This window comes from Hibiscus syriacus, unplaced genomic scaffold, assembly GCF_006381635.1.
Source record: "Hibiscus syriacus cultivar Baekdansim isolate YM2019G1 unplaced genomic scaffold, ASM638163v2 tig00116971_pilon, whole genome shotgun sequence".
NCBI classification, from domain to species: domain Eukaryota; kingdom Viridiplantae; phylum Streptophyta; class Magnoliopsida; order Malvales; family Malvaceae; genus Hibiscus; species Hibiscus syriacus.
The window spans coordinates 3,101,881-3,242,128 of NW_024063495.1; the positions used below are offsets into that span (position 1 = coordinate 3,101,881).

The 140,248-nt window shown below is 34.6% G+C and overlaps 7 protein-coding genes across 10 annotated transcripts; 5 read left to right on the top strand and 2 right to left on the bottom strand.

Annotated features, from left to right (window-relative positions):
• The first annotated feature begins 51,397 nt into the window (after positions 1 to 51,397).
• On the top strand, positions 51,398 to 75,769 carry LOC120192142 (mitochondrial import inner membrane translocase subunit PAM16 like 2-like). Of its 2 annotated transcripts, XR_005522755.1 has the most exons (6): positions 51,398 to 51,520; positions 52,489 to 52,576; positions 53,031 to 53,164; positions 53,255 to 53,440; positions 74,111 to 74,116; positions 75,749 to 75,769. XR_005522755.1 is itself a non-coding variant. In XM_039194976.1 (4 exons), exons 1-4 carry the CDS (start codon positions 51,518 to 51,520, stop codon positions 53,381 to 53,383), a joined length of 354 nt encoding a protein of 117 aa, XP_039050907.1. In that variant the 5' UTR covers positions 51,398 to 51,517; the 3' UTR covers positions 53,384 to 53,443. The 2 variants fall into 2 exon arrangements, 1 of the variants encoding a protein (XP_039050907.1); XM_039194976.1 differs by lacking the exons at positions 74,111 to 74,116; positions 75,749 to 75,769 and having other exon boundaries at positions 53,255 to 53,443.
• LOC120192140 (2,3-dimethylmalate lyase-like) lies at positions 53,876 to 55,656 on the bottom strand. The gene is made up of 3 exons (XM_039194975.1): positions 55,296 to 55,656; positions 54,195 to 54,406; positions 53,876 to 54,004 (listed from the first exon to the last, which is right to left on the bottom strand). The coding sequence occupies exons 1-3, from the start codon at positions 55,639 to 55,641 to the stop codon at positions 53,891 to 53,893; spliced, it is 672 nt and encodes a 223-aa protein (XP_039050906.1). The 5' UTR covers positions 55,642 to 55,656; the 3' UTR covers positions 53,876 to 53,890.
• Positions 57,749 to 61,110, top strand: LOC120192139 (PTI1-like tyrosine-protein kinase 1). Of its 3 annotated transcripts, XM_039194973.1 has the most exons (9): positions 58,022 to 58,181; positions 58,483 to 58,651; positions 58,926 to 59,179; positions 59,299 to 59,425; positions 59,539 to 59,594; positions 59,718 to 59,812; positions 60,128 to 60,260; positions 60,414 to 60,500; positions 60,607 to 61,110. In XM_039194973.1, the coding sequence occupies exons 1-9, from the start codon at positions 58,149 to 58,151 to the stop codon at positions 60,730 to 60,732; spliced, it is 1,080 nt and encodes a 359-aa protein (XP_039050904.1). In that variant the 5' UTR covers positions 58,022 to 58,148; the 3' UTR covers positions 60,733 to 61,110. The 3 variants fall into 3 exon arrangements, with proteins under 3 accessions (XP_039050905.1, XP_039050904.1, XP_039050903.1); XM_039194974.1 differs by lacking the exon at positions 58,022 to 58,181 and adding an exon at positions 57,749 to 57,842 and having other exon boundaries at positions 59,539 to 59,812; XM_039194972.1 differs by having other exon boundaries at positions 59,539 to 59,812.
• On the top strand, positions 69,395 to 77,547 carry LOC120192143 (probable E3 ubiquitin-protein ligase ARI7). The gene is made up of 15 exons (XM_039194977.1): positions 69,395 to 69,710; positions 71,429 to 71,553; positions 71,774 to 71,879; positions 71,991 to 72,081; positions 72,373 to 72,545; positions 72,823 to 72,939; positions 73,010 to 73,098; positions 74,373 to 74,480; positions 75,065 to 75,152; positions 75,252 to 75,338; positions 75,742 to 75,789; positions 76,661 to 76,732; positions 76,836 to 76,935; positions 77,023 to 77,149; positions 77,332 to 77,547. Exons 1-15 carry the CDS (start codon positions 69,525 to 69,527, stop codon positions 77,435 to 77,437), a joined length of 1,623 nt encoding a protein of 540 aa, XP_039050908.1. The 5' UTR covers positions 69,395 to 69,524; the 3' UTR covers positions 77,438 to 77,547.
• Positions 77,548 to 103,869: 26,322 nt separating this feature from the next.
• Positions 103,870 to 108,365, top strand: LOC120192131. The gene is made up of 10 exons (XM_039194966.1): positions 103,870 to 104,027; positions 104,482 to 105,013; positions 105,373 to 105,517; positions 105,815 to 105,925; positions 106,047 to 106,440; positions 106,678 to 106,923; positions 107,222 to 107,291; positions 107,530 to 107,702; positions 107,898 to 107,964; positions 108,200 to 108,365. The coding sequence occupies exons 1-10, from the start codon at positions 103,899 to 103,901 to the stop codon at positions 108,334 to 108,336; spliced, it is 2,004 nt and encodes a 667-aa protein (XP_039050897.1). The 5' UTR covers positions 103,870 to 103,898; the 3' UTR covers positions 108,337 to 108,365.
• A 5,091-nt stretch (positions 108,366 to 113,456) lies between these two features.
• On the top strand, positions 113,457 to 116,849 carry LOC120192176 (eukaryotic translation initiation factor 3 subunit H-like). The gene is made up of 11 exons (XM_039195008.1): positions 113,457 to 113,549; positions 113,634 to 113,750; positions 113,844 to 113,947; positions 114,309 to 114,375; positions 114,553 to 114,686; positions 114,767 to 114,815; positions 115,116 to 115,187; positions 115,262 to 115,363; positions 115,467 to 115,534; positions 115,904 to 116,056; positions 116,714 to 116,849. The coding sequence occupies exons 1-11, from the start codon at positions 113,457 to 113,459 to the stop codon at positions 116,769 to 116,771; spliced, it is 1,017 nt and encodes a 338-aa protein (XP_039050939.1). The 3' UTR covers positions 116,772 to 116,849.
• Positions 116,850 to 118,362: 1,513 nt separating this feature from the next.
• Positions 118,363 to 121,658, bottom strand: LOC120192042 (probably inactive leucine-rich repeat receptor-like protein kinase At3g28040). Its single transcript, XM_039194892.1, has 2 exons — positions 120,007 to 121,658; positions 118,363 to 119,916 (listed from the first exon to the last, which is right to left on the bottom strand). The coding sequence occupies exons 1-2, from the start codon at positions 121,482 to 121,484 to the stop codon at positions 118,452 to 118,454; spliced, it is 2,943 nt and encodes a 980-aa protein (XP_039050823.1). The 5' UTR covers positions 121,485 to 121,658; the 3' UTR covers positions 118,363 to 118,451.
• Between the last annotated feature and the right edge of the window lie 18,590 nt (positions 121,659 to 140,248).

Below are 140,248 nucleotides of genomic sequence, written 5' to 3' on the forward strand. Positions count from 1 at the left end.
CTTTGGCTTTAACCATATAATTATTTCATTTTACATTGTTCAAAGTATCACTTATCACATACAACATATTCACATAGCATATATTCGTGTAGAATCTTTTACATAAAACACATTCACATATCTCATATTCACATACTAATAAAAATCATAACAATGATTCATAAATATATTTTTTTAAAACATTATAAAAAATATTGCATAAAATAAATAAATTGTTTTTGATCTTAAACTTCGAGGTTGGCTTATCGCAAGCCATCGTCATATCTTCTAAAAAATAATAAATTGCACTCATCTTTGCCTCACGTAAGCTCTAAACGAAATATTTTTTTCCTTTTGTTCAATCTCTTACTATGTCGATTTGTTCGATATGCTTTTGATCCAAATCTACACATAGACATGTACAATATCAATACCAAATTTTCGCTAACGGTTAACCAATTATCACTTACATAAATGGAACAAAATCCCCTAATTTAAATTTCAGACTGAATAGTATCGATACCCTTCCTACGGTATAGATACTTCTCTTCTATGGTACTGATACTTACTTCAATATCGATACCATTTTGGCATTCTAGAATTCCTTTTTCAATTATAGTATCGATACCTCCACATCAGTATCTATACTACTTAAATCAGGATCGATACTATTCATCTGATTCATACCATTTCTTTCAATTCAACCTTTTAGTATCGGTATTGTTCTTCCAGTACCGATACCCTGACATATTTCACTTATTTCATTTCAAATTTTTCCCACAATTCACCTATATCTCATACTTTAAGCTCCAATCAAACCCTTAAACTTACTAACATTGATCATCACTAATTTATATCCATTAATTACCTTTTAACAACCAAATTTCTCTATAAAACACTTAAGACTAAGAATCATACTGATCGCTTATAAATGTATATGCTAAGGCAAGTAATTATATGCAAGTATACACAATTGAATCAAGTAATATAGGGTAAGTGAGTTATCGTCTCTTCAGGGATTGGTATAGAAATTTATCTTTACCACAACTAGAACTAGTTGTCACAAACTAATTCCTACTATCTTGTCAAACTAAAAAGCTAATATTAATAAAACAAAAAAATATTATAATGATTGCATAAAAGTTTCGTCGAGGCAAAATAAAAATGCAGACTACTAAAACAAAACAAAGACAATTGTTGATTTAAATATAATTCAAACAACCTCCCATATTCAGACTTATCACAGAGCACTTATGCTAATCTTTTGTATTGACAACAATTACTCTAAGTTTAGAATGAATTATTATGACTTGCTTAAGCTGCCCATCAGGATTACTAAGTATTCGTAGACGGTTGCTATGGCAATACTACTCAGCGTTAACTACAACCCTTGGTTTGTCAGACTGTTGATGTAGCAATACTTCTCAGCGTGAACTATAGGCGTTATTTATCCTACTCTAGAGTCTATCCCTTTTAGTCAATTGAAACCCGCACCTTATCTCTAAGGTAGACAAGTTAAAACATCACCATCCTGGATCCATTCCATTGTTCATGTAGATCTATCTTAATTCTCTCGAATCTAAGAATCACTATCTAGAAAAAAGGCGATCTCTCGATGCTCTTACATTGTCACGACATGTTTTACCAAAACTCCAGGCGATCTCTCGATGCTCTCACAGTGTCAAGGTAAAATATTCAAACAATAAACAAAACAATCATGAGCAAAAACATAATTCATCATTCATAAAGTAGAAAATAATTGTCTAGGCAAAACAAAGATTAACACCAAGTAAGACAATCATGGTGTTATAAAAAAGTCAACCAAGTATCATCGTTTAATACAATCCAAAATATGTAAAGAAATTAAGAACAAAGGAAGAATGACTCCTAAAACCGGGAGCTCTGTCGTGATAATTCTGATCAGCACTGGTGATCAGCCTCTCTCGAGACCTGATCACGCTCTGCTACAGTCTGGCTATAGAGGACACCAAGGAAGGTTGGTTGGTAAACGGTGCGAAAGCATTTCAATTTCTCACTCACGCCTTAAGTAAAGCTCTTCTCTCTTCTTCTTTGCCCCCTCTTTTGGCGGCTATTACTGGTTATTTATAGGGAATAATCTCCTAGGGTTTCGCATGATTGGAGATTCCTTAAATAATCGTTGTTATCTTGTCCAAACTTAAAAAAGGAAATGCGGCTAGCGGCTATCAGAATATTTAAGGCTTGGTTGCACGTGAAGTAGGTCATCCAGATGACGTGTGACATAGGCGATTTCGTCATACCCGCTTCAAACTCTTCAGATAAACCTTGCATCGGTGAGATAAATCTATTCCTTATGTTTTTCTATGTTTCATTGGACCTTACAAATTACATTGTCACGACTGAAATGTTATTCCTTTGTAAGTTTCCTGCACATACACAATCCACACAAACCCTTTCTCCTCAGCAACATCAGTTAAACCAAATAAATCTTATCGAAGCAAAACTTATCCACCACAAGCTAATATAACCTAAATGCAACTAAAATGCTTTATAATTTGTTTAGATGATCAATAACTTAAATGAAAAGACTAGAAATTGAATCTTTTTATGCAGTTATCACACCCCTAAACTTAAGTTATTGCTTGTCCTCAAGCAATGTACAATAGCTAGAAGAAAATTAAAATTGTCATGGCAAAGCAGTGTTAAGAAAATCATATGGTTTTAGATTTCATCCCTCAGTAAAAATAGTTGGCCTCAATATGTTCGATAGTCATATCAGTCAAGTCCCTTTCCTAGTCAGGATTCCTTGCTATTGTGTGTGCGTGATTGTAACCAATCTATGCATAAAGGTAAGTAGAAAAACTTAAAGTAAGCGCTTCTAGTTTGTCAAGGCATCAAATTATTTTCCAGTCTTAGTTTATACTCCTAGTTATTTATCAACTTTTTTTTCAGGGAGTCAGCTCATCACACCTACCGTCCCACACTCTAGGTGAAATGGAGCACACTTTCCACCCCCAAGCTAGTCGAGCAGAGTCATTCTGTGACTAATTTCATTCACTCATATACCTCGGTAACTCTTAATATCTTATGGAGTTTTTCTGTTTATGTCTTTGCATAGAGGTATGTCCCTTTTATTTTTCAAGTTTTAAACACTAGGGAGTTCCACCTTAACCTTACAATATTTTTGAAGTCTCGACAAGCAGAAAGTTCTTTCCTAAAAATTTTACAGATTACCTTAAGCAGGGACAACCTACAATCGTGATTGTAAATTTCAAAGAATCATGCCTAGGGTTGGTTCTCTTCCTTAGACAGTCTTAACAATAATTCTGGCCTAGGCAATCAAATTATGCATTCATCATCGGGCATCCCTAATTCATTCCAAAAAATAATCTTAACATGCTTATGTCATGACAACTAAAATTTTCAACCAATTATCATCAATTGCTTTTTAGCAAAATATGGCACAATACCTCCCCCAAACTTGAGGGATGCATTGTCCTCAATGCATGAAAACTAAAACTACATGATGCTATATGCATATGTGAAAATAAAGAGAAACTAAAATGTAAACTTATTGTGGTGGGGTGGCTTGACTGAACACCCTCGTTCGACGTCGTTTGGGAGGAGATGGACTCTCTGATCCCGAGTCTACTGCTGTTATCGTCGAGAGTAATGGTTGAAGGATACAACATGTCATTTGCTTGATGCACTTCTTGCTGGTCAAGGCTCGTGCTGGAGTTGGTTACTCAAAAATTAGGAGTCGGTTGTGCAGGAACTGGTGCTGGACTTTGAGCTGATCCAGGACTGGTGTTGCTTGACGGAAAGGGGACTGAATGGGACCTCGATAGGGTTGCTTCAGGGCTGGGGTGAAATCTTCATCAGAGAAGAAGTTGGGTGGGGTCTATTGACTACTCTCAGAGATTGAGAAAGATGAGCAGCTGAGGAACTCGTCTGTGTCACCATGGCCTTCCTCTGGTACAGGCGAGATATGGGTTGCCAGTGGTGGCACGTCTGTGGGTACTTCTGGGGGGACCTCTGGGGGGAATTTGATATCGAGACGTAGAATGTGATGTCGCCTATATTGTATTTGAGAATGAAGCTGAGGAAAGGTGACATATTAGATGATCTGATCATGAGTAACTCCTTGAAAAATGCGTTGAGTTACGTGTCCCTTACCTTGACATACTTGAAAAAGATCTCCATGTGATCCTCTAGGTGCCCTATCTTCTCACGCGTCTCTCACATGTACGTAATCACTGCAGCCATTCTGGCCGCGACAATAGATTTTGCTCCCCTCTTCAAACCTTCATACGGGGCATTGTCATCGAAACTCATCAGCTCGGGTACTTTCTTCTTGGGGATATCCTCCTTGGATTTAATAAAATCCTCAAAGGGCTCCTCAGGGACCTTCTTTTTTTCGCACAGAGTGGTAATCAGGTTAGGAAACAATAAATTACCCCGGTTTCTTTTGGTGCACTTGTGGATTTGCTCGAAGATAAGTTCTCCAACATCGATCTTCCTCTCGTATATTATCGAGTGTAAGAGTATCAATGTTTTCATGAACACAATTGTGTTGTGAGAAGTTGGCATAAGTTTAGCCTTGAGAAAATGGTTCCATAACTTAACGGTTGGTTTAAGGGCTCAGGGATCGACCCACTTCCTCGTTGGAGCATTCCCTTCGAACTTGACCCACCCAAAGCATAGATCTTCAAGAAATCTATTGTATGTTTCCTGGTCTGCCTCAACCACAAATTTCTTGTGTTGCTCCTCCATTTTCCCCAACTTGAAATATATGTTGAGTGATGAAGGGGAAAATCGAATGAGCTTCCCTTGGACATACACCGTGTGGTTGGACGGGTCTTAAAGGTGGGCGTAGAAGTCCCTGACCATCGCTGGTGCTATAGCATTGGGGTGGCAACCAAACTTCTCCCAGTTGTGCTTTTTAATCACGTTCATTACCTTCGGTCCAAATGGCTCTTCATCCTCTACTGGAAAGACAAATCCATCTTCCAAATACACTTATCGTTTTTGGAGGATTTTGAAGCGTGCTTTTGCTGTTTGGAAACACTTAAAGCACGGTGTTGGGGCTGGGGTTTTCCTTGATATAGCTATGATACTTGGTTGGTGCACTGAAGTTAGCGGTGGTGATAGGGAAGATTTTATTGAAAGAAAGAAAAATATTTTTTCTTGGTAGAGAGAGAGTGAAGCATGATGAAGATGAAGAAGGAGTTGGACAGTTTTTTTCTGGAAAGTAATGGGTGGTTTCGGGGTAATTTGGTCTTTACATGAGGGGAAAAGATTTGGCATTGAATGTGTGATATTTGATTGGACGTAAAGTTGGGGAAAATATTACTTTCCCTCTTTAATTCTCTCGCCTAAACCTCTTACCCTAGGGTTTCATTTCTTTTCATGCATGCACTATCTCCCCATACAGTCACGTGTACGTTGCATGCCTACAATAAACAAAGAAAATAAAATAAAATAAACAGATAATGAAAGCACAAAATAACTTAATTTATTTATGTACAGGGTTCAAATTTTCGTTGCTTAGGCAATGAATTTTGTTCAAGTAAGTAGGACAAACTCTTGGGCATCATATGCCATTGATGTTGATTTGTCGCGTATGACTATGGCTCATTTGTACTCCTGTAGCCTCTGTCCGTTCACCTTGAAGATGGAACCATCGTCTTGGTTCTGGATTTCTATTGCTCTATTTTTGTGGACTTGATGCACGATGAACGATCCTGACCATCGTGATTTTAGTTTGCCTGGGAATAACTTAAGACATGAATTGTAGAGCATTACTTATTGTCCAGAATCTAGGCAATATTTTTCTGTCATGCCATCATTTTGTTTTCTCTTTGTATAGGCGGGCATTTTCGTATGCGTGTGCTATGAATTCATCCATCTCATTCAGTTCCAAGAGTCTTCTTTTTCCAGCAAGCTGAGCATCCATGTTTAACTTTTTGATGGCCCAGTAGGCTTTATGTTCAAGTTCCATAGGCATATGACATTCTTTTCTATAGACCAATTTAAATGGGGATATTCTCAACGGTGTCTTGAATGATGTGCGATAAGCCCATAGTGCTTCACCTAGCTTCAGCGACCAGTCCTTTCGACTTGGGTTGACCACTTTATCAAGGATATGTTTGATTTCCCAGCTAGACATTTTGGCTTGTCCATTAGTCTGAGGGTGATACGCCATAGCAATCATATGTCGCACTCTATATTATTTTACAGCCTTGGCAATCAATTTGTTGTCAAAATGTGTGCCCTCTTCGCTAATGATGGCTCGTGGTGTTCCAAAACGTGTGAATATATTTTTGTAAAAAAAATTTAACACCATCTTGGAATCATTTTTAGGTATTGCAATGGCTTCCACCCATTTGGATACATAATCCACTACCAAAAGAATGTACAAATCTCCAAAATAATGTGGGAAAGGGTCCCATGAAGTCTATTCCCATACGTCGAAGAGTTCAATCTCAAGAATATTTTTCCATGGCATCTCATGTTGTTTTGATATGTTCCCTGTTCGGTGGTATCTATCACATGACTTATAGAATTCATGTGGATATTTGAACAAGGTTGGCCAATAGAATCCGAACTAAAGTACTTTCGCCGATGTTCTCATTCCACCAAAGTGCCCTCCATACGGTGACGAGTGACATTGGTGTAGAATATATTTCTACTCTTCTTATAGAATGCATCTTTGGATTATTTGGCCTCCACATTGCTTGAATAAAAATGGTTCATCCCAGTAGTAATGTCGCACATCATGTCGAAACTTCTTTCGGCCCTGGCTAGATAAATCAGGAGGAACAATACCTCTAACAAGAAAGTTATTTATGTCAACATACCATGGCGCAACCGTGACAAATAATATTTTCTCATCAGGGAAATCCTCTTGAATTTCTGTTATGTCTTGACAATCAGATTTGTTATCTAGCCTAGACAAATGGTCTGTCACTTGATTTTCTGTACCCTTTCTATCCTTGATCTCTAAATCAAACTCTTGTAGTAATAATACCCATCAAATTAGCCTAGACTTTGCATCTTTTTTATTAATCAAATATTTATTGGCAGAATGATCTGTATGCATAATTACCTTAGTGCCTATTAGATATGGCCTAAACTTATCGAATGCAAATACTATTGCTAAGAGTTCTTTTTCAGTGGTGGTATAGTTTACTTGTGCATCATTAAGAGTACGACTCATATAGTAGATAACATGAAAGATTTTACTTTTTTGTTGCCCTGGCATTGCTTCGACTGCATAGTCACTAGCATCGCACATGAGCTCAAAAGGTTCATTCCAGTTCGGTGGGATAACTATTGGTGTTGCCGAGAGTTTCTTCTTCAAATCTGTAAAGACATTCAATCAATCATTAGTAAATTCAAATGGATGATTTTGTTGAAGTAAAAGACACAAGGGTTTGTTTAGAGATTTGAGAAAAATCTTCTATGAACCGCCTGTAGAAGCCTGCATGTACAAGGAAAGTGCATACACCTCTCACGTTGGTGGGTGGGGGAAGGTTTGCAATTACTTTCACCTTGGCTTCATCGACTTCAATGCCTCATCATGAAATTTCGTGACCTAACACTATTCCCTCGGTTACCATAAAATGGTATTTCTCCCAATTTAGTACTAGGTTGGCTTCTTCACATCATTTAGTACATTGGATTAATTGCCGAGACATCGGTCAAAATCATCACTTGAGACAGAGAAGTTATCCATAAATATTTCCATACATTCTTCTACCATATCTGAAAAGATTGCCATCATGCATCTTTGGAAGGTAGATGGAGCGTTACACAGCCCAAACGACATTCATCTAAATACATAGGTACCATATGGGCATGTGAAAGTAGTTTTCTGTTGATCCTCCGGTGATATGGCTATTTGATTATATCTTGAATATCCATCGAAGAAGAAATAAAATGCTTTTCCTACTAACCTATCAAGTATTTTGTCGATAAAAAAGAGGGGAAAATGGTCTTTCATTGTGTCTTTATTAAGCTTATTGTAATCCATACATATGCGCCAGCCCGTGACTGTTATGGTGGTGAGGAGCTCGTCATGTTCACTTTTAACCATGGTCACACCACCCTTATTTGGCACACACTGCACCGGGCTGACCCATGAACTGTCGGATATAGGATAAATCACTCCTGCATCCAACCATTTTATATTTTTCTTCATGACTACCTTCTTCATGATTGGGTTGAGTCTTCTTTGGGGTTTTACCGAAGTGTTATGGCTATCTTTTAAATTGATCTTGTGCATGCATATGGTAGGACTAATTCCCTTCAAGTCTGCCATTGTCCATCCTAGAGCCTTTTTGTGCTATGACAAAACATTCAACAAACTATTCTTATGTTCGGAGGTTAAAATGATAGAGATTATTACTGGTAAAGTTTCATTAATTCCTAGGTATGCATACTTCAAATGTGATGGAAAAGTTTTAAGCTCCAATTTGGTGCATGCTGTAAAGATGATTCTGGAGAATTAACTTCATCGTAATCTAAGGGTTCGAATTTCATACATGATTTATTATGAAGAAGCCTCAATTGATCCTTTGTCTTTCCATCGCATCCTACATTGGTGTCGTTTTCAGGGCACTCATTGTGTACTTTATTCAGATTTTTGTTGTCAGGGCCATAATTCTCAGAATCGTCTTCTAAAAATAATTCACCTGGGCTAAAGTTTTCTTGTTCATGCATCTCGATTGTAGGGCCATGGTACAAAGCATTGTATTCGTCGAGCCTTAGAGATTCACCGCGTCCAAGGATTTTCTTTTCCTATACTTTTCTAATGCATTGGTATTCCTCTGAGTCATCCACATATTTCATGGAGTTGAATACATTGATGATGGCGCTTTGCTCTCCTACTCGCATTGTGAACTCTCCCTTTTCACAATATATTAGGATTCTTCTAGTGGCTAAAAAGGGTCGTCCCAAAATAATCGGTGCATTTTCATCGGCTTCGCAGTCCAGGATAGGAAATCAACTGGGAATACGAATTTTTCCACATTTACTATAACGTCTTCTATTCTTCCCTCAGGCCGCACATAAGACCGATCAGCCAGCTGTAGGATGACTGTGGTTGGAAAAGTGTGATACCCTTCTAGTTTCATAAATATGAATTTTGGTATCAAGTTTACACTTGATCCCAAATCAACAAGTGCTCATCCCACAAAGTCATTACCAATTGAACATAGTATTATAAAACTGCCACGGTCTTTTTGTTTTGGTGGGATTTTGCTTACTGCAGAACAGATTTCGGTTGCCGTAGCAACATGTTCTACATTTCTTTTCTTCGTAACGATGTCCTTAAGAAACTTGGCATAGGAAGGCATTTTCTTGATGGCTTCAAGTAAGGGGCACATTGATATACAACTGGTCTAGAACATCAACGAATTTCTTAAACTGGATGTCATCATTATGCTTCTTCAATCGTTGAGGGAACGGTGGTAGAGGTCTCACATTATCTGTTGTTAGTATTGAAAAATATTTAGCCTTAGCCATGAATTTCTTATTATCTGAACGATGTTTGTTTTAGCCTTCATTCATTTCCTTCTCTTCAGGCGACTCATCTTATTCCTCATTTTCAGCTCGATCCTCTGGTTGTGTTATGCCATGGAGAGGACTGTTTAGGTGTTCTCCCCCAAACTTGTCATTTTGGTTGACTTGTGTTCCACTTATTAGTGTAAGTACACTACATTGCTCTTTTCCATGATGTTTAGTGATCTTCGTATCACTAGGGAGATTTCCGTGTGGGCGAGAATGTAATGTCGTAGCAATTTTTCCTACTTGATTCTCCAATGCTCTTAGAGATAAACTATGGCTTCGCAAAAATGTTGCTTGGCTTTGTAGCAAATTTCCTTGATTATTAATTGTTACAGAATGCTCATGCATCAAGGTCTTTGTTGAAGTTGTGAAATCTTTTATCGAGACCATAAATTCCTGCAATGATAACTCCAAGGAATTAGTATTGGAATTAGTATTAGAGGAAGAATATATACTTTTATTGTTTTGTCAGGGCTGCTGATGATACTGATTCTGAAAATGATGATAGTCAGAATTATTCTGTTGTGGCCTGTAATTTGCGGTTTGAATGTTACTGTTCCCTTGATTGCTCCATAAAAAATTTAGGTGTTGTCTCTAACCAGTATTATACGTGTGTGAATAGGGGGTTATTATTGCTCCGATTATAATTGCCTACAAAATTGGTTGACTCATGGTTTTTCAAACATTCACTCTCATGATGGTTGCCGTGACAAACTATGCATGCATTATTGGTCACCTTGACTTTTCTTACCTCATTAGGACGTTGCAAATTTTTCAATATATTAGTTATGGCAGAAAGTTGAGCAGCTACCGAATCCTTACCCTATAATTCATATGCTCCATATTTTTTTCTTCTTGTTCCCAATCTTGTATTTGGGAATTGATAATAATTACTTGTTATCCTGTTGAGGATGTCAAAGGCTTCCTTGGGTGATTTGTCCAATAAGGTGCCATTTGCTAAGGCATCTAGCATCATTCGAGTAGGTGCGTTAACTCCATTGTAAAACATTACTACTTGAGTCCAGTCATGAAATCCATGGTTGACATATTTGTAAAGTAGACTTTTGTATCTATCCCAACATTCGTACATTGATTCATCATCTCCTTGGTGAAACTTGCAATATCATTACGAAGTTACGTATTCATATTGGGCATTATATCGAAGTAGGAAACTCTTGCATAAATCTACCCATGACTCCATTGAGCCGGAAGGAACTCCGCTGAGCCAAGCTTTTACTCTATCGCGTAGGGAATAAGGAAGATTTTAGTTTAAGAATGTCTTCATGTACTCCTTGTTGTTGAAACGAGTCACAAACTTCAAGGAAAACACGAATATATTGTCTAGCATCCTCATTGGGTGAACCACCAAATTGGCCAATAGAGTTTAGCATATTAAACATCACCGGTTTAAGTTTAAAAAGAGTTGCTTGTATTTCAGGAGCCACTATTCCTGGGTTGAGGTTATCGAGAATTGGGTTCAAATGATCTTGTATCGCTCTTGGGCTTGCAATTTGAAGATTATTTGCTATATTAGGATCTCCTAGATCTCCCATGTTGTCTTGCATTTGAAGTTGGTTTAAATGTTCTCTGGTTCTTTGGGCACGTAGCCTTTGTCTGAACGATTGTTCAACTTCAGGGTCGAATGATTCCAAAGGTTTACCAGTAGATCTCAGGGTTATGCAATAATAAAAACCTAAAAAAGAAAATAGTAAACTAGGTTAGACTAGATAAATATAAGGTGACAAGAAAAACTTGTTATGGAGAATAAAAATTTTGTCAGTTGTCAATCCTCGGCAACGGCGCCAAAAACTTGATCGCTTGTAAATGTATATTCTAAGGCAAACAATTCTGTGCAAGTATAGACAATCGAATCAAGTAATATAGGGATTGGTCCAGAAATTTATCTTCACCACAACTAGAACTAGTTGTCACAAACTAAATCCTACTATCTTGTCAAACTAAAAAGCTAATATTAATAAAACAAAGAAATATTATAATGATTGCATAAAAGTTTGGTTGAGGAAAAATAAAGATCCAGACTACTAAAACAAAACAAAGACAAGTGTTGATTTAAATATAATTCAAACAACCTCACATATTCAGACTTATCACAGAGAACCTATGCTAATCTTTTGTATTGACAACAATTACTCTAAGTTTAGAATGAATTATTATGACTTGCTTAAGCTACCCTACAGGATTACTAAGTATTCGTAGATGGTTGCTATGGCAATACTACTCAGCATTAACTACAACCCTTGGTTTGTCAAACTATTATTGTAGCAATACCTCTCAGCGTGAACTATAGGCGTTGTATATCTTACTCTAGCGTCTATCCCTTTTAGTCGATTGAAACCTTCTCCTTATCTCTAAGGTAGACAAGTTAGAACTTCACCATCTCGGATCTATTTCATTGTTCACGTAGATCTATCTTAATTCTCTCAAATATAAGAATCACTATCTAAACAAAATGTGATCTCTTGATGCTCTTACATTGCCACGACATGTTTTACCAAAACCCTAGGCGATCTCTCGATGCTCTTACAGTGTCATGGTAAAATATTCAAACAATGAACAAAACATTCATAAGCAAAAACATAATTCATCATTCATAAAGCATAAAATAATTGTCTAGGAAAAACAAAGATTAACACCAAGTACGACAGTCATAGTTCCATCAAAAAGTCAACCAAGTATCATCATTTAAAACAACCAAATATTTAAAGAAATTAAGAACAAAGGAAGAACGACTCCCAAAATCAGGGGCTCTATCGTGATAATTATGATCAGTACCGCGCCTGCCTTGTGATCAGCCTCTCTCGAGACCTGATCACCGCTCTGCTACAGTCTGGCTATGGATGACACCAAAGGTTTGTTGTAAATGGTGGAAAGCACTACAGTGCTCGCTTACTTCTTAAGTAAAGCTTTTCTCTATTCTTCCTGGCCCCTATTTTATAGGCTACGGGTGGTTATTATAGGGAAGAATCTTCTAGGGTTTCCCATGATTAGAGATTCCTTAAATAACTGTTGTTGTCTTGTCCAGACTTAAAAAGGAAAGGCAACTGGCGGCTGTCATAATATTTAAGGCTTGCTTGCATGTGAGTAGGTCATCCGCTGGCGTGTGATAGCAATTTCGTCATACCCACTTCAGACTCTTCAGATAAACCTTGACTCGGCGAGAAAAATGCTCATCACGTTTCTTCTCTGTCCATTGGCCAGTGCAAATTACGTTGTCACGACTGAAATATTCTTCCTCTGTAAGTTTCTGCACATACATAATCCACACAAACCCTTTCTCCTCAGCAGCATCAGTTAAACCAAATAATCTTACCGAAGCAAAACTATCCACCACAAGCTAATATAACCTAAATGCAACTAATGCAACTAAAATATTGTGCATACTTTGTGTAGACGAGAAATAACTTAAGTGAAAAGACTAGAAATTGAATCTTTTTACGGAGCTATCACATACTAAATCTTCAAACATGTTTCAATTATTTCTAAGACTTCAAATGCCTTAATTTGACCTTTGACAAGTCAAATATGCCTTTAGAATCTAATACTAACCAAATTTCATCCATTCACTTAAAAATTCATTTTACTAATTCACAAATCTTTTAGTTTTATTCATCTTTAAGCTTTCCTTAAGCTTCTATATCACTCAAGGCTTCAAACCACCCAAAATAAAGAATTAACCAACTTCAAATTAACTTACCTTAACAATGGAGTCACGGGAAGAGAAGAAGAAGAGCAGAAAACTAAAGCTTTCAAATATTTCTTCCCTTTTCTTATCCTCACATTTTAAATATCCTTTAAAAATGAATTTAAATTCATATCCTACTAAAAGACCATAATACCCTTTCACTCTTCCATCTTTACTAATCCTAGACACAAATTTCCAAAATTAGTCATTGAACTTTCAATTTATTCAAATTAAAACATAAAATTTTAAATCTTTACATTTTAATCACTGACCCAATGTTTGGGGTATTACAATTCTCGTGAGAGGCGGCGCTGATGGGTTATGACACCCTAATGGTCCTTTGATCCGAACCATAAGATGAGAGAAAATCTAACGTCCTCAATTCGTGCGGCACTTGGCTAAGGATGACAAACCCTAGCCGTTTGAGTTCACGCGGGTGGGTTGCATACCACATGGGCCTAATGTTTGGGTTGCTATTGATTACTTTGGTGCATATATATATATATATATATATATATCCGATTATTTAATTGCTTATTATATATGTTTATACGTATATATTTGTATATAATAATGGTTACCTATTCCCATAACAATAATATATACCACACCCATAAATAATTAGTGATAAATAACCCCTACATAATTTTAAACAAACCATATATAATATAATATAAACCCAAACAAAACTCGAATGAAACCCAGACAAAACGGGTGTCTACTGCTGCCCCTCTTTGCCCATGTTTGTGTTAACAAGAATAGGGCAAAGACAAAAGACTACACGTTTTTTGTTCTGTTCCATCTTGATGTGTCTCAATGAGATTGACAGATAACCCGAAGGATTTAATCATCATACCCGAAAGACTTACTGATTTTTGAAATAGTTTACTAGGTAGGAAACTTTGGAAATTGCTTTCTTACTTTTCAAAATTCATTTTTTTAAATACTAAATGATAAACTTTGAAAATCGCTTTCCATTTTTTGAAATCATGTGAAAATATCCTGCCTGAAGGCCTTATGGATGGCCCCAAGGACTTATCATCTTGCTCGAAAGATTGACAGATGACTTAAGAATTTAATCATCATGCTCAAAAGACTTATGATGGCCCAAAGGACTTACCAATTTTGGAAATAGTTTACTAGGTAAGAAACTTTGAAAATTGCTTTCTTACTTTTCAAAATTTCATTTTCTAAAAAAATTAGATGAGAAACTTGCAAAATCGGTTTTCATTTTTTCGAAAATGATGTGAAAACATCCTGCCCGAAGGCCTTATGGACGGCTCGAAGAACGTATCATCTCACTCGAAAGTCTGATAGATGACTCGAAGGATTTAATCATCATGCTCAAAAGACTTACTGATGGACTGAAGGACTTACCAATTTTGGAAATAATTTTCTAGGTTAGAAACTTCGAAAATCGTTTTCTTACTTTTCAAAAATTTCATTTTCTGAAAACATTAATTAAGAAACTTGGAAATCGCTTTCTCATTTTTGAAAATGATGTAAAAAGGACTTACTAAGTAAGAAACTTTGGGAATCATTTTCTTACTTTTCAAAAAAATCACTTTTCAGAAAATATTTAAATGAGAAACTTTGAAAATCGCTTGCTAATTTTTCAACACAACTAAATGGTCGGGTAACATGCCCCAATTCAAAGTAATACTTCTTATGTGGATTGGGTCCCTCTATTCTTCAAGTTCTGCCTCTTTAAATATGATTACATGCATTTGAGGTTTGAATTCTAGCTTTCACTTGTTAGGATTTTGACATCATGAATCTTATCTTTTCAATTGAATGTCTGTAAAAACAATGCGTTTATATGTAAAATGTGAATGCAATTAAATGTATCAATGTAATGCATTTTCTTTTATCCAAATGAAGTTCTCATGAATGCAAAATGTTGATTCAATTTTCCTTTGACTCTAAAGTGGAGAACTCGGTCTTGTTCGCTTGATCACTCTTTTCCTAGTGTTTACTCAGATATTAGTGTAGCGACTTATAATTTCAAGCTTGCATTTTGAAGAGCTATCTGATCATCTTATGTCTTTGTGTCTTCTTTACCTCTCAATTGCTTTAAAGTCTCGAAGAAATGTTTGTTTCTTAGATTCTTACTGCGGTCAGAAATATGACCTTGATGCCCTTTTCTACCCTTGACTTAATTGTGCTATCAGGGTTGTTTTTCCAAGACTCTATAGCTAATTGATGCCCTACTGGTTTTTTATAGGGTAAGTTCTACTCAAATTCATGGTCTGCCCCTGACACTCTAAGTTGTGAGGCTCATTCTAAAAGTCTTTCGATCTGAACCTTGTTATCTCAACATGATTTGGGTCTTTGGTCATACCCTAATATGGGTAATTTCAATGATTCATCCCTATTTGGGTGCCAAAATTTCACCCTTGACGGTCTCACTCTTGCATCATTTATCAAAGATCTCAAGCCCAACTTATTAAGGCGATGTTGCTTCATGATCTATTACTAATGTTGATGATGTCACAACAAAGTATAAGAAGTTTTTTTCTTGAGTCTTTGATCTTTCAAACTTCATTGCTTCGAAATAAAACGAAGAACGTCTTTATTTCTCCTATGTTGTTTATTTTTCTTGCCTTGGCTTATTTTTTCCTCTCACTTCTTCATTTGAGGCAGAACAAGTCTCATCTTCAAGGACCTCCTTCATTCTTCCTCTTTTAAGTTTTCAAAATGTGAAAATGTTTGATGAAGAATTTTGAAAGTTGGTGCCTCGTGCAAAGGCTGGTAATTGAAACAAATTATAAAATATGAGTTCATTGATTATCAAACAAATCAATTACTCTTTTGATTCTTCAAGAATTATAGCCCAAGTGTCAATATTAATGACAAATTTGAGGTATAGGTTGTTCTAGAAAGGTAAGGTCTCAGGTTGGCCTTTTATTATAGCATATCGGGTTCTTTGGTGACCATTGACTTGAGGAAGTGGTTATTATGTCCATCTTATAAAGATACCCACTGTTTCAAACTCTCGGGAGCACATTTGGGACGTTGGGCGCTTCATCAAGAGATTTGTAAACCACCTCTCATATCGTAGTTGCTCATTTAATATTCAAGTCGCTCTTTCAGGTTTTCAACTCGAATCTTCCTTTGGCTTCAAAATGAATTTTAAATTTACGTCATAAACCCCCTTGTTCATTTTTCCACATTTGGGACGTTGGGCGCTTCATCAAGAGATTTGTAAGACCACCTCTCTCATTTAATATTCAAGTCGCTCTTTCAGGTTTTCAACTCGAATCTTCCTTTGGCTTCAAAATGAATTTTAAATTTTACGTCATAAACCCCCTTGTTCATTTTTCCTATCATGCATTAAAGATTTTAGAAAACCTTTTACAAAAACAAATTAATCCTGAGAGGCGGAATTAAATCTAAATATAGTCTCTTGTGCTTAGGACTCCATGTATGATTAGAAGAGACTTTTTAGGCACGTAATGTAAGCTTCAGTTTACGGTTACGAAAGAAAGGGATAATAGGCTCAATCAAGTGTTTAAAGGTAATCGAACCAAGGATCAATCCATTCCGATGCATTCAATCTCGTCTTATCATATTTGAATCTGCTTACCACTTTTCTTTTCTTTTCATTTTTTCTCTAGATCCCTCTGGACTGCCCATTTTTAGGATTTCACCCTAGAGTTCATCTTTATTTTCCTATAACTTTGACATTTATCATTCTTCTTGTTGAATCTGGGTCTTTGAAAATTATAGTTGACCAACCTTGTGGCTTGAGGCTCAATGAGTCACTCATCTTGAAGTACTTGATTTATTCTTTTTCTTCTTTTTCTTTTTCTCTCTTTTTCGAATATGAATTTATTGGATGAGTTTAGGACTTCAATTGCTTTGAGCACCTTCTTGTCCTCTTTATTTGAAGAATTTTACACTTCTACCTTAGCAGAAATTATTTTTTGTATTCGGATATCTTTTGTTGTTCTTAACCTGATTTGATCTTCGCACTCTGCATTTAATATACCTTGTGGTTCCTTGTTATTTCTCACTTGACATAAATTGATGGTCTTCACTCCTGCAGCAGGTTTCCTTCATCTTTTCCCCCAGTATGGAGGGTGATCCTTGGTTAGGGTTGAATCAAAAGAAAAATAATTCAGGCTCAAATGGGGATAACAATGGATATCTTTTCCTCCTTTTGTGAATGGATATTGAAGAGAGTCGTTCATCATTTCATACACAAAAGTCCTTGTAAAAATAAGTAACCCCATAGGGATGAATTCAGGATTAACTTTTATTTACATGAAAACAATATAATTAATACATTATAGAGTTATAAATCATTCCCTTTACTTCTTCCGCTTGCTTCGAGCATGGTATGCTCCAATTATTCGAGGTTGTCTTCATAAAGTTGGTCTATGATGTCCCATCTCGTCTCTTCTTGCAGGAAGATTCATGGACAAATGAAAGTTTTGTACTTAAGGCCTTCAGGTTTTATTGGCATAAAAATGAGGGTTTTGTGTCTGAGAAGACAATGATGTGACTTTATTTCCTCAAAGATAGGTAAAGGTATGATTTTGGGTGCCTCAAAGAGAGGTAATGGTATGACTTTGGTGACTCAGATAGATGTAGTGTCAAAATTTGGTTTTGGTAGTCACTATGAGTTATTTTAAGGTAAAAAATTGAGTAATTGTGCTTTTGGCTTTGGAAGGGATAAGAAAGGTCTAATTTTTCACATGCCAAAGATATATAATTCTTGAAAAATTAAAAGAGTCTTTAATTCATTGATACTAAAAACTAACAGATTAAAATTTTGATTCAGTGCTTATAACCTTAAAAAGTAGAATAACTTCAATCACCATTTTACAAAATATCTAGGTAAATAGAGAAAGAAAGAACAGAAACAAACTCAAACAAGACAATACAAGTGAAATAAAGCTTCGTGATAGATGAAATGATATATTCCTAATTTGGATGCCCCCATATTATTCATCTAATGTAGTGGCACTTAACTCGGTCGTATGCTACATATTGTGCTTTGATGCCCCACTCGAGTTTGTCATCCACTGCTCCACCAATATTTGTGTCAATGTTTCATTTTCAACAAGTATTTGTATCTCTTTTAACAACGACTACAATTCCTCGTAGAATGCCCTGATGCCCCTAAGTGGAAATCACAGACACTATCTTGATCATAATTGTGGGTAGAAGGGTTTGCACTTTCGTTGGCCTCGATGTGAGGTATTGACCTTTAATTAAATGGGGATATAGATCTGAGATAGAAGTTTGGAACACCTTCAAAATTATTCTTGATCGTGAGACTTTTCTTGGTCAGTTTGAATGACTATCTGCTTCTTTTCTTTGCGACTGTAGGGGCTCTGGATGTGACATTCATTCACCTCATTAGCTTTCGCTTCTTGATCAGTTGGACTTTTGGAAGTGATTTTCAAGTTTCCTTTTATGATTGTATTTTCAATTAACTCCCTATCTGTCACAATATCCTCGAAGGCCTTTGTTGAGTTTGCCAACATTAAATTGAAGAAATGAGCTGGAAGAGAATTATGAAACATGTATGATATTTCTTTTTCTAACAAGGGAGGTTGAACTTTTGTTGCACCCCTCTCCATCTTACGGTGTATTCTTTATAGCTTTCAGCAGCTTGCATCCTTATTCTTTGAAGATCTTGACATTTTGGGGCTAAGTCTTTAACATATAGATATTTCCCCATAAAGACATTAGCTAGATTGACCCATGTCTTGATCAGCTCTCTATTTAAATGGTAATATTGTACTACAGCTGGAGAAACAAGACTATCATGGAAGTAATAAATCAGCAGATTATCATCATTTAAATACCCTTTCATCTTTCTACAAAACATTTTTAGATGAATTAGGGGACAACTGATGAAATCATATTTCTCAAAATTGGGCACCCTAACTTCATGTAGGATGAGCAAATCAGGGACCAGTCTGAGTTCTCACTTCTAGTTCTTTATGGGAGGCATTAACACTTTTTATAGCACCAATTGCTTCCTTCAACCGCTTGAATTTATATTCAAATTGCTTTTGATTAATGAGATTTTTCTCTAGGTTTGAGTGGGATGCTCCGGGGTAGGTTGGCATTCTCGACGTATTAGTCTGATAACACTAATATCCTTTAGCAACTATTTCCCCTCTAGCATCAGGTTTGGTTGACATCACTTGGATCATTTGATTCGATTCAACTTATAGAGAACTCGATGTTTGATTCCTCATATCTTGTTGTAACTCAGTCAACTGCTCTTGCAACCAATCTTTTGATTCCTTAAGATTACTCCATTGTTTCCATTTGTTTGTTAATGATGATGAGGAAGTAGTATGAATGAATTATCTTGGTGTTACTGTCACATAACCCTCCATAAATTATTTCCACGTTTTTCATAACTAATGCATAAAATGCTTAAATAAACAAATATTATGTAAATGCATGTATGCAAAAGGTTTCATTCCAGAGTGACTATCTTAAAACAATTTTCATTGAACACAAAGGTTTGTCATGATGTCGTCTTTTTCCTCCAGCTTATGTGTCAATTCTCAGAGTTGTAGACAATATTGTTCATTCTTCCTTGTAAGAAAGTCTTTGTGGTTATAAAGTTCTCATACAAGATCTCCATAATCATCTACAATCTTCATCAATGTCTTGTTCTTTGCCTTAGTTGCTTCTAGCTCAATATCATTCCATATTAACCATGAAAATATTCAACATCTGATTTTTGGCTTGACATCTTCCCAAATTATTAATGGTTGTATTGTGGTTTTTTCTATAATTTTTAAATCATAAGAGAACTTCTTGGCTCGACCTTCATGCACTTTGCAATTCTTTCTCCAATGTTCAACATCTTTTTTAGTTTAGTGACCCTTTTTGACCACTCCTTTAGGGCATTTTCTATACTAGCAATTTTAAAGGCTTGACTGGTCCTTTAAAAACCCTCACACATGGCTTTCATCTATCTATCTAGTTTATCATTTTCAATCCTCAAATAACGCGCTTGAGCCTTGTACTTTAGCATACATTCTTCTTTCTGGATGACCCATTTATACCCTTACATTTGAACACTTTTGGCTCCATCTTAACATGACAATCAGTTACCAAACTAGGTCGACCTTTCATCTCGAACTCTAATATTCCATGATCCAAAAGATTTGGACTTGATGCTTGAAGGTGGTGCAATTCTCAATAAAGTGTCATTGGGCTCTGGCATGATATTAACAATGAACATTGATGTCATACCAACTTGGATATGGAGGTTTCCAAGGTTTCACATAATGTGGGGCCACCTCTGCTTCTAAAAGCTTATTATACAACTCCTTATATGATATAGGGATAGAATCAAAATGAGATCTAACTCCCGGCTTGGATTGAACTAGTGACTTCATGTTTATTTCCCCTAACGTTGGGAGTAGACTCTCAAATACCTATGAGTTTTGGATACATGACTTCTTTTCATCTTTCTAAACTTCTACAGTTTTCACCATTTTTGGTGTCTCCAGACAACTTGTTGATACGAATGGTGATTATAGGTGATTTTTCAGATCGGCTAGAATCGGCTTGTTCTAAAATTATCCCTTGTGTATTTGACATCCGTGATGTTTTCATCGAGCTCTTTTTTTTTTTTTTTGCAAAAGTCTCTTTTCCTTTGGCTAAAGTATATATTCTATCCATCATCTTGGACATTTTCTCTATCATGTCTCTTATCTCTTTTTGTTCGTCGGATATACGATCTTTGGGTGCATAACTCTCCACTATTCTCGGAGCTTCCTTAAGATGTCATTCCCTAGCTGTGTTATAGTCTACTTGATCATGAAACCCTTTGTCCATCATGAAAACCTTTTACTCTTATGACCATTCACAAATTAACACCTTTTGATTATGTCATGATCATGCGATGCAAGCAAAACAACATGAAAACAAGTTAGTACAAATAAGATAACAAAATGAAAAGAATTATTATAAAAGCAATAATAAAAAAATACTAAGCTAATGAAAAACAAGAATGCAAATGCACAAGGTTTTAATTCTAAAAGCGACCACCATAGAACAACCTTCATCAAATCATAAGTTCTTCTTACACTAGAAAGACGAGCTTCATTTTCTTCATTTACTTGATCTAGGCATTTATCATGATTTAATGTTTCTTTATATTTGTTGTTGGGCTTCAAAGTGTTGATCCTCCTATATTCGTTTTAATTCACTATTGTGATTGTTGGATCTCCAGACCTTCATTTTTGTGGGATTCTTTAAGAGAAAAGCGACCTTGATATCTCGTGAAGGATCTTCTCATTCTAGCATCTAACTATTTGGTACCATCTCGATCTTTGTTCATTTAAAAGGAGTCTTCGATCGACTTTGAGCTCTTCTTTCGTCGATCAACTTTGCTTGTAAGTCGTCGCCCTTATGGATTTGACTACCTAGTTATGGAACTCTTATGTCGATATAAAAAATTTCTAATTTAATCAATCACTTGCAAATTAACACATTTTCTGGTTATGATGTGAAAATGCAAATGCAAATGCAAACAAAATATAGAGAAAAATAAGATAAAACAAAAGAAATTGTTAGTATCATTCAACCAAAAAGCAAAAAAAATAGTTATGAAAAGAAAATATCCTATCCAACATGGTATCTAGCCTGACATGCTTTTATAACAGTTCTACCTAGACATGTTTTCCACCCTATGCTTTGTTCAACGTATAAATCCTAACCTCATTTTTCTAGTTCACAAGCTTCGTGCGGAAACAAAAAACCTAACTGCATACTCTTATAGGTCTCATACTTTTTTGCAAAATAAATAAATAATTAACTAAATAAATAAATCTGAGGGAAGGTTAGAGTGAGTTTCCCCTATGTGACTTTTGAAGAACCACAGACAGAATTTCGATACAAAATGGGCAGAGTTTCAATACAACTAAAAGGGTCCTCGAATTGTCCTTTACTGGTGCCCCCTTGGGCATGCCAGACCCTCAATACTCTCCCATTATAGGCTTAACGGATCAAGTTCAATTTGAGAGGATGCATTTCCACATGTCCATGTGAGGAAACTCATATTTTCGCTCATAAAACACAAGGCTATGCACCCCAGAGGTTACTTGCTAAAGCCCACGCGAAGAAAAATAATTTTTTTCACGTAAGTGTAGAGTTCACCCCTACATAACAGGACTGAGCACAGTTAGAAGGCTCTAATTATTCAAATGACTATAGCATGTATGAGGGGAAACTCACAATCCTTTGCCTCGATCCAAAAATCAGAGTAAAAATGTCAAAAATCTAAAACACGTAAATTACACATTAGTACAACTAATAAATAAATAAATATGTATGATGTGATGCGATGCAAACAAAAAAGATCAAAATTTAAATATCATTCATATTTACCATTTTCAACTAAAAAGATGATGTATAATTGATTACGCCTGATTATCTAACGTCCCTAGTGGAGTCAAGCTGGAATGGTTCTAAAGCTTTTGAGGGCTATGGCGGGGAGCGATCCAACTTAATTTTAGAAAATATTGGGTTTTAAAATAAATTCACAAATAAATAAATTTGGATTTGCCATCACCTTTGGATTAGGTAGGTCGATACTTAAAAATGTCTTTTAAAATAATTTTAAGAAAAAATAATCTTAAAAGATAAAAAGTGATATGTGTTTAATGAGAAACTTATTTTAAAAAGGTTCGGGAGTCAATTACGCATGGGGAAGGATTAGCACCCTCACAGTGCCCAAAATTGGTACTAAGTGATCATATGTCATCTGAATATGAAATTTACAAATTTGAATATACATTTAAATTATGATCCTACTAAAAAAAATTCGAAAAGGGTATTATTTCGTATGAACAATCCTCAAACACTCCTTGTTAGTTAAGGCGTGTTTATAAATTTCCCATACAAATATTATTGATTCATTTTTTTGTTTAAAAAAATATTTAATATATAAAACATTCAAATGCAAAAAGGAATATCACTTTGTATGAACAATCCTCAGAAACACGCAACTAGTCAGTTAAGAGGTGTTCGCATAGATTACCTTTACAAAATAATATTTCTTTGGTTATTTAATGAATAATATAAATATATATATAATATTTAATATGAAAAATATTGTAGGATACTAAAATATAGATATGTACACACACACACACATATATATATATAATATATATATATAAATAAGTATGAAACATACCATATATATTACCTACAGATATTACAAAACATGAGGGAAGCAAGCCTGCTATATGTATATATAAAATATATATTATGATACATAGCAAAATATATACATATGTAAACAAAACGCATGACATGAATATTAATATATAAGTAAGGGTACATGGTAGATCCAAATCTAATTACAGAACCTATATGGGCATAAATACAAACATGGTAAAGAAACTAGGATTGAAACATGAATATGCTAAAATGAATCAGGTACCGGGTTTTCGGGTACCCAAAGTGTCGGGAACCTGGGTCTTCGGGTACTTGATTTGTCGTCCCGTATCCCGACTCGGATGTTGCAGGTACCCGAAATTCCCCGTATCCCGACTCGGATGTTGCAGGTACCCGAAATTCGGGTACCGGTACTTAGTTTTTTTTTTCATTTTCAAATTATTAATTTAAAAAATATACACAAATTTAAATGTTCAAAACTTCGAATTACATACTCCAACATCCGAACATAAAATTTAAAAGTTCGAAATACAAAATCTAATCCATAATATAAATAAACATAAATATCATAGCTAACTAGGGTAAATATGAATTATGATACTCATTAACATCCCATTACTAAATTATCAAAAATTAATCCAATATTATATTAAATTATAATCACAACCCATTTATATAATTTAATTACCTAGACTATCAAAACTTAATCCAATTATAACAATTATAATTTAATCTAATTAAATTAATATCATATTGATAGTCATAATCCAATTAATAAACTATCAAAACTTAGTCCAATTATAATAATATCAATATTTATACAAATTATCATGTTAATGGTTTGGTAATTGGATTATATTATATATATATATATATATAATGATAACTTCATAAAAGCTATTTTAAGGCCTTTTTCACTTAAATTATTATTTGTTTAAGGGTCTATATAGGTCATTTTAGATGCACGTAGCTGCATATAGTTGCATTTGTGTGGTGTTATTTTATTTTGTTAAGGTGATGTATGAGGAGGAAGGTGTTGTTTCTAGTGTTGTGCAGGAAATAGCAAGCAAAAGGTTGCACTGGGTAGGAATGTCATGACATCACACGTTACTGAAGCAGATTGAAATGTCTTGGCATTTCTGGCGCAGAAAATGACAAAAAGAATTTTGTAAAAGGACAACTGGCAAGGCAAGTGTCTGATGATTATAACTACCTGTTTGGGACCACTGCCACCTGGGAGGATAAGATTCACGCCCAAGGAGTGATTCTAGGGTATGATGGGTAATTGGAAAGTTAAAGCCCATTATTACCCTTGGATATTATATTTTTATATACATCACATACGAGAGAGAAAAGAGAGAGGAAATCAACCATCTTCAGCTAGATTTTCTCACCTTCTTCTTTGTATCCGTATTTTTATTCTCTAGTGGTGTTCCTTCATTTATGAGCTCCAAGGAGTGTCGACCTAGGCGTTCGAGAGAGTTAGCACGCTAAGGTGAGTCGTGGTGGTTGAGAAGAGCTCCGGCTGTGCACGTCGAAGGCTTCTTCTCCTTTCCCTTTGCTGTTATTTTCCATATAATATTGGGTTGTTAGAACGGATGAATTTCATGTATGATTCGAACCCCACCATGAACTAACCTTATTTGGTGGGGTTAATTTTATGGATGTTTGATATTATTTAATGGTAGATTTATATTTATCTTTTGCATTTACTTGTTTTACTTATGAATGCTTCATCTTCTAAGTTTGTAGAAGGCATGAAAGTGTCCATTACTTAGATGAATGATAGGTTCGAGAGAAACTTAGCTATTAATACTTGTAGTATTCAAGAGAAATGTAAGTAAGATTCGGTAAGCAATGGGGTGTAGTATTTTTTAGCTTAGAATCGATATAATAATTCTATATCCTAATCCTTAGTACTTGAGATAGACTAAGATAGGATTCAATGACTAAGAGGTGTAGTTTTTATCAATAGTGTAGGCCACCATAGTTGAGACTGAGAGGAGATGCCATGACATTATTCTATTAAGTTCCTTTGACTAGAGATAGCGGGAGCATTTTAGTAAACCCTGTCAAGCAAGTGGAGCTTAGATAAATCGAATATACTTGAGAAATAAGTTTTAGCATCCTAAATCATCTATCATTCATTCCCGTGGAAGTTGTTGTGTGAGGATTATCAAAATCATTTATTTACTGTTTTATTGTTTTCATTGTCGTGACATTTCTATCATTTTCAACATTAATATGCTCTTGCCACTATATTTCCATTTGCTACCCCATCAAACTATCAATCTATATCCACCAACATACACTTTTCATTGTCGTGACATTCTCCATTAGTAATATCATCACTAACTATACTTGGATAGAGTAGTGCTTTGCTTTGGTTAAACTTTGTAATTTCCACCAATCCATGTGGAGACGATACTCACTCATTACTTTATTACTTGAGCGATTGTGTATACTTGAACATTATTTATGAATAAATTTATAGTACTCATAACACAACAAGTTTTGGCACCGTTGCCAGGGATTGGCAGTGTGAAGTTAATTATTTTACTAGAGCATTTATTTTGCATCTTATTTTTTTTTTTTTTTTGTAGTTTACTTGATATTTTTGCTTTATTTTTTTTAGGTTTATTTATTGTATGCCTATAAGACATTTTGAATAGCCATTGAAACCGATAGAACCTGAGATTTAAAGACTCTTTAGACAGAGACGTGCTCAACATGCTCAAGAAAATATGTATCAAATTGGAATTCAGGGCATTGGTCAATATGACAGAATTCAGAATGACAGGCATTACAAAATGTTAGACTTGCTGATAGGCCTCGTGTTATTCGTGATCATTTAAATCCGGTACTAGATGATTTGAATCCTGGAATTGTGGTACCCGAAATTCAAGCTGCACATTTTGAGCGTAAACCAGTTATGTTTAATATGCTGAATTCTAGGGCAATTTGGAGGCATGCCAACCGAAGATGCCAGACAGCATATTCTAATTTTTGGAGGTTTATGATTCTTTCCTCCAAGAAGGTGCACAAGGATGTGCTGAAATTAAAGTTGTTTCCATATTTTTGCGTGACCGAGCAAGGGCTTGGTTGAGTGGTGTTCCATCGGGTTCGATGGAATCATGTGCAATCTTTGCAAGAGTTTTTTATTGTGGTATAACCACCGAACATGAACACTCAACTACGGAATGATAGCATCCTTTCTCTTGGGTGACGATGAATCTATGTGTAATACCCAACCCAAAAACGAGTCTGATATGTCACATTACTTTTTAAAACAATTTCCTTACAAAATAACTGAACATTTGGACTTATATTAAGAAAATACGATCATATACGGTGGAATTATGTTTCATTATAACAAATTTTAAAAAATACATTTTCATGAACAGTACTATACGGTATGAATAGTACTATATTGTATGAACAGCACCGTAAACAATAATAAACAGTATCATGAACATGTTACTGTGTACCGATGCACTGCTATAGTGTATCGATGCACTGCTACAGTAACTTGGCAAAACATGTATAAAACTCATAAAAATTTAAGCTTTCGTCAATATAAAATTTCCATTTACATAAACGTTTAAAACATTACAAAACTCAATCATATGATTTTACAAAACGATTAGAATATATCGATTCAAATCTTTATTTACATGCCAACCATAAATCAATATTACAAAATACAAACTATTCATTTATTTCTGATCTGATCTTTGGAAAGAAGGAACTGACCTGTCTTGCATAACTTTTATCAATCTTTCTCTTCTCAAAACCTACGTGTGAAACAATCACAAGCTAAGTCGTTGACGTAGTGAGGCATATAAACATAATCATACGCTAATTGTAACTTCTATAAAGCATGAACATTTGATACTACCTTCCATACCAAAGCATATATTCTTCTCGGTAACAAATACACACAAGTACATATCATGTAACATTACATCATACATATATACATACCTAATCTCATCATTAACATGCTTATCAATTCTCATTTTATCATCATTAATTTCTTTTTACCATATCAACAAATAATGTAAACTCTAAATCACACCAATGCATAAACAATTACCAATCTCATATCATACACAAACACATATTATCTCATATACAAATACACCTATGTAATTATATAATTATAATGAATACATTTCACTTAGGAATACACACAGTATCATATATAAATCTTGTAAATACTTTTGATATCTTTTATAGGCCCATGTACATTTATTCTAGTACATTGAGGTTGTGCACTTATGCTGTCACCACAGCTCATATGGGGTCCCAGTAGGGCATCTGAAATTTTTTCCCAAAGGACTTATGTATTTGTCCCGAATGACCTATGCATTTGTCCCGAAGGACCGCGTAGAACCCTCGACTCTTGGCATGCCAACTATACCACTAGCTCTCATATCATATAACATGGGCATTATCATTTATAACAGTTCATATCATTGCTCTTATGATCACATATTTCTTTTCTTCTATCACATACCACATGTATGTGTAAAATCTATCTCATATCATATAACATTTATTACATATTACATGTAATCACGTAAATCGTTTCATATGGCTTATATCATTTCTCATTTGTTCATGTACGTATGTCATATCTTGTTCACATATGTTCATATAACTTGGATAAAATATACATATAGTCACGTAGATCACTTTTTCATAGCTTATATCTCATTCTTATGTCTTCTCATATACATATATTCGCATATACATGTCATTTCATTATCCTTATTATTATTCTTATCATCACCATTAATCCCTTTTACTTACCATATTCATATCAAATAACACATATATCACTACACCAAGGAACAAACATGTCATCATATAATATTTATAACTTATTTCATATTCTTATATAATATATAGATTTTTTTTGTTTCATATGACTTATCACACTAACATATACTTATAAAAATCATGTAACATACATAATGACCTATTAACACATATACTCATGCACACATATAAATCATAGCAAATACATACTTCTATGAATTCATGCATTTTACTATTGGAAATAGACTTATCGCAAGTCTTATTTTCCATTGAACATAATATACTAAAAAATGCGCACTCACCTTGACAGTTTATATATATCAAAATCTACTTCTATGATTTATCTCTTTGGATTGATCCTAACTTTACAGTTGTTTCAGAACTTGCTTGTGCTCGATATCTACACAATCATACATTTTAATGTAATTATCAGATATCTACACATTATAATTTGATGCTAATAACTTAAACGAATTTAATAGACTCATATTCACTTTTTCCTTTAGGAGTGTACGGATGCTGTAACAACCTAAAAATTTCAAAATAATATTTAATTGGGAATTGAGGTTTTAATTGTGAAAATAGGTAAATTTTTGGGGACTAAATTGAAAGATTTTAAAACTTGTAGCTTGTTTTAGAGTTAAAGAAAATTCAGGGACCAAGCCCTGAATTTACCCAAGAAAAGTAGGTAAGTTTGATGTATATTACGGGAGTTGGTTTCTGGAAATCAGAAACCAATTCCTCCAAATTCCCTCTCTCAACCTCAACTTCCGATGACGATCCCGACGCCGTCCGAATTCTGATCGCCGTTTTGAAAGTACCATCGTGTTCGTTATCGAGTTAGGAACAATCCCCTTAAATTAATTGAAGCGAAATGCTGCCAAACGCCGTGAATTTCAAGTCAAAGCATCGACCTTTTTTTAGCTCAATCGCCTAGAAAATCATAAATTCATCGCCGATCGTTGCTCTGTTTACGACACCTCCCGCACCATCGTATTCCTTGTGCCGTTCCGAGTCCGCCGGTGTCATCCTCTCTCTCCATCGACGGCGGCGCGTGGGGAGGTGAAGCGGTTAAAGTTTCTGATTTGATGAATCGAGCTCTCCACCGTTCAAAAATTTGAACCGATCTTTGTAAGTATCTCGAAATCGCTCAAAATAATTTTTATAAATTTTTCCGTGATTTTTAGAGCCTGGTGATATTCTGAGAATTAATTTAGATTTAGTGTTGTTCAGGAAATTAATTCGAAATAGGTACTATTTTGGTAATTTTTTTCAAAAAAATGTGATATTTTGGGAATTAATTCATGATGCTATTTTGGGAATTAATTCAAAAAGGGTGCTAATTTGGTAATTAATTTGAAAAGTGTGCTATCTTGGTTATTATTTTAAAAAGGGGTGCTATTTATGTAAAATGTTTGACAGCTTGTTGACCTCCTTTGACCAGAACTTTGACTGGCTTTGACCGGCTATTAAACGATCGTTAATCTTTTTTGAAAATACCTATCCTGACAGTTGTCGACATTCCGAATCCGTTTTTGCTGTTTCACCAAATTCGAACCTGAAAGTCTCCTAATCGTCAGTCAAACCCATTGACTTTGAGTTTGACCAAGAATTCAAAATTTCGGAAGGTCATACTTTATGTTTTTCGACGTCCTGAATTTGATTCCGAAGTCCGTTTTGCCAAATTCTGACCCGAAATTCCCAAATCGAGCATGTGAACCCAAAAAGGCTTAGTATCTTAATATTTTGATTATTTTTAAGAGTTTTGGTTAAGGAATTGATTCAATAAAATATTTTATGAAGGTACTCGTGCTTCACCTGAGCAAGGATCAGTTAGGTCTGGTGTTGTTCGTTCGTCAGATCAGTCCGAACCACGTATTACAAGAATTACCCGTAGGTTTCCGTATATTTTTAAATAAAGATTAAGATTATTTATAGTAGAATTCCAATATGGATTTTTCTAATTCGTAGGATCTAGCGCTGCAGCAGAGCGTGATCGACAGACCCAGTAATAGGCTTCCCTATCTGATTTCTCATACTGTTACAGGTGTGTTTCCTGACGGTGTTATTTTACTGTTTTAAACTATCATATAAATAGTTTACCTGATTGTTGACCTGGATTCAAATATGATACTTGACCTGAATTTTTATATGATACTTGACATGGATTCTGATTTGTTACCTGACCTGAATTATGTTTTAATTTTTGAAAATATATATATCTGTTATGAGCGGAACTTGATTTATTTGGGGGGTAATATTGGAGGAAGTATACCTGGAGGCTCCTCTGCTGTGTGCTCAGGACCTTATTTACCGGCTCCTCTACTGTGTGCTCAGGGCCTTACTGGACTTGTTGGCGGATTTATGGTTCTAGGGAACCTACACATTTTGGACTTGTTGGATGGGGGTAGTGTTCATATTTAAAAAAAATATGTTTGATAACTGATTTTTACTAGAATATTTTACTCGTATGTTTTATACACTGTTTGGAGCACACTGAGCTTTTTAGCTCATTCTATAGTTTTTACCCTTTTTCAGATAACAGCAGACCGTGAACTAGCAGATTTGGCATCAGGGGAAATCTACTACTTATTTTGTACGAACATATATTTCTATATGTTTTTCAGTTATGTTTCGTGACATGTATTTGATATCGTTTTGGACATATCTGTATTATTAATATTTTGTTCTGTAATATATTTAATGTTCTATAAGTTATATAAAAAAAACCTCTGAATGGGATATATGACCACTTAGGTTTGAGTCTAACTTACAGACCGGGTCTGGGGGGTTACATTTGGTGGTATTAGAGCTTTCAGTTTTAAACACTCGGACTGTATATGGGTCCTAAACTTTAGATTTAAAAAAACGTGTCACCTTATGTTATGATTTAAAGTTTTCTCGATATCCCTGATGCTAATCTGACATATGTTTCAAATTCTTCCTGTAGAACCTTATAGATCCAACGATGAGTGTTGCTAGAGGTCGTAGGACAGGACGTGGACGTGGACGTGGTCGAGGGCGAGTCAGTCGACTTTCTGTTACGAGTGACGATCTGATGTCTCCACGTGATCCTCCTGTTCCACAAGTAGATCCGACTCTTTCTCATGATGGTCAGTTTACTCCTGTGAGAGACCCTCCTGTCATTGAAGATGAGGATTCTGAGATGAATGAAGACGCCATTAATAGAGCTATCTTCCGCATGTTTCAGAGAGCTGCTAGAGCCCCTAGTAACATGACTGCAATGGAGATTTCAAATTCTTTGGTTGTTGCTGGTGTAATTCCATTCGAGGGAATTACTGGTGGACCTCTGATAGACGCTGAGTATTGGCTGGAGGACATAGAGAGGATTATGGATGAGATGGATCTGAGGCCAGAGCAGAAACTAAAAGGAGCCCTAACTATGCTGAAGAAAGAGAGCTTCAGGTGGTGGCAATCAATTTCTGGTAGTATTTTGAGAAACCAGTTAACATGAGATCTTTTCAAGACACGTTTTCGGAGTCGCTATGTCGGAGAGAGATATCTGTAGGAACGACGCCAGGAGTTTCAGAATCTGGAGCAGGGTAATATAACTGTCATGGACTACGAGGTTGAGTTCATCCGATTGAGTCGCTATGCCCCTAGACTTGTTAACACTGAGGCAGATCGATGCTTGAGGTTCGAGAATGGACTCAGGTATGAGATCAGGAGCCGAGTCGCTACCCATCGGGAGAGGAATTTTGATGCCTTGGTTGAGATAGCCAAGACTGCTGAGGAAATAGAGCGATTGGGTATAGAGCACAAGAGAGATAGTGATCGAGCCCAGAATCGATTCAGGAGGCCTTCTGGTTCTGTTAATTCTTCTGCAGATCCTAACAAGAGAGGCAGGGGTGATTCCTTTCAGAGAGGCGGTGCAAGTGTCATACCTGTTGCTTCTGGTTCTTCAATTGTACATTCTTCTAGACATGGTGGATCTGGGTTGCAAACCTGGGTTGCAACCTTTGAAGATATATGATTACTGTGGAAAACATCATATTGGAGAATGCAGAATGAAATTGGGCACATGTTATAAGTGTGGTTCTGGTGACCATTTTTTGAGGGACTGTCCAGAGCGAGATCGTTCATTTTAGACACCAGCTCGTACTCCCACAAGTTCTCATAGTATAGTTCAGACTCCTAGCACGGGGACGTACTCAGGAGAGAGCACCTGGATCGGCTAGTAGAGGTCGAGCATCTCAGAGTAGTGGTCCAATCAGATCTGAGGCCAGACAACCTACATTGGTTTACACTGCTAGACTTTGACAAGATCGTGATGGGCCTAATGTGACTGCAGGTACTGTTACTATTCATTCAGTTCCATACTTTGCATTGTTTGATAGTGGCTCTACAAATTCCTATGTATCGCATTCCGTTACTGAGGGTCTAAATATTCCTGTTGAGTATACTGAGCATTCAGTGATAGTTCAAAGTCCCTTAGGCAAATCCATCGTGTTGGATCGTATTTTTAGAGAGTGCCCTATAGAGATTAATGGGGAGATTTTTCTGGCTGACCTGATGGAGTTACCCTTTAAAGAGTTCGATTTGATTCTCGGCGTAGATTGGTTGGACAAACATCGAGTAAATATTGATTTTGAGACTAAGAGAGATGTTCTGAAGACCCCAGATAATCGAAAGATTGTAATGATCGGGGAACGACGTGGATTTCTGACGAATGTTGTGTCTGCCTTGGTAGCGAAGAAGATGATCAGGAAGGGTTCTGAGGCGTTTCTTGCTTATATTTTGGACACTAGGAGATCTCAATCAGATATTGAAGGCATCCAAATTGTCAAGGAATTTCCCGATATTTTCCCGAGGAGTTGCCTGGATTACCTCCAGATAGAGAAGTCGAGTTTGAGATTGAAGTCTATTCTGGTTCCACCCCGGTTTCAATGGCTCCTTATCGTATGGCCCCAAAGGAGCTTAAGGAACTAAAAGTTCAACTTCAGGAGTTGTTAGACAGGGGATTTATCCGACCCAGTGTATCACCGTGGGGAGCCCCAGTTCTCTTTGTCAAGAATAAAGATGGGACATTGAGACTCTGTATTGATTATAGGAAACTGATCAAGCTCACGGTTAAAAACAAATATCCTCTGCCCAGAATCGATGATCTATTTGACCAATTTCGAGGGGCTTCTATCTTTTCAAAGATAGACTTGAGATCTGGTTATTATCAACTCAAAGTGAAAGATTCAGATATTCCGAAGACTACTTTCTGTACTCGATATGGGCACTATGAGTTTTTAGTGATGTCATTCGGGTTAACTAATGCCCCTGCTGCTTTTATGGATCTGATGCATAGGGTGTTTCGACCTTATTTGGACCAGTTTGTAGTTGTATTCATTGATGACATATTGGTGTATTCTAGAAGTGAAGCAGAACATGAGGAGCATTTAAGGATTGTTCTACAGACTCTAAGGGAGAATAAGTTATACGTTAAGTTGAGCAAGTATGAGTTCTGGCTCAGCGAAGTGACTTTTCTTGGACATTTAGTCTCTGCTGATGGCATTCAGGTGGATCCGAGCAAAGTGGAGGCTATTCTGAACTGGAAGCAACCTAGGAACATCTCTGAGATCCGCAGTTTCTTGGGATTAGCTGGTTACTACCGTCGTTTCGTTGAGGGGTTCTCCCTTATTGCAACTTCTCTGATAAAACTATTGAGGAAAGATGTTCCATTTGTCTGGTCTGAGGACCAACAAGCTAGCTTTGAGAAAATGAAGATTGTTCTAAATCAAAACCCAGTGTTGATTCAGCCTGAATCTGGGAAGGATTTTTCTGTCTACAGTGATGCTTCTTATTCTGGATTAGGATGTGTTTTGATGCAAGATAGGAAAGTTGTTGCTTATGCGTCACGCCAGTTAAGGCCGCATGAGCGTAACTATCCTACTCACGATCTAGAATTAGCTGTTGTGGTTTTTGCTTTAAAGATATGGAGACACTACCTCTACGGAGAAAAGTGTTATATCTATACTGATCATAAGAGTCTGAAGTATCTGCTTACTCAGAAAGAATTGAATTTGAGACAGCGTCGCTGGTTGGAGCTTTTAAAGGACTACGATTTTGAGATAGAATATCATCCAGGGAAGGCTAATGTAGTGGCAGACGCCTTGAGCCGTAAGGCGATATCAGATCTCAGAGCCTTATTTGCCAACCTGAGCTTATTTGATGATAATAGTTTGTAAGCAGAGTTACAAGTTAAACCTACTTTGGCCGAGGAGATTAAGGCCAAACAGCTCCTTGATAGCTCGTTGCTTCCCATTATTGAATTAGTTAAGCAGGGATCGAGTTCGGAGTATACTGTGGATCAGGATGGTATTTTGTGTTTTTACGGTCGTTACTACGTCCCTAAAGATGATGAGTTGAGACAGATTATTCTTCAGGAGGCTCATAGTAGTCCTTATGCTATGCATCCTGGTGGGGACAAAATGTACAATAATCTCAAAGAGCGCTACTTTTGGACTGGTATGAAGAAGAATATTTCAGATTTTGTGGCGAGGTGTTTGACTTGTCAGCAGGTTAAGGCAGAGCACCAGCATCCGTCTGGATTGTTACAGTCGATTAAGATTCCTGAGTGGAAATGGGAGCGTATTACGATGGACTTCGTTACTGGTCTTCCTCTAACTCCTTCCAAAAAGGATTCTATCTGGGTGATTGTTGATCGACTCACCAAGTCAGCGCACTTTATCCCTATTCAGGTTAATTATTCTCTGGATAAACTGGCTAAGTTGTACATTTCTGAGATCGTTAGACTTCATGGTGTTCCGTTATCTATCATATCTGATCGAGATCCGAGATTCACTTCCAGGTTCTGGAAAGCTTTGCACGAGGCTCTGGGTACTCGTTTGAATTTCAGTACAGCTTTTCATCCTCAAACCGATGGACAGTCTGAGCGAGTGATTCAGGTGTTGGAGGATATGTTACGAGGTTGTGTGATTGATTTTCATGGTAGTTGGGAAGATTTCTTGCCATTAGCTGAGTTTGCTTACAATAATAGTTATCAGGCGAGTATTCACATGGCACCGTATGAGGCTCTATATGACGTAGATGTCGTACTCCTATATGTTGGACAGAGTTACATGATAGAAAAACTTTGGGTCCAGACTTGGTTCGAGAGACTGAAGATATTGTCAGACTGATCTGTGATCGCTTAAGAGAGGCATTTGATAGGCAGAAGTCATACGCAGATAAGCGACGTAGGGATATCGAGTTTGAGGTTGGAGATCAGGTTTTTCTCAAGGTATCTCCATGGAAGAAAGTATTGAGATTTGGACGTAAGGGTAAACTGGGTCCGCGATTTATTAGGACGTATCGTATTCTGAAGAAAGTTGGACCTGTTGCTTATCAGTTTCAGTTGCCTTCCCAGCTCAGTCGTATTCATGATGTTTTTCATGTATCTATGTTGAGGCGATACCGTCCAGATCCAGATTCCTCCCAAATTCCCTCTCTCAACCTCAACTTCCGATGACGATCCCGACGCCGTCCGAATTTCGATCTCCGTTTTGAAAGTATCATCGTGTTCGTTATCGAGTCAGGAACAATCCCTTTAAATTAATTAAAGCGAAACGCTGCCAAACGCCGTGAATTTCAAGTCAAAGCATCGACGTTTTTTTAGCTCAATCGCCTAGAAAATCATAAATTCATCGCCGATCGTTGCTCCGTTTACGACACCTCCCGCACCATCGTGTTCCTTGTGCCGTTCCGAGTCCGCCAATATCATCCTCTATCTCCGTCGACGGCGGCGCATGGGGAGGTGAAGCGGTTAAAGTTTCTGATTTGATAAAATCGAGCTCTACGCTGTTCAAAAATTTGAACCGATCTTTGTAAGTATCTCGAAATCGCTCAAAATAATTTTTAAAAATTTTTCCGTGATTTTTAGAGCCTCGGAGGAGGTCCCACGCACCACACGCGCCGCCGCAGGGCGAGTGCATAACTGGAAAACCGGTTTTGACCGGTTTGACCGATCCGACCCGACCCGACCATTGACTCGACCCGACCCGACCGTTGACCGACTATATTCTGGGAATTAATTCGATTTTGGTGATATTCTGGGAATTAATTCGAAATAAGTGTTATTTTGGTAATTGTTTCGAAAAAAAGGGTGATATTATGGGAATTAATTTGAAATGATGCTATTTTAGGAATTAATTCAAAAAGGGTGGTATTTTGGTAATTAATTTGAAAAGGTGCTATTTTGGTTATTATTTTAAAAAGGGGTGTTATTTATGTAAAATGTTTGACAGCTTGTTGACCTCCTTTGACCAGAACTTTGACCGGCTATTAAACAATCGTTAATCTTTTCTGAAAATACCTATCCTGACAGTTTTCGACGTTTCGAATCCGTTTTTGGGGTTCGTTTCACCAAATTCGAACCCGAAAGTCTCCAAAACGTCAGTCAACCCCGTTGACTTTGAGTTTGACCAAGAATTCAAAATTTCGGAAGGTCATACTTTATGTTTTTCGACGTCCTGAATTTAATTCCGAAGTTTGTTTTGCCAAATTCTGACCCAAAATTCCCAAATCGAGCATGTGAACCCAAAAAGGCATAGTATCTTAATATTTTGATTATTTTTAAGAGTTTTGGTTAAGGAATTGATTCAATAAAATATTTTATGAAGGTACTCGTGTTTCACCTGAGCAAGGATCAGTTAGGTCCAGTGTTGTTCATTCGTCAGATCAGTCCGAACCGCGTATTACAAGAATTACCCGTAGGTTTCCGTATATTTTTAAATAAAGATTAAGATTATTTATAGTAGAATTCCAATATGGATTTTTCTAATTCTCAGGATCTAGCGCTGCAACAGAGCGTGATCGACAGACCCAGTAATAGGCTTCCCTATCTGATTTCTCAGACTGTTACAGGTGTGTTTCCTGACGGTGTTATTTTACTGTTTTAAACTATCATATAAATAGTTTACCTGATTGTTGACCTGGATTCAAATATGATATTTGACCTGGATTTTTATATGATACTTGACATGGATTCTGATTTGTTACTTGACCTGAATTATGTTTTAATTTTTGAAAATATATATATCCGTTATGAGCGGAACATGATTTATTTGGGGGGTAATATTGGAGGAAGTATACCTGGAGGCTCCTCTGCTGTGTGCTCAGGACCTTATTTACCGGCTTCTCTGCTGTGTGCTCAGGGCCTTACTGGACTTGTTGGCGGGTGTATGGTTCTGGGGAACCTACTCATTTTGGACTTGTTGGATGGGGGTAGTGTTCATATTTAAAAAAAAACCTCTGAATGGGATATGTGACCACTTAGGTTTGAGTCTAAATTACAGACCGGGTCTGGGGGGTTACATTTGGTGGTATCAGAGCTTTCGGTTTTAAACACTCGGACTGTATATGGGTCCTAAACTTTATTTTAAAAAAAACGTGTCACCTTATGTTATGATTTAAAGTTTTCTCGAGATCCCTGATGCTAATCTGACATATGTTTCAAATTCTTCCTGTAGAGCCTTATAGATCCAACGATGAGTGCTGCTAGAGGTCGTAGGACAGGACGTGGACGTGGTCGAGGGCGAGTCACTCGACACAATGGGTGCATCGGTACCCAAAATAGCTTCAAAATTTTTATGCATCGATGCCTGCCGGTGTGTATCGATGCACCTTCAAAATTAGTCTTAGTGCATCGGTACCCATTCATAGTGTATCGATGCACCTGTCAATAATAAACTGGTTTCACTTGGAAATCCCACAATATTTTATTAAATTTCATCATAAAATCTCTTGTCATACCACCAAACTCATCTACAACCATCTTAATTAACTTCTATCATTTCAACATCTTGTTATCTCCCATATCTCATCCAAATTCTTAAACCAAAAATCTTACTAAATTTTCCATGTAATCCAAACTTTGATTTAACACTTATAACTTCTTATTCAGACCTATGACAAGTCAATTTTAGTTTCCAATTCCACTTATCAACTCTTTTCCAGAAATTTATTTAGAAACCCATTCCCTTTAATCTCTTATAACTTCTTCATCTTTTGATTATAAGACAACTTAAGCTTTCTTTAAGCTTAAGTATCACCTAAGGATCATAACCCAACCTTTAATTCAACTAATTAAGAAACTCACCTTTGCTTGGGTTACTTCACGTTGAGAATAAGAAAGGAAGAAGAAGATAGAAGTTTGTGGAAACTCATATCTTCAAAGAAATGGATTCCATGTGTGTTTCCCTTATCTTATAAAGGAAATAAAAATCTTTCATGTTAAATGACCATTTTACCCTTTTATTCCTTTAATAATTACTAACAACTTTTAGGAAATATTTCCAAATAACTTCTTGAACTATTCAACTATTTTATTTTAATCACCAAATTCTAAAATTTTACAATTTAGTCACTAACCCGGTATTGAGGATGTTACACTATGTATGAGTATTGGGATCGTTACAAGAGTTTGCTTCGAAAGTGTTTAAATCATGGTTTTCACGATTGGACTAAAGTAGTTATGTTTTATAATGGAGTCGATGCACCCACAAGGATGATGTTAGATGCCTCGACAAATGGGACATTACTGGATAAATCATCTACTGAGGCATTTGCTATTTTGGATAAAATTGCTAATAATGACTATCAATTTCCTTTCTCAAGGATTGGGAGTGGGAGGAAAGCACTTGGAACATTTGAGTTAGAAACCAATGAATCGGTGTCCACTCAACTCTCATCTATCACTAATATGTTGAAAAATTTACAACGTTCCACTGATGTGAAGGAAGTGAAAGTAACTAGCTTGGCATGTCTATTATGCCAAGGCAATCATCACAAGGGTGAATGCCCGACCAACCATGAGTCCATCAACTTTGTCGGTAATTTTAATCGAGGCAATAATAATCCTTATTCTAACACTTATAATGCAGGATGGCGTCAGCAACCTAATTTCTCATGGGGAAATCAAGGAGCCCATAATACTAGTCAATCCGCGCGGCAACAGAATCACAATGAATCTCAAGGCTACCAAAATTATATGCCATGGCATAATACCAACAAATAAGCTTCATCTTCAGCGAGCATTAGTTCATTAGGAGATACAATTCAAGATTTCATATCTACCATGAAGATAATGCTACAAGACAATTCTACTTCAATTAAAAATCAAGGAGCTTTACTTCATAGTCAAGGTGTCTTACTTCAAAGCCATAGCTTATCTTTGAGAGCATTGGAAGGTCAAGTTGGTCAAATTGTTGTGGCATTACAAGAGCGTCAGCAAGGATGTTTGCCAAGTGACACTGAAGTCACTAAAATGCATGGAAAAGAGCATTGTAACATGTTAACTCTTATGAGAACACAAATTAATTAACAAGTTAAGGTTGGGGAGACACAACATGATGATTTTACCCACAATGAAAAGGGTGAAGCTAAATTACATGATGATATCATTTCTGAGAAAGATAAAGAGGAGTGTTCTACTAATGAGCCTTCCAAGGCACAAAATTATGATGCCAAGGTAAAAACAATTCCTACTCCTACAGTTAAGGAAGCTAGACCCCACTACCCTTCCCACAACGATTGAAGAAGAATAATGATGAAGTTCAGTTCAAGAAGTTTGTGGACATTCTTGATCAAATCCATATTAACGTACCTCTCTTGGAAGCTATTGAACAGATGTCAACGTATGCCAAATTTCTTAAGGAAATTTGTACCAAGAAGAGGAAAGTAGAGACATATGAGACAGTTTCCATAACAACAAATTTTGTTCTTCATTGAGTAAGTTGCCACCAAAGCAAAATGATTATGGGTAACTTCATTATTTCCTATTCTATAGGAGCTAATTTCATTGTAAATGAACTATGTGATCTTGGTTCAAGTGTAAACTTAATGCCAAAATCTATATTCTTGAAGCTTGGAATAGGAGATACAAGACCCACATCGATTATTTTAGAACTTGCCGACAGATCCCATATTAAACCTGAAGGGAGAGTCAAGGATGTCACAGTAAGGGTGGATAAATTTTGTTTCCAGCCGACTTCCTAATTCTAGATTACAAAGTTGATGCCAAGTACTCATCATTATGGGAAGACCTTTCTTAGCCACTGGTCGTATTTTGCTAGATTGTGAAAAAGGTGAAATCACAATGAGAGTGGTTGATCAGTGTGTGACTGTCAATGTGTTTCGTACTCTCAAGTATGTTGATAACACTGAATAATGCCAAGGAATTTCTAAATTGAAGGCATTTGAAGAAAAAACTGAACAGCTTTGTCATAACAATTTTACTTAGCTAGCAGACAAGGAATATTGGATGGATGATGAAAGCTTAGAGGAGTATGACAACTTCTCAATTTTGGAGGAGCATTCTAGCTTACTACTAGCTAGATCAGATATGAATTTTGAACCTTTGAATTTTGATGAATTTATTCCTCCTAAGTCATCATTATTGCATGCACCTACTCTAGAGCTTAAACCCTTACCAAGGCATCTTAAATATGTTTACTTGGGTAGTGAAAAAACTTTACCAGTGATTATTTCCTCTAACCTTACTGCTAACTAAGAGCAAAGTTTGTTAAGTGTTTTGATGCACGATAAGAATGCACTTGGTTGGACTATGCCTGACTTGAAAGAAATTAGTCCCACGATTTGAATACATAAGATTCTATTAAAGGAATACCACAGTAACTCGATAGAACCACAAAGAAGACTCAGCCCTATTATGAAGAAAGTGGTGATGAAAGAAATTCTGAAATAGCTTGATGTTGGAGTGATTTACCCTATATCAAATAGCTCATGGGTGAGCCTTGTACAATGTGTACCAAAGAAATGAGGCACGACTGTGGTTACCAATGAGGATAATGAGTTATTACCCACTCACACTGTTACTGGATGGATAATATGTATGGATTACCGTAAGCTCAACAAAGCTACATAGAAAGACCATTTTCCTCTACCTTTCATTGACTAAATGTTGGATCGATTGGCAGGCAAAGCATTCTAATGATTTTTAGATGGGTATTTAGGGTACAATCAAATTTCCATCGCACTAGAGGACCTGGAGAAGACTAAATTTACTTGTCCCTATGACACTTTTACCTTAAGAGAATGCCTTTTGGACTCTGTAATGTCCAGGAAACATTGTATGCAAGCTATATTTTTTGACATGGTTGAGGATTTCCTTGAGATATTCATGGACAACTTTTTCATTTCTGGAGATGATTTTGAGTGATGCCTCGGTAATTTGGAAAATGTTCTCAAAAGATGCGAGGAAGCTGATTTGGTTTTAAATTGGGGAAAATGTCACTTCATTGTGACTGAAGGCATTGTCTTAGGCCACAAAATATCTCACAAGGCCATTGAGGTAGAGAAATAAAAAATTGAAGTAATTGAAAAATTACCACCACCAACTTCGGTCAAGGGTATAAAGAGTTTTCTTGGACATGTTGGATTTTATAGAAGATCTATCAAGGACTTCTCTAAGATTTCTAAGCCCTTGTGCACATTGCTTCAACAAAACCAGCCCTTTGTGTTCGATGAGTTATGCCTCGGCGTATTCACTGAGCTAAAACAATGATTGATCTCAGCACCTATTATCATCCCTCTTGATTGGACACCACCATTTGAGATGATGTGTGATGCAAGCAATTATGTGGTAGGAGATGTTTTGGGGTAACGCCGAGGTAAATTCTTTCATGTTATATATTACTCTAGTCGTACATTGAATGAAGCACAACTGAACTACACCACCACTAAGAAAAAATTACCTATCGTGGTATTTGCTTTTGATAAATTTAGACCATACCTAATAGGCACTAAAGTTATTGTTCACACTGATCACTCGGCTATAAAATACTTAGTGAATAAAAAGGATACAAAGCCTAGACTTATTAGGTAGATCTTACTTTTGCAAGAATTTGACTTAGAGGTTGTAGATAGAAAAGGTATTGAGAACCAAGTTGTTGATCATTTATCTAGGCTAGAGAACAATTATGGATGCCATCACACTGTAGAAATTCAAGAGGAATTACCTAATGAGAAAATTTTATATGCCACGACAATCTCGTGGTACGCTGACCTTGTTAATTTTCTTGTTAGTGGAATATTGCCTTTTTATTTGAACAGCTAGGGTAAAGAGAAATTCAAGCACGATGCAATGTATTATTTTTGGGACGAGCCATATTTGTTTAAGCATTGTGCTGATCAGCTCATTAGACGATGTATACCTGAAGAGGAACAACACGACATTCTATACCATTGTCATTTGGCCCCAAGTGGAGGTTATTTTAGAGAAGCCAAGGATTGTTGTCAAGGTCCTACAATTAGGCTTTTATTAGCCAACTCTGCTCAGAGATGCTCAGGAATTTTACAAATCTTGTGATCGATGCCAACGCACTGGAAATATATCCAGGCGCCACAAAGTGCCACTACAATGTATTTTCAAAATAGAACTGTTGATATTTGGGGCATCGATTTCATGGGACCATTGACATCTTCGGAGGACATCTTCCGGAGGAGATTTATACATCTTGCTTATTGTGGATTAAGTATCCAAGTGCGTAGAAGCAATAGCAACATCAAGGAATGACTCTAAAATCGTACTCAAGTTTTTGCACAAGAATATTTTCACTCAGTTTGGAGTACCTTGAGCTATCATTAGTGATGAAAAACCCCACTTCGATAACAAGTTGATTGCCAATGAACTAAGAAGATATAGAGTTCATCATAAGATTGCCACAGTATATCATCTGTAACTAAATGGTCAAGCTGGGATATCCAATCGTGAGATCAAGCAATTTTAGAAGAAGAAAAAAGTGAATCCAAGGCGGAATGATTGGTCACCAAAATTTGATGAAGCACTCTGGGCATATAGAACAGCGTTCAAAACTCCTCTGGGCATGTCACCTTTCAAGTTGGTGTATGGGAAGGTCTGTCATCTCCCGATCGAACTCGAACATAAAGCATACTGGGCCATTAAGCGATTGAATTTTGATGCTCAGTTAGTTGGGGAGCAGAGATTAATGGAACTTAATGAAATGGAAGAGTTTAGGACACAAGCATATGAAAATGCACGAATATACAAGGAAAAAACAAGAAGTGGCACGACCAAAAATGATGCCACGGTATTTTCATGTTGGCCATCAAGTATTGCTTTACAATTCCAGACTTAAACTTTTTCCTGAAGCTTAAATCTCGATGGTCAGGACCATTTGAGGTGAATTATGTTTATTCCCATGGAGCTGTTGACTTCAAGAACATAGATGATGGGATGATCTTCAAAGTCAATGGCTAGCATCTGAAAGCTTATAATGGAGTTCTACCTCTGCGCGACAAGGCAGTGTTGTACATGTACGATGTTGAAGCGTGCCCAACTGAAAACTAAATTTCAATGTCACGGTATTGAATTCGTTGATTGTGCATAAATAATAAATTTATTCTTTCCTTTATTTTTATTTTGTTTTGTATATAATTCTGGTTTCTTTTGTAGGGGACCCATAGTACTGCATTTGTGCATAGAGCGGTTATCAAGGGAGGAAAGGACAAAGAAATTAAAAGGAGAAAATATTCTTTTTGATTTATTCCTTTCTTTTATTTTATTTCCTTATTTTTACTTTTATCTCTCCATTGTCTTGTTACATCACATTTAATTTTACAGTTTAATTTTTCTTTTTCCCACCTACCCATTTACCCCATCCACTCATTTTTTTCAACCGTTCACTCACTCCATCTTTCTCACTATTTTCTTTAATTCTTACTTGCATCATCTTCCTTCATTATTCTCCATGGCTGAAATTCTTCAAGTTTTTCAAATACAAAAAGCTCACTCCTTTTTCATTTTTTTTCTTCAAAATGCTACAAGAATGGTGCGTACGAGACATACCGAGGTAGAACCTCGTATTACTCAGCAGTTCAAAAATGATGAAGCAAAAGCAAGGTTTCAAAACTTAAAAAATAGGAAGCTCTTTTTTGAGTTAGGGTTTACTTTACAGATGAATAGAATGGTGGATTTGGACCAAACATAATGGATATAACCATTCCACACAAGTGGCACAAGTTTACAAGGCACCCTGGTTCAGAGAATGCATCATTAGTGGAAGAATTTTATGCTAATATTTCCAAACCGAACCAGCATGCTATTTTCATGTGAGGTAAGTATATTCGATTTACACCAACTGTCATTAATTGTTACTTTCATTTGCAGAGTGTGGAAGACTAACATGCAAAGTTTGAGAAAGACGATGATAGTGCAACTTACGACAGAGTTTTGGAGGATTTGTGTTTTTCAAATACCTCTAGGAATGGCCACCAAACAAGATGTTACTCGGTTAACCATGAACACCTTCAACAACGTGCCAAATTGTGGAACCATTTCATGAAGCATAAGTTAATGCCAATACCCCATAATACGACGGTATCTCTACCCCGATTAATGCTCTTAGATTCTATTATGGTAACTCGTTATATTGATTTGGGTAATATTATTGTTCAACAAGTACATGAATCCTTAGGTAAAAAGGCTAGTGCTTTAGTTTTTCCAAATCTGATTACTGCTTTGTGTCGCTAGAAAACGGTATGTGAGAATTCATTTGATGAATTTTATCAGGAGCTTCGAGTATTACTAGGGCACGATTACCATTACTGTTGGGTTTTTAAAACCCAAAATCTAAGGCCCCTATTAATGAAAAGTCTACAGATGATGCACAATCTAATATCGAGGCAAGAATGTTTGCCCTAGAAGAAGCTGTCATGCAAACTCAGACTCAATTACACGCTTTGCACGGTGACATCAAAAATTTCTTTGGTTATGTGAAACACAGAGATGTTGTGGTGGAAACTATGTTTCAGGAAATACTTCCCCATGTGCAATAAAATTTCCCAAGTTTTCCAGATGAAATTATATCGACATTCAATGTCGAGGCATCTCCATAACCAGATGACGTCGATCCTCCTACTAATGAACCGACTCCAAACACTCAACGATCCCTGACCCCAGACTCACCTATTGTTCTAGCTTATAGAACCCCTAGTCTAGTTCTTGTACCTGAACCCTCTCTTGTACGACGCAACAGCTGGTGTACAAAGACATCGGTTGGAAGCATCAACATCTCTCATTATTATTCTATATCTTCAGATCCAGCCCTGCACCACTTTGCAAGCGTACAAGACGAGGAGCTGACAGTACCTCCATGCCAACACCACCACAGAAAACATGAGGTACCTCCATTTACATCCATTTGCATTCATTTTGCATTTCATTGCATGGCATATAGTTTGATTTTTTTAGTTAGTTCTTTTTAAGCATTGAGGACAATGCTTCCTTAAGTTTGAGGGAGGTAGTGTTGTTTGTAGAACATGTGCATGATAGTATTAGTATAACGTTATGCCATGGCATCAGTAATTGATAGGACAATTAGATGAAATGTCTTGATGATACCTGATGATGATGAACTTGTTAGGCTAGAATGACTATTAAGAATGATAGAACTGACTCTAGGGCTTGATGCTTTGTGAATTATTCTTACACGATTTGTATATTCTCTATACTTAGGAAATTTAGAAAAATTTTATTAAGGAACTCTGGTTAGTCTTGGCATTAAAATTTAGTATTGTGCTTAAAGGATAAATCAATGATAACTCCCTTACATCTGAGATTGTGAATAAATACTTAGGCATAGTTGAATAGAGACACTCCTCTTTGTCGTGGCATTGCCTAGAACTCTCTTTAATAAATGGAAGCCACACGCATATGAGTGAATGAAAGTAGTCACGGGATGAATTTACCTAACTAGCTTGGGGGTGAAATGTATGATCCCTTTCACCTAGAGTGTGGGATGGTAGGTGTGATGAGCTGACTCCCTTAGTAGCAGCATATATCTTTAAAAAAATTGCATAGTAAGTGAAAAGAGAGTATAAATCTGCTTAATGAATGAGTAATTGTCGTGGCGAAACTAGGGAACTCAATTTGATACAATCATGCACACAAACAACCATAAAGAATCTCAACCTAAGGAAAAGTACCTGAATTCTTGATATGTCTAGCATGTTGAAGCCAATTTTTCTGAGGGTTGAAATTCAATTTTTGTCTTTCTGTCTTATTGTTGAAAATTGCCATGACAATTTGATTGTGTTAATTGTTATACATTGTTTGAGGACAAGCAATAGCTTAAGTTTGGGGTATGATAACTTCCTAAAAAGGCTACTTTTAAGGCCTTTTTCACTTAAGTTATTATTTGTTTAAGGGTCTATATAGGTCATTTTAGATGCACGTAGATGCATATAGTTGCATTTATGGTGGTTGTGTTATTTTATTTTGTTAAGGTGCTGAATGAAGATGAAGGCATTACTTTTAATGTTGTGTAAGAAATAGCAAGCAAAAGGTTGTACTATGGAGGAATGTCATGACATCAAACATTGCTAAAGCAGATTGAAATCCCTTGGTATTTCTGGCGCAGAAAAGGACAAAAAGATATTTTTGTAAAAGGACAGCTGGCAAGGCACGCGTTTGTTGGTTATAATTGTCTGCTGGGGACCACTGCCACTTGGGAGGATAAGATTCACGCCCAAGGAGTGATTCTAGGGGTATGATGGGTAATAGAAAAGTTAAAGTCCATTATTACCCTTGGATATTATATTTTTATATACACTTCATATGAGAGAGAAAAGAGAGAGGAAATCAACCATCTTCAGCTAGATTTTCTCACCTTCTTCTCTGTATCCTTATGTTCATTCTCTAGTGGTGTTCCTCCATTTATGAGCTCTAAGGAGTGGCGAGCTAGGCGTCCGAGAGGAGCTAACATGCTAAGGCAAGTCGTGGTGGTTAAGGAGAGCTTCGGCTGAGCGCGTTGAAGGCTTCTTCTCCCTTCCCCTTTGTTGTTATTTTCCATTTAATCTTCGGTTATTGGAATGGATGAATTTCATGTTTTGTTTCATGGATGATTCGAACCCCACCATGAACTAACCTTATTTGGTGGAGTTGATTTATGGATGTTTGATATTATTTTAATGGTAGATTTACATTTATCTTTTGCGTTTACTTGTTTTGCTTATGAATACTTTATCGTCTAAGTTTGTAGGAGGTATGAGAGTGTTCATTACTTAGATGAAAGATAAGTGTTCGAGAGAAACTTAGCTATTAATACTTGTAGTATTCGAGAGAAACGCAAGTAAGATTCATAAGCAATGGGGTGTAGTATTTTCTTAAGCTTAGAATCGTCATAGTAATACTATATCCTAATCCCTTAGTACTTGAGAGAGACTAAGATAGGATTTCAACGACTAAGAGGAGTAGTTTTTATCAATAGTGTAGGCTGTCATAGTTGAGACTGAGAGGATATGTCGTGGCATTCTATTCTATTAGGTTCCTTTGACTAGAGATAGCGGGAGCATTTTTAGCAAACCCTGTCGAGCAAATTGAGCTTAGATAAATCGAATCTACTTGAGAAATAAGTTTTAGTATCCTTAAATCAATCTCTACCATTCATTCCCGTGGAAGCTTGTTGTCTGAGGATTATCAAAATATCAATTATTTATTGTTTTTACTGTTTTTCATTGTCGTGACATTTATATCATTTTCAACATTATAATCTGCTCTTGCCACTACATTTCCATTTGATACCCCATCAAACTATCAATCCATATCCACCAACATACACTTTTCATTATCGTGACATTCTCCATTAGTACATATCATCACTAACTATACTTAGATAGAGTAGTGCTTTGCTTTGGTTAAACTTTGTACTTTCCACCAATCTCTATGGAGACGATACTCACTCATCACTTTATTACTTGAGCAATTGTGTATACTTGCACATTATTTGTATATAATTTTATAGTACTCATAACACGCAACATATATATATAACTAACCAGGTACACGCGTAATTGGGTACCCGAAAAAACTCAATTTTGTGACCCAGCCCGACCCGGGAAATGTCGGGTCGGGTACCCGACCCGGGCTGGTATTTTTTTTAGAAAATTACCTGGTTATTTTAGGTTCGGGTTAGCGAGTCGGGTCAAGTGGGTCGGGTATTTTTGTACACTCCTAACTAAAATGATCAATATAAGAATAAGGTTCTAAATTTAAGAGAAACAAAATATTGGTTAACAAACAAGGACTAAAGTGAAAGTATATAAAATAAAGAATCAAATGTAAAAAAGCATAAGTTAATAGGTATAAATGACTAAAATAAAATTGAGGGAAAATTAAAGGGACTAAAATATAAGCTAACAAACCAAACAGCCAAAATTAGAATATTAACATAACTATATTAATAGTATGAAGCAGGGACCGAAATGTAATGAGGGTAAAATAAAGTGCTCGAAATAGAAGAATAACCAACTTTATTTAGTGACTAAAATGAACTATTACAAACTAAGAGTGACTAGGAAAGGAATTAATCTAGGTACTACTCTACAACCCCAAAATGACACCGTATAGAGTTCGCTATGCCAAAATTAGGCCTAAAATGGCCATGTTTTTCATCTTATCCTATTTTCACTATTTTCCCAAAATGGGAAAAGTTTTTCCTCTCTGCCCTCTCTCCTCTCCACTCCTCGTCGGGGGAGGCCGAAAGCCTCCGGCCACTACTCACAGGAGCGCTCACCACCACACACGATGGTTGAAGTCCTAGAAACTCAACCCAACACAATTCTTACTATCCCCTAAACCCAAAAACAAACACCACTCAACCTATAAATACCCCTACCATCCTAGATCTAAAAAACGAAGGGATTACCATCGAAAAACGACGGTCATTTTTGCTCTGGTGATAGAGATCCAACGCTTCGATGTGAGTCTCTCTCTCTTCTCTTTCTGTTTTCTTTTCATTCTTTGAAAAGCCCCTCCCCCCCCCCCCCGTTTTTGGCTCTCTCCTTTCGTTTTTATCTTTACATGTTACAAAGAGAGAAGATTTTCCCTTTTTGATTTTTTTGGCTTTCGATCTGAAAAAGAGTGGCAAACCAGTGGGGACATCGCCTGAGTTCGGCGGCCTTGACGTGCGAAAAGGATAGAGAAACATCTTTTTTACCCTAGGCATCACGGGTTTTCTTTGATGGTCGGCAAAGAATATGGTTGTGGTGACAATAGCAGATACGCTTTTGGGAATCGAAAGCGCGTGACGGTTGTATTCACGGGAGTATATGGACCGTTGGATCACATTAACGGTTGTGACAGTAATGATGATGGATGATATATTAGGGTTTGATAAACCCTAAGTACTACTTTGGTCTGGATCATTGGAAAGGTTCCAGATCTGACGGTAGATCTCGGCGACGACTAAGGTTTGAGGACCCTAAATGTTGTTCTAGATCTAACGTTCTCGTGAGAGGCGGCGCTGAAGGGTTTTAAAACCCTAATTATCCTTTGATTCAGACCATTAGATGGGAGGCAGATCTAACTGTCCTCAATCCACGTGGCACTTGGCCAAGGATGACAAACCCTAGCCGTTTGGGCTTCACGCAAGTGGGTTGCATACCACCTGGGCCTGCTGTTTGGGTTGTTAGTGATTACTTTGGGGTTTGTATCAGAAAAATAAAATGAAATTTAGTGTGTTTTAAATTAATGTATACATATATATATTCGATTATTTAATTACTCATTATATATGTTTATACGTATATATATGTATATAATAATGGTTACCTATTCTCATAACAATAATATATATGACCACACCCATAAGTAATTATTGATAAGTAACCCTACGTAATTTTAAACACACCCATATATATAATATAATATAAATCTAAATAAACTTAAATGAAACCCCGGACAAAACAGGTGTCTACACATTACATATGAGAACTATAGTTTTGGTAAGCCAAGCCATATTGCTCCCGTTTCTTTGGTGGCCACAGTACACATTCTCTTGATTTGTTCAAGTGGATTAAAAAGAAAGCTCGAGTGTGAGTTTCCTAAGTGGCTGTTTTTATTAGTGTTCCGTTTTTTTATTGGTTTTCACTTAATTTATTTGTAGTAAACGTATCTATTTATTGTGGGCATGTGCTTGTGATTTTGTAGGTCCTTCTTTATTATTAACTAATAAAGAATAATATTTATTTCCAATATTGAAGGTAGAATTTTTTTAAAATTTTTAAGATGAATATCATAAGTCTCATTTATTTATCCGAATAATTCAATTTGCAAAAATATTTTTAAAATTTAAACTAGATTCTTTCAAATAGTAAATGACGAGTCGAATATAAATTATTTATAAATAAAAAAAGAAAAATAACAATAAAATATGAAACAAGAGTGAGACGAGAATTGTACATCTTTCGATTTTACTCTTAACGATTGATAGGATAAAATATAAAAAAGTTAAAATAAAATTTTAATATTTATATTTATATTTTTTTTTCCATTAATTTGACCCTTAAAATCTATAAACGTATATGATTGAAAAAAATGCATCATTCAATTAATGATAATTTGTTTCTATTTTTAAAGTCTAAAAATTTAATTATTAAGTAAAAACTATAAAAACATGAGATTAAAAAATTAATTTATCTTTTTTATAACTGTTAAATCAATTGTTAATAATAAAATTAAATAAAAATAAAATATGAACCAAATTTTTTAAATAAAATGATATAAAAAGCTTACAAAAATAAAATATAAAAGTTAAATTTTTAAAATAATATAAAAAATTCAATATAATTAAACTAAAAGAAAATCAAGAAAAATATGTTATTAGGATAAATTCGATAAAATTGTCTAAATATTATGATGGAAAATTCATATATATGATGTGAAGAGAATTATTTTCTGATTTAGGGAGGTTGTTACAGTATTCATCGGAAGACGTCCGGATGATATGACAACTTTTGACAGGATTCGGATAACACAATGTCTTCTCCCTAACTATATGCACACCTGAAAACTTAAAACGTTACAATTTTATCAAAAATGCCTTTTTGTCTGGGCGTCCTCCAATCGGTATTATAACAATTACACTAAATAAAAAATAATTATGAGACCCTGAGTCAAAAATTTATTCCATGTCTAAATAAACAAGTAGCAAAACACTCGCGTTTCATGTTGGGTATATTTGAGGTAATTAATAAAGAAAAAAGAGAGTTAATTTGAAAATGAATAAAAGTTTGAGTGCTAAAATAATAAATAGATAAAGTTAAGGGACAGAAAGGTTGTTATACCTAAAATATACACAGTTTAAAAACTTTTTTTCCTTCGTTTTCTCGAAATTACTTCTCCGTTTTCATTTAGATTCTGTTTCGATCAAAAACGAAATTTTCTTGTTGTTTCTTCTCGGGGTGAAAAGGAAGAACATCTTCTTCATCTATAGCATTGATTAAATCGAACTCTGATCCGCCATGGTACGTCCTTTCTTTACCCTTCTGTAATTTATTTTCCCAATTCAGTTGCATGGATTTTTATTTGTTTCGATGAATTTTTATTAAATTTCAACAAAAGTAATTGTTTCTCAATGCTAATTTGGGTTGTTAGATTGCTTAGTGAATTTTTAGTTAATTCAGGTTTTGGTAGTCGGCAATGATATTTTGTTTAATACTATGTTACAAACCTTTTGGCATGATCTTTCAAATTTTATCTTAACTTGATCTGGGTCAACTTCTTTACTTTCTTTTTAGGGTCAATTTAAATTTGGGTTTGGATTTTTTTTAAAGCGGCTAATGTGTTTTTAAAGGATTTTGTATCCTCGTTCTTTGTGAAATTAAAATCTGAATTGTTTGGTAAAGCTGGTTTAGGCTGCATAATGGGTCAATACCTCTATTTCTTAATCTTTTTATCTCAGGTTTGATGTTAGAGGGATAAAATGTTTCTGTTATTCGCTGCTTTTTTGTTATTGAATCTTGACTTTGTTGACATAGTTTTGGATGTGGTTAGATTGGAGGGAAATGAATCGAAGTTCATATCTTCATCCCTTATGTTTCATATTGATTTTAATGATAAGAATGTAAATTGTATATAAGAATGATTATAACTTCATTGATTTTTGGTTATGATATATTTGAAGGAGATGAATTTAAATTCGAATCACTAACTTTATGTTTCGTATCGGTTTTATGATTCGAGATAACATTCAACTCTTTGCAAGAGTTATGAGGTTTGCAGTAAGCTTTGTTGGAGCTGCCTTAATTTCCCTTTTGTTTTGGTTCCTATATCAAGAAATCTCAGATTTTGAAATATTGTCTTCTTACTGATAAGAACATTGATCAAAGATAGATATGGTAACTATAGATGAATGTACATTGTAATTATGATACTCTTTTGTTTTGATGGTATGATCATTATTTTTCACTTATCCATATTCCCTTTTATGCAGGCTGCCAGGATTCTTGCCAACTTAATTGTAATGGGGTCGGGTATATTGGCTCGAGCTGTTGTTCAGGCATACCGTCAAGCACTTGCAAGTTAGCTCAGTATTACACTACTGTTATTTCGTGTTTCACTTTGCTTTAAAAAGAGGAGCCTGTTTTTATTGATTGTTATTAAGATTTTATCTTAACAATGGTACAATTGTGTGTTATAATCACCGTAACAGACGCAACTTATCGGGAAATTTACATGATGAACTAAACTGATTCCTATTTTCCTTTTTGACATATACTGTGTATGTTTTCTTGAGAAATTTGATTTGGTTCCAAAACCAGCATCCTATTGTAATAAATTAGCAGCAGTGATGTGCTTTTATTCGAAAGATCAGTACACTACAATTTTGTTTAGTTGGTATTTGCAACTCGGTTATTTCCTTTCTATTGTTAAACTCGCTGTGAGCACCGAGGAGGTGATTAGTAATGTTTTTATAGTGACAGCTATTGTGTTTGCTTCATATGTATAATCTTTTGAACAGTAAGGTCATCGCAGATGCTGCGAAATCTGGTGTTACTCATGAAACACTACAAAATGCCGCCCGCCGAGCTGGTAGAGTCATGACGGAGCAAGAAGCTAGGCAGATTCTTGGTGTAAGCGAGGATACCGCCTGGGAGGAGATAATGAAGGCTAGTATTTTAAGCATCTCTTTTCGTTTTCCCTTTCAGTTGTTTTCGTCTCGAATAACCTTTAAAGCTTCTTCCATTACTTTATTGCAGAAGTATGACCATTTATTTGAGAAGAATGCCAAGGTCGGGAGCTTCTACCTTCAGTCAAAGGTTCATCGGGCTAAGGAGTGCTTAGAAGCCGCCTATCGAGCCAAAGGAGAGGGCAGTCCTCCTAGTTGAGAATCCATCCAGGTTTACTCGTTTCACATACAGATGTCCATTTGTAATCTAATACCTACTCGAATATTATAATTTTGTGTCCACACTGTTATATAGTTGATTGGTTGCATATAATGATTAAGTTTTTGTTCCGGCAATATGTCATTGACGACTAACTTGTTGCAGCTGTAACAGTTACATAGTAGTTTAGTTGAAACTTGAAGCACTGAAAAAGTATGTAAGAAACTGTATGTAAAGAACAATACCGAGCGCTTGAATTTTATCAGTTTGCATTTGTTCCAGTATGTAAGAAACTGTGGTTTTATCAGTTTGTATTTGTTCCAGCATGTTCTTCAAAACTTAAGAATTCTAAGGAAGCTTGAAACTAAGGTATGAATCTCCCGGCGTTCCACTTGCCACCTGTGCAATCGCATCCACAATTTTTCGATATAACCAAAAATTACCTGTGAAAGAAGTCGAAATATTAATTTCAAATTTGTCGACATTAGAACTCGAGTTTCAAATCGGTTACAAGTCGACATTAGAACTGCGAGCGTCAACTGCTGCTTTAATTCTCATAATGGCTTCCTCTCTGGACACCACCTTCCTGCCTTGTTTGTGACCACAAGCTTTCGGAGACACCTAACGGTGAAATTTTATAAAACCTGAGCCTCAAATATGAACAAAACCAAATAAGCAATTCAAAGATTATTTAGAAAACTGCTTAGAGGACCATAAACATTGTTTACGGAACTGCAGTGTTCGTATAATGTCAATACAGCAACAAAAATATTTGAAAAGATTATTTTATTTTTTTGCTCAGAACATGTACCTGATCTTCGAGAATGATCCCGGCAAAGCCGGCTCTTATATATCCTTTAACAGTTCTCTTCACATTCATCGCATTTCCATATCCATTATCACCATCTCCAATAACAGGAATCGACACGGCCTGGGTGATTTGTTGGCCCTGATCAACCATTTCACCATAGGAAATAAATCCTGTGTCCGGTAAGCCCAGGCGAGCAGCAGAAATGGAAAATCCTAACGATGGCAACAAAGGATGTTAATGCACAAAGCATCTCGAGACAGTCGAGCAACAAGATAGTGAAAATCGTTTAAACAAATACATTTGTGAAATAATACACATTTCAGATTTTGATTCTGGAAAATGGAAATGCATCAAGCTTAAAGGGATAAATTCCAAGAAACAAAAATAATAGTGTTCTACAATGAAACCAACATGTGGTAAGAACAAAAGGACCAAGATTGCAGTATTTACCAAGTTTTTACTATAAAACCCCACTGAATTCATATATGGTCCTCAAATTAAGTCCAAAAGAACTAGCTTTAATGAAATGATCAGTTAGTACTTTGAAGTTAAGAAAATGTAATTTCTCAATCAGAAATTTGTAATTAATGGAACTGCAAGAACATTTTTCTTAAAAAAATCCAATTTTAAAGAGAAACATTAACCATAGAATCTCAAGTAGTTATCAATCATAGAAGCTCAAGTAGTTATCAATCCATAAGCAAATAACAAGTCTTGGGATAATAAATAGGGGTGAAAATGAACAGATTTTGAACCGATCATGAACAGCTTCAAAAATAAATCGAACATTAACAATTTAAAAAATAAATAAACAAGCATGTTATTAAAATTTGAATGGAACACAACAAACCATGAATACCTTCAAAAATAAACAAACAAATTCATTCGGGCTCGGTTCATTTACAACCCTACTTATAAACTCAAAGGCAAAACTGCATAAACCATCAAAGAAACCCAAATCACAAACACCAGCTGTTTACCGATCAATAAACAGAAAAGATTGAAGTTTTTAGATCCAACAACTCCAGCTAAAGAAAACCCACATCTTGGAATTCATAAATCAATGAAAAGAAACTAAAGGAAAAGGAAGAGAAAAGGTACCACTGGTGAAACAATACCGAAAGCCAGCTCTTTCAACAAGCTTAGCACTAAGACCATCAAAACAAGCAGGGCCTTGATGAACCCCAGGCGATTCCAGAATCTGTCTAAGTGTCCTTGCAGGCGAACTCCTCTCACCTAAGCAACCAGTGATGACTTGGAGTCGTTTAGGAGCGGTGAACGAAGTGTGAGACTTTGGCTTTCTTGTGTGGGTATTGATGGTGGGAGATACAAAGGAACCATTTTTTAAATTTGGAAGAGGGGAAGAGTGAGATTGTGGGAAAGGGTGATTGAAAACAGAGAGAGCTTGATCTCTGCTAATCACTGATGATGATGATGATGGGTTCATGGTTGAATATTGAAAAACTGAAAAGTTCACTCAACTCTCAGTGTCACAATGTCTTTGCTTTCGTTCTGGTGACAAAATTGAAAAGGCAGTTTATAGTCACGGAATTTTCTTCGGGCAAAAATAAATAAATAAATACAATAAATTTGTCAATGGCGATTTGATGAGTAAAACATCGTATAGAATTCACATTTAAATATTATTTTTAATACATTTAATTATGTATTTAATAATAAATAATTTTTTTAAAAGTCAATAAACAATCGTGTTAAAAAATATTATGTTAAATATTAAAAAGGATATGATATTGATATAATCTGATATATTAATAGTTTTAATATTTAAATTATATACTATAATTTATCAATTTAGCTATATTTTAAGATTAAAAAATAATTTTTTATATTTAAAAAAACTCTAATTTTAATCTTTGTTCATTTTTTAAATTATTTCTTTTTGCACGAAAAAAAATTCATTGGTTGAAGTGATGATTTTTATTCTTAGAGTTAAAGGTCTCGAGTTCGAGCATGACACTTGTAGGGATGTTTGAGAATTTATTATTAAAATGATTAAGAGTTTTTCGAACATATACTATTTTATAATTATCTTTTGAATAATCAAAAAAAATATTTCTACCTCTTCTCCTATGAATATTATATCTTTTTTATTAATATTATTTATTAACAAAATATAATTGTTCAAAATTAATTTTAATTTGACGAGTTTGTTTGATTTAAGAGTATTTTAAAAGACTGAATTTAAAAAAATTAAATACAAAGAGATAAATTTATTAAATTATTTTAAATTAAGATCAAATTTATAAAATATATGTTTTAAGATTAAAAATAGAGGTGTAATTAAATAGAGCGTTCAGTAAACTGTTCGTGAACTATTCGTATAATATTCTTTTATGTTCGGTTATTAAACTAAATAAACGAATATGAACAAAAATTTTGTGTTCATTTAGTAAACGAACAAACACGAGTAGAGGTGTGCTCCATTTGTTTATGTTCACAAACATGGTTGTTTATGAGCTCGTTTATCAACTTGTTCGTTTATGTTCATTACAAACTTGTTTTTTTTTATATTTTAAATATTGGTGAATGTAGGAACTAGATTGAGCATATGATGAAATTTGGAGTTTAAACTATGAAGTTTAAGGAGTTTAAGCATTAGTGACATAATTTTCTATTTTTAGCTTGCAAACCAACATGTTCCCGAACGTTAAATAAACATATTCGTGAACATATAAATGAATATATAAATGAACGTTAAATAAACATGTTCATTAATGTTAAACGAACATATTCGCAAACATTAAACGAACGAACACAAATACCTTAAAAAAATAAATGAACATGAACACGATATTAAAAATTTAAACGAACATAAACTGAACATGAACACCTTTTAAAAAGAATAAACAAACAAACGCAAACACAATCTTATTCGTTCAAACTCGATTCATTTACACACAATTAATTAAAAGTTTTATTATATCACTTCAACATCTAAATTAATTGGATAACGTGAGAGAAAAAAGTTTTTCATCTACGGTGTCAATGGAATTATTTTTCTGATATAGGTTGCTATAATACACACCGGAGTCATCCGACAACACGTCGTCTTTGAGACGCGTCCGGACTACAGGTAATATTTAACCCAGATGCAATATTATAAACTTTTGTACATAAATTAAGTTACAAAAAAAAATATCATGTAATCCGAATACTTTTTCTGAAAATGGCATGTCGTTTGAACGACCTTTGACATACACTATAGCAATCATACTTTTTGACAAAACAAATTTACCTACATCCTAGATGTTTTTTTTTTGTTCATCTCAATATCTAAGCAAGTGATATATTTACAATAACACTTTAATTAAATAATTTGTTTAAAACAAAAACAAAAACAATCTATTTATTATCAAACATATAATTAAATGACTTGGAATATATTTTACCTTATATTTAAAGAGGCTGATATTTCGATTTTCCTTTTTTGTTTTTATTATTTTATCATGTTGTCCGCTCGTTGCCTCTTTGGCAAATTTATTCTTTTTCCTTTAAAATTCGAAAGGAAAAACCCTTCAAAAATCATGAAATTCTTCCAATTTCCGTAAAGAACAAACAAACAAACAAATTCTAGGAGAGAAACAGAGCAGATTTTCCAACAATAAAGAAAGAAAGAGAAGGAGCCAGGTATTATCATTAATATAATTGGATTTTTTTTTTCAAATTTTATATATTTTAATCCTTTTTGTTTCGGTTTCGAATCTGTAAAGCTGTGTTGTTTACGTGTGCCTGTCTGTATCCATTGTTTTCTTCAACTATTATTATTACCCCCTTGCTTTCCTCATTCTTTTTTTTTCAAATTTAAAGTTGAAGGATTTCGTTTATCTTTTGAGTTTTTTATTTGTTTTGTGAATTCTCATCGACCCTTTTAGACATCGGCCTTAATTTTTCTGGGTTTCCGTTTAATTTTTGCTTCTATCTTTAATTTCTCTGATGGAAGATGGTTATCGGCGACAAGGCTTGGTGGTAAGGCTTAAAAGGTCTATTAATCTCCTTCAGTTTTTCTTATGAATTCGAATGTTGAAAATGTTAACTTCTTCGAAAATCCTTCTCATAACATTTGATTAATCAGTTATAATTAATTCAATTGTCCTTTTTAGCTTTTACTTTCGCGGTAAATTGTATCTTCATTGCCTTTTTGATCAGTTACATGGAATTATTGATTTTAAGCTTGTTCTTCATATGTGTTTGTTTCTATTATCATAGTTTAATTTGATTTTACTCTATGTTCATTTGATTATTGATGTGTTCATAAAACTTTATGCAGGCACAGACACCTCCTCCTGGCTACTTTGTTCGACTAGAAAATTCTGACGATTTGTATTTGAGGAGAAGATCGAGGATGCGTCGATGGCTTTGCTGTTCGTGTCTGGTCGAAGAGAGTTACCAGCCGCATGAAAATGAGCACTTGAAGAGCATCGATGATGATACTGATGGTATGCTTTGATGCTAACTTGATTTGGTAGTTCTGACTTGCAGTTATGAATCTTTTCGCTGTGGGAAATGTGGTTATTTTTGTGCGATTGTATGCGTCATTGAATTCTACTTTGTTGAACACCTTATACGAAATTACCTAAAACCACTGAATAGAAATGTGACTTGGGCTAGGCATGAGAGCTAAATAACAACTTCCGAGATATTTCGTTTATTATTCAAGTTTAACTTGTGTCCTTTCCATGATTTGTCGTTGCTGATGTTATGTGCTTTCAGGGAATCAAAAGAACTCAAAGGCGGCAGCTCCTGCCAAGCACGAAGTGCAAAAATCAGTATCACCTATTGAAGTGCCTACATTATCACTGGAAGAATTGAAAGAAAAGACTGAGAATTTCGGATCAAAGGCTTTGATTGGAGAGGGTTCATATGGAAGAGTTTATTATGCAAACTTGGACAATGGAAAAGCTGTGGCTGTGAAAAAGCTTGATGTTTACTCCGAGACTCACTCAGATGTTGAGTTTCTGACCCAGGTTTGTAGGCAATTAGAACGAATGGTCTTTTCTGATTGATAATGCAATTTTATGTTGTTCAAGTATCTTGTGTTTCCCCTTTTTCTTAGCACTTCAACTTTACGAACTTTCTTTGTTAGGTTTCAAGGGTTTCAAAATTGAAGCATGACAATTTTGTTGAGTTGCAAGGTTATTGTGTTGAAGGAAACCACCGTGTGCTTGCATATGAGTTCGCGACAATGGGATCACTACAGGACGTATTGCATGGTTTGTGAAGTCATTGTTTTATGCATTAGTTCCTGATAGAGATTTATCGGACAAGATCTTGTTACACAAAATAGACACTATTAGTTTGACTTCTTTCTTTCTGGTGGTTCTAGGAAGGAAGGGGGTTCAAGGGGCACAACAAGGTCCTGTGCTTGATTGGATGCATCGGGTAAGAATTGCAGTTGATGCAGCCACGGGCTTGGAATACTTGCATGAGAAGGTTCAGCCCTCTATTATACACAGAGATATCAGATCTAGCAATATCCTTATGTTTGATGATTTCCAAGCAAAGATTGCAGATTTTAACCTCTCAAACCAGTCTCCCGACATGGCTGCTCGTCTACATTCCACTCGAGTTTTGGGGACCTTTGGCTATCATGCTCCAGAGTATTCTTTCTAAGCTCATTTTATGTTATGTTTAATTTCTTCTCGTATAACATCTAGAAAATTATGCATAATTACTTATTGACATAACCTTTTCCCCCTAATGAGGCTGCTATTTAGACTCCCTATATTCGTTTCTGCTTCTTTTACGATAGATAGAAAATGCATCTAAGGTCCAACAGGCTACATTGCTGAGTCCATTATCTGTGTTGCTAGAACTACAGGGCATGAATTTATGTAGTTTTTTTTATGAATGCAACACTATCCCGGACGTGCTACGGATATAATCTATGATATTATTGCTCCAATTTGTTCCAGGTATGCAATGACTGGACAGTTAACGCAGAAGAGTGATGTGTATAGTTTCGGGGTTGTCCTTCTAGAGCTTTTAACCGGAAGGAAACCTGTCGACCACAAAATGCCGCGTGGACAGCAAAGCCTCGTTACCTGGGTGAGTTAATGTTTTCTCTTCTTTCTATCAATCTTTTCCCTTTTCTTTATCTAGTGTGATGGTGCATTTTTTGTTTCGTTTATATAGTGCTCGATCTTTCGTATTCACTTTTAATGTGACTAACTCTGCAAAGTTTCTTTTTCCTCGAATTAGGCTACTCCAAGACTGAGTGAAGATAAAGTTAAACAATGTGTAGATCCAAAACTGAAGGGAGAGTATCCTCCTAAAGGAATTGCTAAGGTACTTCTGTCGTCCCGTGTCTTCTTAACTTGTTCGAACACCGAAGACATGTAACAGCGACACTAAACTAGCAGTTAACGGTTTTCATTACGTTTTGTTGATGCAGTTAGCAGCTGTGGCAGCATTGTGCGTGCAATACGAAGCTGAGTTCCGTCCAAACATGAGCATTGTCGTCAAGGCTCTCCAACCACTGTTGAAGGCCCCCACTCCAGCTCCAGAGCCCGAGTCTTAAAATCAGATGAGCCTCGCTCCCTCATCTTTCATCGAAATTTTCCTAGCCCAGGCACAGTTTGGCTTCATCAATCGGAAGCTTTCATTGGATCACTAAAATAGTAATTGTATTTCTTTCTTTCCATACTTTTCAAATATAACATGAACGTGTAGGATGAGTTCAACCGTTTACCATCGCCAACATGATCTGCCCGTCACCAGATTTCAGACCTCGAGTGCCGAACTTTTCCGAACTTTTATCGAGTTTTAATCATCGAAAGAATTGACCAATGGATTTGGGTTTGTGTAGTGAATATAAATGTTAAATGAGTTATATGTTTGCTTGGGATTTTTTTCTTATATTTTGTGCTAAAATGATGGGTTTCTTATTTCTCTAAGGTATGCTTTGATTTGTTATGTTTAAAGTTATATACTTTTATATGTAAAAAGAAAAAAAATGGTTTTGTGAATTCCAATAATTATACAACTTTATGTAAAGGGTATATATATATATTTTTAAGGGGTGTTCTAATTAATCCATTACCGTTAATCATAACAATTAATCGATGTACCGTTAATCATAACAATTAATCGATGTAATTGCTACATTTTATAGGTTAATTAACTGAATCGTTAAGGTTTAACTCTTTCGGTTAATTGAATCACTAAAAGTATTGGTTAACAGTTACGATTACGATTACATAGGAATTTCGATAAATGGTTAACCATCAGTTAATCGTTAATAAGTTATAGTAAATTAATTATATTTTTAGAGAATAAATTTAGAAATAAAATCAAAATTATTCCTCCTATTTTTTAGTTATCATATTTATATTATATAGGAACACATTAAAGTAAACATATTTTGAAGAAATATATATTTTAAATATATATATATATATTTCTATAAAATAAAATACATTTATAAATAAATAAGTTTTTTACAAATATATATATATATGTTTATTGTCGTAAATTTATGAAAATTTAAAAATTTTAAGTGTTTGTTATGTTTGAAAAATATTGTAATAGGTTAACTATAGGTTAACCTTATAACCGAACCGTTAATAAAAGTTAACGTTAGTGGTTAACAATTTCTTAATGGTTAAGTTATGATTAACAAAATTTAATAAATATTATAACGGTTAGTTGACCATTTATGTAACACCCCAATTTAGGGGGCATTAAAAGACCTTTAACTTTGACCGAGTATACCTATCCTGACGTTTTCCAACGTTCCAAATCCGATTCTACAATCCGTTTTTCGAAATTCAGACCCGAAGGCCTGGAAATTTCCAGTCAAACCCGTTGACTTTGATTTTGACCGAGAATTCAAGATTTTCGAAAAGTCATATTTTATGTTTTCGACGTCCTGAATCTTAATCCGAAGTCAGTTTCGCCAAATTCGAACCCGGTAAGCTGTTTTCACTGATTTATCATCCCGGTCCGATCCGTTTTTCAGAATTAAGCTCCGTTTTTATATAATTTATGTTGATATGGATCCGAGGAAATATTGGAAGATGATTTCAAGATCGAGGGCGTTTGAATGGAATTTAATGGTCGATCAGTATTGCATGAAAATCGAGGTAATACTTTACTACCTCTTTATGCTTTATGGAACATGTTGATATTGGTAAATGCATGAATAAGATAATGTTGATCACTTTTGTGAAGTTGAATAATTTATACACTCGATATGAATGTGGTAGAAATTCTGTAATTGAATACGGATCGAATGACTAATATAAGAGATTTAAGAATTGTTAGAATTAAATTACAAGTTTGTGATTAGTGATAAAGAAATCAGCCATGAATTTGTAACTTATATTTTATATCATCAAAGGTTAAGTGTTAAAGGTATTTGGATGGGAAATTATGAGAATATTCCGGTAGGGTAAAATTACAAAAATACCCTTATATTGTAGGATGACAAGAATTGTCCCTGGAAGTTGGTTAATAACTCTGAAAAGACATATTGATCCGATATAAATATTGATGTGCATAAGAAATGTTAGTTTTACTTGGAAATTATGGATAACCGGTTTTTAATCGTATGAGTGTTTGTGAATGATACTATAAGTCTGTTAAGAGAATTATTTCAAGATCAGAGAATGTTCAAGAAAACAATTAATCATAAGATCTCTAAATTATATTATTTTCGTTAAGAGTTAATATCGAAATTATCTGGTTAAGAAATTACGGAAATGCCCTTAAGATGTAAAATAGTTCGAGTTGACCCTGAATTGGAAATTACTTTGAAGATTTGTACTTAACTTGATTAAGTACGAAATTGTTTGTTAAGATTTGTACTTAGTGCAAAAAAATTCATGATATTCCGTTTGTAAAATCTGAGAAGGCACTTAACCCGAAAATATTCAAGTAATGAGTAAATACCTGAAGAATAATTTATCGGGGGTATTCTACTGTCAGAATTGTTCGAAAGAATTGAAATAAATTATAAGATTGAATTTAATAGTAAGATCAGACGGGAGAAAATGATTAGAATACACTGAATCTGTAGAATGACCAAAATACCCCTGTAATGGAAATGACCTAAGAATATCACTAGGAATGATTGGTTATCCTCGAGCTTTGAAATGAATGGAATAAAACTGAACACCAAAATTACCAAAATAACCTTATGGCCTAAACTACGTAAATGTCTTGGATTAATTAAGGAATCCAAATAAGCATAGGTCTTGGACTACCTTTAAAAGCAATGTAACACAATTTAAGTGAGTAGATCAACCTTAAAGCTATGTCAATACCTGGATGGCATAGATATTACTTGAATGTGTGTTTGTCTCCTCAAGTTTGGCTCGATGATAAATTTTGGAAGTATTCAGCTCAGCTCAACTCTAGATCGCATTAAGTACTAAGAATTGGACGTTTGTTCAACAAATCAACCACGAATACCAAATTGAATGGAATGAAAGTACAATATGTATCTAAAATTCAGGAACGTTTGAATTACTCTGGAAAATCCCAAAGTAACTGGAATGGACATGATTGCTAAATGAACTAGGTAACCTCAATGACTGAGGATTTAGTAAGTGATTTGGATAAGTTTGGAAACACTGATGAGTTTACATAGTGTACAATTACAATGGGTTATGAACAAAATAATCAAATACGTCAGCATTACATGATATTGTGGAAGCGTGGAAATGAAATAAAGACATTGGAAGATCTATTCAGCGATGATTTCAAAAAAAATGATTTATGGACAAGAATTTGTGGTATTAAAGAGTAAATATCCTGGAAGAACAATGAATTGACCAATCGATAAGCATTAGTTCTAGGAACTATTCATCTAAGAGTTGTTCGATAATAAGATCAAACGACATATTTTGTATAAAGATTCCTGAACACTTTCCTGATGCACATGAATCATATCGGAATTCTAAAGTATTAACCTTAAATGTCGGATTAGATTGGTTAGCAATCGATTCCCTTCAATAAGACCTCATTTTTAGAATATGATCAAATTACATCAGTTTCATGTTATTCATTCTGATAACTACTAAGTGTCTCTGAGAAATACTTGGATATCCTAGTGTGTTTCACATGTACCACATGACGATTTTATATGTTTTTAAATGAGTTTCACCGAAACTATTGATTTATTGGTTTATGAACCATGACAACATGTTATATGTTTTTTGATTATGGGTTTTACCGAAAAATATGAATTATTCCTGATTTATGACATCATGGAATCTACTGGTTTTATAAAACTATGTTTACTTGAAATATGTTATCGGGTTTCCTATTTTCATTGGAAAATATGATCTTGATAAATCACATATTGAATATTTTTATGAGACAATTCCCGATGTTCTGAATACAGTTTATTTTGATATCTGATTTACCACATATTTTGATATGGTTTCTGGTTACGGTATTTTTGTACATGATTTCTAAATATGGATTAATTACCGTTACAGTTCCCCCAGGTCCCTTTGCTGTGTGCAAGGGTAAGCCTTACAGTTCCCCCAAGTCCCTTTGTTGTGTGCAAGGGTAAGCCTTACAGTTTCCCTAGGCTCTTTTGCTATGTGCAAGTATAAGACCTTATCGTTTTTGCATGCTCCTCTGCTTTGTGCACAGGGTAAATATGTTTTAAACTGCCACTGTTTTAAAAGATATGTATCTTTTCACTGGTTTTAAGGGAACACACTAGATAACCTATTCTGATCTCCTGAACCTAAACATACGAAATATATTTCTCTGAACTAAACGCTTATTATCTGTTACTACCTGAAATATCCGTAAGATCTCTGCTCAGTATAAAGATCTGTAGATGTCTGAACTAATAAGGAAATATATGTTTATCGGTATCTGCACGTTCTTCAGCATCATCTGGTAGTTATGTATTACTGAGCTTTTCGAAGCTCACTCTATTTCTCACCATTGCAGGTTAGAAGAATTAAACTAGTGCATCTATCGACTTCAGTAAAGGAGTTTTTCCGACGTTGTTGCAGAGTATGGTACATGTGATTAGGGAGCATGTAATTGTATTTTATTTTAAATACGAGACAGTTACATGTTTTAATAAAAGTTTTAAATTTTCCGCTATTTTTATAATGGGTCGCTCCGGTGGCCCTAATGTGACACTCCAGATCGGATCGGGTTACCCGCATCGATCTGAGGGGGTTACAGTTTAAATTTAACGGCACGATTAACCGTTCATAAAAAATATTTCTCTTATTTGTCTGTGTTTTATTCAAGTAAAATAAATTTTAGTCGATGTAAAATCAATATTAAGTTAATAAAAAATGTTAATATCGTAAAATGACTTATCGTATTTTTTAAGGGAAAATGACAAACTAACATTAATAATAATAAAAAACATTGATGTAAATAAATTAATAATATTTTTTTCACAGTTTGATACGTCAAAGTTTGAGAGAAAAATAATTAACTTATATCGATATAGATAACTTAATAATTTTTATCATAAATAATACTAATTGAATTATTATAATATTTTAAAAATAAAAATACTAATTATTTATAATGAATAACAACTAAGTACACTTGTTCATTAATCAGAAACGTGTTGGCCTATACATTTTTCTTAAGACAAATTTTCAATCATTTGACACTCGAGATATTTAATCGTCTGCCCCTCAAAATAAAACCACTAGATGATCATCTACAGTAATGTATCATCCCTTGTTTTTGTCTATAATAAGAAAATTAGATAAAGGAAAACAAAATAATTTGAAAGTTATTTAAAGTTCTTGAATTCTAAGATATTTTTAATCAAGAATGTTAGCTCTCTATCTATAGGGGTTAGCTCTCTATCTATAGGGATTCTCAAAAATGATTTACTTATTCAAATTTAAATATATAATAATATCTTTTAATTTTAGATATTCAAAATATATATATACATTTTAATATTCAAAGTAAAAAATAAATAATATCTTTTAATTTAAAATATTTAAAATAATATAATCTTTTAATAGTCAAAGTTAAATAGATAATAAATATCTTTTTAATTTTAATTATTTAAAATAATAATTGTCCTATTAATATTCAAATTAAAAACATAAAAAGATAAATATATTTCACACAACTATCTTTCTAACACGAGTTTTAGTTTTCATAAGTATGTTTATTGAACGTGGTCTGACTCTGCAAAAGTTTGAAAGTTTCCTTCAAGCATATATACTTTATTCTCACGTGACTTATGTTGTTCGTTTCGGCAATAGAGAGACTAGGCCACAACATTAATACGGTCGTGGAAAACGGCTCTTGGAAACCATTCAGATTAGCTCACCAAGGCATACCCCTATCCTACACGGATGACCTAATCCTCTATGCCGAAGCGAGAAACAAGAAAGCAAGTATCGTGACTCAATTCTAACAGAATTTGGAATCTACTCTGGGCACAAAGTAAGCAAGCGTAAATCATAACTATATTCTCGCCTAGCACCACTACAGCTATGAAAACAACAATCTACGCCACCATTGGCTTCCAAAAGGTAGAATCCCTAGGAATACCAGTCCCACACAAACGAGCTAGCTATCACGACATCACCTTTATACTAGACATAATGCAAAAGAAGCTAAACGACTGCAAAAGACTCTCTCCATGGCCGGGCGAATCGCCCTAGCAAAGTCGGTATTGACAACTATCCCCCCATTTTTCATGCAGACATAAACTCATAAGGCAATTCATACGGGGATCGACTCCTTCGGGGAAAAAATTCTATCTCGTAGACTCGCCATCCGTTAACCAAACAATTGAACGAGGGGACCTTGGCATCCCCCGCTTGCATGAGCGTAATATGACCTTTATGATGAAAATCGGATATGCCCTAGTCATTCGAATGGATGCGCTGTGGATTCGACTACTACGATAAAAATATAAAATCTCAAAATATGCCTTCGATCAATCTCACGACCAAGCTTCTCCTCCCTGTGGCGTGGCCTCTCAAAGGTATGGAAATCACTCCATGCATGTCTGGACTGGTCGATTGGAAATGACCTACACGTTAGCTTCTGGGACGACACTTAAATACAAATAATCCTTAGGACCCATCCAGAAAGTTGCATTAAATCTTGACTCAATCAATTGTGACTTCAAACCCTTCCATCTTCTCAACCTTGATGGCTCTTGGGATGTTGAATGCCTCTCAAACCTAATAGAGAGAAATGCCATAACAAACCTCATGAGCATCGCCCCTCCCAATGATTAGGATGCACCAGATATTTGGATGTGAAGATGGGAACCGACACACAACTTCGTCATTGAAACAGCCTATAAACAGTTAACTGAACACAGCATGGAACAGTGCCAACCCAATGTGGAAGCTAGTATGGCACCTCCACATCCCCCAATGCCTCCGTCTATTCCTATGGCTAGCTTTCAAAGGAAAAATTATGACAAATCATGAAAGACATCGTCGTTCGCTATCAAAAGATCCTTCTTGCCAATGTTGTGGATGCTCGCAATAAATAATCACCCACGCCTTACGCAATTGCCCTATAGCTAGACGTCTTTGGCTACAAGTTCTCCCCTCGACCTCGAGACCGAATGTCTTCTCCTTGGACCTAAAGGATTGGCTGCTCAAGAACCTATCTTCACAGACGACAATCGATAGGCTTCATTGGTCATCTTTCTTTGCCTCAATAACATGGCAACTATGGAAGAACCAAAATGATATTGTCTTTAACGATACCTCCCATGCAGACGACATATTGCTACACCATAGCACTGCTTGGGCTATATATTTTGAAAGCTGGCCAACGATCACCCCCAGCAACCCTACACCACTCGCCACAAACGAAGCAAGCAGCTGGCACCCCCCAACGAGATTGGTACTGCCTTAACTCGAATAGTAGCACTAATCCTCAAACTAAAGCTAGCATCATTGGTGGAGTAATTCACGATTCAATAGGGAAATGGATGCATGGCTTCCATCGGGGCACTGGCATATCATCTGTCCTCAACGCTGAACTACATAGGGCATATTTGAAGGCTTGAAACTCGCTTAGTCCCTTAGGATTGAACCAATTCAAATGCAAACCGACAGTGCACAGGCGGTGAAACTCCTGGACGACCATGGTGCAGAAAATAATAGACTCTCACTCATTCGATTAATCACCAAGCTGAGGAACCGAGCTTGGACAACAGAAATTAGATGGGTTCCTCGTAAGGGAAACATTGCTCCTGACCACATAGCCAAGCTAGCTCAACCACAACACTTCCAGCTGAACACTCTGGCATCCCCCCAGCTACCATGAAAGACATCCTTGCTCATGAATCAGAGGCTACTGCGCAGCACCCTAGCCAACCCGTTTAGCCTATCGTGTTTGGCGTTTACAACTAAAAAAACGATACTGGAAAATAATTTTTAGAAATAATTTTTATAAAATATAATTCATTTTATAGAAATTATTTTTTAAAATTTGTTTTTAATAAAATAAACGATTTCTTCATTAAATCTGTTCAAGAGTTATATTAAAAAAATTATCTGATATTCAAAGAATATAATCACAAATACCATGCTCAATAAAAAAAATTTGAGCATAAAATTAGATCTTATCCATAAATTGATTTTTTTTTAACTATACATAAAGTAATTTGATCCATAAATTAAATCCAATTATTTTTGAACCCATAAATGTCCTTAGTGATTAAAGGTAGTGTTATTCTCCATTGAGGTCCTTAGTGGTTAACTATTCATATATTCTAAATTTATCCATTTATGTTAAAAATTTGATGGCCTTTTGAGTTGGAAATTAATATGTTGATTGAGAAATGATAAAATATGATCCCAAAACTATTTAAGTTGTATTTTATGGATCGAGTATTCGTTTACGTCGAGCCAGGACTTGAAACATAATGTCGTCGAACCAGTGTTTGAAACAACAGTGGTGCCTATAGATATCATTAAAATATTATTTTATCATATTCCAGCTAGTAAGTTAACATTCAACTTAGACGCTCGTCAATTTTTCAACAAAAAAGAACGAGTTTGAAACATATTAATATTTAAGTGATCATTTTGTAAATTTTAATAATAAAGAGATTCAACAAAATAATACCTTATAATCGGATACCATTTATATACTTTGCCCTTTAATTAAATTAAATGTATTTATTGATTCGGACGATCGGGAGAGAAAGCGAGAGCCGCATGCTTCGGATTTTCGCACCGCAAAAACCATGCCTCTCCACTCTCTCTCAATTCATTTCTTACCCGAAAATCTTTTATTTTCTTTGTTTTTCTTTTGTTTCTCTTTCGTTTCATTTTCCTCTCCCACCATCCATACAAGGCCTTTCCGTCTTGGGTTTTCGGAATGGTGTCGGAGGATAACTTGAACTCGGTTTCCATGGAAGACGATTTTGACGGCGGTGATTACAGCGATGGTTACGAAGACGACTACGATGATTACGGTGTCTATGGCGATGACGATGAGGGTCAAGGTTTGCTTGAAGATGACGACGCTGATGATACAGGCGTAGTTGCTTCTCGGCGTCCCAAGGTAATCTCTGTCTTTCAGTTCCGCGATAGAAGAAAATGCTTTCATTTTGATAATTATCCTAGGAAATAAATTGAATATTTTTAGGCCTGTTTTAGTGTTTGTCATTGAATTTTAAAGCATGAAGCTAAGGATTGCTTAATTTTGAATCAATCTAAGGACGTTTTAGACAGACACAAAAATTGAAGAAGAAAAACAGAAATTTTAATGAATTTAGTTTGGAAAGAGTAAAGATAAATCATGATCCAAGAAAATGTTTGGAAATTTATATAATTTTCTGTCAGAACAGTGGTGAAATGATAAAAATAGATTTTATGTTGCTGATTAGAGGTGTAATGAGCAGAGCTGAGTCCGAATAGTGACCAACTTGAGCTTGACTCAATATTCGAAGCTTAATACTCTGCTCGCACAACCAAACATCAAATTCTAAGTTTGAGCTCAGCTCGAACTCAAACTCAATTATTCGAGCTCAATTAAGCCTGTTCATATTTTAACTCAAGTTCGAGCTAAAATTAAATATCTTTTGCATATAAAACTACCAATGAATTTAGAAGAAATCAAATCAACGTTTGAGACACTTAAATATTATATATTTCTACAAAAATGATGTTATGAAACCTGCAGCATCTTTATAGATAGCTAGTCTTTAAAAAAAACAATGATTGGATAATATTTAAATATATTAAGCTTCTTTTTAGCATGCAACTCAATCATTACATTGAACATGGGCAACGTCATCTTCAAGAAAACCATGATCGTCATCGCCATCGTAATCAAAATAGAAAACTCAAAGAGATAAAGATGCATCATTGCTTGAAATATAAGACTCAAAAGAAATTGGTCACCTAAATGGAATTGTCAAAGTTCTTGTGATTGGAGCTTCGTGAGTGGTGGGTTTTGGGAAGCAATCGAAGTATAGGGAAAAAATCGGTTTCCTGAATGAATGCTTATGTTGGTTGGAGTGGTGAGCTGTGGGGAATAAAGGTGAGCAGATGGGGAAAGAGGGTTTGAAATTAGGTCAGGGTAAATAATATATGGTTAGGGTAATTGTGTTCTCTAAAAATAGAAAAATACTTAAAATATATATTAACTAGAAAGCTCGATTAGGCTCGTGAGGTGCTCGAGCTAGTATTAGGATGTTTGGACTCAGCTTGATCAATAGCTCAAGCTGCTCAATCTCGACTTGATAATTATCGAATAGAATCGATTTTTTTTCAAGTTGAACTCAAATAGCTTGTGAATACTAGTGTCTCATTTACACCCTATAGCTGATCATCAACTATTTTTCAGGCTCAAGGATTTTTGAATGATTTGGTTGTTAAAGAGGGAATGATTTTCTTAAGGGGTTACCACCTGCCATTGCTGATGTTCTTGATTTTTATTTAATTTAATTTGAATTTAAGTAGTTTATTAAGTCAGTTGTTTTTTTTTACATTTTGATTTCGTCACGATGAAAATTGAAGAAATAGGTTCCAAGAAACAATTGGATGAAACTGTTACTCCATGTCATAGGCTCGAGGTCTAAAACTTTTGGGTTATGGTGTTAATGATGAATAGATCTGGAAAGCGGGCTTTCGTTTCTTGCTCTCCATATTCTTGTGGTAATAATGGAATTGCTGGCTTCAAATATTTGAAGCTTGGAAGATCAAAAACATTAAGCATTGAATTTTGTACAAGTATTTCCTGCATTATTACCGTTATGCTTTTGTTTCCTATTTCAGCAAGGTTACACTGTTTTGAAAGAAGCAGATATAAAACATCGACAAGAGGATGATATTTCTAAAGTTTCAACAGTTCTTTCAATACCGAAAGTTGAGGCAACCATTTTGCTCCGTCGCTATAATTGGTAATATTAAGGTTTCAATATCAAGTTTGTCCATTTCTTCGTTTTATGTCTTAGTTTACATACACCATTTCAAGGCATCCTTTATGGTATTTAACATAGCAAGTAAGCTATTCGGCTTTGGTGGAAAGGTAGATGTGTGGCTGCTTTACCGTGTTCCAATTTTCGAAGGCTGTTCATAGAGTTTTAGTAATTTGTTTCTAAAATACGGTTGGTTATATAGGAATGTTAATCAAGTGCACGAAGAATGGTTTGCTGATGAAGATAGAGTACGAAAATCTGTTGGATTGTTGGAGAGACCAGTTGTAGAAGTATCAGATGCTAGCAAAGTAAGTTCTATAGATTTGCGAGTTTGCCTATGCTTTAGGAAACATGTTCTTTCTTTTTGTTCATCCTTGCAAATTATGTACCTCTGACACATACTATTGCTTCCCAACCAGTTTACTTGTGGGATTTGTTTTGAATCGCTTCCGTGTGACAATTTTGCTTCAGCTTCTTGTGGTCATCCTTTTTGCCGGGATTGCTGGAAAGGTATCTCTTAAATGCTTTGTTTGATAGGCTAATTATATATCTAATCTAAGTGTGGTTGTATGCAAGTGCTTTCCTTTTCTTTAAATTGAAATTTCCAATGAATATTGCCTTAACAACATACTACCATTTGCATTTGGTTATGAAGGTTTCGATTTTCTTACATTAGGTTGCTAATATATACTAAATTCAGTGTTCTTTGTTGTTGTAAGTACTCCACCCTTGTCAGCTCTAACGCTTCTGACGCAAAACCTTTGCTTATACTTTTTATGCTATATTTCGTTAATATGGCAGGTTACCTTTGCACAAGAATTAATGATGGTCCTGGATGTTTATTGCTGAGATGTCCCGAGCCATCTTGTAAAGCTGCTTTGGGCACAGATATGATTGATAAATTGGCAACTTGCGAAGAAAAGGAAAAGTATTCTCAGTTTCTACTCAGATCCTATATTGAAGATAACAGGGAGGTATGTCTTGTATTAGAATCTTGAGATATACCAATAGGTTACAAAGGATTATTAATCATCAAATAATTTGAACTTTTTTGCTTGTTGATGACCGGACTTTTGAAAGTCGGTTAGACTCTTTGCAGTGCATGTTTACTTACTTGTGTCCCCTTTTGTGTAGCACTTGTGCAGCTGTGCATGCAATGCATTAGTGAGCATGAGTTGCCGGCTATCTTAGTTTAATGGGTTCTCTCTTTTTGCTGAAAGTTCTTATATCTATCGACCTTGTCACTGCCAGACCAAGTGGTGCCCTGCTCCAGGGTGTGAAAATGCTGTGTATTTTGCTGTTGGCTGTGGTGATTTTGACATCACATGTTTGTGCTCAATAGTTTTGTTCTCTTCTCTAGCGTTTTTTGTTTTTTATTAGATTATATTTCATGGGCATCACTCACTAACGGATGTCTTCAAGCAAATCTTGATTGCAGTGTACTGTAGAAGCTCATCGTCCTGTTGATTGTGATACTGTGACAAAATGGATGTTGAAGAATAGTGTGGATGGGGAAAACATGAATTGGTACGATACATTGCACTTTCTTGAAGAAACATGCTAATTATGATTCCTGTATTTTTTTACTATATAATTTAAATTTAGGAAGAAATGCTAGATCTGTTTTTCTCCAAAGCTGGATATGCTAAACTAACTAAGAAATGAAAAGGTCTCGTTTGCGAATGGAGCAAACTGGAATGAGAGGGTCGCCTGCGCCTCTGTAGTACCCGATCTGGATTAGTTAGTTAATAGATCGGATATCAGTGATTAATTAAAAAAAATGAAAAGGTCTATTATGAAACCTCTTTTCAGTTTTTTGCACTTTGTATTCTTTTTGCTTCAGCTCTTCATTTTCTTAAAGTACCCATGTCAGATACATTTTAAGATATCCTTAGGATATCCGTCTAGATAGATCTTCCTGGAACCCATCAATATATAAAAACACTTGGAAAAGAAATTGAGCATGCATGTGTCAACCACTAGTGGTGTGCATTCGGTCAATTCGGTTTTTATTTATCAATAACCAAATAAACCGACTTAATCATAAAAAGTAAAAATCTGATAAACCAAACCAACTTTAAACCCAAAATCGACATAACCAAATTTTACTTCTTCTTTTTTGCTCCTTTATATTTTTTATATATAAAATAAAAATAATCATTGTTAAGTTAAACATATTTGTAATTAATTAAATAATTAGATTGATTTTTCATATTTGAGTATTTTATTTCATATTAAGATTAAATTAGTTAAATATATACATGCAATTAATCGGTTTATTCGGTTTGGATAGAACTGATAACCAAACCTAATTAACAGCCAAAACTGAATAAACCAGAAAAATTTTGTTATGTCGGTTCGGTTAATTTGGTTTAATCGACTACGATCTCAACCCCCTCCAACAGTCACATTCGAGTCCCAGTAACATAGCTATGCATAATTCCGCCTTGTTGGCAATTTAACATGATTAATCTTGTTTGCAAGGGCAAGCAGAGGAGGTATTTGAACTAGGTGATGAATGAAATGGTTTCTAAAGTGAGACTAAGTTCACTTTTACTTTGTTGTTAACAAGGACTACTTATACATTATTAACTCTATAACTGAGTGCTAACTAAACTGAATTCATATGTGTGTGTGTGAATATATATATATATATATATATATATTTATATACTTCGAAACCTGTGCTACTTTTTTTTATTCTGTTCCACATTTTATAAGCTTCACTCATTTACATAGTCTGATAAAATATGGACAATCTTGCTATCATGTTTACCACTGTTGTTGTATGCTATGTTCAGGATACTAAATAATTCCAAGATTTGTCCCAAGTGTAAGCGGCCAATTGAAAAGAACCTAGGGTGTATGCATATGACATGCACACTGCCTTGTGGTTATGAGTTCTGCTGGTAAGCTTCAATTTTTTTGTTTGTCCTGATAAAAGACACTACTTGAACTGAGACCGCATAATGGTAAGTCTGTCTACTGTGAGTTTATAGTGAGATTGAGGAGAAAGATTGCTGGAAATTCTAGGTAGTGTGGTGTGAATGAATGTTAAAGCAAGAATATTGCAACTATAAAGGAAAAGTAAGAAGTGGGAAAGAGAGAGAAGAATACAAAAGTATTTTAGGACATACTTGTCTCGGATATATACTTGTATCCGACACTCGCATCAAAGTTCGAGTATCTTGGTCTAAATTTTTTAGGAAGACTATGATTGTAATAGGAAACTAACTAGTTAACAAAGTAACCGGACAAACTCTAAGAGAAAATGAGACAGAACTCCTCTAAGTAACATAATCCAATCAACCATCATCTTCCTAGGATGCATTATTTGCTGAAATTTGAAAAATAATCACAATTCATGATAGATGATCTGAGATTCCTAAATGCAAGTTACATAAAAATTGAGATAAAATTGAAGTCTTCAGCTTCTCTTTATATAACAGTTGTAACCTTTATGTGATGTTAATCATATGTTATGTAAATGTAGGTTATGTCTTGGTCCATGGGCACAACATGGTTCGAGCACTGGTGGTTTCAATTCTTGTAACGGATATGAAGCTGCTAAGAAGCAGGGAGTATGGATACTAATAATGCCTTTTTCAGTCATTGTCTCTTTAACATCTGCTTTCATAGTGGTTGAACTTGCGACTCATGATTCATATTCTTGCTGGCAGTCTGTGGATACAATTAGGCGAGATATGGCAAAGAACTCCTTGGATAGATACACTCATTATTACGAACGCTGGGCAAGCAATCAATCAGTATGCAGATTTCCCTGATTTATCATGGCATGAGTCATTAATAGAATTTTCTTAAATTGACTTCTATGTACTGGCTTTTATGTGCTTCATAATTAGTGCTTTCGACTCAAAATTTTGCCTTTTCCTCTCATACATGAACCTTCCCATGCCCGAGTTTGTGTTCCATAGCTTGAGACCTTTATTCGTTGATATGCCACCAACTGCTTAATCTTTCTGAGGATAAAGTTATAGTAGAATACAGTGAGTTGGAATTGTTTCATGAATGTTATTTCGGATGTTTTATGTTTCCATGATTGGTTCTGTCTTAGCTATTGTCTTTTGTTTCCTTTAATGGATTACATTGGTAAAATGTTGCCTTCTTTCAATAAAAAATTGGATAACCTGGAAGTTCCTATTTTTGCAGTCAAGAGAAAAGGCTCTTGAAGATTTAAACAGGATGGAAAGTGAGCTCGTAAGTTCTTACCTCTTTTTTAAATTTAAAAAACAAACTTTAAAAAGAACAAGAAATCGAACATACTTGTACATATAGGTAGCGGTGAGAGTTCGATCGAGTCGAGTTAAAAAAATTAAAGTTATTCGAGTTGACGAGTTATATTTTATAACTCAAACTTTATTTGAAAATTTTTTGAGTCGAATTGTTTGAGTTTATGTTTAATTTCAATTGTAAATATTTATAATATTATGTTACTATTTGATTTCAATTTAAACGGTTTCTATAACAATATACAATACATATATATTTAATATTTCTTCATAATTTTTCATATGTGATATACATATATCATACATAGTTGAGTCACTCGACTTAAATTTAAAAATCAATCAACTAATTACTAAAGTTTTTGAGCTGTTCGAATTATATTTATAACTCGACTCGAATTTGAAATTTTTTCGAGTTGAATATTCAAATCGAGTTTTGCTTACCCCTATATATAGGTATTGTTTATTTGCTTGTATTTGCATCTTTATATATTCTTTAGATACTTGCGGGGTTTTTGTTTTTTGCTTCTTTAAAATGATTTCATGGAGTTTTGAGTGTAGAATGTAGTGATTTTATTGCCTTTTTCTTTGGTTTAGCTTTTATTTAAAAGTTATCATTCACCTGATAGATATTTGAAGCTGCTTTCCAGCATGGTCGTTTGACCTCGGAATTTCTGCAGTGGATTTGATTAGAAAGCAGCTTTACCATATTTCATGGTTTCATTCGAATAGTTAGTAATCTCATAGCTACATTAGGTCTATATCGGATGTATACCTTGCTTTCTTCTTCAATCTCTTACTTTTTAAAATTTCTGAGAAAAGTTCTAATCTTTTTTTTCCAGATGGAGAAGCTTTGTGTTGTGCAATGCACAACTAAATCTCAGCTTAAGTTTATAACAGAAGCATGGCTTCAGGTAAATCATAATCATACGACTGTCATCTGTTCATCGTTTTCTTTTTGGAACAAAAGGAGTTGATTCATTTGTTTTCCTTTTGCCGATCCGTAAAATATTGAAGATAGTTGAATGTAGGCGAGTTCTCAAATGGACTTACGCATACGGGTATTATCTTCCCCAGCATGAGCAAACCAAGATTCAGTTTTTCGAGTACTTGCAAGGTAATACACATATTTTCCATAAAAATACTAGAATTTATTTTTCTAAAGGGATCGTTCATGGCATGACCGACTCTCTGTTTTGTTCAGGGGAGGCCGAGGCCGGTTTAGAAAGGCTTCATCGGAGTGCTGAGATAGAATTAAAGAAATTTGTTAAAGCTGATGGCCCATCAAGCGACTTCGATGACTTCCGTACTAAGTTAACCGAACTAACTAGGTTTGTTTTATCCACTTTTAAATGGAACGTATGGTTAAACAGTACCTGGGACTGGCAATGATGTTGTAATATGTTACTTCTTGTTCTTCCAATAATATTTAGCCGGAATTTCGCGAAAGTGGCCGGATCTTTGATGTTTAGGGTTTACTGATTTTAGTTTTCGGTACATTTCTATATTATAGTGTGACAAAAAAGTACTTTGAGAATTTGGTTAGAGCACTAGAGAATGGTCTGGAGGATGTGAACTCCCAGGACACAATCGGTAGCGGCAAGTCCGGGAACCCGTGAGCAGTAAGGGGAGAGGTGCCGGGGAGCCCTAGAGCCGGTGGTTCCGACAAGAATGTAGATGATACAAGTAGTCCTTGTAACTCTGCTGTGCCTTCTTGTTTCTGGGTTCATAAAAATAAAAGTTTTTAACTTTTTTGCCGGGGACGTACCTTATTCCGGTACGGCATCCGCTCAATCTATAGTTACATTGATATGTATATGGTTTATGTGTACAAGTTGCATTCTTACAAATCATGTAGGCTTTGAATGCAAATATGCAGAATATGATTAAATGAATCGATATGCATGAGATGTGTGTGAATAGAAACATGAAATATTGTAAGCATATTGTTAAAATAGAATTTAATGAAATATTTGTAATTTATCTATAACTTTATATTTGGAAATAATTACAAGATAATATATGTTTATAATTTTTTAATCATTGATAACACTCTACGGATGCAGTTATTTGAATCTAAGACCTCAAGAAATAATAACATTTAATGGATTTTATATACATGAGTTAGTTGTGAAATAAAATATGAAATATGAGTTATGTGTAACAAATACAGTTAAATATGAGTTATGTGTAACAAATACAGTTTTGGACATTTTTATGGTAACTTTTTGTATAATTGATTTTAGTAATTTAATTATTGAATTTAATAATATTATTGTAATTGTAATTGGTGTACGTAACATTTACAATAATTTTGGTACTTTTATCGTATCGATCAATAATATTATTTTTGTTCTTGTAATATCTACTTTACTTACTTTTATCATCATTTAATTTGATATATTATAATCTTATAAATTTACAAAATTTAAACACCATTTATATTTTTGACTTATAAGATAATATTTAAAGATGTAAAAATTAAAATACTCTGTTTGTACAAATAATTACTTTATGTTTAATTCTTTTATAAAATATTTTATTCTTAAACGTTTTATTTTTATCAAAAAAGATCGTGTTAGATAAAAATCGTTAATCAATTAATGATTAATCTATATTCTTGATATAATATTTTTTATGTGTGATTAATTGCTGATATGATGAACCCATCAAATTTCTAAACAATGATGATTTAGAGAATTAGTTTAACACAATTTGGGTTATCATCAAATTTATAGCTAAATTAAGGGATTTAATTGATGAAACTCAAATACATCATTCACCATATTAATCATTAATATCAACAGAAATTGTAATCAAAATTAAACAAAATTCACGTTGAAACCCTAAATCAAAACTTTGGTTAAACCTACAAATTCAACCCCAAAAAAGAAAACATATACTCAAAACAATTATTCTTAAAGTTGCGAGGAAATTGCTAGGGAAAACAGGCTCCATTTTCCATTAGATTTGACAACTTCGAATCACTTACAACAACGAAATCACCCATCTTGTTCGACATCGGGAAACAGCAATCTTGATGAAGCAACGAAGAATAATGAGCTCCGTTGTTGCTCCATTGAGACTCCAAGATGAGCAGGAAGATGTAGACCGGAGCAATACACGAGATCGCCAACGACAGAAACATCCCTTGTGTGAGAAAACAAGATGAAATCGTTGATGAAACATTCATTCTTTCTTCTTCTTTTTCTATCTTTTCTGGTGGGTTTTGGTTGAGATTTCAGAGAGAATTTTATGATGAATGATGATCGAAGAGGAGAAGATAAAAGAAAGAAAGAAAGAAGGTTTTTCAAAGGATTTATATGAAGAAAAAAAAATTGAATATCGAATTCAATGAATGATTGATTAGTTGATTTAGCGTCTAGGGAGAACTTGAGAGAATAATGAATTATAATTAATAAATTTATAAATAAAATGAATAGATATTTTAATTTTTTTTAACCATTTGATACAATGTATATACTTAAAGATGAGCATGAAACCTCTATCTAACAGTTCTGATCCAACTTGATTTTATATAATCATTTTTTTTTAAAAGAGAACTTGCGATTAAATTGAGTCAATTTGATTTTACTTTTGAAATATAATATCGAATCAGATTTATATTTAAGATGACAAATTTTCGGTCCAAGAAAATAATATAATTATTCCTTATAAATTTAGAAATAATTATAATAATATATTACTCTGTATTTTTTTTTTCAATTACTCTTTTATTGTCCTCAATAAAAATATAACTTTGTAGATATATATTTTTATCCAGTCGAATTAAGTATGTGCATGGATAGAATGTTTGGATTGAATATGAGTCGATCAATAACCCGACTCGACTTGATCATACCTATACTTGCATATATTATTTGAATCTCTCCTCATTTATAAATTGAAAGATATTGAATATCTAAATATATTTGATTTTATATCCTTTTATATATCATATATTAACGATATCATCTATTGAATTAAATTCAATCAACGAGGTTGTAATTTTCTTAATTCCACGTGTGAAAATGAAAAATCAATGTATAATTTTTTTCATTTGATTTTTTAATATTAATTAAAGATACATAAAATAAAACTTCATAGTTAATGTATAGAATAATTTATCTTTAAATTTAAATTAAATATATATTTATTTAATTGCTATTTTAGTAGTATAATAATTTGGGGGTACAATGCATGTGTTTGTGCATTGAATCTGTTAAATAAACATCCATGTTGGGTCCCTATCACATGTGGATGTTGCCTTTCTTCTTTTACTAATTATACAAACAAATTGGGGGCCATCTCAGTATATATTCTATGAATCTATTAAATTTTTTAAATAATTTTTTATTTTCATTTTTTACCATGAGTCTTATGTTTTAGGAATCGAAAATGACAACTTCAACCCCACACAAAATAAATAAATATTTTTTTATTGACTTAAAACAATAACAACAACAAAACCCTATTCTCATATGCAATGGGATAAGGGGAGGTAGGGTAGTAGGTTGCCCCCAATGCTTGGTTGAGAGCAGCTTCCGTAGAAGACCTCCGGCAGTCAAAAAATTAAAAATAAATATAAAACACAATGCATGTATAAATAAATAAATAAATAAATAAATACATGGTTGAACAGTCTTTTTATGCAGTCTTCAGATGCACGTCTGTAATGGGAAGTAATCCCTGCAAATAAATCCATGCGTAAAAATATCTACATATAGATAGAAATGTAAGACCTGGATAAATTTAAAAAGAGGAAACATGAAGAGAATGATACACAAAAGTCAGCGATAGCAAGCTACGAGAAGGAATAAAGTCAAATGGGTTAAAACCTAAACTAAGGTAACACTACTCCGCTACCCTAGTTCTAAGACTTCATAAATTCCAATGTCAGAAACGTATAAAAAGTAGAAGTCATGGAAATTACTACAAAGGCATTAAAAAGAAGACAGAGATGCTACACCCTATGGTTGTGACCCACACTACTCGGCTACCCTGGTCTTAAGTCTCCATACTTTCCTATCAGAGGTCATGTCCTCGGTAATGGCTAAATCCTTCAAATTAGATCTCAAGCATTCTACCCACTTCCTCCTTGGTCGTCCTCTCCTTCTAGCATCGTCGACTGTAATCGACTCTATCCTTCTGACCGCATTCGACGGTTGTCGCCTAAGGACATGCCCAAACCACCGTAGTCTTTTCCCTCCCTCAATTTTTCGAATACAGACACTACCCCCAAGGAAATCCTAATTGCAGAGTTTGGTGTCATATCCCACAGAGTCCTACCACATGCCCATCGAAGCATTCTCATTTCTGCGGCCTCCATCCTCCTTACGTGATCCTTTTTGATTGCCCAACATTCTGATCCATACAACAACGCTGGTCTTATTGCCATTCTATAAAATTTTCCCTTAAGTTTTAGAGGCACCTTCTTGTCACACAAAACTCCAGTAGCATCCCTCCACTTTAGTCATCCCACCTTTATACGGTGTGTAACGTCATCATCTATACCCCATCTTTATGTATCATAGACCCTATGTACTTGAAACAATCATTTGAGGGGAGAACGTGTCCTTCTATGCATACTTCTACATCTTCATCATTTTGGCTCCCACTGAAGTTTGAATATAAATACTCTGTCTTTTCAATATTGATCCTTAGACCTTTTTCTTCCAAAGAAGTCTTCCAGGTAGCCACTCTACTATTCAGCATAGTTTTTGATTCAGCAACTAGGAAAATGTCATCAGCGAAAAACATACACCATGGAACACCGTCTGGTGTCGCACAATAGATGTTGTCCATAATCAAGGCGAAGATGTAAGGGCTAAGAGATGACCCCTGGTGGAGTCCGATTTCCACCGGGAATGCCTCGGTATCGACAACTGTAGTCTTGACGTATGTAGTAGATCTACAGTACATATCACGAATCGCTTGGATATAAGCAGTTAGGATCCGTCTCGTTTCCAAGGTCTTCCAGATCGTATCGCGGGGAACGCTATCATATGCCTTCTCAAAGTCAATGAACGCCAAGTGAAGATCTCTATTTTTTTCCCTATATTTCTCCATAAGCCGTCGAAGTAGATGAATCACCTCCGTAGTAGACCTGCCTGGCATAAAGCCAAATTGGTTTTCCAAAACCCTAGTAACCTGTCTCAACCTAGCCTCTATCACCCTTTACCATAGCTTCATGGTATGACTGAGTAGTTTAATACCTCTGTAGTTACCACAACGTTGGGGATCTCCTTTATTCTTATAGATTCGTATCACCGTAGACTCTCTTCACTCCTCTGGCATCTTGGCAATCTCTAAAATAATATTAAAGATATTGGTCAACCACTTAACTCCCTCTTCTCCTAGGGCCAACCACACAGTGATAGGAATTTGATCTGTACCGACAACTTTGTCCCTCCCCATCTTTCTAAGAGCCATTTTGACTTCCTCAATTCCAATCCTACTTGTAGGGCAGTCATTGGTCGTAGTATGATGGTCGGTTGACCCATCAACATTACTATCTCTACAGGGATAGGCACCATCATTGACTTAAAAGATGTGTGAAATGTGTTTTTAATTTATTTTATTTAGAAATAAAATACTAGATTACAAAGATTGGTAGTTTTTTCTGTTTATTTTTTGTTTTCATATCATAAAGTAATAGATGAGATTTATATATTAGTTTTTAGGGTAAAGTTCACAAATGATCCTCCAATTATAGGATATTACTTTTGTAATACCCTCAGACCGATACGGGTGACCCGATCCGAAGTGTTACATTAGGGCAACCGGAGTGACCCATAGTAAAAATCCAAGAAAAAAATAAAATTTTTGTTAAAACGTGTAAAATCATAAAATAATTTATAATTAAATACAATTTCAGAAAAACCATTCATATATTAAAAAAAGAATTAAAATCATACAAATTCCAGACTCAGTATAAAAAATCAAATGTGACCTACATGCCCCCTAATTACAAATTGTATCGTACTCTGTAATAAAAGCCGAAGGAACTCCCAATATTGAAGTTGATAACTACATTAGATCTATTTTTTTAACCTGAAATGGTGAGTAAAGAGTGAGCTTTGGGAAGTTCGGTAATACAGAACTACCATATGAATGCAATAGGTCATCGGGTATAAGGTAAAGCATAAATTCCTTAGTGGGACAATCATCATCAGATTCTAGCAGTGAATTCAAATTCCATTAGCTAAGTCTTCAGTTACAAACATGCATTTATGGTCTGAATGAATTATTCAGAGAGAGACATATTCAGAAGATTGAATTAGGGAGTCTTGTGTGTTCCAACAAAATAGAGAAATGTGTATAGATCCTTTAAAAACATTATTAGTTTAAAACATATTTTAAAACCACAGTAATACCCTTCAACCGAACACTGATATGCAGTTCCCCAAAACTACATCCATAAGGACTTACCCTAGGCTCATTGGGCGTAGAAGCCAACCTAATGGAATATTTTAGGGCCTGAGAGCCTACCTAAAATAGTATCTTAGGGCCTAAGAGCATACCCAAGAAAGTACCTTGGGGCCTTAGAGCCTACCCAAGGAAATGTCTTGGGGCCTTAGAGTTACCCAAGGACACCTTAGGCCCGTAAATAATTACCAGCTTGATCAGAGTTGAACCTTCATACTTCAAAAATCCTACCCAGACAATATCCTAATAATCGATTCATATAGTAAACTGTATATTCCATGATCCATAAATCAGTAACGTTTATATTTTCCAATGAAAACATGTAATCAGAAAGAATATATCATGTAGCCATAGTTCATAAACAATAAATCAATACATCAATAAATTATAATATCGAACAATTAAAAAATTCAATAAATCAATAACTTCAGTAAATCACATTTCAGGACAAATAAAATAATCCATATAGCACATAAGGAACACATTAGAGAATCTAATTATTTTCCGAAGGTACTTAGTATTTATCAGGTAGGGAGCTATGTAATTTCTGTAAACTGATTGAATTTCAGAACGAGGTCCCTATAAGAAGAGAGTTTGATAACTAACAGATTCATCAGTCATTTGGGAAGTGATTTATCAAGATTATAATATTCAGATATATCAACAAGGTATTCAAGAATTATTGCATCATAATTATTTATGATTTAGACATTCATAAAGTGGTTCCAACAATCAAGCTTATAAGGGTATATTAGTCATTTACTTCTTGAAAATTTTGATAAATCAATTTAATAAGGGTATGTAGTGATTTATATAATTCTAGATTCCAAGTGTCTTGACAGGTTTTCAATTTCGATTGACTATACAATTCCCAGCAAAGGCGACACTTATCAATTATCACGAATATTCATTTCTTCAAACTGGTTGCATTGCAAAATCGAACTGATCACCTTCAGAACCATCTTTGGGTGGATCATGAGGAGACAAACAAGTATTTATGTAGTATTTATTTACTTTTCATATTGTAATAGTATTAGAGATGATCGACCTACTAAGGTAGTACTCTAAAAACCTTACGGGCATTAGAACATGTAAAACTTCACTAGTATCTTTAGAATTTATCCAAAGGCATTTTACTTAGTCCAAGTCATGCCTGGTATTTGAGGTAGATTTATTCATTCCAGAGCTTGGGGGTATTTAGGTCATTTCTCACTTCAGGGGAATTTTGGTCATTTTACAGTTCAAGGGTATTTCAATAATTTATTTCCTTACAGTCTTTCCATTTAATTCAAACTTGTTATTTATTTCAGTCATTTCAAACAATTCTGATAGTAAGAGTACTTTCGATAAGTTAATCTTCAGGTGAATGATCAAAAATAAGAAATTTTGGGTCTAGTTCATTTTAAGAGCTTACGAACTGTTTATCAGAAATCTTCCGAATAAAATAGGAACATAATAGTTAAATCAATAATTTTTCGGATTAGATACGAAATCTTAGGGTACTTTCTCAATCAAAATTAATCTGAGCTATTTTTACCTCTCAAGGGTAATTCCGTAATTTCTCTTCTATATATTTTCGGTGTTTCAATTTTTAATAAGAGCACTCAAATTTTAAAGGTTATAAGGTTAAACGCTTAACTGATTAATCACAAAACTTAGAATTGTTCCTTATAAATCTTCTAATTTCTTATACGAGCAATCAGAGTTTTATTCAGTTACTTACTTTTTATCGTACTCGAATCAAGTTTAGAAATAATTAACTATATAGATGAGATGAAACATATTCATCTATACACTTAGTAATACCAACATGTATCATAAAGCATGCATAGAGTAGTAAAGTCTTACCTCAATTCTTGAGCTACATCGGTCAAACATTTAAACTCTATTCGATCACTCTCAAACTTGAATCTAACGTCTAATAATCTAATCTTATATATATATATATATATATATATATATATATATATATATATATATATATATATATATATATATATATATATATAAATAAATTACATTAGAAACGAAGCTTAATTGCGAAAAATGGATTGAATCGGGAGGTTAATCAGTGAAAAACAACTTATCGGGTTCGAATTTGGCAAAATGGACTTCGGATTCAGACTCAAGACGTCGAAAAACATAAAATATGACTTTTCGAAAATTTTTACCTTTTTGGTCAGTCAACGGGTAGGTCAACAGTCAATGGGCATGTCAACGGTCATATCAAAGTCAATGGGCATGTCAGCGGTCATGTCAAAGTCAATGGTTCGGGTCAATGTCAATGGGTTAGATCGATTCAAGTTAATTCATAGCGATTTAGGTTGACTTAGTTCAGTCTGAGTTGACTCAGACCGATTCTAGAAAGCTCACTAAACCACGAACAAGCCCCATACACATTGCCAGTATGTGGCAGCCTGTGACGACAACGACAAGTCAGTTTCGGACAACCAATTACTCTGGAAGCATCACCAAATTCAAACATATGCAAAACAACTTAATTTAACCACCACAACATGGTGAAACAACTGAATAAAGGAGACGAGAAGCTTACCCATACGATAGACGACAAGACGGATTCAGATGACGAACCCGATCGAGTTTTGGTCGAAATCTCCTGAGAGTTCAATGGTAGCAGCGGTGAGGCAATGGGATGTTCGTGGTGGCCAGAAAATGCGTTTAATCGAGGCGATGGGTTTCGATGAGTTTTTCCTACTTTGTCACAGACGGAGGTCGATCCGGGTAAACAGGGGTTGAGTTGGATCACGGGTTGCTGCCAAGTTCGCTGGACGCTGTGGTGCACTTCACCATCGACCAGAGAAAGCTAAGCGAAGATGCGACGATGGGGTTGTTTAATTGGGGAAAATAGGTTTTGGGTTTGGGATCACATGAGCACCAGGGGTTTTCAAAAAATGGGTTAACACCTAGTTATTAAAAACTAAAATAAAATTTTTATTATTTCAAATCACCAATAATAGCCTAACTGGATTGGTAGGGACATGACCGGCCATGTAAGAAGTCAGGGGATTCAATACCCCCATCCACACAATTTCCCATTTTTTTATAATTTTTCAACTGACCAAAAAAATGAGAAAATTTAAGGTTAAATGAACTTCCCACAACTTTTAAACTAGGCTGCAAGTTTTAAAAACTTGTAATTTAATCACCAAATTAGGCAATAAATTTATAATTAATTTTATTTTTATTTTTAAAAAATAGGGTTGTGATAACTTTGTTGAGTCATCTAATTATTAAAAGTTATAAAATGGTTATTTGGTTATATGGTATTGCTTTGTTGAGTCCTTCGACTATTTAAAGTTACAAAATGATCACTTGACTATTCATATGTTCCAATCTCGTCTTTTTTTGTTAAAAAATTGACAGTCATCTGAGTTGGACGCTAACACGTTGATTGGATATCATAGTCGGTTGAGATTTTGAGATCATATTTTATCATATCCAACTAACAGATTAACGCGTTTAACTCATCTTATGTATTTTTTAACGAAAAAGGATAAGTCTTGAACATATGAATAGTCGAGTGACCAATTCGTAGCTTTTAATAGTCGGGGGACTAAAAAAAGTAACGTCCAATAGTCAAATGACCATTTTGTAACTTTTAATAGTCGGTAGACTTAATAAAACATTACCTTATAGTCAGGGACCATTTATGTATTTTATCCTAATCTTTATTAGTGATAGTTATGTATAGGGTTGAGTTAAGTTTTTTTATTCATTCAAATTTGATTTAAAAATTAAATCTTTTTATTTGTACTTAATTTGACTCAAATTTTAAAAAAATATTATTTAACTCAAAATCCAACTCAATTTTTTAGATCAATACTTATATCCAAACATGGTTCATCCCAGCCCAATTAAACTAAGTTCTGAAGTCCAAGTTCTCATCTGGAAAGCAACAACCTATGGATCACTTCTCTTTCAGGGCCTGTTACAGTATTGAAAGATATATGATGTATTATTTTTAATATTAAGATGTATTTGTAACGACCCAATTTCTCGAGTCAATGTTCGAGCATTGACTTTGGTTAATAATAAATAAATTAATTTAGGCTCTAGTTTTGTTGCGCTTAAATTAGAAAAGTTTTGGACCTTTTTGTAAGTAATTAAAGATGTTGAGAAGCTTGTGTGAAGTGGTAGGAAGTTGGATGCCCATAAGAGTGATTTATCCATTTTAAAAAAATAACTCTCACGTTGATAGAAGAAGATTTGGCTAGCTGCTAGGGGTATGGGCAAAGTGATTTGCCTGTACTTATTTTCTCTATTTTTAAATAATAACCCTTATTATTTCATAATATTTTTTTCATCATTCCATTAAAATTTACTTCATTCATCTTTCTCTAAAAATCACAAAAACAAAGTGAGTTAAAAGTAAAGTTTGTTTACCCCCTTCTCCTACAAAGCTTCAAGAAGGTAAATTATTAGCATTTACACAAGGGTTTGATGGAGAGGTGATGAAGAGTTCAGGGTTGATGAATTTGGCCATGAATGGAAAACTTTTATAAGATTTTAGAGACATTTTGTATATCTTTAAGTTCCTCCACATGCTTATTTTGAATTGTCATCAAATAGTAATTCATGTATGCATGTTGTGTAGTAAAGGAAGGTGGTAAAGCAGTGGCAAAACTTGGTGATAGAATGTGGGGGGCTAACTTAAAACTTTAAAAAAATTAGGGGTTTAAATTAACATTTTTCAAAATTTTTGAAGGGTATAACTAAAATTTTTAAAAATTTGAGAGGTTTAATGAGAATTTTTAAAAATTATGTAAGGGTTTACTTAAGAATATTCAAAAAAATTAAAGCTTAATATGAATTTCTAAAAATTTTATGGGGACTAAAATTAAAATTTTAAAATATTTTAAGGGACTAAACTATATGTTCTCAATTTTTGGGGAGTCATGGCCCCACATGCTCCTCTTATGTTCTGCCCTTATAGTGAAGCTTCAAAGGTCATAGGAAAAGAGAAGGTGGTAGAGAGCTAGATTGTCACACCCCGAATTTAAAATTAGAAAATAAATAATTTGTTTAATTTAATCAAATGACCAAAATGGAAATTTCTGGGTTAATTTTTGAATATATAGAAAGTTTAGGGACTAGCCCTATAATTTACCTATAACCCATCTGATAACAAAAATAAAAAAAGGGGATAAGGGGCTAGCCAGGCTTGAACCTGTGACCTAGAGTATGGCCAGTCATGCCCCTACCGATCGATCTAGGTCACTATTTGGGTTTAAAATAATAAATTTTATTTTTTTTTGTTTTATTTCGGGTTTTAAAACCCAGAACCAGAATCCCATTTTCACCGTGATTCAACCCCAAAAATCCCTAATTTCCCAAACCTAATCGTCGCACCCCTCCACGATTTGCCCTGTTCCAACCGTCGTTGATGTGTCTCGTTGCTATCATTAGAACCAGAATCCTCCGGTGACTCAACCCCAACCTTCTCATGACCCGAATCGGCCACCGTTTAGCTTGAATCGAGAGTAAACTGCCAGTGGCCCCTCCATTCTTATTCGTCGATTCAAATTGTCGTGTTCGTAGGCTCGCCTCATCGCCACTTAAGTCGGACTCCTCATCTCCATGCACTCAAAACCCGACTGAGCCGCTGCCTAGCTTTTTCGAACATTTTCCAGTTAATTTTTACCGTGGTTTTGGCTGGATTTGATGTTGAATTTGAGTGTTTGGATACGTTGGAGTAATCGACTGCCACCCCCAAACCTGTCACGAGTCGCCGCGTGCACGTGGGCTTCTTCCTGGCTTGGAATCTCCTAGAACCGGTTCGAGTCAACTTTGACCGAACTGAGTCAACCTGAACAGAATTGAGTTAACCCGAACCGGTTTGACACATTGACTTTGACCTGACCCATTGAATTGACCCGACGTGTTGACTTTGACCTGACTCATTGACTTTGACCAGAGTTAACCGTTGACTTTGACCCAAAAAGTTAAATTTTCTAAAAAGACATATTTTATGTTTTTCGACATCCTGAGTCTGAATCCAAAGTCCGTTTTGCCAAATTCGAACCTAAAAGCCTCCAAATTGGCAATCAAACCGGAATATGCATATGTAAATTAAGTATTTATTTTAGTGCATCAAATTTTACTGAAGGATCAAGGACTTATTAATGTTATCGAATATTTAAGGTACTCATGAATCTCATAACTATTTTCCTGCTCGACCCAATTTCTCCCGATCCGCTCATCTGTGAGAGCTCATGAATTCTCGTATAGTTCTGTAACCCTGTTAAATATTGAGTTTAGTATATCTACTCTGATTATAACATGTTCTGTAATAACCTAGGTTCTCGTTCAACAGAAGAGCGTAACGAAGCCTGTGCTCGTTAGATCTACCAGACTGTTTCATTTTGCGAGGTGTGTTCCTTATGTGTCATATACTAGTTTTAAATATTTGTTTGAAAAAAATCATGTGCACATGACAATTTTATCTTCTTTGCAATGTGACTTTCTGTTTGAATTGATTTCGTATGATTTATCTGATTTAAAGTCTGATTTCTAATTTACTAAAGTTTAAGCATGATTGTCCTATTTATGTTCTCTGGTTACTATTTTTGTTGATAAATAAATATGTTTGAACTCTGATTTCTTGCTACCGCTAATTATTGTCTGAAAACTATTTTTCTCCAGGGCACTCCGAGATCTGGTATGAAGTCTTTGTCGGTTCAGCTCGGTCAAATTGGTAATTCCTTATATAGGTTCAGACCGATCGAGCTGGTAATTCCTTATGGACCTAAGACGACTCTTGGGTGGGCTCTTAGGCCTAATGGGCCTAGTGGTAAGACCTTATGGACCCTAATGTACTCCCTTAGGGTGGCTCATATGGCACTCCCCTCAGGTGGGCACCTACAGTTCGGCTAGGGTAAGACCTTATGGACCCAAGGTGCTCCCTTTGGTTCGCACCTACACCCTTCGGGCCTAGGGTAAGTCCTTATGGATGCAACTTTGGGGAACTGCGTATGGTGTTCGGTTGGAGGGCGATTCTGAATTTTTAAACTAAAAACACTACTGATATTTTCACAATTTGGTAATTAACTGATTTTGAAACCTTTACCGACTTTTTATGAATTTACTGATGAATTGTTTTTGAAATCTAAATTATATGTTTATTTTTGTACTGTTGGAACACACTAAGCTCCCTAGCTCACTCCCCTAAATTTCTCTCTTTCAGTTACTTTTTGGATAGGCGACCCGTGTAACATCCTCCATACCGGGTTAGTGATTAAATTGTGAGATTTAAAAATTCAGTGACCAAATTGTATAAATTGAAAAGTTCAAAGAATTGATTGAAATGTTTGGTGTAGGATCAATTAGCAAAGAAGGAGGAACTAAAGGGGTAAATAAGTCTTTTAACAAGGAAAACAATTAAATATTAGTTGACGATATTTTATACCTACGTGGAAGTTAGTGGGGAAGACCAGAGTTTCCAGATTTCTCTTCTTCTCCATTCTTCTTCTCCACCGTGAAGCCAAGCTAAAGGTGAGTTTTCTTGTTGATCAAATTCTGGATGAATTTAAGGTTGCTTATTGATCATTAGATGATAACTAAGCTTAAGGAAAGCTTAGGTTATCTTAAAACCATAAGATGAGGAGTACATGAAGAATTAAAGAAAGAAAGTAAAAAAGTGAAATCTTAGATTAGAGTTCATAATTAGAATTAGAAGTCGAATTTGACTTGTCATCAAGCTAATTAAGGAATAGGAAGTGTTAGAATAGGGATTAGAACATGTTGGAATTTGAGTGAGATTCTTAAATTCTATAGGGAAGACTGGATTTTATGTTTTAGAGGTATTAAATAGATAATAATTAATTTAATTAAGTGTATGCAAATTAGGGATATGAAATGATGTGAATTATGTAGTGTTGAGGGGATTATGAAGGGATTTCGTGCTAAAAATAACATTTATGGGCTATGTGCATCGATGCACATTCAATGTGTACCGATGCATCAAGGGTAAAATCCCAGAAATTGTTCAAGGTGTATCGATGCACATGAAGTGTATCGATGCACTCCTTTAAAATAAAAACATCGAATGCCATCAGTGTACCGATGCAAAAGTAGTGCATCGATACACCCCCTTAAAATACAAACATCGAATGGGATTTATGCATCGCTGCATAGATAGTGCATCAATGCATACCTTTATTAAAAGATGAAAATAACTTTTCTTTTAGCCTAAGAAATGATAGTTTATAATATATTAATTAGTATACTGATAAGTATCAATGAATTACTATGTAGATACATAGCCTAAACAAGTTCCAGAACAATTGCAGTAAGATTGATCGAGGGAAAGGCAAAGAAATATAGGTGAGTGCATATGCATAACATGATTTTCGTTGTGTATCCAGTTCTAGACTTGTGATAAGTCTAGATTCAATACATTGATGCATGATTCATTTCATATCATAAAATGTAATAGAAATTCATACTATGTGTATTGTGTAATATGTTTTAAATGAATATATATGCAAAGTTATATGAACTATGTGCTAAAGGTAAGGAAAAGGATATGTCTATGTGATATACTATGTAGATTGAGAAAAACCCATGTTATGTAGATGAGAACTATAGGTATAATTGGCATGCCAAGAGTAGAGGGTCTACGCTGTCCTTGGGGACATATATGTATTCCTTGGAACATGTGTGATGTCTTTTGAGACACGTATTTGATCTTTGGCATATGTATATGATTCTTAAGGAATTTTCTACGTGGTCCTTAGGGACATCTTATATAGAACTACGATGCAATTCTACGCGACACTTCGGTGCAATTCTACGCGACACTTCGGTGCAATTCTACGTGGCACTTCGGTGCATTTATATGAGTTGTGGTGACACCATAGTGCACAACCTCACAGTACTCACATACTTTAGGTTCTCAGTATGGTATCATGGGCGAATAAACTTATTAATACGAATTCATGAATGTTAAGGTAATATGCTTATAGATAAGGAACATGATGATATAACTGCATTGATTAAATATATGACTTCATTTCATTTCATCTCATTATGGTATTTTCATTACAATTCCTTGTTATTATTATTATTATTATTATTATTTTGCCTCACTAAGTCGATGACTTAGCGTGTGAGTATTTCACACGTAGGATCCCAAAAAGTAGACAAGACAGGTTAAGCAGCTGGACAACATTACTCCTGCAACTATCAGATCAGAGGCAACTTAATCAGTAGGTCATTTTATTATGTAAATGAATGTTGGCATGTAATCAAAGGGTGTATGCTCTGAGTATTTTGATAAACTTGTATTAACATATGTATATTATTGTATTTTAATAATATAAGTTCAAATGTTTTATCGTTTTTTTAGAATATTGTTTTTTATAGTCAATGTGACATCTTGGACTCGTATCCAGGTCGGGTATGGGTTGAGGGTATTATATTTAATGGTATTAGAGCTATGGTTTAGTCGATTCTAGGCATAAACCAGAGTCTTTAAATTAAATACATGCCAACATATAGTGAGAACTTCTGATCTGGTATAGTATGAGTATGTTGTTTTGCTAATAGAACAATGTGTTTATTTTATTAGATGTCCGGACATAATAGCTCCCGAAGTGAAGCGGGAGAAGATAGGCCTGCTAAAAGCAGTAATTCACCTGCCCTGGCCAGGCAAGGTGAAGGACAGACATCTCAGGGAGTGCCTGTACAAGACTAAGACACTTTCTTCAGGACGTTGGACGCTATTCTGACGCGTCTTCAACCTCCTGCCCCACCAACTCAAAGAATGAATGTAGAAAAAGAGTTGAAAAGTTTGGGAGCTCCCGAATTTAAGGGAGAAGCCGAGGAAGGTCTGGTTGCGACAGATCTCTGGTTAAATGATTTGAAAATCATGTTGGATGGTCTCCACTTCTCTGAAGTGGAGAAGTTAGATAGAGCTATCTCTTTACTGAGGGGTCAGAATATGGTGGACGAACGTCACCATGAGGATGTCAAGTGACCAGTTGACTTCGTCTTTGTTCTTAGAAGAATTTAAAAACAAGTATATTGGAGATCTGTTTATTCAAAAAATGAAGCAGAAGTTTATGAACTTGAAACATATGAACCGCTCTGTATATGAGTGTGAATGTGAGTTCAACAAGCTGAGTCAGTTTGCATCTGAGCTTGTGCCTACTGAAAAAGATGCTTGTGAATGGTTTGTGGAGGGCTTACACCCTAGATTGAAAGAGATATTGATAGTATTAAACTTTTCCTCATTTCAAGAGGTGATCAATCGTGCAAAGGATCTTGAAAGGGCTCAGAATGAGAGATTCGGGTACTCAAGGGTTCAGACATCAAAGAGGACAGGTGCTTCTTCCAGCTCAGCACCACCAAAAAGAGGAAGAGACCCGGGATTTTGATCACAAGTTAGATCAGAATCAGTTGCATCATTTGCAATGGGAGCAAGTCAGGCAAGGCCTAGACAAACACAGTCAGTGGGATCTAGTGCTGGGAGATCCAATCAGGGTCAAGCAAGACAATGTCAGCATTGTGGGAAGAACCATTTTGGGACATGTCGGATGGTTTCTGGAGCTTGTTTTTGATGCGGAGATGTCAGATATTTTATCTGGGATTGTCCGTTAATGGTTAGAGAGTCTGCACCATCTGAGAGAGTTGGTTCTGCCTCACAGAGAGGTCGGGAAAGAAGTGGAGGAAAGAATCAATCTGAATCCTCTGCTCAACCTGAAGTTTGGTCAACCGCATGGGTATACAATTTAAAGACAAGTGAAGACCCTGATATTATAGCATATACTTTTCAGCTGCATGATAAATTAATATAGGTACTGATTGATCCGAGTTGTAATTATTCTTACATTACAAGTAAATTAGTAAAGGAATTGAGGATCTCCTTAGAAGCCACGAGTAATGAGATTATAGTAACTAATCCTTTAGGGCATAGTGCTCGGGTGAACAAAGTCTGTAAGGGGTGTCTCATAAAGATTCAGGGAATTGAATTCCCTGCTAATCTGATGGAATTACCCTTTGATGAGTTTGAAGTGATTCTGGGAATGGATTGGTTGTTTCGTTACTATAGGGATGTTAATTGTAGATTGAAAAATATAACCCTGAAGAGTCCAGTAGGAATAGAAGTAAGTGTGATCAGTGACATGTTTAATCCTTTAGCAAATGTAATATCAGTAATGTCTGCTAAGAAGCTATTGCTACAAGGATGTTAAGGTTTTCTTGCAAATGTGATAGATACAAGAGCTAAAGATAAAGGATTAGATGAGATTCCAATAGTTCAGGAATTCCCTGATGTTTTCCCTGCTGAGTTGCCAGGATTACCTCCAAATAGAGAGGTAGAATTTCAAATTAAAGTAATGCTAGGAACTGCTCCAATTGCAATGGCACCTTATCGAATGGCTCCAAAAGAATTGCAAGAGTTAAAGAATCAATTGCAAGAATTGCTAGAGAAGGGATTTATTTGACCAAGTGTGTCGCCTTGGGGAGCTCCAGTGTTATTTGTCAAGAATAATGATGGGTCAATGCGTCTCTGCATTGATTATCGACAACTTAATAAGGTGACTATCAAGAATAAGTATCCCCTCCCGCGCATTGACGACTTGTTTGATCAGTTAAAGGGAGCTTCAGTATTTTATAAGATTGACTTACGTTTTGGTTATCACCAATTGAAGATTCAGGAGAAAGATATTCCGAAGACGGCTTTCAGAACGAGATATGGTCATTATGAATTCATCGTAATGCCATTTTGAGTAACGAATGCACCTGCTGCTTTCATGGATCTCATGAATAGGATTTTTCAACCCTATCTGGACCAGTTTGTAGTTATCTTTATTGATGACATACTGGTGTACTCGAAATCTATTGAAGAGCATAGTACACATCTGAGGATAGTTTTGCAAATTCTTAGGGATAAAAAACTTTATGCTAAATTGTCCAAATGTGAATTTTGGCTAAATGAAGTAAAATTTTTGGGGCATGTGATCTCTTCCGATGGAATTAGAGTGGACCCTCAAAAGGTAAAAGATATAATAGACTGGGAAGTTTCAAAGAATGTATAAGAAGTCCAGAGTTTTATTGGACTTGCGGGTTATTATCGAAGATTAGTGAAGAATTTTTCGATGATAGTGATGCCTTTAACGAAGCTGATGAGAAAGAGCGTATAGTTTATTTGGACTTTTGAATGCCAAGAAAGTTTTGAAGCTTTAAAGAGAATTTTGATAGAAGCTTCTGTATTAGTTCAACCTGAATCCGGTAGGAATTTTGTGGTGTATAGTGACGTGTCTCATAATGGATTGGGATGTGTATTAATGCAAGAAGGGAAGGTGGTAGCGTATGCATCGAGACAGTTGAAACCACATGAAAAGAATTACCCCACCCATGATTTAGAAATGGCTCCAGTGGTGTTCGCTCTCAAGATTTGGCATCATTATCTGTATGGAGAACGATGTTACTTGTATACGGATCATAAGAGCTTGAAATACTTGATGACTCAAAAAGAGATTAATTTGAGACAAATGAGATGGGTTGAGTTTTTGAGATATTATAATATAATAATTGACTATCATCCCAGAAAGGCTAACGTGGTAGCAGATGCCTTGAGTAGAAAGACGTTTGCAGCTTTACGAGCTATGAATGCAAGATTATCTTTAACTGGAGACGACAGTTTATGTGCAGAGTTAAAACTTAAACCAGCATGGTTGGACCGAATAGGAGAATTGAAAAGTCAAGATGAAATATGCTTAAAAGGAATAGAGCCAGTAAAGAATAAAGAGATTAAAGATTTTGAGCTGAAGTCCAATGGAAAATTGTATTATAAAGAAAGAATTGTGATACCAGACGATAAAGAGTTGAAGAAAGATTTATTAACAGAGGCTCATTGCAGTCCATTGACGATGCACCCGGGTGGAACCAAGATGTATATATGAATTTAAAAGATCGGTATTGGTGGCCAGGGATGAAACGAAGCATTACTGAATTTGTGTCCAAGTGCTTAACATGTCAGCAAGTCAAAGCCGAACATCAAGTTCCATCTGGATTATTGCAAACACTTTTCATTCCACAATGGAAGTGGGAAAATGTAACAATGGATTTTGTTTCAGGGTTACCCCTGACTCCAAACAAACGAGATTCAATTTGGGTAATTGTTGATCAATTGACCAACTCAGCACATTTCCTTCCTGTCAGAACATATTTCTCTATGGAAAAGTATTTGGAACTGTATATTAGAGAAATTATTAGATTGCATGGAGTGCATGTTTCTATAGTTTCTGATCGATACCCTCGATTCACCTCGAGATTCTGGAAATCCTTGCATGGAGCGTTGGGGACTCGCTTAAACTTTAGTACCGCTTTTCACCCCCAGACAGACGGACAATCAGAAAGAAATATTCAAATATTGGAAGATATGTTGCGAGCATGTGTCATTGAGTTTAAAGGGTCGTGGGAGAAATATTTACCACTGGCGGAGTTCACTTACAACAATAGTTATCAGTCTAGTATTAAAATGGCACCCTATAAGGCGTTATATGGGAGGAAATATTGTATGCCATTAAACTGGTATGAGCTCAAAGATCAGAATGTACTCAGTCCAGATTTGATTCAAGATATGAAAGATAAAGTTCGAGAAATTCAACATAACCTAAAAGTGGCATTTGATCGGCAAAAGTCCTATTCTGATAGTAAAAGAAAAGAGATTGAATTTCAAGTTGGAGATAAAGTGTTTCTCAAGGTGTCACCTTGGAAAAAGGTATTACGATTTGGACGGAAAGGAAAGCTAAGTCCTAGATTCATTGGGCCATATGAAGTTGTTAAAAAGAATAGGACCAGTGACATATAAGTTATCTCTGCCACCAGAAATGGAGAAAATTAATAATGTTTTCCATGTGTCCATGTTACGAAGATATAGGTCTTATCCCTCCCACATCGTTGCACCATAACAAGTAGAAGTTCAACTTGATTTGACCTATGAAAAGGAACCAATACAAATATTGGCTCACGAAGTCAAACAATTGAGAAATAAAACGGTTTCGTTGGTCAAAGTTCTTTGGAGAAATCACAAAGTAGAAGAAGCAACGTGGGAACGTGAAGAGGATATGCGATTTCAATACCCCCATCTGTTCGTGCAATAAAAATTCAAGGACGAATTTTCTTAAGGAAGAGAGATTTGTAACATCCTCCATACCGGGTTAGTGATTAAATTGTGAGATTTAAAAATTCAGTGACCAAATTAGATAAATTGAAAAGTTTAAAGAATTGATTGAAATGTTTGGTGTAGGATCAATTAGCAAAGAATGAGGAACTAAAGGGGTAAATAAGTCTTTTAACAAGGGAAACAATTAAATATTAGTTGATGATATTTTATACCCACATGGAAGTTAGTGGGGAAGACCAGAGTTTCCAGATTTCTCTTCTTCTTCATTCTTCTTCTCCACCGTGAAGCCAAGCTAAAGGTGCGTTTTCTTGTTGATAAAATTCTGGATGAATTTAAGGTTGCTTATTATCATTAGATGATAACTAAGCTTAAGGAAAGCTTAGGTTATCTTAAAACCATAAGAGGAGGAGTACATGAAGAATTAAAGAAAAGAAGTATAAAAGTGAAATCTTGGATTAGAGTTCATAATAAGAATTAGAAGTGGGATTTGACTTGTCATCAAGCTAATTAAGGAATAGGAAGTGTTAGAATAGGGATTAGAACATGTTGGAATTTGAGTGAGATTCTTAAATTCTATAGGGAAGACTGGATTTTAAGTTTTTGAGGTATTGAATGAATCATAATTAATTTAAGTAAGTGTATGCAAATAAAGGGATATGAAAGGAGGTGAATTATATAGTGTTGAGGGGATTATGAAGGGATTTCATGCTAAAAATAACATTTCTAGGATATGTGCATCGATGCACATTCAATGTGTACCGATGCATCAAGGGTAAAATCCTAGAAATTGTTCAAGGTGTATCGATGCACTCCTTTAAAATAAAAACATCGAATGCCATCAGTGTATCGATGCACAAGTAGTGCATCGATGCACCCCCTTAAAATAAAAACATTGAATGGGATTTATGTATCGATGCATAGATAGTGCATCGATGCAGCCGTCAATGGATGCATCGATACATGGTGTAGTGCATCGATGCATACCTTCATTAAAAGATGAAAATAGCTTTTCTTTTAGCCTAAGAAATGATAGTTTAGAATATATTAATTAGTATACTGATAAGTATCAATGAATTACTATGTAGATACAGAGCCTAAACAAGTTCCAGAATAATTGCCCAGTAAGATCGATCGAGGGAAAGGCAAAGAAATATAGGTGAGTGCATATGCATAACATGATTTTCGTAGTGTATCCAATTCTAGACTTGTGATAAGTCTAGATTCAATACATTGATGCATGATTCATTTCATATCATGAAATATAATAGAAATTCATACTATGTGTATTGTGTAATATGTTTTAAATGAATATGTATGCAAAGTTATATGAATTATGTGATGAAGGTAAGGAAAAGGATATGTCTATGTGATATACTATGTAGATTAAGAAAAGCCCATGTTATGTAGATGAGAACTATAGGTATAATTGGCATGCTAAGAGTAGAGGGTTTACACGGTCCTTGGGGACATATATGTATTCCTTGGAATATGTGTAATATCCTTTTAAGACATGTATTTGATCCTTGGCATATGTATATGATTCTTAAGGAATTTTCTACGTGGTCCTTAGGGACATCTTATATAGCACTACGGTGCAATTCTACGCGGCACTTCGATGTAATTCTATGTGGCACTTCGGTGCATTTATACGAGCTGTGGTGACACCATAGTGCACAACCTCACAGTACTCACATACCTTAGGTTCTCAGTATGGTATCATGGGCCAATAAACTTATTAATATGAATTCATGAATGTTAAGGTAATATGCTTATAGGTAAGGAACATGGTGATATAACTGCATTGATTAAGTATATGACTTCATTTCATTTCATCTCATTATTGCATTTTCATTACAATTACTTGTTATTATTATTATTATTATTTTGCCTCACTAAGTCGATGACTTAGCGTGTGAGTATTTCACACGTAGGATCCGAGAAAGTAGACGAGACAGGTTAAGCAGCTGAACAACATTACTCCTGCAACTATTAGATCAGAGGCAACTTAATCAGTAGGTCATTTTGTTATGTAAATGAATGTTGGCATGTAATCAAAGGGTCAAGTTGTGTATGCTCTGAGTATTTTGATAAACTTGTATTAACATATGTATATTATTGTATTTTAATAATATAAGTTTAAATGTTTTATCTTTTTTTAGAATATTGTTTTTTATAGTCAATGTGACATCCTGGACTCGTATCCGGGTCAGGTATGGGTTGAGGGTGTTACAACCCGTACTTGGCACTTGGAGGATGGACATATCCGTACAATGACTTTTTGTTGTAATGTTTTTATCTTCCGAGTTGTATTTAATTTGGGTGACATGTGCCTATATTTTTAAAATATTGTTCTTGTTACTGATGTTAGATTTGCTTCGATACTGATTTTGAAATATTTTATTTTTATTTTCACGACTTTAATTTACTGAATTTAAACTTTGATTGCTATTAATTATATTTTTAAAGATGTTTAATTATAATTCAGATTTTAAATTATCGAATAATGTCTTTGGAAAATTTTATCGTAATCCGCTAGATCTGGTCGTAACGCATTGGTCGGGTCTAGGGGGTTACATAGATAATGAAACTTCTTTATGTTCTTTCATCAAGATGGTACCCTTTAACTCTTCTATGCTTCTTGAAAATTCATAAGTGATGTTTGTGATGATAATGCATGCATGTTGTATGTCTTGGGGTGAAAAACATGTTAAAATGATTAAAATGAAGCTAAAAATGAAGTTGTGAAGTTTGTCCAGAAGAACTATTTGCACAAGCGGTAACTTTAAAAATTCATATTAAATTTTATAAAAATAATTAAAAAGTGATCTATATATGGTTGTAATCCGGAGGCATTCTAGTTTTGTTTAAAACAAACATATATTGATTTCACATGTATATAAAAAGATATGAATTTTATGATGATAAAAGGTCAAAAATCTGAGCAACAAAATCCTTATAAAACAGTTTTAGTAGTGATTTTGAAAAATCACAAAAAAATCCATAGTTAATAGTAGGAAGTGAACCTCATATACATATAACTGTACGTAAATGTAATTTATTTAAAAACAAACGGTTCTTGATTTGAGGCTATATATTTATAGTTATAAATTTTTAAGTAAGTAAAGGTCAGAAAAGAATGTAGCATACTGTTTTGAAAAACAGTAAGGATAGTAACTTCAAAAATTCACCATAAATTGTACGAGATAGATTATAAACTTTAATTTATATGATTGGAAATAGTAGTGAATCTAGTTTCTTATAAAAACAAACGAAATATGATAGAATTGTAGATTATTAATTACACATTTTTCTTTAAAGGTAGTACTAACTGGCATATTAAATGATCAATATTTTAATCATGATTTAAGATTTTGTAAAGCTTAAATGATTAAACTATATTCAAGCATAATATACCTTGCAAGTTTGAAATAAGCATAACACTTTGAATGCTATTGGGTTACACTTGTGATTAGTTGTTTGATGCTTTGATTGCACTCAACCTTCAAGCTCTAACTTGATAAATGGCCATGAGTGGCACGCGGGAAAACAATTCGGACACTCGAGATTTGTTTGATTAGCGATCATGAGTGGCGCAGGACTATCCAGATATTCAATTATTTGAGTACATGTGCATCTTAATAAATTTGACAAGTTTGATATGCAAATGATTTGTTTATGAAATTTTCATGACATGTGATTTATTTGTTCGTTACCCATGCCATGTTTCTATGTATACATTTGATTTGCATGCTCGTATTTGAGAATTTCTTGAAGTATGGTAGATTAATTGTGTACCACTGAACTTGCAACGCTCAACGGTCAAATTATTTCTATTTTCATATTAGTAGACTTCGTTCGTATTTGAGGAGCATCATTAACAAGGGACTTCCAACACCCCGTATTCAGAGTACAACACCTTATTTGTATGTGGATATTGTATTCATAGGGTCTCGCTTATATTTTGATGTCTGTAACCCGTTTATTATTTTGGGTTATTTGACTATTTCGATATATACATATACTTATGATGGAGCTTCATATGTTTTTGTATAACTACTTTTAATACTATTTTATTATAACTATTTGATGATATTTCTCTTATATAAAATACTTTTAATATTTTAAAAATATTAAAAAATTATTGGATTGCTCCGGTAACTCGAATGTAACATCATTGACCTTCGAGTATTCTGTATTCTAGATTAGGGTGTCACATTATTATTTTAAAAACTACTCATTATAACATTTTATTTTTTTAAAAATGGCTAATAGCATTAATGCCCGTGTATTTTACAAATCTTCTAATGTGATGCCTATGTTTTTCAATTATTCAATGTTTCCAATTATTTAGTGTGTCCATATACTTTGCTTATGTGTTATATTGTATCCCTAAAACTAGTATTGTTGAATGATAACATGATATAAATGCGTAATATTCTTTTTATATTCTCTTGTGATAATTGGATAGTTAAATAAATAATTTATTTATTCACTTTGTATGACCATAGATTAAGAATCAATGTAGAATTTATGATCTAATTTAGAGAGGTAATGCAATTAACTCTATCTATGTAAAACCCTGGTTGCTCTCTTTTTCATTCTTCTTTTTTCTTTAGAGTATATATTGGTTTTTATAGATTGGATTAACTTTTTTTCTTTTATTTGGTTTGACTGGCGGCGACATCGATTTTGATGCTGGTTGTCGACCGCTGAATTCTCTTATCTCTTTGTTTCTTTTTTAGTTTTTTAATAAGAATAATTCTTATTGTTTGACACATTTTTCTCTGTCTTTATGACACGTTTTTATCTACCTTTGTGACACGTTTTTTATTTTTTTTCTCGGTCGTTTGGTCATTTTTTTATTTTATATTTTCTCATGGTTGGATTTGACGACACCACAACTGATCTAGATGACGTTTATTTGTAATCATATTGATCTTCTCTACTATGGACCCTCAAATTGAATTTAGATACGCGGTTTTACATTCATGGATAACTTCTCACGACGTTCAGCTTTGATTTGTAGTTCTCGGTGATCTTTCAATAGTTTAATCTCTTTTTTTGGTCCATTTACCGATGCAATCAGATTTATTTGTATCTATTTTTTGTTCGAATCTTTTGGTTGAGTTTTTTACATTTTCCATGTATAATCTTTATATGATCTAAAGTGATTAGTTTTAATGTTATAAAAAATATCCAAATTATATATTTAGTTTACGATGATAGCTTTGAACTCTTATTATAATTTTGAATATTTTTATTTTTTTAGTAAGACTAACCACTTCCATTTTTTAAAAAAAATACATAATTTATTCAAAATTTTATTGGACCGACCGATGTTGACTTCAACAAGCATTTTATAAGAGATTCAGACCTGAACCGGCTCTACCAGGCCGGTCCATAACTCGACGTTTTTTCGGATTTCGGTAAGACGAAAAGACTCAATAGACGCCACATCAGTAAAATAAATAATAATATAATAATAGTATTTTCGTTGCATATAAGGAAAGAAACGTTTTCAGTGCTTTACCAGGATTCTAACACAAGGGTGGTAACAATTAAACAAAGCTGGCCACACTCTCCTTGAAACCTCTTTGATTCTCTATACAAAACAATCAAACAAAAACCCTAAATTCCGTTTGCATTTTCGTTTTAGATTTCGGTAAAGTCTCTGGTCCCCCCCCTTTTTTTAAGCACCATATTTGTTGGGGGTTCAACTTTCTTGTTTAGTGGAGTGTTTTTCCCCCTTGTTTCTGTAAAGTTTGATCTGATGCATTGGTTATTTGAAAACTAAACAAAAAAGCATCTACCTTGTTATAAATTTCGTGTTTTGTTAAAAAAGTTCACTTTTTTTTTTGGATTGCTTTACTGGTTTTTTTTTATTATTATGAATCCTTGTTCTTTTTTTTTTTGTGTCTGTGTGTGTGTGTGTGTGTGTGTGTTGGGGATGTTTAGATTGTTTGAACGTGTTAATATAAAATAAGGGTTTTTATTTTCTCTTTGTTTTCTTCCCTTTTGAATTTGCTTTATTGATGAATGCAATTATAGTATTACAGTTTGTATTTTGTTTGATGTTTGAGCTTGTTTGGTAAACTTGGAAATTTGTGTATCCTTGCTTTGCTCTTATATATTGTTGCAATGTTATTGCTTTTTTGTCGATTTATATAATTTTTTATGTGCTAATAACTTGTTTTTTTTAATAAACTTGTTTACATGTGTTGTCATTTTTCTTTTTCTTGTAGTGTTTCAGTATTTTCTTTATGTAATATCTGTATCTACATTACAATCATGTTGTGTCCAATATTGTCAGATTTATTGTTTGACGTAGAATCCATAAGAATTGACATCATGTGTATGAAGTACATGTATTTTGGCATAAGATGTGTTGCTTTGTGTTTGCTTTAATGGTCATCGAATGTGTTATTTAATGCGTTTCTTTCGATTAATAACATGTTGGTTTCTGCCATTTCTGTTTGCTGTTGTGTACATATAAGGCAATCATGAGCATCTCAAATGTGTGTCCAACTGAAGATGCTGTTCAAGCGTTTTTGGAGTTCTTGGTTGACCCTATGCTACCCAAAAAATTAATTTCGGATACTCCGGATAAGCCGGAAGCAGTTGCCAAACAGGTCCATTTCTTTACTTCATTTGAATTACATACCAACTTTGGTTTTTCACGCTCACCTGTTATCGATCACATGCTCTTCGTGTCAGACACGTGTTCTTTTAGTAAGTCCAAATTGCTTTATCTAACAGCGAAGGAGGATTACATGTTCTTTTAGTAAGTCTAATGTTGGAGTTTTAATCGTATTTATAGTGAAATGGGAGTATTTCTTTTGGACTATACACTTGTAGTGCTTTGCTTACATATAAGAATTTGCTAGTGGTGATTTGTTCAGAATGAGATAGGACCATGTAGGAATGACTAGAAGACAATATAAAAAGTTTGGTCAAGAGTTGATTGCCGTGCTAGAGGACGGTGGAAACGATTTTATGTACTCTCTTTCTCAAATAGATGCATAAATGTGTGGTCATACAATCTGCTCTTATATTTCTTCTTTTCCTTCTGCAATTATCCTTTAGGTACATGCCGTTGTGTTACTATACAACTATTACCACAGGAAAAGACATGCCGACTTAGAGTTTCTAGATTTTGAGCCGTTTTGCAAGTTGGCTTTACTTTTGAAGCCAACTTTGATGCCACATATGAAGCTCATGCTAAGGACTGATGATACTGAAGTGATCAACCTCGAGAAGCAGCTTTCATTGACAGAGAAAGCCGTCATGGATGCATGTGATATATCTAGAAGTTTATATGCATCAATCAGTGTTCCAAGTGAAAAGAGGTTGCCAGTTTCAAAAATTTCAGTTCTTTTAATTGACAAAACAAAAAAGAATTGCATCTTGCTGAGTGGTAGCATCACTCAGGGTGTAAAATCGTTGATTGAAAAGGATGTGAATGAGTCCTGTTGCGGTCCAGATGGTTCTGTTAAGGCCAAACAAATGAGCAAAAGAAAAAGAACCCCGAATAAACGTTTGCGGGATGAATCGGATGCTGATGAATGTCACTTCCAACAATTGGCTTTCTCAGCTATTAAAGAAGCAACAAAGGATGGTAAACCTCTGCCACTTTATGTTAATTGTAGAATAAATAGATAAATATTGATTTGTAGGTAGTTCAATATTATTAGTTTTTATTTCGAGTATTATTAAAAGCTTGAGTTTTAAATGCTTGCATTTATTAAAGCCTTGAATAACTAGAACTGTCGTGTGTGTCGCTTGTTAAACTGAGCAGTCAAGTTCCTTGTTGGGAATAATTTATACACCCATGTGGGACATGCTTGTATCCAACACTTACACTCGAGTCCAACTGCCATTGAGAAAATGTTTTAAGAGAAAGAATATTTGGACTTCGAATATTTTTCCAGTGTGTGTGGTATATATTAATGCTAATGTTAATGCTAAATTGGCCAGGCATCAGTCAAAGCGATCTTACAATTATTGAGAGCCATGTTGTATGTTCTTTGAGCAAAGTAAAGACAGCCGCTCGCTTTTATATTGTGCAATGTGCTCGAGAAGCAAAAGCTCGTTGGATTCCTATTAAGGATGTAATTCAAAGGTTTGGTTCTAGTCAATGACTTTCATTATTATCATTACTTGCTAAAAGATCTGTTTTCTGGTATTCCGGTATTTCCTCTCTGGTGGATGACGAAGAACGTTTTCTGGATATGCAAACATGCATTGATTTAGAGGTCAAGCGACCCTTTTTATTACTAGTATAAATAATGTCCAATAGAGCTGAAAGGATATGATAAATTGGTTAAAAAATATTTTCCCCCCCTTTTTGTTGTGTACTTCAACTTTTTCGTTAAAAAATTATGTTCTAAATTGCTGATGAAGATTCTTGTATTATTAGCTTGCAGGGTCCATTAGTGAAAAAGGATTCCTCCGGATGGGTGTACTCTCCTGTTGTCGAGTACTTCCACCTGCTCCCTTATGCACGGATCATTTCTCAATGGTACTCGAGGTTTGTGATACTTATTTTATGTAGGCTAAATTACATTCACCTGCATATGGGAAAAAGGTTTATTTTGTTGCTTTTGTTGGTTAACTTTTTTTTACTTGTCTCTGTACAAATTGTGTTGCAGGGATGTCTCTCTTATCAGTTTCGAGGAACCGGAGTATGTACAGGAAGTTATTAATGTACATGGATTTGAAATGATCAAAGATCTTTGTGAACCCGAAGTTCAAAATAACGGGAATAGGATTCCATTTGATGGTGGCATTGTAGAGGCTTCTAAGAACAGCAGCTGTGCTGAATCAGAGAAGCAGAATGAGAAGAATGTGCATTGCATGAATGACTTCTTTGATGATAACGATGGGCCTTCTTGGACTATGGATGTGGACAATCATTCAACGGTTCACTTTGAAAAGAAGTTGACATCCGAAAATGTTGCTGAGAGAGTCCAACATGATTCTCAGCTAAAGAAGATTAATTCTCATGCAGAGTGCGAATTAAATGGAAGGACTGATATTGCTAAGGTGTGACCTGATGATTAACTGCTTTCGATTTGTTAGTTAGTCGAAAAATGCTAATTAGATTCAGAATTTTATTCTTTAAGAAAGGAACTAGTAGATATCATAGTCCTGTAGCATTCTACTAGTTTCACTAGAAATATGTCGTTAATATTGCCAAATTCTGGGATTTTTCTGCTCCTGACTTAGTACTGATCCTAAGCTTTATGTTCTTGTGTACTCATCCTAAGTTTTTTGATGCAGTTTGATGTGGTAAACTCGGCAGTTCGCAACAACCTTAATCAGCTGAAGGATCAAATTGATACCAATGGAAAAGCCGCATCAAATGATAGGCCTGCTCAAGATGGGATATCTTTGGGAAATCATACTCCGGTTATTTGCAAGTCCAGATCCAAATTTTCAGCTAAACTACAAAAAGCCATTGCCTCAAAGGAAAACATCTTGTCGGAAACTGCTTTGAGAGTTCTACTTAGAAAGAGGGATAAAATGGTATGGTTTTTATTTTTTCTTTTAATTCAAATGATGCATGCCTCCATCAAATATTTGACGCACAAATACGGTTGGACTATTATTAGTATGCCGCTGCCCACTTTTATTCGTCTAATATTGGTAACATCAAGTAAGATAAGCTCGTGTAAAGGCAGCCGCCTCAAAACATATACATTACCTATGATCCACCCTTTGAAGTCCCATTTTGAAGTGATCCATACTCCTTTCTGTCATATTTTTTGTTGATGAATTCCTTGATTATACATTTTCCCTTTCACATTTCCTTTTCAATCCACAGGTTCTTCAGCTTCGCAATATCGGAGATGAGATTGCTCAATGTGATCAAAAGATGCAAACAATTCTGAACGGTACTTTTAAAAACTTTAAAAGTCTTACAGCGGTGTGTGAGTTAATGCTATATTTATTATCACACGATCTAAATGATATAAATGAGAAGAGAAATGAGACTGCAATATGAAAGATCTCGGTCAAGATATTATTAGACGAGTTTATGTTAAAGCCGTTGCATTAATGCTTTTAGAGTAATTTGTGGTGTCAGAAATTGTATCAACAGAGCTGATTTGGTAACTTGTTTTCTTTCTTTAGGTGGTGAAGATGATTTGGAATTAAAGATAGAATTGATCATAGAAGGTTATAACGATGCGTCTCGAGAAAACCAAGGGTTGGCTTCCCAAGGCCATGAAGGCCTGGGTTCGTCTCAATGCAAAAAACGAAACAGGTCCTCAGAGGAAGCTTGCAGCAAGGCAAATCCGTGTCAGGCAAGTTTAGTCAAATGTTCCCTGCTTTTAGCTCCATCTATATACTTATTTCAAACTTTCCCACTGAGTTCTCATGTTTCCAAAATACCACTTGGAAAGAATCCGATGTTGCTTAAAGAGGCGACGAGCTTGATTACGATGTTAATCAGTCTCAGAAAAAAACACGTAATGATTAATATTTTTCTCATCTAGCAGTTGTTGGATGGTATATGCAAAGGCAGGAACTGGACATTGCCAACATACCAAGTATTCCCATCAGATGGTATGTTCTTTTAACTTAAACATGCAGTTTGGATTGTTATACAATTTAAATGATTTACTCGTCCTTCGTCATTTCACGACGAGATCTTGGATATGAATGATTTTTCTTGTTTCTAGTTTGAATCTTGTTTCACTAACCCTAACATGTTGTTTAGACCTATTTTACTTGGACTTGGGTATTGAGAAAACAACAAAAGCATGTAAAAACTAACCTATTCTTTTGAATCATCTTGAAGGTGGATATCAAGCTAAAGTAACCGTAAAAGGGACTGACTTTGAGTCGTCGAGCGAGGGGAACGCATGTCAGAAGCCCCATGAAGCGAGAAGCTCAGCTGCATCGAGGTTGTTGGTCAAGTTGGTTGACCATGTCTAGTGGCTGAAACAACTGTATCTTTTGTTTTCGGGTCCTCACCATGTCATCGTCGTTTTAAACGGCATAGTTTGTTAGCAACTTTTGCTAGTCTGATATAGTATACAGCTTATGCTTATTGGGTTTGAATATGATATAGAAAAACTGTAACACCCAACCCGTATCCGACCTGGATTTGAGTCCGAGGTATCACATCAACTTTTAAAACCTTTACTTGTTCAAAATAATGAAAATTTCCCGTTAAAGAAAACTTCATATTATTTTATCATAAAAGTTTACAAACTTATCAGAGCATGTACTATTCAAATCGTTTCTATTACATGCCAACTATATCTAAAAGAATCAAATACATATCAAACATTTCCTTTTTGATCTGAAACGTTGTAAGGAAGATGTTGACCTGTCTTGCTCCTCTTAGGTTCTCTTTTTGCTTCTGTAACTTACGTGTGAAACAATCACACGCTAAGTCTATGACTTAGTGAGGCATAATTAAATTTACTATAACATATCATTTCTAATTGCTATTATGCCTACTTCATGTAAACTTCATAAACTATGGAATGCATTATGTATCAAACATAACTACAGACATATGCATATCAACTCTTTATCTTTATTATAAATCTTATCATTATCATTAATTTCTTTGATCATATGACCCTTTACCCACCATGCATACACATCATATAGCACATCTATAACTATACCAATTAACAAACGTATCATCATGAGATTTCTGTAAAGCACTTAACATTACCAAACATACATATCACATATAGTGTATTTGTTATTATCTCTTGATTAGCCCATGTACACTGTGAGAACTATAGATATGTGAGTCTATTGAGGTTGTGCACTAATGCTGTCACCACAACTTGTATAAATGCACTGAAGTGCCATAGTGCACCGAAGTGCCATATAAAATTGTCTCTAAGGACCACGTAGAAAATTCCTTAAGAATCATATACATATGCCAAGGATCAAGTATGTGTCTCAAAAGACCTCACACATGTTCCAAAGAATACATATATGTCCCGAAGGACCGCGTAGACCCTCGACTCTTGGCATGCCAACTATACCTCTAGCTCTCATGTCACATAACATGGGCATTAATATTTATGTTATCACACATTCATATATACACGTAGTCTTATAGTTCTTTCACATAGCTCACTGCCATATAAATCACATATCACAAATACGTATAGACACATGGTTCACTTACACGTAGAACATTTTCATATGATTCACATATCACAGAGCTTATCACATATAATTGTATTCTTTTTCATATAATCACATGGTCATATAATATTTCATATGATCTCATAGGTCATATCACATAAATTCTTATTGCATATTTTATATTATATTCTTATACCACTAATTCATAATATAATTTAGGTCAATGTTGATTAACTTATTTTACTCTTTCACTTATTCATATAATTTCATTACACCACTTTCTATAATTTATTACAACATCATGTACTCCTTTTACTATAATCGATACATTAATGCCATATAATTTATATTTCTAATTCCTATGACATCCTCATATGATTTCAAGTACTTTGGTACTATACTAAATATCATATAAAAATCTAACAGTTTTAGATCATAGTTTCATTTAACATATCGACCTTCCCATATTACTTATCTAACATATTCATATACTCATATCACATAATAATTTCACCTGACTATATCTTATGTTTATTTCATTCTTACATCACATAATATCTAAGTCTCCTTTATATAGTTTACACTACATATTCATAGAATCTTATTTGAATCTTATAGGTAATTACTACTTATATTATCTCATTTCCCTTTTATCAGTTTACATGATTTATTACACTAACATTTTTCAATAACATATGACTTATATCACTTATCTCATAATATTTAAATACTAGTTTACTCTATTTATTTAATTAAGTTTCATATAACACCTATAATCTTTCTCATAGGGATTTTATAGTTCTTCATTCGATAATTCCTAGATCATAATTTCCTTTAAGTATATCACACTTCAGGTTCGTATTATGTTCATGTCCCCTAATTATATATTATTATTATTATTATTTCGTAGAGTCATCTAATTTATTATCTCCCGATTTATATTTGGTTCTCTTGAATCTTCTCATAATCACATATCTTCATGACTTATCACTTATGTGTAGCTTACATTTCATTCTTATAAATATCACAATAACCTTGGCTTAATTATTATGTAAATAGCATATACTTACATGGCTTTTCTTTTATAAGCATATCATTACATAACTTATTTTATGCTTTCCCATTACTATATAATAATATTTTAATAAATCATGTATCACACACAAAGCATATCAACATATAGCACATATAATCATATCAAATCATGCTCATGTTCATGACTTCATGCATTCTACTATAGGAAATAGACTCATCGCGAGTCATATTTCCATTAACACAAGATACCAAAAGTATGCACTCACATGGCCTCACTAGTCAATACCGATCTCTTATCTATTCCCCCCGATCGATCTTACTTGTCAACGGTTCCAGAACTTGTTTAGGCCCTGTATCTACACAATTATACATTTTAAGGCAATTATTAGATACCTACACCTTGTAATTTGATACTAACAGCTTAAACGAACTTAATAAACCAATATTCACATTTTTCCTTTAGGGGGTATCGATACCCTACTGAAGGGAATCGGTACCCCTATGACATTATGAAGTTTTACGTTCAAGGTGACATTCTGGAATTTCTCGTTTGAGAGGGTATCAATACCTATTGAATGGGTACCGATACCCCTAGCCCAAAAATCATGTTTTGAGCTCAAAAATCACTTCATTTTCAGCTATATACTTCATACTTTACTTCCTTTAACATGCCTAACTTTCATATACATACTTAAACTCATTTTTACTCCATAATCACTTCTTTAAACTCAAAATTCTATCATTTACATGGCATTCAAGAATCACACTAAATTTCCAACATGTTCTAAATTTAATTCTAACACCTCATACTTCCTAATTAGCTTGATGACAAGTCAAATTTAACTTCCAATTTAACTTATCAACTCTCATTCAAGATTTCCTTTAAAAACTTCTAATCTTTAATCTTTCTTGACTCCTTTATCTTATGGTTTTAAGACAAATTAAGCTTTCCTTAAGCTTAGTTATCATTTAATGATCAAAACTCAATCTTAAATTCAGCTAAATATCAACCAACAAGAGATTTTACCTTTGCTTATGGCTTCACGTGAAGAAGAAGAAGAAAGGAGAAGAAGAGAACTCTGGAGAAATCTCTCCTCTTCCACGTGGTTATCTTATCTTATAATGAAAAATAAAAATCTTACTTATCAAATGATCATTTTACCCTTTAATTCATTCAATAATTACTAAACAACCTTCATTAAATATTTTCAATAAGTCATTGAACTATTCAATTATCCTACTTTAATCACCAATTTCTGAAATTTTTTTAATCTAGTCTCTAACCCGGTGTTGAAGATGTTACAAAAACTAATTAAACTATGATGCAAAACATATGTTTTGTTAAATTATAGATGATTTTTTTTAAACTATGATGCAAAACATAGTTTGTTGGCAACTTTTGCTATTCTTATATAATATAAATAATTGTTAGCAATTGTGATATAAAACATGAATCAAACGATCTTAGTGGTTAAAGAAATGGTTGTTATTTCTAGAGGTCTCGGGTTTGAATGTCATATGTAGGGGTGTTTTAGCGTTTATTGTCAAATGATTGAGTCTTTCAAGTAGGTAATACCTTGTGATCACCTAGACTAACATAAAGGTCAAATGATCACGAATAGATATGGATTAGTAGAAATTAAATTAGTACAATATTAAAATATTGAAATTACTTTTTGGAATTAGAGTTAAATTATAATAATATATAAAAGTTTAATTTTAAATTTGTTATTATGATAATTTTATCAATAAGATTCTTCTCTAAAAAATTAAATGGTGATAATTATTTATAATTTTCAATAGTTTAAGTGATCAATTTATAACCTTTTTATAATCGGAAGATTCAACTAAAAAGTATCATATAGTCGAAGAGCTATCTACAATGTTCACTCTAAATATTATATAAAGGGTAAACTACTTGAAATGTCACTAAAATATTAGGTTTGTGTCGGTTTTACTATTGAAATTTAAAATGTTTTACCTTTTAACATTGAATTTTAACTTTGACTTCATTAAATCACCATGCCATTAAATTGTTAATGATGCGATGACGTAATTGTTTTTTTTAGTGGACTTTAATTTGTGTATCGATGTTGTTACTAAACTTTAAAACGTTCCACTTTTAGACATCGAACTTTAGTTTACATCTCATTAGTCCTTATAAAACAATCATAAACTCCTTCGGTCATTGTTGTAACTCAAACATCGTTCATCATCAAACATTATTTGCAACAAAATCAATGCTAATATGTTCATATTTCACTCATCATTCTTCTCCTCAAATTGGTTTTTCATAATATCAACTAAAAAAAAACAAAAATTCAGCTAATGGTTCAACGTTCTGATACTCTTATCTTCTATGACAGTCGTTCGATAAGACTAATTTCATGTATGTTGTTTATCTTATTAAAATAATGCTTCAAACCATTCAAATTTTCAAACAAACACCCCAAATTCCTCAAATCTAAAAAAGCCTCAACCCCTCCTCGAAATAATATATTTTTTCCATTTAAAATTTCATGAGTTTTAAATAAATTTTGAGAAAATCTAAGCAAACAAAGTAATAGAGGATAATAAGACAAGTTCATCGGTGTCTAGAGTGACTATAAAAAATATAAATTAAATTTAAAGATGAATGTTAGAATTAAAACATTTCACAATTCAGTAATAAAATTGATAATAACAATAAACAAATTAAAAATATTGAAAAAAAACTAAAACTCAATTAAAATAATCCAATTCAATAATAAGTTCATAATTCAACCCAAACTCCAATAGCCCAATACCACTTATAAGTCCAATATTTCAAATCAAATAAAAAACAAAGCAAAAACTAGGGTTTCCCTTCTCTGCTATTGTTGTCGTCGTCGTTTCCCCGTAGCTTATTTTACTAACGTTCAACAATGGCAGCGAGTTCAACGGCAAGGTCTTTCCTTCAAGTTGCAGCCACGGAAGAGGTCGTTTCGCCTCTCCGATTTGTCCAGATCGAAGGCCTGGTATTCATCCGTTCCCTCTATTTCGTTCTCTTCTCTCTTTTGTTTTATATATTTTTTCTTATCGATGAATTTTTGAATTTTTAGGTCATACTAAAAATAATCAAGCACTGCAAGGAGTTTTCACCTGCTCTGGTTACCGGCCAGCTTCTCGGTTTAGATGTTGGCAGCGTCCTTGAGGTTACTAACTGTTTCCCTTTCCCGGTAATTTCGCTGATCTTCTTTTAAATTTCCCCCCTTTTGAATTTTGTTGATATGTTTTTGTTTTAAATTGGAATGTTTTAATGATTGGGATAGATCCGCGAGGAGGACGAGGAGATTGAAGCTGATGGAGCTAATTATCAGCTCGAGATGATGAGATGCCTGAGGGAGGTTAATGTTGATAATAACACTGTTGGATGGTAATGTACTAATGTCTCGACCTTTTTAGTATATGGAAAGTTGTGTGTGTATATATATATTTATATATATTTGTAGTTTAACTACTAGATACACTGCTATTGGAGCTGAGACTGACATTTTGTAGTAGTTGATGTTGCCCTAGATACTTGAGGAATTAGGAATCATGATGATTTTTTTTATGATTTTAAGTTATTCGTAATTCATATACTGTTAATAACCAATGTTGAAACTTGAAACCAATCTTACTGTATGCATAGTATCTTAATTGGTATATTTATTCTAGTGATTTGTACTTTGGTTAATGGTTATGTACTCTGAGTTTCTGTTTCATGTGGTAATCTTTGCCTTGCATATTTTCAGGTACCAATCAACGATTTTGGGTTCATATCAGACAGTTGAGCTCATTGAGACCTTTATGAATTATCAGGTAAAGGAAGCATTTTTAACATTATTTGGTGGCAATGAATGTGTGATGAACATGAGTTATCTCACCATTCTATGTTTGTTTGTTTGAAGTGATAGGTTTGTGTGCCTTTCCATATAAATTCACTGGTCAAAGTTTAGTTCTTCAGTTATTTACCTGCTTAATTGTTAAACTGTGCAGGAGAATATAAGGAGGTGTGTGTGCATTATCTACGATCCTTCAAGGTCTAATCAAGGCGTCTTGGCTCTCAAGGCTTTGAAGCTATCTGATTCCTTTATGGAACTTTATCGGACTAATAACTTTACTGGAGAGAAGTATGACTTCCCCTTGCTGTCAAAATTTTAGGAATATGAATTGTGTGCTCTCATATTGATTGTCTCTTTCACTGTTATAGGTTGAGGGAGAAAAACTTGTCATGGGTGGATATTTTTGAGGAAATTCCTGTAAGTTTCTACTTCCTTGACTGTACTATTTTGAAGAAGTAATATAATCCATCATTGCAACCACATTTTCCTTCATTATGATATCGTAGATACTCTACATACAATGAATAATCAATTATTTCAGCAGTGTTAGAATGTGATATAAAAAGAAGCCTACAAGGTTCAGTGTGGAATATTGAGGATTTTCCACAATTTTCTTGTATAATACTTGAAATATCTCTGATAAACTAGTGTATTTTCAATGTAACCAATCATGGTTCCCTCTTTCGTGTTAATGTTTGTGGTGCTTTTGTACTGCAGATCAAAGTCTCAAATTCTGCTCTTATCAGTGCTTTTATGACAGAGCTGGAATCTAACACACCAGTCACTCAGGTGAAATATAATTTTTTTGGTAGAAGACTTTGTATCTGTGAAGTTTTCCTTCTAACTGTACTTCTCCATTTTAGTGTGATTATGACCGTCTGCAATTTTCAAGTAATCCTTACATGGAGAGGAATATGGAATTTTTGATTGAATGCATGGATGATTTGTCCATGGAACAACAGAAGGCATGTATTCCCGTTTCTCTGATATTGCACTGATATCATTGCTGCTATTTTTTGTTTAACATAAATTGCCATTCTCTCTCTCTCTCTCTCTCTCCCTTTGCAGTTCCAATTTTACTACAGGAACTTGTCACGTCAACAAGCCCAGCAACAGGCATGGTTTCAGAAAAGAAGGTAGTGTACTTGATCTCTATGCTACTTGACTCTTTATTTTCCTTGAAAGACCATCTAGGACCTTCCAAGTACATGGATAACTTAGAAAAAATATCTTCCTAGGAAGAGGAACAGAAAAGGAGTTAACAAAATTGGTTTCCAGTTATGATGATCTAAAAATTCTGGGGCACAACAAGAAGTTTTCAAGTAGAATTGGTTGAATTCCTCATATTTCTTAAGGATTTCAAGGGTAATAATTAAGAAGTTTGAAGTTGCCTCCCTTTTACCTTTTGGATGAAATAGATTTTGTTGTGTGAAAAGTCTTCTTATTGTGCTTTTGTTTTCTTAGTTCACTAAAGTTTATGTATTTTGTCTCTTTTGTAACTGTAGGTCCGAGAACATGGCACGAAAGGCGGCTGGGGAGGAACCATTGCCTGAGGAGGACCCCACAAATCCCATCTTCAAGCCAATCCCTGAGCCTTCACGATTGGAGAGCTTTCTCATAACAAACCAAATTGCTAATTATTGCAACCAAATCAACGGGTATATTGTCTATTCTCGATCTTACCCTTTTTTCTGGATAGCCTGATATAACAAAATCTCCCACAGTTTTTATTTTCGACTTGTATCTCTAGTTTTTATTTTCACTTGTAATTCCTTTTAGACATGAATCACTGCCTAGTGTAACATAACCAAAAAATTGCCTCTGTTGATTTCCCTCGACAACTCCTTTTATAATGGTGTTGTTCATTTACTTACTGTGTCCTTGATGTTTAAATTATGCAATTTCATATTGATTTGCTTCTTCAATAATCTCGGTTCTTGTAATCGTGTTGGAATCATATAACTGATTACGAATGCTACCTTGTGCGTTGTATTGTCTTCTACCTCGAGGCTGTAACCTGGGGATATAGAAAGTATTACTGGGATTCAAACCCCAAATCTACCGTCTGCACGAACAAATTGAACTAAAGTCCGGGTTGTACTTTGCTTTTATGTACTATTAAAAAATTCAGACCCAATAAGAAATGCCAAGAAATATCCTATAATATAATTTCTTTGGATATGAAGTATTGTGGTCTCTGATCTTTATCTAAATGAAATGTGGTGGGAAGAGGGTTCGTAAAAGTGTAAATGTCGAGATATTGATCTCAATCTTAATTTCTTCAGTAACTTACCATTGTTTAAATCATTTTGCAGTGTGGCTGGGCAGAGCTTCAACAGAATGTATTTAATGAAGTCGTTGCATGATAACTGATCGGGAAACCTCGCAACATCGCCTCCTGCAATGTTTGCAGGTATGGAATATGCAATGCGCGGTCTGGATTAGCTAAAAGTTTTTGCAATGCATTGTTAGTTTCATTTTTTTTGTCATTAAAATTAACAGATTTACTTATGTGATATTTTTTTAAAAAATTTCAATGATGTATTATCTTATGTTGACATATTGGCATCATCGTTAATTTTTAAATTGTATGATTAAATGAAACAAAAATGTAATGTTAATAATAATTTTGATTTTTTTTTTGATAAATGTAATGTTATAACTTACGGTGAGTTAACGACTACAACTTCCCCGTTGAAAACTAAAAATTCAGTTAACGACTACAACTTACCCATTGAAAATTAAAAATTAAAATTTTACGGTTAAATTATTAAAAATATTAAAAAGTAAATTAGTTTTTATATATATATATCAATATTTAATTTCAAGTGAGTAATTTGGATCTATATTAAAAATATATTAAAAATATTATGATGGTGTCATAATCTTTTCTGGTTAGCCTTACAAATTTGAATTTTAATAAAATATAAGAAAATAAATTATGAATAAAAGGTATATAAATTATATAATAATTTAAAATTTTTGAGTACTGCCTCAATCTCTTTTCATCCGTGATCAATGTAGGAAAAAAATATTAAGAGATCGTTGAATATAAGATTACTTTTGGAAATAAGATTATCGAAATATTATATTAATTAGCATATTACTAGAAATGTTGTATTACAATGTAAGATTATAGTGTTTGGTTGAAGGAATATAAGATAGAAAAATATATATTTTACTAAATTATCCTTGAAATATATTTTCTTTTTTAACAAGTTGAATTCTCAATATTAAAGTTAAAATATTTACATAAAAGTTCATAAAAAATTATTATTTCAAATTCATATATATTTTTAATAAAATTTGTACATAAATACTTTAATATATATTTTTTATTTTTTTTTTGAAAATATACAAACATATTTACACCAATATAATTATGTATTTATTTTTAGATACTAATATATTGATTATTGAGATATGTATGTACTTACACTGATGTAAGTATGTGTTAATTAATACATTTATTTTATTTTATTCATACTACATTTATGAGTTGTATAATGAAATATCATATTAAATTATTTGACAAAATTAATAGAAAACATAAAAAATATAATATATATTTATAAAAATTAGTCTTAAAAAATAAATGTAATAAAACAGAATAAAAAATAAAATTTGAATAAAATGTATATAAAATAAATAATCAAAATAAAATAATAATTTAATATATTTTAATATATATTTTAATTTTTATTTTATATGCATCATATTATTTTATAATAAATACTAAATAAATATGAAACCATTAAAAAATGGATTTATACTCATGTAGTTACATACAAGAAGTTTGGAACAAATATAATATTTCAGGGGTATTATTGATCAATGGAGAGAATTATCTAATACCTAAGAAAAGAGAGAAAACGATATTACCAGAAAAGGATCCCAAAATTACTACTATAGGGAATATTTCATTATCCCGGGAAGAAATACTCTTAAACGTCTTATAATAATATTTTTCGTAAACCAAAAGCCCCAAAAAGTTGGAATGTACGAAGTAAAAGAACAATTCCAATAACCGATGATAGAAATGTCGTCAAATTTTCACAATCTTTGTGGAACGGAAGTTTTGATAACTTGAAGTATTTGAACCACTTCCGCCATTGAAGGCCTACTTGAAGGTATCTGAGAGGTGCAAACCAATGCCAATTTCAGCACGGGAAACACTTCATCTTCCGGATAATCCCCCATACTTAGATCAACACAATCCAACACATTCCCTTGCTCTACCGAGACCCGAACGTGATTGCTCATTATCATGACGCTATCCTCCCCGTACTCGACCGGCCTTCGTCCCGTCACAAGCTCCAAGATCAACACTCCGAAACCGAATACATCACACTTCTCATTGACCCTCAAGCTTTGACATGCTAGCTCTGGTGCTACGTATCCTACTGCACTCTGGAACCTGTTGCTGATGACATGTTTTTCGAGCTTCGTTAACAGCCTTGCTAATCCGAAATCTGAGATCTTCGGATTGTAGTCCTCGTCGAGGAGGATGTTACTCGGTTTTATGTTGTAATGAATTATTGGTGGCCTGAAGGAATGGTGCAAGTGAGCCAGCCCCTTGGCTGTTCCGAGGATTATCTTGAACCTGTTGGACCAAGAAAGTGGTGGGGCTGAACCAGATCTTTCATGGAGCTTTGTTTGCAAGTTCCCGTTAGTTGCGTACTCTGTTATTAGAAGCTGAGTTTGCGGCGTCCAATAGTATCCTTCCAGTGATATCAAATTCGGGTGCCTTGCTTTTCCGAGAACTCGAACTTCTCGATCGAAATCGTCTGGATACTGGATCAAGTTCGACGTCGCAAGCTTTTTGATTGCCACAAATCTTCCTTGAGGACTCAATGAGACCATGTAAACGGTTCCGAATACTCCTCCACCGATCTTTGCAGCTTTGTTGAGGATTTCCGGATCGCCAATACCATTAGTCGATAGCTTCGAATTGAACAGAATGAGTTTGCCTGCTGGAGGACTTCCGGATCTAGTTGAACTCGAACACATGCTTTCCAGTGCAGTCTCCACGAATTCGAGTCTCCTTCGGACTGAAACATTTAAGAGGCTTATAATTATCACCCCGGCTACAATCAGAACAGCCGCTGAAATCGCAACCATTGCAGAAATACTAAGGGAGATACGATGATGGAATCTTATCGGATTTGCGGACTCGTTTCTTCGCCTCTGGCCACCCATTTGACCGTTGTAAGCATCCGGATCAAGAACTAAAGGTTTCGGCACATTCAACTTGCATGGTCCTTTCAACAATGGTGAACAAATTCCCAGATTTCCCTGCAAAGCACTTTGATCCAAGCTTGGAAATATGCCTCCTACGGGAAGCCTGCCTATAAGTTGATTATATGATACATTGACAGCAAGAAGATTTTCCAACATTCCGAGCTCTTTCGGTATTTCTCCACTTAGTTCGTTGAACTCGAGTTTGAGAATCTTAAGCTCGGACAATTCCGAAATCATTTTTGGAATTGAACCGGTTAGATTGTTGTGAGACAACGTCCTACAAAAACAAGATATAGTTTCGAATAACATCAGTCCAAGACATAAAAACTTAGCATATGATAAACAGAAACGGATTGATGAAACTTACAATGAGTACAATGATGAACAGTTTCCAATCTCATCCGGAATTGGTCCACTCAATGAATTTCCATCCAATTGAAGAATAACCAAACTCCCAGATTCACATATATCCCCCGGAACATCGCCGGATAAAGTATTGTCTCGAAGATCAAGCACGGTCAGGTTCGGAAATAACCCAAGCTCTGGTGGTATCCTTGACTGAAGCTTGTTTGATGATAAGTTCAAGTACCTCATGTTGGCAAAAAGCCCCATTTCTGCAGGAATCGTTCCTTCAAGGTCATTTCTAGACAGATCCAAGTTTCGAAGAGCCTCAAAGAGACTACTCGATCCTCTCGGAATCGAACCATTGAACCGATTATTGGAAAGATTCAAAACTTCCAATCCCAGATCAAATAAACCAGCTGGTATGCTACCAATGAGCTTATTATTTGACAATCTCAAATATTTTAGAGCTTTGAGATTACCAATTGATGATGACAAGCTTCCAGTTAAACTGTTACTCGCGAAATCGAGATACTCCAAGCTGTTCAAGCTACCAATCCATGGAGGAAACTCACTTGTAAACATGTTGTTCGATAAACCGAAGAAAACCAATGAATTTAGCCTCAGGAGAGAATCCGGAAGCGGTCCATCGAACAAATTATGGCTGAAATCCAATGAATTTAGATGTAGACAAAGTCCAATATCTGCATGCATTGGTCCTGTGAAGCCATTAGACTGTAAATGGAGCTTTTTCAAGTAAGGCAATGTTGAAACACCTCCAGGAACTGACCCAGAAAATGAATTATAAGAAAGATCCAAAGCTCGAAGCCGATTCATCGACCAAATCCCAGAAACAAAATCTATGTTACCGGAGAAATGGTTTTTGGAAAGATTAAGGTTGTTCAGATATGAACAACTATATAGTGTGCTTGGAAGTTGGCCTTCAAATGAATTCACAGCTAAAGACAGAAATCTCAGTGATGAACATGATTGAAACAAATCATCAGGGAGTGAACCTGAAAAAGAATTCCCAGATAGATCCAGAAATCTAATGGAATTCATGTTAACAAAAGAGCTTGGAATCGATCCTGAGAGATTATTATAACTAAGATTAAGCCTTTCTAGCTTATGAAGCACACCAAATGCTTGACCAATTGTCCCACTGAAATTGTTATGGGACACTGATAATACCTTCAAATACTCCAACTTTTGAAGCCCTTTGCCGATCTTCCCTGATAATCCCAAGCTATCAAGAGAAATCTCTGAAACTCGACCGTTGTTTGGATTGCATTTGATGAATCTCCACGAACAAGGCGAGTTATCATCTTCGTTCCACGATTGAAGATAAGAGGAAGGGTCTTTGATATCTGATTTGAACACTATCAAGCCAAAAACATCGTCATTGAGTTGAATGGAAGAAGCTTCATCGTTTCCTATGCAGAAATCCATGGAAAGAAGTAAGCAAATCAGAAAATGAAGAGAACCCTTTGTTAACATCCCCATTGTTTTCAATTTTGTTGCTTGAAATCCCCTCCTGAATTCATGCTTTCACTGCCACTGAAACAATGGAATCATGCATGACTTTTTGCTGAAGAAAATGCAGTTCTTTCTTTGTCAGTGATTAATTGCAGTACTCACGAGAGAGTGTTTTTTTTCAGTTTGCGATGAAGATTCTTTCACTTTCGTCCTTTAGTTCTTCGTTTTAAAAAGTAGTGAAAAAAAAACTTGGAAATCGAGAAAAACAGTGAATCAAAGTTGAATAAATTCAAAGAATTTTAATTTAGTTCTTTCATGCAAACAATTTGGAGTTTGAACCTGGGTCTTTTATTGGTCAAATATGCTATCTGTACTGCACTTTTGACAAACTTTGTGATTTAATCCTTATACAAACTAGGTTAATAATTGAACTATAATTTTTAAATTTTGAAAAAAGAAAATTTAAAATATTTTAAGTTTAAAGACTAAATCTCAAGCATCGTTAAAATCCAAGGACTAATGACAAATTTTAACTTTTTTTAATACCAAAATATACTTGTAAACACCTTTGAAGTTTGAACCATTCACTTGATAAAGAGAAAATAACTTCAGTGACCGAAAATGTCTTATAATATACGATTTTAACCAAGTTTTTTTTTATTTGCGAAAATGACCAACAAATTCGTAACGAGAACTCCCATTTCGCAACTCAGTTTCCAAATTCGCAACGCGAATATGTAAATCACATTGCGATTTTCCGAATTCGCTTTGCGATTTTCCGAATTCGTTTTGCGATTTTCCAAATTCGCAACGCGAATCTGTAAATCACAACGAGAATTTGTAATTCGCAACACATAAGTCAAATTCGCAACACAGAAGTCAAATTCACAAAGCGCGTTTATTTTCGCAACGCGAATTTTATTTTTGAATTCGAAACACAATATTAATTTCGCAACACAAATGTAAACAATATAATCGCAAATCATAACCTAAAACCCTAAATCACAACTCAGTCACATATCCATCTCTCACTCTCTACGGCGACATCTGTCTCCATCGCCGACGAAATCCGTCCCTATCTCCGACGAAATCCGTCTATCTCCATCTCTCAGAGCCACCCTCACAACCATTCACTGTCAGAAATGGAAATCAACCACCGATGGTTAGTTTTTTTAATTATTTTTATTTTGAAAATTTTGTATTATTATTAGATTTTTCATATTTAAATTGATGATAAATTTACTGGTAATTTTAATAATAGATTAACCATTTCACTTAGATTGCTTAGTAAATTCATTCGGTTGCTGCCAATAATGCTAAACTGTTTAGTCTTTAACCTTGTGAAGTTAGTATTTGTCTTTGTTTTGTCTTTTGGTTGAAGTAATGCAATTCATTCAAGTTTCAATTTGCAGAAGACTATTTGAAACTTAAATTCGCAACACGAAAATGAAAATCGCAAGGCGAAAATGAAAATTGCGTTGCGATTTTAGTTTCGCGTTGCGATTTTAAGTTTCAGAAACTATTCTTCTTCTGCAAATTGAAACTTGAATGAATTGCATTACTTCAACCAAAAAACAAAGACAAATACTAACTTCACAGTGTTGCGAATTTAAGTTTCAAGAATAAACTACTACTCTTTATGTTGTCCTTGAACTTGCACTAAACCTATATGTTGTCCTTTTAAATGTTTATATAAGTGCTTACTTCTGGAATGTTATCTGATGCATTTTGTGAACTATGATAGAATAATGACTTGGGTGAATACCGTGCAAGTTTGAAACATATTTGGCTTTGTTTTCACTGTTTAATATCATGTCTGTTTATAGTGTATAATTTGTAGTTTTTGGTATATCTAACTTGGTATCTTTATTGTTTTTGTAGAAATTTTTTTCGGCTTCATTGACCTTAAGGAATAAATTAAGCCTAGCCACTACAATTGCGTCGACGCTTACACCTGTACAAAGAAAATTGTTTGAGGATACTTGCTTCGGGCCATGGCTGAAAGTACAACATCCAGGTGGAGATGCTATGTTGACCCATTTGTTTCTTCAGACCATGACTAACGATCTACCCGAGAGGATACAACGTGGTGATGAAAAGATATGGTTTCATTTTCCTCCAGCGTATACTTGTTTTGGGCGGGAGGAGTTTTGCTTAATCACTGGTCTACGCTTCGGACACGATGAAGTAGGTCAGTACACTAGTCATATCGCCCGCCCATCATGGTTATCTCGGGTTTTTCCTGAGCTGGAAAAGGCGAAGCCGAGTTTACACGTCGACGACTTGAAAAGATTACTTGTTAAAGATGGTTTTACTCGGATGGATGACCTCGATGTTTTCCGAGTATGCCTTTTATTAGTTTTGCATGCCGTCTTTTTAGGCAAAGAGGCCAAACAACCTATTTATGAGGACCTAATATTATTGGTAGATGACCTAAATGCATGGAACGTGTTTCCGTGGGGTTCATATCTATGGAAAGCTACCTGGAAAAAGTTGTCATCTGCCTTTGAGGAACGAAAAATTTTGCATGGCCATGGTTCCAAATACACTTTGGCAGGCTTTATTTGGGCCTTTAAGGTAAGAATTTCTATATAATGTTTCCAAATTATAATTAATTATTTAACAATTACTAATGTTTGTATATTATATTGTTTGTAGATTTGGATATTTGAGGCTTTTCCCAGCATGCAGACATATGCAATCAAAAATTCAAATGATATTCCTAGGGCTATTTCCTAGAGGAGGATCCGACTGTTGGATTGGGAAGAGTTACTACCATATACGATGATGAATGATGTAAGTTAACACAAATACTACCATATATAAACAAGTTATTACTAGTAGACGATTAACTTTGTTTGAGCTTTTATATTGTTAGGATGCCAACTATCCATTACAGAGGTTGACACCCACAGAGGTTGAGCTTGCCACTGATTGGTGGAAAGCTAGTAAGCGTTTTTTTGATGGCACGGATGATGAGCACCCCCCACTTCGAGAGCCATCACCTGATCGAGACGATTCTACAGCTCGACACCCAGAGCCATCACCTCCACAACGAGAGCCATCACCTATTCTATCACATCATCGAGCCTCTTCTCCACCATCACCTCATGATAGGCGACCGGCAAAGATGCCACGACATTTATCTCCATGTTCTCCACCTCTACGGGATGAGTTAGGGGAGTTACGTGATGAGGTCAATACTTTGCGTGAGGAGGTCAATATTTTATGTGACGACAATGGTGCATGGCGTGATGAGGTACGGTCTTTACGTGGTGAGGTAGAGGTTTTACGCGATGACAATGGTTCTTTACGTGGTGAGGTATCTACTTTACGTGGTGAGGTATCTACTTTACGTGGTGAGGTATCTACTTTACGTGATGAGGTAGCCGCTCTACGTGAGATTGTTGTATCGTTGCAGAATGAGGTTCATACTCTATACAATGAGGTAAGTTTGTTTAATACTATACTAAAAATGCAAATAACCTTTTTTCGGCATTATTTATTTGTTTATTTGCTGATGTATGTATTAATTTATTTTTAGCGGCCCGATAAGGTAGATGTTTTACGTCGGGTTTTTCTTGCACAACGGAGTTCACGCATCAGACGTCGTGCACATGCCATTATGTCTCCGTTCACCCCAATAGTGCCAAGACTCCGTAAGATGAAGTCAGATTCACCTATCATCGTTCAAGAGGCCTCTTATATCGTTCAAAAGGCTCTATAGTCCTTCAAGAGGCCCCTCCCACCTTTCAAGAGGCCCATGTCATCGTTCAAGAGGTTCCTCCCACCGTTCAAGAACCCGATTCACATGGCATAATATGTCGACATATTGATAAACCCCTCACGTTCCCGACATGATGGATGAGAGTTGGCTTTTGTATGAGTTACTGGTCAGTACCATTCCAGTATCTGAAGCGGAGAGGAGAACACTACCGGACACAATTCCGAATAATACCCTTTGGGATAAAACCAAAGTTGATTTTTATCTACATGAGCGGAGCCAGGGGTGTTACGCTGACATATGCAAACTCGACGATGATATGCATTTGTTTCTTGATCGGTCTTGGTGGGGTGTGTTATTAGGGGTTGAAGATAATGGCTATTTCGAATGAGGGGTAAGTCTTATATTCTTATATTGCATTTTGATTAATTTTTTTTAAATTTATGAAATTCACTAATATATGTATTTTTTATAAAACATCATATTGATGCATGAGTGTCACGTCTTCTGATAATAAGAAATTGAAGAAAATAAAAAATACGCGATGGACTATTATGCCGACGTCTTTTCACGTAGCTCACTTGAAGGATCAAAGAGACACTTCATATGTGTTGGGTAATGGAAAAGCTAAACTTTATCCTGCGTGGTGGGAGGTCGATAAGGTTAGTATTTATTTTTGAATATTTAAAGGTGTTCATAAATAAAAATTTAATGTGCGCAATTAAATTATTATTTATGATTGCAGGTGTGTTGAAAACATTTTGATATTTCGATATAACAAATCAAGTTAAATGAATTTTAACATTTTCCAAAAAGATTTTCTAAGTATATTCGATATAATTATTCGAATATCAAAATATTACTCCAAATCTTTCAAATGTTATTTTTAATTCTTAATCAAGTGTAAAATTAAGTTTTAATCTTAAAACAATTTCAAAATAATTTTACAAAGTATTTCAAACCATTTCAAAGCCAAAAATTCCAGATTGCTCAGAGGGAACCGATTCCCCCTGAATGGTTTGGCTCCGAGAATTTTCAGCATGCTTGGAGGGAACTGATTCCCCCCATGGGGTACCGATTCCCCCTTGTGTAACGGTCGAAATATTTGAATTTTACACTTAGGGAACCGATTCCCCCACGCTCCAAACTGTTTTATTAATTGATTTCACACTAAAACGGCTATATTATCTTCATTAATGATCCCCAACGTTCAGAAGTGATTCAAGGTGTATTTAAGCAAGCTTAAAAGCCATTGATCAACAACAAGAAACATCAAGCAACTAGAATCAAGAGAGAATCAAAGAGAAAGCATCAAACCTCAAGTTTGAGCATTTCAAGCCTATTTTTCATTCAATATTCATCTTGCTTTCAAGAACACTTATTGTGCTCAATTGTATTCATTTTTTAGTGTTCTTTTCTTTGTTCTAGAATTGTGCAAACAATCTACCTTGTGAGGATTTCCTTGTAAGTTTGCAAATTTGTATTGTTCTCTTTGGGAGAGAGTGTTCTCAAGAATTTGGGGTATAATTCTTGAAGGTTTGTAAGGTTACTCTTTGTCCTTAAAAGAAAGACAAATTAGTGAATTTGTGGAAAATCCTTAGTGTGGATAGCTAAGGTAGTGGACTTAGACTTTGGTTGAGAAAGTCGAACCACTCTAAATCACTGCGCAATTTCTTTCAATTTTCTGCAAAAGCTTCCACCAAAATTTTTATTGCCGATTCACCCCTCTCTTGGCCAATTCCGTCGATCGATTAACTCAACAATTGGCATCAGAGCCTAACTCATTTGAAGGTTTAATCTCTTATTGATTCGATTCAGGAAGAGTTATACCGATAATCAAAGTCATCAATGGCCTCTACTTCAAACTTCCAACTCTGGTCTCGATTCGATGCCCGTCAACAAGCCTCCTTTCTTCAATGGGGCTAATTATGCCTATTGGAAAAATAGGATGATGTACTTCATTCAAGCAAGTGACATGGGAGAATGGAATGTCGTAGAAGAAGGATACTTCAAGCCTCTCACTCATCCAAGATTATGGAGTGAAGGAGAGACAAAAATGTTCCAACTTAACTCCAAAGCCATCCATATCATATTTTGTGCTCTTGGACCAGATGAATACGGAAGAGTTTCATCTTGTACAACCGCCAAAGAAATATGGGACAAACTTCAAGTCACTCATGAAGGTACCGATGACGGATAGATTCTCAACAATTGTCAATGGTCTCAAATCATATGGAGAGATCATTTCAAATGAAAATCTTGTGAGGAAGTTAGTCTACTTCCTCCCAAAATCGTGGCAATCAAAGAAGACGACAATCATCGAGTCTAAGGATCTAACATCGTTAACTCTTGAAGAGCTAATCGGTTCACTCCTCACTCATGAAATGATGCTTGAAGATGAGGTGGACCTTGATAATATTGAAGAGACACCAAAGGAGAAGGAGAAGAAGAAAAACATTGGAGTTGCTCTCAAATCCACAAAAAATGAGAGTGATTCGAATGAAGATGACGATGACGAGGAAATGGCATTGTTTTCCAAACGGTTCAGAAAAATGATGAGACCTTACCGAGAAAGAAAATTCAAACGAAATGAAGGCCTCAAAAATGAACCAAAAGAGAAGGACCCGGTCATTTGCTATGAATGCAAAAAGCCGGGGCATGTCAAATATGATTGCCCACAACTGAAGAGAAGGGGTCAATCAAAGAATAAGCACAAGGCTCATGTGGCTACATGGAGCGATGAAGAAGGTTCCGATGAAGAGGAACAAGAAGTAACAAACTTGTGCTTGATGGCATTCGGGGAAGATTCTAATGTAACCTCTAACTCATCTGATTTTGATGATTTATCCTATGATGAGTTATTAGAGGAATATAATGGGTTGGCTACGGATTATGTGAAATTGTTTTTAAAATATAAAAATGATGTTTCAAAATTAAAAAATGAAAATAAACTCATATCCAAAACCAACAACGATCTTGAAAGTAAAATCAAATATTTGCAAATCAAACTAGAAGAGTTTGAAAAGAAAATTTTGGATTTGCAAAATTTACTTTCAAAGGTCAATGATGATCATCAAAAGAAAATTGATGATCTTAAAACTTCTTTTGATAAAATTGGAACAAAACGTTTTGAAAATGGAGAAAATTCAAAATCCAACTTTGTTAGAAAAAGTTTTAAAAACTACAATTATAGAGGTCCCCAAAGAACCTCTAATGGAAAAATCGTTAGAAGTATATGGGTTCCTAAAGAGCTCATTACTACTAAAGATAAGGATATCCTACACAAATGGATACCTAAGGGGACTAGGATTTTGGAAACTAATGAATATGGACCCAAAAGAATTTGGGTACCAAAAATTAGAAATTAATCTATGTTTGTAGGAAAAGGAGCATTGCTACAAGGCACGAGAAACAAATCCAAATTCATGGTACCTTGATAGTGGATGCTCAAGACACATGACCGGAGACAAAAACCAGGTTCATTGAGCTTAACGCCAAAAATGGAGGAGAAGTGACTTTTGGTGATGATTCAAAATGTCACATTGAAGGTATTGGTACTATTGGTAATACCTCTTCCATACACATTAAGAATGTTTTATATGTGAATGGATTAAAGCATAATATATTAAGTATTAGTCAATTTTGTGATAAGGGATTCAATGTTATGTTTGATATTAATGGTTGTAAAGTCATTGACATTGCATCTAATTGGATTATGCTTGTTGGTCATAGAATAGGAAACATATACATGGTGCATTTAGATTCTATTGATATGACTAATTTGTGCCTAGTTTCTAAGGATGAACATGATAGTTGGTTATGGCATAGGAGACTAGGACATGCTAGTATGAGTGTTTTGCAACGGCTAATTCAAGGTGATTTAGTTCGAGGGTTGCCTAAGCTTAAATTTGATAATGATAAAATCTGTGATGCTTGTGCTAAAGGAAAACAAAAGCGAGTTTCTTTTAAATCTATTAATGACGTATCAACTAGTAGAGTATTACAATTGATCCATATAGATCTTTTTGGGCCAACTAGGACTACTAGCTTGGGTGGAAAACAATATGCAAATTGTGTTGGTAGATGACTATTCTAGATATACTTGGGTTCTATTCTTAAGTACTAAAGATGATACATTAGAAAAATTCATCACATTTTCAAAAGTAATCCAAAACGATAAAGGTTACTCTATAACTTGTGTTAGGAGTGATCATCGCACTGAATTTGAAAATCTTGGATTTACTGAGTTTTGTAATTCTAATGGTATTAGTCACAATTTTTCAGCACCTAGAACCCCTCAACAAAATGGAGTTGTTGAGAGGAAAAATCAAACTTTAGAAGAAATGGCTAGAACCATGCTTTGTGAAAATAATTTACCAAAATATTTTTGGGCAGAAGCCACAAATACCGCTTGTTATATTGTAAATCGAGTAATGATTAGGCTATTTTAAAGAAAACTCCATATGAAATTTTCAAAAATAAAAAGCCTAACATTAGCTATTTTCATCCTTTTGGATGTAAATGTTTTGTTTTAAACAACGGTAAAGAAAACCTTGGCAAATTTGATGCTAAAAGTGATGAATGAATTTTTCTGGGTTATTCCTTAAATTCTAAAGCTTATCGAGTATTTAATAAAAGAACTTTAGTTGTAGAAGAGTCTATACATGTTGTTTTCGATGATAATCCCCTTCTGAGGAAAGATTCTTGTGTGAATGATGACGTAGGTATTATAAATACAAATAAAGTTAGACATGACGTTGAAGAACCATCATCAAAGGAAGAAACAAAAGATGAGGTAACTCATGATCCTCTTGAGAATCCAACCATTGAAGAAAGGGAAGTATCTTATCCAAGAGAGTACAACTATGTCAAGGATGGTGAGATATAGGTGATCATCCAAAGGGGTAACAACTCGATCTTCTCTTAGAAATATTTGTAATTATGTTGCATTTATTTCATGCATAGAGCCTAAGAATATTAAAGAAGCATTAAAAGATGAACATTGGATTATGGCTATGCAAGAAGAATTAAATCAATTTGAGAGAAGTAAAGTATGACATTAGTTGAAAGGCCTAGTAATAAATCTACTGTAGGTACTAGATGGGTATTTAGGAATAAGCTTGATGAAAGTGGTAATATAGTGAGAAACAAGGCTAGACTTTTTGCTCAAGGGTATACTCAAGAAGAGGGCATAGACTATGATGAAACATACGCTCCCGTAGCTAGGATGGAAGCAATTAGAATGTTACTAGCATTTGCATGTTTTCATGAATTTAAATTATATCAAATGGATGTTAAAAGTGCATTTTTAAATGTTTTTATAAAAGAAGAAGTGTATGTGGAACAACCTCCAGGTTTTGAAGATTCAAAATTTCTGGATCATGTTCTTAAATTGACAAAAGCACTTTATGGTTTAAAAAAGCTCCAAGAGCTTGGTATGAAAGATTGTCAAATTTTTTAATTGAAAAAATTTTTTCAAAAGGGAAGGTTGACACTACATTGTTTTTAAAGCATAAAGGTAAAGATTTATTAGTAGTTAAAATTTATGTTGATGATATAATATTTGGTTCTACTAATGATGTTCTTTACCAAGAATTTTCCAAGCTAATGCAAAGTGAATTCGAAATGAGCATGATGGGGGAGCTCTCATTTTTCTTGGGACTCCAAATCAAGCAAAGAAAAGATGGCATCTTCATCAATCAAGCTAAGTACGTCAAAGATATGCTCAAGAAGTTTGGACTAGAAAATGGCAAACCTCATGACACTCCAATGAGCTCTTCAACAAAGCTTGACTTAGATGAAGGAGGTAAATGTGTAGATGTTAAATTATATAGGTCAATGATTGTATCTCTACTTTATCTAACTGCAAGTAGACTGGACATTATGTTTAGTGTTTGCTTATGTGCTAGATTTCAATCATACCCTAAGGAATCACATTTACTAGCTGTTAAGAGAATCTTTAGATACCTTAAAGACACTCCTAGTTTAGGACTTTGGTATCTTAGAGACTCTAGCTTTAGCTTGCATGCTTTTTCTGATGCGGATTATGGAGAATGCAAATTAGATAGGAAAAGCACCTCCGGTACTTGCCAATTCCTTGGAAATATGCTGATTTCTTGGTTTTCAAAGAAACAAAATTGTGCTGCATTATCTACCATTGAAGTCGAATACATTTCAGCTGGTAGTTGTTGTGCACAAGTTTTATGATGAAACAACAACTTTTTGATTATGGAATTGAAGTTGGTACCATTCCTATCAAGTGTGACAATACTAGTGCTATTTTTCTCACTAAAAATCTCATCCAACACTCTAGAACTAAGCACATTGAAATAAGACATCACCTCTTTAGAGACCATGTCACTAAGGAAGATGTAGTTCTAAAATTTGTTGATACTTTGCTCCAATTAGCGGATATCTTTACAAAACCTTTAGACAAGGAAAGATTTTGGACACTTAGGAGAGAATTAGGTTTAACCAACCTATCTTCACTTAGTGTTTAAAATAATTTTAGTACTTTTAAGACTAAATAAAAAAATGCTAATTTTTGATTGCATTCATTGCTATTAGTTAGGGGGAGTTTATGATTCTTGATGAAAAATTAATTTTATATTCAAATATCGTTTAAAGAATAATTTGATTGTTTGAACATGATTAATTTTCAATATATGAGTTGTCAATACCACTAGAGAAAATTAATTTAGCATTTTGTGTGTTTAAAATCGGATTTTAGCATTTTGGTGCAGAGGGAATCGATACCCCCATGAGGGAACCGATTCCCCCTTTGAAGGGGTACCGATTTCCCCCACAGGGGAATCGATACCCCCCTGGGGTTCTGGATTTTAACACGGGCAGAACCCTTAAATCCTCAAAACCTTCTTCTCTTCTTCCTTCTGCCGTTTCTCCTCTCTAAACTCTCAAATCTCCATTTTTGCCTCAAATCATCGATTTTAATCGGAACTCACTTCAAATATCATCTTCTAAACTTGCTATCATCATTAAAATCGTGCAAACAACATCAAAATCCACTTAATCTCATCCTTCAAGGTAAAATTTTCCAAACTCTCTATTTCATCATAGAACTAATTTTAATTAGTTCTAGGTTGAACTTTAGATTGAGCATTGATTGTTTAGTGATTAGAAACTAGGTATTACAACTAATTTCATCAAAAACAAAAGAATTTTTCAAAAATTTTGAAATTTTCGAAATTAAAAAAATGTTTTTCAAATTATTGTGTTTTGATTGAATTATGTTGTTGTTATGAAAACTATACATATATTGTTTCTCAAAACCGTATTTTTCAAAAGTTTTCAAAAACTTTTTCCATTAGGATTGATTTAGAGAACCTTGAAATATTGAGGACTCAATTGAGTTTTGGGATTAATTGAATTGCATACATGTGTTTTCTAAATTGCAGGTTATCCATCTTATTCCGATTTCCTAAACCATGTCCAATCCTAAACGAGCTAGGTCATCATCTAGTCGTTCACACCGTCAACCAAATCCACCTCCAAATCCTCCTCCTATTCCTGAAATTCCAATTCCTAATCCTAATCCCATTGATCCTAATTTGACTATCCAAAACTCGTGCTTCAATCATCCTGGTCCTAGAAATCATCGTTTTTGGTATTATCAATATTTTGACTCTTACAAAATTAGAGAAGAACGTATCCCTTCTCGTCAAGCTATGTTAGATATTAATTTTAAATATCTTCCTCTTTTACAAGAGTGGAAATTTGATAAACTTTTTGATCTTGAACCCATTGTCTACCATTAACTTGTTCGTATCTTCTATTCTAATGTCGTTTGTGTTAAAAACCGAACTGAAACCGAAACCATAGGAGTTCGTTCCTACCTCATAGGACAATTCTTATATATTGACTCGACTTACATAGCCAATGCATTCGGATTATATAATGATGGTATTTCAAATGAAAAACAAATCTTAGGATCTCGTTATAAAAGAAGAGACAGTGCAAGTGTCTTAGACCTTCATGAACGTTTTCTTCATCTAATGATTTCTTGGTGGTTTTGACCATCCGGAGGTCGTTATTCTACTCTTAGAGCCTTGGATCTTTGGTGGTTACATTGTTTTGAAAACGGTATTAAAATAAACCTACCTTAGATCATTTTTGCTGAAATTGTTGAAACCGTAAACCTTGTACCTAACAAGAAACTCTGTTCATCTCTAGTTTACGGTTGCATTTTGAGTAACCTATTTTTGAAAGCCGAGCTTAGAGTAGGTCTAGATGCCTCATTTCCTCTAAAGAAACAAATTAATCTTCTTTCTTTAACGAGAGTGGGATGGATAAAGGATAAGGAAACCAATGAATGGGTTCGATCGTCTGAACATACTCCGGGAGCTAGTTCTTCACGAGCTCAACCAGAAGCTGACGACGATCCTGAGCTTCAACAATTAATGCGAGACATCGATGAAGCCGAAGATGAGCCTGAACAGCCCGAAGAGCAAGCACAACAAGCGCATCAAATGCCTCCATATTTTTAATCTTTTATGGAGACATTCGATTTCCGATATGCGACCATGGATTCGCGCTTTACTTCTATAGAGTCTCATTTATCCACAATGGGAGATCAAATATTAGAAATTCTTCGGGAGATGCGTGCAAACAATGAAGCAACCAACGCGCGTATTAATGAACTCACTCATGAAATGGCCGCTATGCGAGCTCATTTTCCTCCTCCCGATCTGGATGTTTGATTATGTGCTTAGCTTTAAAAACTTTGAACTAAAACATTATTGTTTCAACATTTTGAATATTTTGGATTGTTTGATTTTATGGATTGTTAGACTTTGGATTTGTTTGGATGTTTGAATTCATATATTTGGTGTGGTTAAATTTATTCATTATTGCATTATTTACATCAGTTACATCATTTTAGCAATATGACCAATTTTGCCATGTCACATTAAATATGAATATTGATTATGAAACTAATGGCTAACGTTTCTCTTGATTGTGATCTTAGCAGCTTAAACTATAATCAAATTGGCTAAATGATTTCAAAAAAAAAACTTGTTTAAAATCTTTTACGAATCTTTTTGATTTAACAAAAAGGGGGAGAAGTGTTAAATATTTTAAATGGGAGAAGTGTTAAAGTAAATGGGAGTAATTTTTTAAAAACGTTTTTTTTATTTCAAAATCTTAAAATTACTAAAATGTTTTGTTATATCAAAAAGGGGAGATTGTTGAAAACATTTTGATATTTCGATATAACAAATTAAGTTAAATGAATTTTAAGATTTTCCAAAAAGATTTTCTAAGTATATTCGATATAATTATTTGAATATCAAAATATTACTCCAAATCTTTCAAATGTTATTTTTAATCCTTACTCAAGTGTAAAATTAAGTTTTAATCTTAAAACAATTTCAAAATAATTTTACAAAGTATTTCGAACCATTTCAAAGCCAAAAATTCCAGATTGCTCAGAGGGAACCGATTCCCCCCTGTGTAACGGTCGAAATATTTGAATTTTACACTTAGGGAACCGATTCCCCCCACACTCCAAACTGTTTTATTAATTGATTTCACACTAAAACGGCTATATTATCTTCATTAATGATCCCCAACATTCAGAAGTGATTCAAGGTGTATTTAAGCAAGCTTAGAAGCCATTGATCAACAACAAGAAACATCAAGCAACTAGAATCAAGAGAGAATCAAAGAGAAAGCATCAAACCTCAAGTTTGAGCATTTCAAGCCTATTTTTCATTCAATATTCATCTTTCTTTCAAGAACACTTATTGTGCTCAATTGTATTCATTTTTTAGTGTTCTTTTCTTTGTTCTAGAATTGTGCAAACAATCTACCTTGTGAGGATTTCCTTGTAAGTTTGCAAATTTGTATTGTTCTCTTTGGGAGAGAGTGTTCTCAAGAATTTGGGGTATAATTCTTGAAGGTTTGTAAGGTTACTCTTTGTCCTCAAAAGAAAGACAAATTAGTGAATTTGTGGAAAATCCTTAGTGTGGATAGCTAAGGTAGTAGACGTAGACTTTGGTTAAGAAATTCGAACCACTCTAAATCGCTGTGCAATTTCTTTCAATTTTCTGCAAAAGCTTCCACCAAAATTTTTATTACCAATTCACCCCCTCTTGGCCAATTTCGTCAATCGATTAACTCAACAAGGTGTTTATCCATGTTTTGGAACGTCGTCATTGGCTTCTCGTCGAGCTTCAGCTCTCATCCTTGAAGACGATATTATATGATAGCATGTTGAATTACATACCATTGTCTGATTTGAGAGATTTTATTTGTATGGGATGGAGCGCTCATTTGGCTAAATACTTGGATGCGATTGATTATTGGACTAATTTTGGAAACAAGAAGACAAAAAAGTTCAAAGTTACAATGATTAGAGACGAGACTGTGCCACAACAAACGGAGAGAGCCAGAGGGGATTGTGGTCCTCTTGTATGCATGTGCTTGGAACGTTTGACGACAAGAAGTAAATAGTTTCTACCTCCCACAGATAGAGATAGATGTTCAATAGTGTTGTGGTTTCGGCATTTTTTGGCTCGAGCGATATATGCGAGACGTTGCCTACCTGCATCCGCGTGCTGAAAGTGTGCATAAACAATTGGTAAGTTTGAGCAAGTGTTGTTAACATATATACTCTTTGTTGGTTTGAAAATGTTTGGTTAAGTACCTAGAATTCAATAATTTGTTGTTTGTTGGTTTTAGATGTGTAAAAAGTGTTGTTTGAGCAAATGTTTGGTTTCTGCAGGTTAATCCTGAAGTGAGCTGCGTGAAATTGATGTATTTGTGCATAAACAACTGTTGGGTACACTTTTTTTGCTTGTTTAATTTATTTGTAAAAGTTGATTTGTAAAAGTTGATTTGTTTAATTGATGAGGAAATAAAAATTATTTTTTGCTTGTTTAATTGATTTGTAAAAGTTGATTTGTAAAAGTTGGTTTGTTTAATTGATGTGTAAATAATTCTTATATTTTGCTTGTTTAATTGATTTGTAAAAGTTGATTGATGTTTTAAATTTCAATCTGCATTATGTTGAAGGCAAAAAAAAACCTGTTGAAGGTACAAATTCGCAACACAAAAGTCAAATTCGCGTTGCGATGGTTGAAAAAGTCAAATTCGCGTTGCGATTTTGTGTTTCGAATTTGACTTTCGCAACAATCGCAACGCGAATTTGACTTTCGCAATAATCGCAACAAAAAATTGCAACGTGAATTTATCTTTCGCGTTGCGAATTCAAGGAAAACACCTTCAAAAAGATAACAGACAACAATCTGATAATTATAACAACTGAACAGATTATAGCAATGTTCAAACTCAAGTTACTAATGAATGTCTAACTGAAATGTATGCATTCACACATAAAATACACATAATACAAAGTTTGCATTTAAAAATCACCTAAGTTAATAAGTCCCAAAAGGTGAAGCCGGTTGTGATTGGGATTTTGATTACGATTTTGATTTCCTTTTGCTTGGCACCATATGAGCTTTGGATTTTGATGAGGATCCATATTTTGGTAGAGGAAAAGATGATTGTGATGGCACTGGTGATCCACATGTCAACCTTGTATGCCCACTTTCCTTGCACCGACTGCATATCGATATCCTCTTCTCTTCACCCTTAGACGGTATACGATCGTGTTTTTTTGGTCGGCCAGGTAGCCTACGTTCCATGACTGGTGGCAAAACTGTTTGTAAGTCATCTGGTATGTCCCACTCAGAAGGATGTGGAATAGGGTAGACAATCTCGGCATAAGTCTGTCGATATACTTCTGTAGTGTAGCAATCCATAGCGTATGCGCTTGAATCATCTTGGTTTAGATGAAGAGAAACTTTTATAACATGGCCACACGGATAACCAGATGTTTGCCATTTCATACAACTACACGTCTTTGCATTTAGATTGACAAACCCATTTAAGTTATTATCCAATACTTCAAACAAAGTGTTTGAACATGATTCAACTCTCCATGACGTTAACTTCACAACACGTTTCGTTATCTTTTTTTCAATCCATGGTGTAACACGACGTTCCAATGTTCCTGTAAATTTAAATAAATAACACTTAGTAAAATATATGATAAGTTACGAATTTTAAGAAATAATACATGTATGGTTTCTTTTCTTGTAGTACCACTGTTGAATAGAGGCTCGAAAAAACTCCATTAACATAGTAATGGGTAATTTCCGGGAATGACGACTTAAAGCATTGATTGATTTTGCACTATTAGACGTCATGAAACCATATCTTGCTCCAAGTTGATGTACTCTTGACCATCTTTCAAACCCAACATCTTCTAATGTTTGAGCACATTGAGGCAAAACACGTCTTAAACAATTTATATGCTTATTAAAAATCCACTTCCCGATAGCTTTACAGCCTTTTAGTATCCATTTGTGATTTTTTATACCAGCAGACCTTGATTTAGATTATGTACAAATAAACACCACAAAGTCCATGAAAGCATCTGGGAAACACCTTCTACACAGCGTTGTCAATTGAGTTTTCCCTATCGGATATGATTGTCATATTGCTAATAGGACCTATGAATTCAAGATGCCATAAACCATGTCCATGAATCAGAGGTAGATTTGCCAACCCCGTAAGCTATTGGCAGTAATTGTTTACTCCAAGGTATCAACCTTTCAAATGTGCTACGTCAACTATAATAACTGGGCGTATGCAAGTAATAAACGAATAAATCTACAAAATAATATACACAATAAATAATCATTTAAATGTGAAATACATGTAACTAACAAAAATGAGTCAACAAAATTATATTGATTTACTAATCGCATCACCAATGGCGATAAACAGCAACTCAAAGCATCCATCTCTATCTGTTTTGATATGAGTTACCGACCCATGATTTTTCAGCTTTAAATTGTGACAATAAGCCGACAGTTGGGCAAACGATGCTTCTGGAGACCCCCTCAACAATTCCAAGGCATAACATTTGGCTCTCCAAGCTTGAGAATATGAGATACTAATATATTGAACCGAGCATTCATGTCAGTCATAATTTCATGTCCCCGATATACCCTGTCATTCAAGAACATTAACTCAGCCAGAAAACCACCCAACACCTTTTTGTTTGTCTGTCTATGGTGAGGAAAAACTTGGGTTCTTGAACATGTATGTTTATCAATAAAACTCCTAACTTGAAACATTTCACAATCTTTTATCCTCTTTGCAATCATATGCCACGTACAGTTTGTGTCAATCATATACTTTATTTCGAAACGATCTTTGCTTGATTTGTTAACTTTTAGTTGATAACCATCCTCCACACATTTCGTATACGAAGCTATCTTCAAGTCTTTCTTTGTATCAAAACAATCATCTTTTTTATACGAATAACTTTTGTGTAACAATCTACTACTATCTTTATCAACTCTTCTTCCGGTATCTGAAGTAATTCTGGCATATTCCAGTTATACTCCCGTGGCATTTTCTTCTTTTTTTTCTTCTTCGGGGACTTCTTCTTCTTTAAGGTTATATGAATTACAGAATGGATGTTCAACATGTTTATTCACAGTCGTAACTTCCTCCTCATTATTATCAACAACATCTTCCTCGGCAGCGGCTGTTTCATCATCAAAATTTGGGTATTGACCAATATCAAAATCATTACACGTAGGGTCTGTTTATTCTTCTGAAACATCATCAAAATCCGAGTATTGACCAAGATCAAAGTCTGGGTATTGACCAAGATCAAATTTTGAATACTGACTAGTACTCACAATTTTTTATGTTGGCTCATAATCGTCTAAATGGTCAATACGAAACCGGAATTTAGTGCTGAAAGTTAATTGGAATTTGGATTAGGAAAATGTTGTGGGTTTTGAAATTGTGTTTGATATTGTGTTTGGTATTGGAAATGTGGTGAAACAAAATTTTCTTGGTGATGAAATTGTGGTGGAACCATTAAATTTTGAGGTTGATAACAACGTTGTACATTGTGAGCACCATAAACTGGGGTTGAAGAACTTAGTTGATTACTACCCGCTACTGACCCAACTTCACTACTTCTAGGTTCAACAACATACAATGTAACATCATCTCTTCTTGCGAAACACTAATGTAAGCAATGAATTGTTCAACATCTTCATTGTCGGTTAACAAATAAACTTTACCTTTTCTCCAATAAGATAGCCTAAATCCACTTAAAGGCTCTAAATTCAATTTTGTTTGCAACACGTAACATTAGAGTTTCATAAGTTAACTTTTTTAATGACATTTTTAGTTGAAGATTCATGGGTAAAGGCATATATTGTAAAACACCATGAACATTCTCCCATGACCCTCCAAAACACAAATCTATCCAAACATGATCAACATTAGATGATTTCATTCTACAAATTGTAAATTAATTTACTAAACAAACGAGCAATAAACTACATATCATCAATAACTTAGATAAAGACATACCTTTATTAAGTTGATAGTTGATAATTTGAGAGAGAAATCATTGAAAAATTATATAGAAATAAAATTATGTAAAAAAAATAGAGATGGGGAAGGATGTCGTTGGATATAGGAACGGATGCCGTCGGAAAGAGTGATAGATGGAGATGTAATGAGTTGTGATTTAGGGATTTAGGTTATGAGTTGCTGCTGCTGCGTAGTTATATACCCAAAACATTTGTGTTGTGAAACTAAAACCTGTTGCGAAATTAAAATTCGTGTTGTGAATTCGAAAATCGAGTTGTGCAAAAAAAATTCGCGTTGCGAATTCAGAAATCGAGTTGCGAATTTGAAATTCAGCGTTGCGAATTTGGAAATCGCAACGCGAATTTAGAAAATCGCAATGTGATTTACATATTCGCGTTGCGAATTTGGAAATTGAGTTGCGAAATTGGAGTTCGCGTTGCGAATTTGTTGGTCATTTTCGCAAATCCAAAAAAAGTTAATTAAAATCGTATATTATAAGGCATTTTCGGTCACTGAAGTTATTTTCTCTTTAATAAATTTAAAGTTTTCAAAAGATGTAATAAAAAGTTTGAAATTTAGTTGTACAATCCTTTATTACGTACTAAATCATGGTATGCAAACATCTTTAAAATAT

What these genes read in the sequence shown, in the direction of transcription:
- LOC120192142 (XM_039194976.1), top strand. An exon ending in ATACCGTCAAGCACTTGCAA is followed by an intron (nt 52,577 to 53,030) that starts GTTAGCTCAGTA and finishes AGGTCATCGCAG; the next exon opens with ATGCTGCGAAATCTGGTGTT. An exon ending in CCTGGGAGGAGATAATGAAG is followed by an intron (nt 53,165 to 53,254) that starts GCTAGTATTTTA and finishes ACTTTATTGCAG; the next exon opens with AAGTATGACCATTTATTTGA.
- LOC120192140 (XM_039194975.1), bottom strand. Translation starts at nt 55,641, where the DNA reads ATGAACCCATCATCATCATCATCAGTGATTAGCAGAGATCAAGCTCTC. An exon ending in TCGGTATTGTTTCACCAGTG is followed by an intron (nt 54,407 to 55,295) that starts GTACCTTTTCTC and finishes TGCCATCGTTAG; the next exon opens with GATTTTCCATTTCTGCTGCT. An exon ending in GGATCATTCTCGAAGATCAG is followed by an intron (nt 54,005 to 54,194) that starts GTACATGTTCTG and finishes TTTCACCGTTAG; the next exon opens with GTGTCTCCGAAAGCTTGTGG.
- LOC120192139 (XM_039194972.1), top strand. Translation starts at nt 58,149, where the DNA reads ATGGAAGATGGTTATCGGCGACAAGGCTTGGTG. An exon ending in ATCGGCGACAAGGCTTGGTG is followed by an intron (nt 58,182 to 58,482) that starts GTAAGGCTTAAA and finishes AACTTTATGCAG; the next exon opens with GCACAGACACCTCCTCCTGG. An exon ending in CATCGATGATGATACTGATG is followed by an intron (nt 58,652 to 58,925) that starts GTATGCTTTGAT and finishes ATGTGCTTTCAG; the next exon opens with GGAATCAAAAGAACTCAAAG.
- LOC120192143 (XM_039194977.1), top strand. Translation starts at nt 69,525, where the DNA reads ATGGTGTCGGAGGATAACTTGAACTCGGTTTCCATGGAAGACGATTTT. An exon ending in ATATTGAAGATAACAGGGAG is followed by an intron (nt 72,546 to 72,822) that starts GTATGTCTTGTA and finishes TGTCACTGCCAG; the next exon opens with ACCAAGTGGTGCCCTGCTCC. An exon ending in GATGGGGAAAACATGAATTG is followed by an intron (nt 73,099 to 74,372) that starts GTACGATACATT and finishes TGCTATGTTCAG; the next exon opens with GATACTAAATAATTCCAAGA.
- LOC120192131 (XM_039194966.1), top strand. Translation starts at nt 103,899, where the DNA reads ATGAGCATCTCAAATGTGTGTCCAACTGAAGATGCTGTTCAAGCGTTT. An exon ending in ATTAAGGATGTAATTCAAAG is followed by an intron (nt 105,518 to 105,814) that starts GTTTGGTTCTAG and finishes TTGTATTATTAG; the next exon opens with CTTGCAGGGTCCATTAGTGA. An exon ending in ATTTCTCAATGGTACTCGAG is followed by an intron (nt 105,926 to 106,046) that starts GTTTGTGATACT and finishes ATTGTGTTGCAG; the next exon opens with GGATGTCTCTCTTATCAGTT.
- LOC120192176 (XM_039195008.1), top strand. Translation starts at nt 113,457, where the DNA reads ATGGCAGCGAGTTCAACGGCAAGGTCTTTCCTTCAAGTTGCAGCCACG. An exon ending in CTAACTGTTTCCCTTTCCCG is followed by an intron (nt 113,751 to 113,843) that starts GTAATTTCGCTG and finishes TGATTGGGATAG; the next exon opens with ATCCGCGAGGAGGACGAGGA. An exon ending in ATATTTTTGAGGAAATTCCT is followed by an intron (nt 114,816 to 115,115) that starts GTAAGTTTCTAC and finishes TTTGTACTGCAG; the next exon opens with ATCAAAGTCTCAAATTCTGC.
- LOC120192042 (XM_039194892.1), bottom strand. Translation starts at nt 121,484, where the DNA reads ATGGGGATGTTAACAAAGGGTTCTCTTCATTTTCTGATTTGCTTACTT. An exon ending in TGTTCATCATTGTACTCATT is followed by an intron (nt 119,917 to 120,006) that starts GTAAGTTTCATC and finishes TTGTTTTTGTAG; the next exon opens with GACGTTGTCTCACAACAATC.